Genomic DNA, 144,179 nt, shown 5'->3' with positions numbered 1-144,179 from the left:
CGAGGAAGTCATCCCAGAGAGAAGTAAAGCAAGTGTGTAAGTTCATCTCTGAATGTTTGTAAAGCATTCCAGCGTTAAGCTTAACAACCGATATATGGAGCGATTGCCTCTCTCTCTCTCTCCTGCTGCTACTTCAATCGTGAAACTGATCAATGATCAGCTGATCGGCTTTTCTGTCGTGAGTCCGTCTCTCTTCTTTGTTTTTGGCCCACTTTGCACCAGAAAGAGGAAACCAGCGGCTGAACAACAGCAGCACGTTTAAGCTTGATCAGCTGTTGTTAGAATTTATTTAATATTACTTTCTACACCAGGATCTTTTTCTACGCAGCTGACCGCTGTAACTGTGCAGTATATACACACACACACACACACACACACACACACATATATACATAGATATATATATTAGGGGTGCAACGATACACAAAATTCACGGTTCGGTTCGATACTTTGGTGTCACGGTTTGATATTTTTTCGATACAAAAAATTTTTTTCATGCCTTTTTAATTTGTCATTTATTAAAATTATAAATATATATTTTAACTCATAAGTACAGTTTTTAAATTTAATGTTGCTGAAACAACAAAGTAATAAAAAAATAAATCTGAGGAATCACTCATCTTTGGAAAAGAGAGTTTATTACAGAGAAATGTCTCTTTCCAAAATAAAAGCTATACTATACGCTTCTTCTGGGCTATATTCTCAGCAGCATATTAAACATATCAGGTCCCCATAAGGAGAATCCTGTGCTAACGGCTGTCTAAATGACTCGGGTAAAGTTTGTAGCATGGTGCTTGTTGTTTTTGTCTGCTTCCACTTGTCTTTGCACTAGGATGATGTCAGAGTAAATGTGCAGTCATATTCATTTTGTTCCCACTAGTGCTGTCAGCGTTAATCTGAAATGACGTTAACGCCACAACACGGCAAATCTCCGTTAACGAGCTACCGCCGATCGTTCCGTACGTGGGGCTGGACGGCGTCAACACCTTAACGAGCTAACTGCGCTAACGCACTAGCTCCCACCCATGTAATTGAGCATTGCATGGCAGATCCGACATACTGTTTTACTTTTGTCCATGACTCGCTTACCTTCAGGGTCATACGTCACATGAAAACCAAAATAGTTCCAAACGCCAGATCTGAATGAGGGTGGGGGAGGTTCAATTTGCCATGTTGCAACAGCTTAGCTTCTGTCTCGCTAGCTTGCGCTGCGCTCAGTGGATCTGCGCTCGACGGTGCAGCCTAGGCGGAGTAGTCGAACGCAGATCCACTGAGCTCTCAACAGACAGCATCGTCAGAAGAAAAGTTGATAAAATAAATTAAAAATGTTGTATTGTTCGATACATATGCGTACCGAACCGAAAGCACTGTATCGAACGGTTCAATAGCGGTACAAGTATCGGTGCACCCCTAATAAATAAATAAAAATTTTATATATATATATATATTTCACTTGTAATTTCACTTGTAATGCTGATTTTATATTGACAACTACTGACTCTTCATATGACATCTAAATGGCATGACACTCTGCTGATCGCTGGCTCAAACTTTACCTGTGTTGGCAGTGTTGCCGGCAATGAAGCTGATGACCAGTGGTAGCCGATTGAACTGCACAATCTGTTCAATCCAGAAACATTACATGTTATATAAAAAAAAAAGTTAAATAAACTAGATATACTTTACCAAACCTGAGTTGGTCAATCCATACTCATCCTGACCTTAGAACAAACTGAAATAATGACATTAAACTTGGGTAGAGGTCAGGGCTTGAAATTCATATCTAAAATTTTAGCCCCTTCACTTCTGATATGCAGAAGAGCTGAAGACCATCATCAAAACAACCTGACCTTATGCTTGTATGCCACACTGATGCAGTAATTTGGGGCAAAGGACCCTAAAACAGGTACTGTGCGTATAAATGAATATGCTGTTTGCTTTCATTATAGCAATAACTTAATATAATAATTTAACAATAGTGAAAAATAAAATAAAGGCTTGAAATATTTCGCTTTCTGTGTAACAAATATAGAATATATGACATTTTTGGAGCTAGACTATGGTATGACAAATATACCAAACTACTGATTGGTGGAAAGAAGGGGTCTGACCTGGTAGGCGTTATAATAGCAGATGATGCTCTTGTTCTTAGAAAGGCCCAGTTTGCTGCCCTGATCAGTGGCCAGAGCAAACGTAGACAGGAAGCCAGGTCTCAAAGCATGAACTGGGGCATTGTCGTTGGCAACTGCAAGGATACAGCAACGATGTCAGGGATGTAGGGATAAAACACTGTCCACATAAGGAATGTCTGCTGACATTTGTTTCAAATTAGGGCTGCCACAAACGATTATTTTGATAGTCGACTATTCGGCGATTATTTTTGCGATTAGTCGACTAATCAGATCATCATCCATTCAACGTAAAACTACAGCTTATTGCACCAGCAGCATCTGCTCTTATATAACTATCATTAGCTTACAGCTTTAAGTGTTTAAGGTATGCGCTAACTAAAAATAAAGACAAGATGATACTTTATTAAATTTTAATGAAATTTGCAGATTGTTTCAGTTGAGTTTAATAAACTCAGCCATCTGCCAAACCGATTTACTCAGGAACAAATAAAACACTGAAAAAAGCCAAACAACAACATTTTTAAGTTATCTAAGTGACTCATATATCATGTTTAACCTGAGTAGCGAAAGACGGCGGTGGGTTTGAAAACGATTTGTCGGGGGTCCGGTGTTCTCACGGCTCTAGTGAGCCTAGCCCCCGGCTAGCTATCGAGCTAGTGGGTAACGGACGTCGCTGAAAACGTCGGAGCGCTTTTGAAAATATGTGGTGTCCTGATAAACTGAGCAGATATTTGAGGTTTACACAGCTACATTCTCGCCTGAAAATATGTTCAACGTTTATTTTGTGACCCAGAAAGAATAATAAGAGTAACATTAAAACTAACTAGCTGCCGCCATTGTTGGAAACTGAGCAGGGCCGCGCTATGAATGCTGGGACACAGCTTCTTCTTCTTCGGGGTTTAACGGCAGCTGGCATCCTTGTACATGCAGTGCTGCCATCTTCTGTTTCAGTCCGTTATTACACTCTTAAATCCTACTACTTATTCCTGCGTCTGTTGTGATCTTACAAAGCTTCAAACGACGCGTCGACTATTAAATCAGTCGTCGACGATTTTGATAGTCGACGTAATCGTGGCAGCCCTATTTCAAATACTGCCCAAACCTGCATAATTCACTATATTTATGATGCAACTTATTTGCTTTTTTCTCCACTAAAGAGCAACTGGTTACATTTTATTCTAAATTAATATATAACATTTCTTGGAAATTCAAATTTGAAAAGATTTGAAACATTAATATATTTAGTAAAATACAAAAATCCTTTTTTTTTTAAAGAAAAAACATCTTATGCCAAACAAAGTAAGTCAAGTGTGCTCTCTGCTCTGATGTTCTGTGCAATAGTATGTGAGTCTGAGCGATTCACAGACTAACTGATAGCTCGTGGACTTCCCGCCTGGCTGACTTCCACCTTCAGGAGCAGCTACTCCTATCAGGGCCAATGTGGAAACTGGTTTTAGGCTCTATTCAAACACACTTTAATTCTACTACCAAGTTTCTCTTCTGTTACTTTTGCTCTCATGGATTTTACAGTTTTCCACACGACAGCAGTGAGACCAGCAATAACCAGCCATTCAGAATGTTTCTTACCTTTAATAACCGGGACACCATCCCTATCAGTGACCACAATAGCATGAAGACCTTCAATGCTGAAGGAGACAAACAACAAAACTTCCTCATTAAACACTGAACATCCTGATAGTGTCGACTGTAACATTGAAGATTTTGTTACTTTAATGATACGCACCTTTGCAACTGTTTGTAAAGATATCTCTTCAAATCCTGCAAATAATTTTACATAAAAAAAAAAAAAAGGTTAGATAGTTGGTCAGAGCTAACAAACCATACTTCATCGTCCAGTAGAGGGAGCACGTTTGCTGTCCGCTCCACTCCAGGGACGGCCCAGCTGGCTGCAGTGAGCTCTGTTGTCAGATGGAGGCAGCGTACAACAAGTATGTGTTACAGCTAGTCTGTGTGACAGTGCTATTATAGTCGACACATCGCTGGTGTCGCACTGTGATTTTGATGTCAGCTGTGACACAATTTTTGCGGGGCATCAGCTGATTATGACCTTTCAATATTTGTATCTTGGCGGTGAGGCCACTGCAGAGACACACAGATATACAGAGGGAGATTGAAAACTTGAGTCTGTGGGGGGAAAAAAGCACACTTGACAAAGTCTTGACCACCTTATCTGGTGATACTGTCTGGGCGGCGACGCCTATCGTCTAGAATACTGCAGTGGCTTCCTGCACAGTACTGACTGGTATAAAAGAAGTTTCTGCGAACCATGGGTGCAGCAGTGAGCAAAGCGAGCATTACAGCGCGTACACTGCAGCCTGGTCACTCATGTGTCCGGTGACTTATCTGGACTTGGTGAAGCCAAGTATCCCAGAATTCTGTTTGTTCGAAACTTAGAAGCAGCAATGGTGGAGGAAAGTTGCTAGAAGTGTACGTAACGTTTGAGATGTTACCATTTCTGTGGAACAAAATTAACTCTTACAATATTTTCAGGATGTAGATGCGTAAACTTCAAATATTGCTCGATTTATCAAGACATCACCTATTTGCAAAAGTGCTCTGACATTTTTCCAAATGTCATTTTTGCTCTGACATTTTCATCTGTCATTTCATTTTCGTCCTCACCAGCTGAAGTCAAGGTTCACTACAGCTGGTGAGGACGCACATCATTTCCAAAACTTATTACAGTGTTTTATTTGTTCCTGAGCAAATCGGTTTGGCCGAGAATATAAATTAATCTTCATAACTGGGTCGTTTTATTTCAAAGTCTTACTTGGAGAGCTGTCAGTGTACTGAACTGAATATTTCACCAGTCCTTATCCCTGGATGTGAAAATGTGCTGTTTTTATTTTAACAGCTGACTCTGAATTAAATCTAACATTATAAATATTTTAATCCCACTGGGAGCAGAAACAGCATGTTGATACGTGAAGATCCTGAAGACTGCACCAGTGATGATCAAATTATGTTTTGTTTTTTTTAATATATTTTTTCAATTCTCTTCCAAACACTAGCTGTCTATTTTAACTTTTGAGTGTCTACTAAAATAAAAATAAAAGCATTCTGACATCGGACACGTTTGTTTCTGTTCAATAAGCAGCGTGAGCTGTGCATACACAGTGTTGGGAGTAACTGTATTCCGTTACAGTTACCGTTTAAAAAGGTGGTATTCAGAATACAGTTACTTTGTTGAAATAAATGGATTACACTGCGGTACTTTCCTGTTTCATTTTGTCGCGGGTCAGGACTGTTTGGGTTTTGTTTGACAGCTACGTGCTGTTGTTCCAGGCGGCAGCGTTAAGGTTGCCATGGTTACAGGGCGACGCTCTCTCTCTCTCTCTGCGACTGTGTGTTTCCTGGGTGAGAGAGCGCCTTTTCGTTGTTGTTGTTGTTGTTGTGCTAAGCTAACAGGCAGAATGCTACAAGCATAGCTCTAAAGAATGTAGCATCATGGGCAGTATAGTCCGTGTTGCAGGGAGAATGGACTGCCATACACGTTATGTGTCTGTGAGCGCGAGGAGGGAGAAAAAGGGGAGTGGAAAGGTACGAGCTGTCATCGAGCAGAAACGGGAGCTGGAAGCATGTAAATATAATAATAACCACTGCAGCCAAGAAGAGAGCCTGACGAGCCCAGTTGTAAGTAAGCTATTAAGACTCGACTGTACACCGTGTTCGTGTTTTCCTCCAAAAACAATAAGCTCCGTTGGAGCAGTCTTTCAACGCCTCTCTCTGTCTCTCGCCAGAAAAGTTGACCCAGACAACAAAGTAAAGCTATTTTTCGGCTACGAGCCGACAGGGACCCCGCCGTATCAGTCAGAGGTCCCTTTACTACAGTTTGGAGTCGCGGAGCTTCAGTAATAGTAATAAATCACACAGCAACAGTACATTCACGTTGTTGTAAAAAGCATGATAATATATTAAGTAATCCAAAGTATTCAGAATACGTTACTGTCATTGAGTAACGTAACGGAATACGTTACAGAATACATTTTGGGGCATGTATTCTGTAATGGAATACATTTTAAAAGTAACCTTCCCAACACTGTGCATACATGTATAATATTTTGAAATAAAATTTGCGTTTTCTTCCTGGTCTAGCTTCCTCCCGGGTCTTGCGAAATCCAGACTTGCATGTGAACTTGCGAAGTACGGACTTGCATATTTCAGCACTGCGAAACTGCCTTGTATTAATACCCGCTCTTATGGCAGCACTGCATATTCTCCTGAACGATAGGCGTCGCCGCTCAGATAATCGCCACATAAGCGCTGATACAGGAAGAGAAGAGGTCAAAACCGGAAGCCGGAAGAGTTTTTCTTGTTTTTTTAAAAAACTCTTCCAACATCTCTCTTTCTCTGTATATCTGCACGTCTCCGAGTTTCTGTGCTGGAACGTCAATTAAAAAACAAACAATCGTACACTTATGCTTTCCACCCAGCTCCGGAGGCAGCGCAACAAACCGAAATACACTCCGCAGTGGTCGCCTCGACATCATGATAAGGGCACATGAAGCCGCTTCATTAATCTCCGACACCCCCAAGAATAAAGAGATCAAAATAAAATAAACAAGTAAATAAGTGCTTACTTTTGAGAGCGCTTTTAAATCTCGAACACTACTTCACGTGTCCCTTTTTTAATAGGAATTATCAGCAATACGTTTTTTCCTGCTTCTCCATTTTGGAGACGGGAACTCAAGAAGAATGACAGACGTCTCATACTTACATCGGCCATGGCAGCTATCGAGGTATCGAGACCGCTCGACGACTGCAGGGAGATGACTGTAATGATAGTTGTTCACACAGAGGACTCAGTACGTCGTCGGAACTTCACATTCTTTTATGTCAAATAAAGCACACAGCGGTTTCCCAGATAATATAAATGCGCGAGTTAACATCTCCTCATTAAACTAAAAACAAATAATAAAAATAACTAGACAGGCAAATTGGAAATACACATTAAAATCTCAAACGAAAGGACAAACCTTTGAACGACTTTAAAACAAAAACATAACCCTCGGGATCTGGAAAGGCAGATTAAAAAAACATAATCACGTGATTACTTCTTCTTCTTGAATTTTGGTGGCTGGCAAACCACAAAGTGGTGCATTAGCGCCACCAATTGGTATAGACATGAAAGGTGCTCAAAAATCACTTTCTTCTCTTTTTGTAGTACATTGATCACCTTTCACTTTACTGAGCTTGGATCGGTTGCCTTTTGCCTATTCTCTATTGGTGTTTTTTGTATATGATGTAAACTGCACATTACTCATAACAGAAAAACACCAGCAGATGGATATGTATTCATTATATGAATACATTATTCTGTTTTTATTATTCTGCCATGTACAGTGTCCTTGAGTGTTCTGAAAGGCGCTTTCTTTTTTTTTTTTTTTTACATTGTCTGTGAGAGATGAAAGGCGCTTTCAAATAAAATGGATTATTATTATGTCTTCCTTCCATCGTTCCTTTCATGCTCCACCCACAGCTAACACTGCACCCAAAACGGTAAGGAGAATCCTTACAGCACTTCATGGGGCTTCTTCTGAGGGGAAATCTTCTCCCGCCATTCAGCTACAACAGAACATGGAGGCGATGGACCTCATACAGGGGGAATCCACCCCCAAGAAGACCAACACAGCTTCAGTTGAACAACAGGTATGCACCCCGACGAGACATCCAAGCACAAAGAAAAAGCTCAGAGAGTGGAGACTGCACACAAAGGAAGCATCGGTGATCATTGGAGACACCAATGTGGGCTTGATTCCTCCTTATGTTGCGGAGGGAGTCCAAATTGACAGAATGGGGCCATGCAGAGATCCTTGTGGATAAAGCAGACAGTGACACATCGGTGGAGAAGCTGGTTCTCTCCTTCAGCCTGAATAACAGGTGTCAGAGGGATAAAAATGTACCAATAAGGGAGCTGAGAAGAACGCTGAGGTCGGCACAAGAAAAATTCCCCCAAGCTGACATTTATATTCCAGTGATTAACTTTTCTTCTGCCCTTCCCAAAACAGAACAAGACACATTATTACACATAAACAATTTTATTGCAGGTTTAAAGGAGCACATGCCTGCTCTACCTGCTGATAAGTTCAGCACAGAATCGGACAATCTTCGCTGGACGGACAAGACTGCAGAGCACATGTTGGATCATTGGAATGATCATGTTAATGAAGCATCTCCATGAAACCAATTTGAGTGACTGATTTTATGTACTTCTGTGCTTGAGGGAGGCTTCAGATGCCATTTTGTGAGAGTTTAGCCCCAATATAACCCACTAGAGGGTGCTGTAACTCCATTTAAGGGAATTTTCCCCTCCTCTTTACTTTTCTCCTTGTTTCTTCATTTTTTATTTGTATAGGCCCTTTTATGGCCATCCCATTATAAACTCCTGGGCCTGAAGCCTTCCCTAACCTTAACCTCTTTTAACCCCATGCAGGGAACCTAAACCTAACCGCCTAGAGCCCTGATTGAACATTGGGCCCTAACTTCATCCCCTATCTTCCGGCCCTAAACTTAACCTCTGGGTTCTCTAAGCCCACTTTCAAACCCCTTTATTTGGGATAAGAGAGGACACTTCCCTCCTGGAGAGCAATCCGTGAGTGACGTGGTGGCCCAGGATGGGAACAGGTGTGGTCTGTGCATGGAGTTTGGCCACCTTCGGTGGCCAACCTCCAAACTTGAGCTCCCCCATCTAAACCCCCTAACCCTAACCATACCCCCTCCCCCATCCTAATTCTAATCTTACCCTGGGGGCCATAACACAAAATCCTCATCCTAATGTTTACAGTAAATTACAATTGGACATGGATATTCTCTACATTACAAAAATTGATTGAAACCTCTTTTTATTGGATAAAAAAATTCCCTCTGTGGAGGGAAACTCCCACTAGGTTTAAATCTGGGACTCTCCACCATTTGACCTTAGAATTGAAGAAGCTTCTCGGATGAGAGGTGAAACGTCTTCAAGCAACTTAAAGAAGTCCAGACGCTTTTCTTTCCAAGCTCCTTTGACTACGATGACCTGGATGACTGAGAACCTTCACAGAGATAAAAAATTATATTTAGATTAAAAAAACGTGGAATCACGTAAAACATTAAAAACAGTGTATTCAAAATAATATTTTCTGAAAAAACAGTTTCTGTCACGGACCCGGCTCTGGAGGACTCAGGAGTCCGTGAGCAGTGGTATTATTGTTGTTGTTGTTGTTGTTATTATTATTATTACGACTATTATTTGGGGTCGGTGTCGTCTACTGTTCTGTCCACGTTTGTATGTAGAATGCATGTGTCTGCATCTCTCTATCTCTCCCTGTCCTCGGGGCTGTTGACGGAAGCGCGCGTCGTGGGAGAGGCGTGTCCGGGCGACTGTCGTCATCGGGAGTCCCTCTTTGCTGTTGCAGCTGATTACCTGACCAGCTGGTGGTAATCATCCCTCCCGGCTAGGAAGAGGTATTTAACCTGGACTCGCGGCGACAGTCGACGTGGGATTATTACTCTTGACCGGTATAGTCTGTGCGAGGCGTGTGGTCCGGGGAGTCGACTAGTGTGTGGTTAATTGTGGTTTTTCCTTCTTCCTCCAGGAAAGTCGAGCGAAGAAGCGAGTTGGGGAGCACACAAACTAAGGGGGCTACAGCACGGACGCACTGGGAGCAAGGGATGAGCACCATTGGCAATTTACATCTGAGTAACTGTTGGACTGACCTGTCAATTCACTGTAAATAAAGTGCACTGTGGCATCGCTGAGTCCTGCGTTTTGGGTCCTACATTCCTCATCCCCACTGTGGTGTAATCTATAGTGAGGTATATCATGTGCCACTAGGCGGCAGTACTTACCCTTCTAGACAGGAAGTGAGGCTATGTAAGGGATATAGAGTAAGCTGGAAATAAAGATGGTGGTGTTCCACGTTATCGCCTAAACGAGGAGTTTATTAAAAGAGCCCAACACAACATGGTGTCAGAAGTGCACTCGCTCTAGGCGGTGAACAGAGACAGTGGACAAAATAAACGTCAGCTTGGCGAACGGCTAGCGACGAAAATGACGGAGCAAGCAGCAGCTCTACCGGCGACTCCTGGCCCGGTTACGGCAGCTCCACCAGCGGCTACTTTCACCATCAAGCCACCGGAACCGTTCGACTTCACAAAGCCCCAAGAATGGGAGAAGTGGATCAGACGTTTCGAGCGTTTCAGAATGGCAAGTAATCTGAATGGTTCAACTGATGCTAACCAAGTGAACACATTAGTATACTGCATGGGAGACGAGGCTGATGACGTGCTAAGGGGACTCGACCTAACAGACGGGCAGCGCCAGCAGTACGATGCGGTCAGAAACGCATTTGAGAGACATTTTGTCCCCAGAAAGAATGTGATTTATGAAAGAGCAAAGTTTAATAAGCGAGTACAACAGCCAGCGGAAACAGTTGACTCCTTCATAACAGCTCTATATGCTCTCGCTGAAAACTGTGAATATGGTGAACTCCACGATGAAATTTTGAGGGATAGGCTCGTTGTGGGTCTTAAAGATTCATCACTGTCGGAGAGAATGCAGCTCAACAAAGATTTGACGCTAACCAAAGCTATCACAATGGCGAGACAATCTGAGGAAATAAAAAGACAGCAAACTGACCTCAGAGGCGAAAGCAGCACAGGCAAAACAGCCATGGATGCCGTGCATGTCAGAAAGTCACAGCCCAATAAATTCAGAAGCAGAGATCAAATGCAGTTCAAGCCACGAAAACCACAAATAACAAAACAAGAGAATAAAACGTGTTTTAAATGTGGAAAAACACAGATGCACCCAGCAGCACAGTGCCCAGCTAAAAATGCAGAATGCCACAACTGCGGGAAACGTGGACACTACGGGAGAGTTTGTAGGTCTACAGCTGTGCATGAGGTGGCAGACTGTGCAGATGGACTCTTCCTAGGTGAACTGGATTCAGGAGAAGACCCGTGGCTCGCTAACATCTGCGTGAGAGGCAAAAGCATGACCTTCAAATTAGACTCGGGGGCAGATGTCACAGCTATCTCAGAAGAGACATTCAAAGACATTAAGCAGCCAAATGAGCATCTGCAAAAAGCTGAAAAGCCACTGTATGGACCAGGAGGTGCAGCACTGACCGTGCTCGGGTCCACAAAGGAGGACATTTCCTACAGTGACAGGAGCACTGCAGAGACGATCTACGTAGTCAGAAACCTGCGTGTAGCTCTCTTAAGCAGGACAGCTTCTGTGAGACTGAAATTAATTGCCCGAATGGACAATGTTGACCTTGAGACAGTGAAGAAAGCGTACCCGAAGCTATGGGATGGGCTCGGGCTTGTTCAAAAACCGTACACGATTAAGCTGAAGCCCGACGCTAAACCTTATTCACTGAAAGTGCCCAGGCGTGTTCCGCTCCCACTACTGGGCAAAGTCAAAGCAGAGCTACAGAGGATGGAACAGTTGGGGGTGATCAGTCGTGTGGAGGAGCCCACAGACTGGTGTTGCGGCATGGTCGTAGCCCCTAAAAAGGACAAAGAGACAGTCCGCATCTGCGTGGACATGACACCTTTAAATGGGTCGGTGTGCCGCGAAAGATATATCCTTCCCTCTGTCGACCAAACACTAGGCATGCTCACAGGGGCGCAGTATTTCTCCAAGCTCGATGCTAACATGGGCTTTTGGCAAATACCGCTATCCAAAGAATCTGCTCTCCTCACCACGTTTATTACGCCATTTGGGAGGTACCATTTCAACCGTCTGCCATTTGGTATTTCCAGTGCACCAGAGCATTTCGAAAACATGATGGTGACAGAAGTGACAGCCGGCCTCGCGGGAGTCGTATGCCACATGGACGACATCCTGGTCTGGGGATCTACGAGAGAGGAGCACGACATGAGACTCCACGCTGTCCTCGACCGTGCAGAGAAGGCAGGCGTCACCCTGAACATGTCAAAATGTGAGTTTGGCAGAAGAGCAGTGAAATTCTTAGGATTCATTGTGTTTTCTGAAGGCATGAGTCCTGACCTTGACAAAACTAGCGCGGTGCAGAAGATGAAAGAGCCAAGCACTGTGAGTGAGCTTAGGAGCTTCTTAGGAATGGTGAACCAGCTGGGGAAATTCATCCCAAACCTTTCTGAGAAAGACAAACCACTGAGAGACTTGCTTTCAACCAAAAACATGTGGTACTGGGGGCATGAGCAACAAAACGCCTTTAACAGTTTAAAACAAGAACTGTCATCTGCACCAGTGCTACAGCTCTACAACCCAAACAAACCCCAGAAGATCTCAGCAGATGCCTCTTCATACGGGTTGGGGGCAGTCTTACTACAGAAAGACAATGACGTGTGGTCACCTGTCGCGTATGCCTCGCGATCATTGACAGCCACAGAGCAGCGCTACGCTCAGCTGGAAAAAGAAGCGCTAGTGCTCACCTGGGCCTGTGAAAGATTCAGTGACTTTATTCTAGGGCTACACTTTGAGCTTGAGACCGACCATAAGCCACTAGTGAGCCTACTCGGAGGACAAGCCCTGGATTTGCTTCCACCGCGGATACAGAGATTCCGCATGCGCCTGATGAGGTATTCTTACACTATAATGCACATTCCAGGCAAAAGCCTCACCACAGCCGACACGCTGTCACGGTTGCCATTGGCAGGCAACGTGATTCCCAGAGACAATGACCTTATGGAGGACACTGATATCTACGTTGACACAGTGCTGGAGGGCCTTCCTACTAGCAGCAAATACCTTTCAGATCTCCGTGAGCAGCTGCAGTCTGACAGCGTCTGTTCGCAAGTCATGAAGTACTGTGCAGAGGGCTGGCCGGACAGGAACCAGCTGCAGGGAGTGGTAAAGCACTACTGGTCTGAAAGAGTAGTTTTGAGTGTACACAATGGACTACTACTGAGAGGTACAAAGTTGGTCATACCTGCAAACATGCGAAACGCAGTTCTGGACAAAATACACGAGGGACACCAAGGAGTAGTCAAGTGTAGAGAACGTGCGCGACAAGCAGTGTGGTGGCCAGGCTTGAGTAATCAGATCAGTGAACTTGTCCTTAAGTGCAGGCTGTGCATTCAGGAGAGAGTTAATGTGAGGGAACCTCTTATGCCCACACGTTTACCTGAGAGGCCATGGCAGAACTTAGGAGCTGATCTGTTCACACTAAAAGACAAAAACTATCTGTTAGTAGTGGATTACTTCTCGAGATATGTCAAGATTGCTCAACTCAGTCCAACTCGTTCAGCCAATGTGATTGTGCATTTAAAGTCAATATTTGCACGCCATGGCATACCTGAAGTATTGATCACTGATAATGGGCCACAATGTGCATGTCAAGAAATGGGAGACTTTGCAAAGGACTACTGTTTTGAGCATGTCACCAAGGTTCTTCAAGGTTCAAGGTTCTTCAAGGTTCTTTATTATTTGTCACATGCATAGTTATACAAGTATAACACACAGTGAAATGTAGCCTGACACGCTCCTCGCGACATGTGCAAAAATTGGGGGGGGGGGTGTAGAGGAAGAACATTATATATATGTGGGGTGGCTGTAGCTCAGGTGGCAGAGCAGGTCAGCCACTAATCAGAAGGTCGGTGGTTCGATCCCAGGGCTGCATGCCAAATATCCTTGGGCAAGATACTAACCCCGTGTTTGCCTACTGGTGGTGGTCAGAGGGCCCGGTGGCGCCAGTGTCCGGCAGCCTCGCCTCTGTCAGTGCGCCCCAGGGCGGCTGTGGCTACAATGTAGCTGCCATCACCAGTGTGTGAATGGGTGTGTGAATGGGTGAATGACTGAATGTAGTGTGAAGCGCTTTGGGGTCCTTAGGGACTAGAAAAGCGCTATACAAATGCAGGCCATTTACCATTTACCATATATATATAAAAAAAAAAACACCCAGCACGCCCCTGCGGGCGGTTTATCCTTCAAGCTCGGGTACATATATATATATATATATATATATATACACTGGGTGAATGTGCAGTAGTAGCAGCAAGCAGGTGAATTCTGTACATTAATATGAATAGATATCTGACTATTTTACAGGATAGACAATATAAACATATTTAAAATTAAAGGAATTGAAATGTACATTGTGCCTTGGTTTAGTGTCTGGAAGAGTCCTGTCTCAGTCAATTATAGATGATGTGAGAGGGCGGGTGTGTGTGTTTAGGGCACGGATGGCTTGGGGCTAGAAGCTCCTCTTGAGTCTCTCTGTCCTTGCCCGGAAGATGCAGAACCTTCTACCAGATTGCAGAAGTTGGAACAGTTTGTTGCCAGGATGGGACGGGTCCTTCAGTATCTGCGCTGCTCTAGTCCGGCATCTCCTGGTGTAGGTGTCCTGAAGCGGGGGGAGAGCAATCCTGCAGCAGCGTTCTGCTGTACGGATCACTCTCTGGAGAGCTTTTTGGTCCTTCACACAGCTGTTCCCAAACCACGATGTCATGTTCTGTGTGAGGATGCTCTCCACAGCGCCTGTATAGAAAATCCTGAGGATCTTTGGAGAGACCCTGAACTTCCTCAGTTGTCGTAGGTGATACAGGCGCTGCCTAGCCTTTTTGGTCTGGACCTGAATGTGGGCAGCCCATGTCAGGTCTGAGGAGATGTGGACACCAAGATACTTGAAGGACTGCACCCTCTCCACTGGAGCTCCATTGATGATAATGGGCTTGTAGTCTCTGTGCTGACCCCTTCTGAAGTCCACCACCAGCTCCTTGGTCTTGCTGACGTTCAGCTGGAGGTGGTTGTCCTGGCACCACGATGCCAGATTCTTCACTTCGTCCATGTAGGCCGCCTCATCGTTGTTGGAGATGGCACCCAACACCACTGTGTCGTCAGCAAACTTCACAATGGTGTTGGAGCCATGGGTGGCCACACAGTCTGAAGTGTAGAGGGAGTAGAGCAGTGGCGAGAGGACACATCCCTGAGGTGCTCCTGTGTTGATGGTGATGCTGTTGGAGAAGCACCTGCCCACCCTCACCACCTGAGTTCTGCCAGTGAGGAAGTCCAACACCCATGCACACAGACGGCTGTTAAGTCCCAGATCCCTCAGCTTTGTGAACAGTCTGCAGGGCACTATTGTGTTAAACGCTGAACTGTAATCAACAAACAGCATTCGCACATAGTTACCCTGTTTCTTGTCCACGTGGCTGAGAGTGGTGTGTAGGACGTGGGCGATGGCATCCTCTGTGGATCTGTTGGATCTGTAGGCGAACTGCAGCGGATCTGTGGTGTCTGGGATGGCGGAGGAGATGATGTTCTTCAGCAGCCTCTCAAACACCTTCATTACTACCGAGGTCAGTGCAACTGGCCGGTAATCGTTCAGGGATGAGGGTTTGCTGTTCTTGGGCACAGGGATGATGGTGGATCTTTTGAAGCATGTGGGGACCACAGACTTCGCCAGGGACTCGTTGAAGATGTAAGTGAACACACCTGCTAGCTGGTCAGCACAGCAGCGCAGCAGACGGCCGGTGATGCCGTCTGGCCCCGCCGCTTTCCTTGTGTTCACCAGTAGTCCCAGGTACCCGCAGAGCAACGGCGAAGCGGAGAGAGGCGTCCAGACCGTCAAGAATCTCCTCAAAAAGGCTAGCGATCCATACAAGGCATTGCTGGCATACAGAACAACAGCACTGGCAAATGGCTACAGCCCGGCTCAACTTCTCATGGGGCGCAGGCTTCGTACTACCTTGCCAATGCTTCCTGAAACCTTACAGCCCTGTCTGCCTGATTTTCAGCAGGTTAGTTGTTCGGAGAGAGAGAAACGGCTGAGACAAACCGAAAGTTTTAACAAGAGACATAGAACAAGAGAACTGGATAAATTGGTGCCAGGACAACCAGTCTGGATCACGGATGCAAGAGCACAGGGCACAGTGACAGCAGTCCACCCGACTCCACGATCGTACGTCATCAGTGGGCCCCAAGGGACAATTAGAAGGAACCGCAGTCATCTTGTGCCGATCCCGCAAACAGAGACTCAAACCGAAGCCACACAGATCCAAGCTACTCCTACAGAGACAGTTTCTGAGCCAAGCGCACCCCATACACCAGGTGTGATTAGAACCCGGTCTGGTAGGGAGGTGATTAAACCGAAAAGACTTGATCTGTGAAGCTGATTGTTTGAAAACAGAAAAGTGTGTTTCAAATGCTGAGTTGTGGTTTTGAGGGTAGCATGTTGAAAGGAAAAAAAATGTTTATTCTGTTACAGGTTGAAAAGAAAAAAAGTGTTTATTCTCTTGCGGGTGGAAAAGAAAAGAGAAAGTGTTTATGACAATACTGACTTTATGTTTCCTGAAATGTTGGGGTATGCCTGTATTGAAAAAACTATATGCAGTTATGTTTTGTTTGAAGAACAAAAGAATGTACCAGTCTGACTTCAGTAAGGGGGATGTGGTGTAATCTATAGTGAGGTATATCATGCGCCACTAGGCGGCAGTACTTACCCTTCTAGACAGGAAGTGAGGCTATGTAAGGGATATAGAGTAAGCTGGAAATAAAGATGGTGGTGTTCCACATTATCGCCTAAACGAGGAGTTTATTAAAAGAGCTCAACTCATCCCCACGGTCTGCCAGCCAGACAGTTTCATGGGACAGGGCATAAACATCAGTTTTAAAAAAGGAATATAGTATGGTAAAACAGTTAAAAAACAGTTATTTCATGACATCATTTTTCAAAAAACAAATACAGTTAAAAATATTAAATATTAAAAAGTTTATTGTACAATGTTTACAGTTCATATTTAATGGTAATGGTTATAAAGGTTCACATACAGAAGGTTAATATAAATTTTACAAAAGGAGAATTGGAAAGGGATTGACAAAACAAAAAACATTCACAGACAGAAGGGTATGAAGGGAGGTGGAGTCAGCCAGGGGTTCATTCGGATTTGGAGCATTGACGAGTGAACATCTCTTACCAGCCGCAGCACTGTGCATTACAGCCACATTTTCGCAGCAGTTTTTTTGTGTGCCAAGTGCCTGAAGAAGACCCTTGAGGGGTCGAAACGTTGCGCGTACGGCACACTATTTTTTGAACGTTTTTAATTAATTAAATAAAGCTTTTGTTTTAATTTTTCTTTATTCTTTTTCCTTTTTTTCCCTTTCATTTTCTTCATTTGTATCTCGCCTCATAAAAGCTCACTTAAGAGTTATAATTATTTAGATAAAAAAGGCGAACCCACATCACAAGAACTACAACAATATACAAAACATACAACACAACAACACAAACGCAAACATTAGCCAAAGACTGAGGACCGGATGGCCTCAGCAGATTGGACCGTCGTCCGATACGGAAAAAGGCAGAGGCTTTCCCGTAATCGTGACAACCAGCAGGGTGGGTTTCCTTCGGGAGGGATGGCCCGTGCATTTCCTGCCTCACAGAGGTGGCAGGCTCAGTCCCCTAACCCTAACCCCCTAACCCTATCTGGTTAGGTGTCTCTTTAAGACACCCAAGTCGAGGGTTGATGGTGTCATCAGTTTGTGCCACTGCTCTCTCTCTCGTGTTATGAGGACACGTGCCTGCACACTTGTGCTTAACGAGGGACGGATTTATGTTTTCTTCTCCAAACCTTTTGTTTTGTTTTGTTTGCAACGCTTGGGTTGTGTGGACGCTGGGCGTTATGTTGTTGAGCCGCAGCCGTTCAGCCGGGCTTTTATATGGTTGTTGAAGAAGGCGTATTAAAGAACCACCGTGGATTACCGATACCAGCGGGGGTGGGTGTTCTTCCGACTAGCCTGCTAGGTGTTTTACCGCCTCCTCTCAACCACGCAACACAACCCAACGTTACAAAATGGCGCCTGAACATCTTCTCCTGGACCTCAGTATGCAGTATCTTCGAGCAGCTGATGATTGATACATTAAAAGGTACATCACGGCAAAGTAGATCTAGTAGTAGTCTGCCATACTTCGCGGAAACAGACCAGGCTGGCCTCGACGCGGACGTCGGGAAGATCACCGATTCACCGGATCACAGAGGTGTGTTTCCACGGCAACGAGCGAAGCCGCCGCAGCGCTGTTTTCGGGATGTCTTATCGTTATCTGCTGAACGCCTCTACTGCGACATTTTTGGATTAACGTGGATTCACGCTACTTGGACGCGAGACGGATGCCGCTTCTTCATAGTTTCTGAAGTGCATGTATGCGGAGTGAAGCGCACCGGGGTTTTTCTCTCCCCTTCACCAGCCGAGCTCACGCTGCAGACTTTGCTTCATCCGCACGGTCTCTGCAAGTGGGAACTTTTCCACGGGACAAACCTCTATGCCGTGTCAGGACTGGACAAGTTTGGAGTCGACTGGAAAATCACTGTACTGATGTTGTGAGTGTATATATATAAAAAAAACAAAAGCAAACAAACAAACAAAAAAAAAAAACGCTGTCTATATTTCAAACTGATTTACTATTGATTCTCACTGACTTAACTGTTCTTATTGAGATGCTGTTTTAAGTGCATTTGACTTGAAAAGGTGTTACTCATACACAGTTACTCGTAAGTTTGGATCTATTTTACACCTAAATGCTTTTGATCCGGGGTGTTTACTCCTTCTACCTCCACGTTTCAAAGTCAGATAAAACATTTGAAGCTAAACTTCAGAATTCACATGTTTTGTATATTTTTGTGTGACCAGAACTGAAGTTGATTTCAGCACAACTGCTACCTTATATAGATTTAGGTTTTTGATAAGTGTGTATTATGGCTACTCATCCTGACTTGACTGACATGTGTGATGATATAGACTTTATGTTACACCCTAACCGACTTACTGCCAGACATAGTCTGCAAGCAGAGGTTGATATGCTTCAGCAGTGCCTTCATGACTCTTTGGACCTCCAGAGGAATATTTTGGAGCAGTGGACTCAACAAAAAAGACCAGTCCCAAAAATACCAGCTGCCCAGATTACTCACCCTTTTCCTCAGGCCTCCTCTACTCCATATGTGCCAGGCCTGCCAACCAGGGAAACGCAGCAATCTATCTCAGCACCTGGCCCCACGCAGTCCGCCAGGGCCTTGTCCCAATCCCAGTCAGATTCGCTGGAGCTAATTAATACAACCAGAGTCCTTGCTGCGGCATTGCATCAAGCTAAATTGGAGCCCAATGTGTTCGCTAATGATGGCAGTCTTCACCCAGAAGAATGGCTACAGTCTGTTAATGCTTACAAAACCTCCTTAGACCTAACAGACGCCCAAATCCTCAGAGAGCTACCACACTTCCTAGCTAAGGAACCAAGAAAGTGGTTTAATGTGCTCATTCCTCATGTATCTACATGGGCTAAGTTTTGTGAACTTTTCAGAACTGTCTTCTTGCCTGCTGACAACCAGGAGCAGATTTTGAGAGGCATCCTGGACCGTTTCCAGCACCCCGAAGAGCCTCTGCCAACGTTTGTTGCCCATATGCTCAGTGAATTTAGGAGACTGAGGAACCCACCATCTGAACTGGAGCAAATTGAGCTCATCTGTAAACACGCAGTGGAGAAGTACAGAGTAGCACTGTATGGAACGCCTGTAAGGTCAGAAATTGATCTAGTGCTGCGTGCCCATGAGCTGCATTCTGTTCTTGGCACCAGCCTTTCACAGCCTTCCCGAGCTCAGCTGAAAAACAGAGCTGAGGGAGGACCCCGCTGTTTCAAATGTGCCATGCCTGGTGTTACATCTCGTACGTGCCCTAACTGTTCCACTGATTTTCAGGGAGCTCGACACTCTCCCAGGATGGCTCCGGAGCTTCCTCAAACGCTGTCTCCCGACCAACATCCAGTAACTCAGCCTGCGGATCCAGATGAAACTGGCGTTGTCAGGGAGACGAGAGCAGCTGGCAGGAGGCAGGGAAACTTCGGGGGGGGGGGGGGAGAGTGTTTCACAGGGGCAACCCTCCCCCCAGCCAATAACTCAGCCCTCATCGCCTTTGTCAGATCAAAGTGTGCCACCAGTGCTCAGTCACGTTGAAGATGGAACTTCGCAAGCATCGTGGAACACCCCTCTCAGAGTTAAAGTGAACTTTAATGGGGCAGCTCTGGATGCCACACTAGATACAGGGGCATCTCTTTCAGCAGTAAATGCAGACCTGTTGTCTGAGAAAAACCAAAATCAGTCATTAAAGAATCCGTGGGATTCTCCACCCATAAGACTGGCCAATGGCACTAACTGCAGTCCATTGGGAATAACCTGGTTAACCATTGGATTTATGGGCAAGCGAGTCTATCAGCGGTTTGTGATAGTGCAGGACCTGTCATCCCCCTTTGTTCTTGGGATGGACTTTATGACTCGCACTTCACTAACTATACATGTCCCAACAAGAACTGTAATTATGGACGATAACCCCCCATGTCTTGATGAACTGGGTGAAAATGGCTTTGTGGAAGCTGATCTTGAGTGTGGAACTATGACCCTGCAGCACACCCCGCAGCTCTCCCTCCATGATAAGGCTGGAGAAGCTAACTTGGATTCTGAGGAGGGGGAAGAACTGTTGGAGTTGTTAAATAGTTTTGGTGACCTGTTTGATGGCCACCTTGGTCGCACTTCTCTGGCAGAACATGTCATTGTAACTGGGGATGCAAAGCCTGTTAACTTGCCACCATACCGCACCTCACCAGCTAAAAAGCAAATCATAGAAGAGCAAGTGGAAAAAATGCTAGAGGATAACATCATCGAACCTGCATCAGGACCAGGGGCAGCCCCCGTGGTCATTGTGAACAAACCCCCCCGCGAACCACGGTTCTGTGTTGACTTCCGTGGTCTGAATCAGCTGACCGTGAAGGATTCTTACCCACTCCCGCGGGTGGATGAATCACTGGACTTTCTGTCGAGAGGGAAGTTTCTCACAACACTAGACCTCGCTCGAGGTTACTGGCAGGTCCCCATTGCTGAAGAAGCTAAACGAAAGACTGCTTTTATTATGCACTGTGGCCTGTTTCAGTTCAGAGTCCTTCCTTTCGGCTTGTGTAACGCCCCTGCGACTTTTCAGCGGCTTATGAACAATGTTCTAGCTGGCCTGATTTATAAGTCCTGCGCGGTGTATCTAGATGACATTGTTGTCGCATCACCGACCTTTGAGCAACACCTGCTTGACTTAAAAGAGGTCCTTGGTAGGCTTCAGTCCGCTGGCCTCTCTTTAAAGCTGAGCAAATGCCAATTCTGCCTTTCAGAACTCACCTTCCTTGGTTATCGGGTTACGCCGGCTGGCATTCATCCTGACCCTGACAAGGTGAGAGCTGTGACTGACTTCAGAGTGCCGACCACAACAAAGCAGGTGCGACAGTTCCTTGGCCTAACTGGCTACTATCGCCGCTTTGTACAGGACTACGCCCGCCATGCAGAGCCACTCTTCGCCCTCACTAAAAAGGACGTGCAGTTTCACTGGGATGACAAGTGCCAGGCAGCTGTGGACTTTCTGAAACATTCTATAACCTCAGCACCAGTCCTCAGGTTCCCAGATTTTTCGCGTCCATTCTTCATTCACACTGATGCATGCGATGCTGGTCTTGGAGCAGCATTAATGCAGAAAGATGAGGATGGCAAAGACGTTGCTGTAGCATTTGCTAGCTGTGCTATGTACAAATCGGAAAAGCCCTACTTAACTCCAGAGAAGGAGTATCTGGCCGTGATCTGGGCCTTGGAACATTTCCGACCCTATGTCGAAGGCTTGCACGTAACCATTTACACTGACCACAGCAGCCTCAAGTGGTTGATGTCTATACCAAACCCCTCTGGCAGGCTTGCTCGGTGGTCTCTTTGCCTTCAAGACTTTGACTTCAGCATTATCCACAAACCTGGAGAACATAATAAGGTGCCCGATGCCCTTTCACGTAATCCTCTACCAGATGTGGATGCCCCCATTGATCTTCTCCCTCCCTACGCCGTGATTGGGAGCATGGACCTTCGTGCTCTGCCTTCTGTAATTGTTTCAGACCGCCCGCATGTTCGTCAACTGCAGCTTGAGGACCCAGTCACAGGCTCATTGCTCAATCAGCTGGAGAGTGACCAACAAACTGGGGAGGATAATCAAGATCTGGAAAACTATGTTGTACATGATGGTCTCCTCTATTTCCTCGACCCAAAAACGAAATGTGGTCTCCACCCACTCAAGCAGCTTAACCCTTTAAAGCCGGTTGGAGCGGGCACGCTCCATTTTGCGTAACTATTTTTAAATCCCGGTAGCACTGCAACCACGTAAGCTAGCGCAATAATTTTTTTTGCATATGAAACCAGAGGAGTTGTACTTACATCTTATGCCATCAGCTTGTCCTCGGTCACAGTTTCCTTCCACATATAGCTTTGCAAAAACTGCATAAAAAGCACTTGCAGCAACAAAAACATAATATTCCAGAAACACGCTTTGCCGATCCGATCAGCTGTTTGTAACACTTCCTACGTCCATCAGCGTGAACTGTCGCATGTCCGCCATGACCTGCCCGAAACCGGAAGTGACGTCATTTTGCGGAAATGTAGTTTTTTACGATTGGGGCCTTATGAGCCTACACTTGTGTTTTTAAAAGTTATGTTTGAGTTTATGATTTTCTGTGTTGTTTCTGGGATGCTTACGACTCATATTGCACTGCTGGAAATAGTTTATTTTGATGCATATGCTGTTATTTTGCATATTTGCACTATAATATTTATTTTCATTTTTCCTGCAGTGTATGAAAATTGGTGTATTTCAAAAATAAAACTATGAAGACACTTAAAATAAATTTCTTGTGGTGGGAAACTAGTTTGTCCAACTTTTTTGTATTTACAGTTTTGAGGGATAAGCCTCTTAAATTTCTCTAACTAGAAATATATGTTAAAAAAACAAAAACGATTTTCAATATTTTTGTAGTTTATTGCACTTTTTTGCAATTTATGTAATTACAATGCACCTAATGCAGACATATTATTAAAGTTTGGGCTATAATGGTTGTATTGATGTATAGCAACTTGAAATGCTCCCAAAAATGGCTCCACAGCATGTAAAAATATAATATAAGCTCTGGCGAACTTGGTTCTATGGTAGGTCTTAAAGGGTTAAACTGTTTGCTCCTACTACACTCCGTGGTTATCTGCTCAAGTATTACCACGATCATCCTACATCCGGACATCTGGGCATTGCAAAAACGCTGACACGCTTGCGTCTCAGATTCTTCTGGCCACACATGAACTTTCAATTCAATTCAATTTTATTTATATAGCGCCAAATCACAACAAAAGTCGCCTCAAGGCGCTTCATAGATACAGAGAAAAATCCAACAATCATATGACCCCCTATGAGCAAGCACTTTGGCGACAGTGGGAAGGAAAAACTCCCTTTTAACAGGAAGAAACCTCCGGCAGAACCAGGCTCAGGGAGGGGCGGGGCCATCTGCTGCGATTGGTTGGGGTGAGAGAAGGAAGACAGGATAAAAGACATGCTGTGGAAGAGAGACAGAGGTTAATAACAGATATGATTCAATGCAGAGAGGTCTGTTAACACATAGTGAGTGAGAAAGGTGACTGGAAAGGAAAAACTCAATGCATCATGGGAATCCCCCGGCAGCCTACGTCTATTGCAGCATAACTAAGGGAGGATTCAGGGTCACCTGGTCCAGCCCTAACTATATGCTTTAGCAAAAAGGAAAGTTTGAAGCCTAATCTTGAAAGTAGAGATAGTGTCTGTCTCCTGAATCCAAACTGGAAGCTGGTTCCACAGAAGAGGGGCCTGAAAACTGAAGGCTCTCCCTCCCATTCTACTTTTAAATACTCTAGGAACAACAAGTAGGCCTGCAGAGCGAGAACGAAGTGCTCTAATAGGGTGATATGGTACTACAAGGTCATTAAGATAAGATGGGGCCTGATTATTTAAGACCTTGTATGTGAGGAGCAGGATTTTGAATTCAATTCTGGATTTAACAGGAAGCCAATGAAGGGAAGCCAAAACAGGAGAAATCTGCTCTCTCTTTCTAGTCCCTGTCAGGACTCTTGCTGCAGCATTTTGGATTAGCTGAAGGCTTTTCAGTGAGTTTTTTGGACATCCTGATAATAATGAATTACAGTCGTCCAGCCTGGAAGTAATAAATGCATGAACTAGTTTTTCAGCGTCACTCTGAGACAGGATATTTCTAATTTTAGAGATGTTGCGCAAATGGAAGAAAGCAGTCTTACATATTTGTTTAATATGTGCATTGAAGGACATGTCCTGGTCAAAAATGACTCCAAGGTTCCTCACAGCGTTACTGGAGGCCAAGGTAATGCCATCCAGAGTAAGAATCTGGTTAGATACCATATTTCTAAGCTTTTCAGGGCCGAGTACAATAACCTCAGTTTGATCTGAATTAAGAAGCAGAAAGTTAGCGGCCATCCAGGTCTTTATGTCTTTAAGACATTCCTGCAGTTTAACTCATTGGTGTGTGTTATCTGGCTTCATGGACAGATAGAGCTGGGTGTCATCTGCATAGCAGTGAAAATTTATGCTATGTCTTCTAATGATGCTGCCTAAGGGTAGCATGTATAATGTAAACAGAATTGGTCCTAGCACTGAACCCTGTGGAACTCCATAATTAACCTCAGTGTGTGAAGAGGACTCTCCATTTACATGAACAAACTGGAGTCTATTAGATAGAGACAATACAAACCACTGCAGCACAGTACCTGTAATACCTACAGCATGTTCTAATCGCTCTAATAGGATATTATGGTCGACAGTATTGAACGCTGCACTGAGGTCTAGCAGGACAAGCACAGAGATGAGTCCACTGTCAGAGGCCATAAGAAGATCGTTTGTAACTTTCACTAAAGCTGTTTCTGTGCTGTGATGAGCTCTGAAACCTGACTGAAACTCTTCAAATAAACCATTCCTCTGCAGATGATCTGTTAGCTGTTTGACAACTACTCTTTCAAGGATGTTTGATATGAAAGGAAGGTTGGAGATTGGCCTATAATTAGCTAAGACTGCTGGGTCTAGAGATGCTTTTTGAGTAAAGGTTTAACTACAGCCAGCTTGAAGGCCTGTGGTACATAGCCGATCATTAGAGATAGGTTGATCATATTTAAGATCGAAGAATTAATTAATGGCAGGACTTCTTTGAGCAGTTTTGTAGGAATGGGGTCTAAAAGACACGTTGATGGTTTGGAGGAAGTAATTATTGAAGTTAACTCAGAAAGCTCAATTGGAGAAAAAGAGTCTAACTTAACATCAATGGTACTAAGAGTAGCTGTAGATAATATTACATCTGTGGGATGATTATTGGTAATTTTTCCTCTAATGATAAGAATTTTATTTGTGAAGAAGTTCATGAAGTCATTACTAGTTAACGTTAAAGGGATTGTTGGCTCAACAGAGCTCTGACTGTTTGTCAGCCTGGCTACAGAGCTGAAGAGAAACCTGGGGTTGTTCTTATTTTCTTCAATCAGTGATGAATAGTAAGATGTTCTGGCTCTGTGGAGGGCTTTCTTATAAAGCAGCAAACTATTTCTCCAGGCTAAATGATGATCCTCTAAATTTGTGACACGCCATTTCCTCTCCAGATTACGAGTCGTCTGCTTTAGGGTACATGTTTGAGAATTATACCACGGAGTCAGGTACTTCTGATTAGAGACCTTAGTTTTCACAGGAGCTACAGTATCCAGAGTCGTACGTAGTGAGGAGGTGAAATTATTAACAAGATAAACGACCTCTGTTGGGGTAGCGTTCAGATAGCTGCTCTGCTCTGTCTTAAAGACATAAAGACCTGGATGGCCGCTAACTTTCTGCTTCTTGATTCAGATCAAACTGAGGTTATTGTACTCGGCCCTGAAAAGCTTAGAAATATGGTATCTAAGCAGATTCTTACTCTGGATGGCATTACCTTGGCCTCCAGTAACGCTGTGAGGAACCTTGGAGTCATTTTTGACCAGGACATGTCCTTCAATGCACATATTAAACAAATATGTAAGACTGCTTTCTTCCATTTGTGCAACATCTCTAAAGTTAGAAATATCCTGTCTCAGAGTGACGCTGAAAAACTAGTTCATGCATTTATTACTTCCAGGCTGGACGACTGTAATTCATTATTATCAGGATGTCCAAAAAACTCCCTGAAAAGCCTTCAGCTAATCCAAAATGCTGCAGCAAGAGTCCTGACAGGGACCAGAAAGAGAGAGCATATTTCTCCTGTTTTGGCTTCCCTTCACTGGCTTCCTGTTAAATCCAGAATTGAATTCAAAATCCTGCTCCTCACATACAAGGTCTTAAATAATCAGGCCCCATCTTATCTCAATGACCTTGTAGTACCATATCACCCTATTAGAGTACTTCGCTCTCGCTCTGCAGGCCTACTTGTTGTTCCTAGAGTATTTAAAAGTAGAATGGGAGGCAGAGCCTTCAGTTTTCAGGCCCCTCTTCTGTGGAACCAGCTTCCAGTTTGGATTCAGGAGACAGACACTATCTCTACTTTCAAGATTAGGCTTAAAACTTTCCTTTTTGCTAAAGCATATAGTTAGGGCTGGACCAGGTGACCCTGAATCCTCCCTTAGTTATGCTGCAATAGACGTAGGCTGCCGGGGGATTCCCATGATGCACTGGGTGTTTCTTCTTCACTCACTATGTATTAACAGACCTCTCTGCATTGAATCATATCTGTTATTAACCTCTGTCTCTCTTCCACAGCATGTCTTTTATCCTGTCTTCCTTCTCTCACCCCAACCAATCACAGCAGATGGCCCTGCCCCTCCCTAAGTTCTGCTGGAGGTTTCTTCCTGTTAAAAGGGAGTTTTTCCTTCCCACTGTCGCCAAAGTGCTGCTCATAATTGAATTGAAATACAAGCACACACACAGATGAATCGACAGAGACATGCACCCCCACCTGTACTGATACCTCCACATTCACACAAATCTAGGCTCAGCATATGGTTCTGGTATTCATAAAGTAGGTCTAATGTACACAGTTCAATGTTGTTATAATATGTGAACATACGTGTTGACATATGTGTGATCTGTGACCTTTGGAGTGCGCATGGCGCCTAGATGTCTGCCGTATATGGACAAGGGAGCCTTCCCTTCCAGAGGGCCACCTTAAGTACGAACAGATGTGGGAGCTGTGACATACAAATGGAGTCAAGAGTGTTGTTCTTCTTGTTGAGGATGGACATCAGCCAACTGCAAACATCTTCTTAAATTCAGTTGTGTAAATCCACAAAGAGGAGCAGGTCAGCTGATCGCAGCCTGCACACAAAGCAAACCCAGTGGAGCTTATTATGAGAAGTGACTGTGAGTTGCGATTCTTTTCTCTAAGCTGAGCCACTGTACAGAACTTATGGTTCCCTAACCTGCTGACTCCTACTGTAACCCCTGACTGAACTCATGTGTGGAGGCAAAGGCCCCTCTTAAATGCAGGCAACAGAAAATAGTTATTTAAAAAAATGATCTTTTGCTGCATGTCTCCTACATAACAGATGACTGAGTACTTTCATTAGAATAAGAGTAATATTTGTACTATCGTCAATTTTACTTCATTATTATATTAATGTAGCACAAGGTTCAGTTACCCTTGTAACATATGGTTAGTAGATTGTCCTTCCTGAGAAGAAGGGACAATTGATATGCTGGACAAAGGATGTTGAATATGGAGCTGTCAGGCAGGAGGAGAAGAGGAAGGGCCCTAAGGGAGCAGGCAAAAAAAGAAGGATTTAGGGTTGCTTTCTGACCGACTGTGTGCTTGGCAGACTTCTGCAGCAGCTCCTGGAGTTTCTGGTACTTTGTGTTTTTCTTAATAGTTTGTTTTTTTCATGCTAAGCGGTCACTCTGTATTCACATACACTTGGGACCAGCTACTAGTGCTCTCCAAAACAAGCTGCTGTCCGGAGCCAGACTGGTCATCTAGCAGAAACTCAAGAGGAGACACTGCAGGTGCCGGGTGGAGGAAGAGTTAAAGCAACGAGAAGGACATGTAAACTCCATTTCACTGGGCATCATGGGGAACATGAGGTCTTTGGCTAATAAGATGGATAAATTCAGCTTTTTCAGTGTTCGGGTTGACGGACATGCCAAGATGAATGGTAAGAAAAAGACTGGAGGGATTGAAGTATTTGTTGAAGAAAGGTGGTGCAGTTCAATCCATGTTACCATGAAGGAACAGCTTCCCCCGCCTGACATTGAACAAACTAATCCATAAGGCTGGAACCATCACTGGTCAGAATTTGGAGGCTTTTGAGTCAGTGAGGGATAGGAGCTCACTAAACAGACTTCTTTCCATCATGGATAATCCACCTCACCTGCTCCACTCCATACTTCTGAGGCAGCAGAGCTACTTTTACCTTACACTGATTCGACCCTACTACCAAAAAGAATGCAGGAAATCATTCCTACTGTTCTATATCAAACTGCATAATAACTCTGTATACCCTCTGCAGCCCGAGACTTCGAGGACACCAGAACGCATGAGCATCGTGATCGTGTCGAACCAGCATCCTGTGAGCCCTGTACTGGCCAGGCCTTTGCTACGAGCCTCCTGCTCTGCTCTAACATATGGATGGATGGGAGTTAACTTTAAACTAGATTTTACTCCAATACACACATGGACAGCTGGAGACCCAATAGCTGAGTTGACATTCCTGTTATACTCCTTTGATATTCTCAACTTGGGGAACATGCATCGTTGGAGCATTGTAATGTAAATTCTCTGAGGAGGAATCACTGCCTGATAGCAAAATTTACATTACCAGGTCCCAAGCAGACTCACAGATGCAGAATGAACTTTAGAATGAACTCCAGACTTTTTACTGATCTAATTTAAGAAGAAATTTACACTAAATGAACAGACTGTGGCTTTTCAAGTGGTTTTAATATATCGTATTAAATTATTGTACTAAACAAATTAGGTACACCAGTTAAATTGCTTGTTAACACAAATGTCAATCACATGACAGCAACTCAATGCATTCAGACATGCAGACACGATCAAAGCAACCTGCTGACGTTCAAGCTGAGTTCAATCAGAATAAGGAATAAAATGGTTAAAGTGTCTCTGAAAGTGGTATGGATGATGGTGCCACACAGACTGGTCAAAGTATTTCAGAAACTACTGATCTACTGGGAGTTTTTCTCACATCTGTCTGTACGAATTACAGATAATGATCATAAAAAGAGAACATATTCTGAGTGGCAGTCCTGTGGGTGAAAATGACTTGTTGATGGTAGATGTCAGTGGAGAACAGCCACACTGCTGATATGGAAAACACAGCTTCCAAGATTCAGTTATCTGAGTGAAATTCTATTATTTTCTTTAGCGTTACCCATCAGCAGGTATTGGTCTGTATGTGATTAACCCATACAATCTATAGATACACCTTGCTATCCAGGTTAGCTAATTCAATTCAAATTGTAATTTAAATTAGCTCAGTGATTGTTTTCCTTCTCTTTGTCCTGTTGTTCATTATTGTGCATCCTGTTGATCTCAGTCCTTCAGTGCAGGTTGGTCTTCCTTCCATCTTGTTTCTCCAGTGACAGCCATCATCTGCCTTTTCTTATCTGGGACTGAAAAAAAAATCAAAATGAAACTAAAAAGACACAAAAATTTGAAACATTAAATGATAAGTTTATTCATTTTAAGATTACCTACAAATTTAGCTTGTTGGCTAACACTTTATACCCAACACTGTATAATAATGACAAACTATTAAGGGATTAAGCATTAGTACAGTATCAGTAAGTGCTTAATTCATTGTTTAAAAAACATTACTCCTCAGTATGTAATTTATAAATGTTTATGTTTAGGCTGTGTAAAATGCTCAGGAGACAATTCTGCACATAACAGCAGGGTGCAAGGTGCTAGCAGGCACGGCATAAATCGAATGCCATAACCAAGCAGCCAGCATAGTGTACAGGGACATCTGTGCTGAGTACGGTTTGCAAGTACCAAGGTCAAAATGAGACACGCCCCCTAGAGTGGTTTAAAATGACCGAGCTAATATCCTGTGGGACTTGCAGGCAGGCAGGCAGGCAGGCAGGCAGGCAGGCAGGCAGGCAGGCAGGCAGGCAGATAGATAGATAGATAGATAGAATTTCACCATAAACTGACCATGACCAGGGGCTCCCACAAGATTTCAGTCAGAGAAGTGAAAAGAATGATCAGAAAAGTTGTCCAAGAACAAGGAGAGCTACAGAAAGAATTGGAATCAAAGAAAACAATAAGCAATGCACTCAATGCATATGACTCCATACTGAAGACATGTTGAAGCTTTCATCACTCACAAAGGCTTTTGTCCAAAGTATTAAATATATTTCAGTAAATGTGCTCAATGTTTCCCTGTGATGTTTTCTAAATATTACACATAATTTGATTTGTGGATATCTATGGTTGATTTTTTTGCATGTGTGGAATGGATTGGTTATTACTGACATCTGGTGAGAATGTCATGTCAAAAGCACCTTTAGAAATATGTTTATTTTGAAAGTTGGTGACGTGCTTATTTAACCCACTGTATCAATGTACATCTAAATTGTTTGTTAATTACTTCTAAACAATACCATGAACAAGTTATAAACGATTCTAATCAAGAATCAACTTTTATATCTGTATTTATAAATTACGTACCAAGGAGCTTTTCAAAGGATAGACTTAGTACTTAATAATCTCTTACTTATGCTTAACAGCGTGTCAATATTATAAAATCTTACCACTTGTTTAAACTTTCCAGTATGTTGTGAAAAACGTTTTCACAGGATTGTGTAGAGTCCTGTGTAAAAGACCATGTGATTCAGTAGCTTATTGAACCACCGTTAGCAGCAATACTCTGAAATAATAAGAGTATTCTTCATTTTTCAAAGGACCACATAGCGTTTTACATAACTTTCTTTTCATATGACTGTACGCTCCGGCAAACACTCCAGAAATACTTTCCCCCTCTGAACTCATGTTACGTTATGAATAGTTGTCTCCTTTTTAATATATATGCAGATACACCCTGCATCTCTACATGTATGGAACTTTCATAGTATTTTATAAATAGTCAGTTAAGAGTATATATTCAAAGTGTGGTTTAATATATTTTGTCATAATTAAAACAACCATGACAAAAGGGGATAATCAACTTACCAACACTGACACTACACACAAATGTCCACAAATAGTGAATACATTATGAACAAAACAGCAGTAGCAGTAAATTCTCCCAAACAGTGAGGCAACAACAGCAATATAACAGTAATTATCAGTGTTTGTTGGCTCTGTTAAATGGACCAATATGAAAAATAGAAAAGGAAACAACGGCTTTTCACCAGGTTTTGAAGCCTGGGTTGTGCAACTAAGACAGATTAGTCTGTCACTGGTACACTGCTTCAGGGGAATTTTGCAACCACAGTGCTTGAACCGTTTGAAAAACATTCACTGGTAACTGGCTGTAATGCTCTTCTTTATGATGAGAGAGATATAGTTAAGGTATTTTCTAGTAATACTAGTAGTACCAGGATTGTTCCTTATTTTTTGTCTGGTATAAAAACCCTTTCTTGCATTTAACAGATCACTGTGCAATCGTCTCAAGGCTATTTAAATAACTTGGAGTTGAAGAAATGTTGAGTTTGTCAGTAATAAGGAAGTGGCCTAATGTTACACAAGCTATTACAACACTTCACACAATGCTGGTACCGCTTAAAGTACAAATCCTCCTTCAGAGCCAATTCCACTGAGCCGTGACCTAAGCCTTATAAATATTAATGTTCCCTCAACATGTTGAACCTTCTACTGCAATATCCCATTTTCAGAAAATGTTTGATTTTAATTATTTTAGTTGATGACAAAAACATTCCTTCATGTAAAACATCCAGTTTGGACAAACTCACCAGTTTCCACCTCAACATCTTGATCCACTCATCTGCCTCCACACCCGTCTTAGCGCAAAGGTAAAATGTTCGATCTGGAAACACGAGACTGTGGACACAGAGAGCAGAAGGATGAGTTTTACAACATCCTGTATTCTGACGTTTGTGACTGTGTACGTGTGTGTGTGTGTGTGTGTTTGTGCATGTACATGTAAGAAAAAACATCCATCCATCTTCTTCTGTCTGTTGAGGGGTCCCATTCAACTGACTGACTCACTATCTTACAGTAAAAAAGACCTGTAGGGCCAGATTTACTACAATGGATGAACTAGGATGAAGTAAAAGACCAGGCACTTTATATAACTAATTCATTCACACATGCACTTTTTCTAAGCTGTTAAGCGCTTACTATCTAGCATTCATACACCAAACTGGAAGAGGATTGAACCACCAACCTTCCAGTTGGTAGCTGACCTGCTCCCCCACCTGAGCTACAGCCACACCAAATGTAAATACATTCATTCACAATGCAACCCAACAACAGCAGTGCAAGTCAGTGTAACGTTACAAACAAGCAGGCCTGCTGAAGGTATAAAAATGTGTAGCGATACAGTTGCAGCTTAAAACTTGTAACGTGCTTATTTTAAGTGTGATTGGTGCTGCTATTCTCCCCCTGAAGGGAGTATGTACTCAGCTGTGTCTGTTTGCAGGACTAGCATCCACAGTTTTCAAGATATGTTCAATTTTGTGTGGTGGTCGATACGAATAACAGTTCGAGCTGATTTAATTTTGGTGAAAAGTAAAAGTAAAGTCAAGTAAAAGTTAAGGTTCAGGGTTGTGCTCTATGAGTCTTGTAGTTTTTTTTTGTTGTTGTTTGTTTATTTTTTGCTAGAGCTGGAGCAGCACAAGCCACATATTTGGATCTGGATTTTTAAAGTTACAGTGCATCATTATTGCAACCTTTGTAACTATCCAGCTTCAAAAGGTACACTGAAATGATCGCATTCCATTCAGCCAAAGAAGTGTGTCTACTAAACAAATTAATGCAACAAATGTTTCAGGAAAATGGTCAAATTAATGGACCAAAGATGTGCTGTTGGCTTGCCCAATTATTTTTCCACAATGGCCTTTGTGGCAAACAAAGTTTTGCAGGGGGAAAACAGAGAGGTCTCACAGCTGCTGAGCACTTTGCAACAAATTTGTAATTTTTTTCATATCCATCATAAAATTTGGCTTGTAATGTTCAGGTTACTTTATTTGTCCCGATAGGCTGATTTGTTCTGCAGTCATGAGTCATCCATTCTCACATGCACACTGTCAGTACGACCATAACAGACAACAAATGAAGCTTATGCATAACTTCAATCATTTTGATTTCAGGAAGCATTATCTTTCGACCCCATCACAATCCCAAACCGTGAAGCTCTCCTGTGTAATAGCTGGAGTAAAAGTTCCTGCATTGCATTCTGTGAGGCCTGCAGTCTATTCTCCTCTCAGCAATTCTTGTTGCCAGCATTCAGCTTCAGTGCTGTGCAATCTTAAGAGTTGTTAAAAACCTGTCTGGAAGTTCTCATTATATATACCACCTTGGGAGCGCTGTCTCCTCAAACTGGCCTATGTTTTCATTGGCCGCTGCAAAATCGCTCTCTCCCTGGGCCACTCTTACTTCCACAACTTCAAATGCATCAAGTCCAATTTCAGTTACTAGAATTGCTACTGTTGTGATTTTTAGGGGAAAAAAAAGTTCTCAAATCCTATGATTTACTATGCAACAGCATCACAAACAGCAGACAACAGGAAACAACAGCGAACAAGCTGTTAATCGTGACAAAGAAGACAAGGAGATCGAGGTTTTAAATACACACAAGATAATGAAGGAAGGGGGAACAAACACAGCTGAAACTAATAATGGTGGATGAGAGAGACGAAGTATAACTAAAAACAAAACACAAGTGTCAAAAACCACCCCAAAAAACATGGGAAGTAACATAAACATGAAAATATCTGACCCAGAGATGGGAACCTAATAAAGAATGGGGACAGAAAAGGGAACTAAGGTTATCTGTAACTAAAAAAAAAAGAGCTGAGGGGATAAAGAACAAAACAATAAGGAACCAATAAAAGGAGTGAAGGATTAACAGAAACTACAATTCAGTTCAATTCAGTTTTATTTGTGTAGTGCCAAATCACAACAACAGCTGCTTCAAGGAACTTTACATTCTAAGCGATTTGGCAATAGTGGGAAGAAAAACTCCCTTTTTTTTCTTTTTTTTTTTTTAAAGTTTTTATTTTCATTTTTTAAATTGAAAACAAACAACAAACAAACAGAAACAAACAATAAAAGACATTCACAGTTATGGGACAGAGTAGGTATCATCAACTAGCCAAAGCTTGACTGGCCATTATGACCAAAAAAAAAATAAAAAATTCTCAGGAACACACTCTAGTATCTTTATCTTTCAAACATAGCCTCAACCATCTGAGGACCGAGCACAGAAAATACGGGCGTATTAATAATAATAATAAAAATAATAATTATAATAGTAACAGTATTGATAATTACAGAAATTTAAAACAAAACAAAATAAATAAATAAATAAATAAAAAATAATAATAATAATTTTTAAAAAAGGAAGAAAAAAAAAAAGAAAAAAAGAAAAACATATCGTGTGAACCCCTCCCACCATCCCCCCACCCCTTTACCCCTGTATGGCTCTCAACTTCATCACATTCGTGTATCCAAACAGCCCATATTTACACCCGTCTATACACAAGAATCAGCACAACATTCAAGAATTCTGATCAGAAGGGCCTAACCAAGGATCAATTCAGGGTAAACCCAGAGGAATTTACGTCATCTCTATATTCTGTCAAGTCCAAAGACGGTAATACTGAAAGAAATGGTCCCCAAATTTTTTTAAAGGTTCGGTATTTCCCTTTTATACTATGCGAAATCTTCTCAGGTGTACAGTAGGATGCTAACTCATTAATCCAATATCTCAGTGTTGGAGAGTTTTCAGATTTCCAATGTGTCAGAATACATTTTTTAACTGCAGTACTCGCAAGTAAAATAAAATATTTCTTGTGGTAATCCACATTTATAGAATCTATGTCACCTAAAATCCATAGTTTTGGGTCCATTTCGACTTGGATCCCAATTACCCTTGAAATTATTTCAGTAGTCCGTCTCCAGAACTCCTCTATTACTGGGCAATTCCACAGCATATGAAGGAGATCACCATCTATCACCTTACATCTCAAACATTTGGGAGAGTAATTAATATCAATTTTATGTAATCTGTAAGGTGTATAATATGTCCTGTGGAATATATTAAATTGCATTTGTCTATGATTTGTAGAAATTAACATGGTCTGTGCCTGTTCCATTAGATGGTACCATTCTACCTCTTCATAAACATAGCCCAGATCTGCCTCCCATTTTCTTTTCAGTGACGTTTTGTTGTAGTCAGGTAATTTTTCATTAATAATAGTGTATATTGAAGATACTATTCCTTTTATTGACTTCCATGGTTTGGTGCAAAGATGCGTTTCAAAAGGACTTTCTTTAGGAATCTCAGGGAATGTTCCTTTGGTTTTTTCTTTGATCCAGTCTCTTATTTGTAGAAATTTAAAAAAAATTTGGTCTGGAAGTTTAAATTTTTCCTTTAGTTGTTGGAAGTCAATAAATGTATCATTATTGTATAGATCGGCAACAGTTCGAATATTTCTATCCTTCCATCCCCGCAACATGGAGTCGGAAATATGATGTGAGAGATCAGGATTGCCCCATAGGGGTGTCCTTCTAAGAAAAGAAATATTTATTTTTAGAAGTGAGTGGGATTCCTGCCAGGCACGGAAGGTGTTTAATATTATCGAGTTATTTGTGAGCTTAGATAAACATTTTTTCGTACCTAGAAATGGGACGTCTTTTAATGATATGGGATTCACCTCATATTGTTCTATTGGAACCCATCGAACCTCACTCCTCTCTGCATGTAACCAGATCAAAATTGATCGGTATTGGGAGGCCAGATAATAATTCCTAAAGTTTGGTAGGTTGAGTCCTCCCCTTGAATAAGGGGCCTGTAATGAGGAGAGTTTAACTCTTGGGTTTTTCTTTTGCCATATGAAGGAGGTTATAAGTTTATTTAATTCTTTGAAGAAACTTTTAGGAACATTTATAGGGAGACACTGAAATAAATAGGTAAACTTAGGCAAAATGTTCATTTTAACAACATTAATTCTCCCTATGAGGGATAATGGAAAATCCATCCATCTCTGTGTATTAAGTTTAGTTTGCTCCAACAGTTTAATATAATGTAGTTTGAATATTTTATCCTCAGATTTACCAATTTGTATGCCCAAATATGTAAATCCATTATTACACCACTGTAGTGGATCTGTAAGAGCTCTAACACGATTATCTTGTATATTTAATGACATAATCTCACTTTTGGTATAATTTAACTTGTATCCTGAAGCCGCACTATATTCTTTAAGACAATTCATTAATGAGGGAATTGACTTGAGAGGGTCCGTTATATATAGTAGGAGGTCATCTGCATATAGGGAAAGTTTATGTTCACTTGTACCGAATTTGATTCCAGATATAGCAACATTAGTACGAATGGCCACTGCTAGTGGCTCGATCGCAATCGCAAAGAGCAAGGGAGAACTTGGACAGCCTTGTCTACAGCCTCTGGTTAAGGAGAGGGTGTCAGAAAGCACATTATTTGTTATAATATTGGCTTTGGGGGCGTTAAAAAGTATCCTAACATAGCGGGTGATCTTTTCTCCGAAGCCCATGGCTTCCATTGTCTGAAATAGAAAGTTTGGTTCAATCCTGTCAAATGCTTTATTAGCGTCCATGGAAATTATTAGCAATGGTTCTTGATTTTTTTGAGCGGCATTCAATATGTGGAGCAGGCGCCGCACATTATCTGCTCCCTGTCTGTTTTTAATGAAGCCTGTTTGATCGGCATTTATTATCTTAGGCATAATGTCCTCCAATCTATGTGCAATTATTTTAGATAATATTTTATAATCTGCGTTTAAAAGGCTAAGTGGTCTATAAGAGTCACATCTCTGTTTGTCCTTGCCCGGCTTTGGCAATAATGTAATTGTTGCATTTTCCAGTGATTCCGGTAATTTGTTATTTTCTAAGGCTTCTTTAATCATATTTGTAAGTGGTGTCAATAATTTATTAGAAAAGGCCTTATAGTAATCAGCTGAGAATCCATCTGGTCCAGGGGTCTTATTATTTTGTAAACACTTGAGGGCTCGAAGAACCTCCATCTCCGTTATATCTACATCAAGCAGTTCTTTGTCCTCATTATGTAATTTAGGAAGGGTTATTCCATCTATGAATCTTTTTGCAGCAGTACCATCGACCCCTTGCTCAGATTTATACAGATCTTCATAAAACCGTTTAAACTCTGCATTTATGAGTACTGATTCATCAAAAAGTTTATCATCTTCCGTTAGAATTGTCCGTATAAATTTCTCCGATGTTTCTTTCTTAATTTGCCAGGCCAGTAATTTACTTGTTTTGTTTCCAAATTCATAGTAGTGATATCTAGTTCTGGCCATAGCTGCTTCTGCTCTGTTGGTGCATAATTTATCATACTGCAACCTTGCTTTTGTTAATGTATTAAGACATTCTTCCTTTTAAAAAAAACTCCCTTTTAACAAGTGGAAACAGGTGGCAGAACCAGGCTCAGGGAGGGGCGGGGCCATCTGCTGTAACTGGTTTGGGGTTGAGGGGCCAAAGACAGAAATAAGACATGCAGTGGAAGAGAGCCAGAGATAAATAATAACTAATGATTAAATGCAGAGTGGTGTACAAACACATAGTGAGTAAGAAAGGTGAGTGAAGAAGAAACACTCAGTGCATCATGGGAATGTCTGACGTTATTAGCCATGTCTAGGTCCAAACACCGCTTCAGGTCCCAAAGTCAAACGAACACTGCGGCATCACTGAGAGTTAAAAACTGTATAAATTCTTTCATCTGTAATAAAATGATCAGCGTTGCTGCTTTACCAGGTGTAACAAGTAAGTTTAACATCCAGGCATCCATGAAAACAGGATTTATTACATTTAACAGAGTTAGAAGTTAGCTCGCTAGTTTCCACCTAAGCATGATATAGCATGTTCTGACTGAGAGATTTCTGAAAAATTAAAACGTACAGCTCTGCTATCACTTCCAACATAAATGAAGTGGGGGGCGACTGTGGCTCAGGGGATTGGGAAGCTCATCTGTAACCGGAAGGTTGCCGATTCAATCCCCCTGCTCTCTCTGTCCTGGTCGTTGTGTCGTTGGGCAAGACACTTTACCCTACTGGCCAACACCAGCAGGCCCACTCTGCAGGAGTTTGTAGAGTGGTGTGACAGCTCCAAACTTGAACTGAACGTGAGCAAAACCAAAGAGATGGTGGTGACCTTCTCCAGTAAGCAGAGGGATCTGGCTGCTTCAGTTACCACCATCATCCACGGGAAGCCAGTGGAGGGAGTTGAGGAGTACAAATACCTGGGAACCATCTTTGACAACCTCCTGAAATTCTCTGCCAACACAGAGGAGATTCTCAGGAGGTGCCACCAACGGCTATACCTCCTTACGAAACTCAACTCCTTTGGAGTCAGCACAGCCATCATGATGACTTTTTACTATCCCTTCCTGGGAAGCCTCATGACCTTCTCCCCACTCTGCTTTTTAACTCCAGCCGATAAGACCATTTCCCACACCAGAAACATAAACTACACTCTTTTTATACTGCCGACACTTTACTCACTTTTACTCACTTACAGTTATTTATTCATCTTTCAGTCACTTTAATTTTAAAACTGTGCAGTTTTGAAACTGTGTATATAATGTATATTCTGTGTGTTTATTATCTCACTCTTACTGCCTGTTTATGCCCTGTCCTTATCTTTAAAACCATGCTGCTCTGTTGTATGTTAATTGCCCCTTGGGGATAAATAAAGTCTTTCTGATTCTGATTCTGAGATAATCCATCCACAACACAAGGTTAGCAGTGTTGGTCAAGTTACTTGAGGAAAGTAATCAGTAACTAATTACTGATTACTTCCCCAAAAAAGTAATCCCGTTACTTTACTGATTACTTATTTTCAAAAGTAATTAATTACTTAGTTACTTAGTTACTTTTTAAAAACACGATTTACAACCTGAACAGGTAATAAAGCGATAGATCTTTCAGCCCAATTCTACTTTTTCTGCATAATCCATCATACAAAATGTAATCAAAGGGAAAAGTCTCTTTTTTTTAACTTGTTTTATTAGTTTTAATCTTTTAACTTTATGCATCAAGCAAAAATTTAATTATATGCAACATTCTCTGACTGGAAGAAATTAGTTTAGCATTTAAACCTATTTTCTGCACATTCCAGCACATAAAATAAAATATTTTTTGTGTTTACACTCAGTCTTTCAAATAGATGCAAGTAAAACACAGCAGAAAATAAATAAAGTCAAAGACTCAGCAGTCCTGTTGCTCTATTTTCACCTGTAAAGCAGGAGTGGGGTAGGCGGAGGTTTACCCTGGTGCAGGTGTGCCGCGGTCAGTGGAAGAATCCGCGAGTTTCTCTGTGAGGTTCCCATTACGTCGTAGCTACTCGGTGCTTGTTGGAAGTTTAGGGGTTTTTTTCGCTGTAAAAAGAAGTTTTCTTCCCACGCACAGCGGACACTAATGTTTTTGTCACTTTTTATGGAATCAAACTCAAAGTAAGGTCAGTACTTCCACGCTTTAAACGCTGCACGCTCATACTCTCTCTGCACTCGATATATGATCCATTGTTGATCTGCACACAGCTGTTGGCACGAACGTCACACTCGCTTACGTCACTGTCATGAGACATTCTCGCAAAAAAATCACGGTTTTACGGGAAAGTAACGGTAATCTAATTACCGATTTTGCAATAGTAATCCCTTACTTTACTCGTTACTTGAAAAAGTAATCAGATTACAGTAACGCGTTACAAGTAATGCGTTACTGCCCATCTCTGAAGGTTAGTCATTAATACATAGCTGCATGGGCTGGGCTGTAGTTACATCGTATTGTTTTAAAAACTGAGCTTTAAAATCAATAGCAGTAATAAAAACTGAGAGAAGCCGACAGTGATCACTGGCTGTTTTTAGGGGCTTGTTCGCATTAATTAGAACAAGATACAAAGCATTAAAACATGTTAAAAAAAAACAAAATCCAACAGCCTTATTAAACGCAGAGTAGTTTGGACCCCGAAGCAGGGTTCACCACGTCATCACTTAACCTCCTAGGACCTGGCGTCCACATATGTGGACATCACATTTCGGGTTGTCTAGACCAAAATACAAAATTTTGCTCTACAAGGGCCTGATATCCATTTATGAGGACATTGTACTGCCTCTCTTCTATCAAAATTTAAAGCAAATGTCGTCATATGCGGATCTAATTTTTCTCAGAAACAAAAATCAGGTAAAAAAAACAATTTTACATTCATCTGGTCCCAATCAGCCCAAATGGCAAAGAGAAATTAAAAATGCATGCCATGAAAGAGTTCTGGTCTTAGGAGGTTAAAGACTGGATTTCAGCATAAAAAAGGGAGGATTCAGGGTCAGAGTAAACAACTCCATTCACACGGTCATGACATGCATATTGCTCATTATGTGGAGAAACTGTGCAAGGGAGGGCTGAAGATGGATGTTGACTCAAATGTATTAGTTTGCACGTAGACAGCTATGCAGACATAAAAAGATAACAAAACACTGAGAAGAGACCAGGGCCCTGTGCTTCGTACGTCGCTTACTACATCCAAGATCAAATGAAACATCCAAGATCAAATCATCGCGCTAACCGTGAGCTCGCTAATCCGGTTCCCCGAACACACCTGCTGTTGACGATTAGTACAGCTGGATGAAGTAATGTGCGATCACTGGGTGCCGTAAAAGGGGCTACGCATCGATAGCAGAAACAGTGATCGGCAACCCGCTGATTGGTCGGCGAAAATGGCGAAGGAGCGCGCTCGGTATTTTTCGGCAGCAGAGCAAGAACTCTTGAGTGAGGGATTTCAGGAGTTTCAGAGTTTAATTAAAACGCAAGGGAACACTGCAAAGGCTGCAAAAGCAAGGAGAGAGGGCTGGCAGAAAGTTGCTGACAAATCAAACTCGTAAGTAATCCAATAATAACAATAATAATGGAGTGGATTTATATAGCGCTTTTCAAGGCACCCAAAGCGCTTTACAATGCCACTATTCAGTCACTCTCACATTCACACACTGGTGGAGGCAGCTACGGTTGTAGCCACAGCTGCCCTGGGGCAGACTGACAGAAGCCAGGCTGCCATATTGCGCCATCGGCCCCTCTGGCCAACACCAGTAGGCGGTAGGGTAAATTTATCATATCACACCATATTATCCAATATTATATTACATTATATTATATTATAATATGTTATATTATATCCTCTTTCACATTAGAGCCACAACAGGACCCACTAGAACATGGGAACAAGTAAAAGTGAAATATAAGAATATTCTACAGAATGGTAATATTTATCACTTATATTGCTTGTCGTCTCTTGGAAAGAGACCCTGGAATACTCTGTTTGTTTGTTCATAACAGCAACCAAGAAAAGGGCAGAGCAACAAAAGACAGGTGGTGGTCCTGCACCCCCTCGTCAACAAGTTGGTTAAGTGAATAATACCCTCACGGGAATATCGATATCTATCTATGAGCACACTGTCGCGCTGAGCTAAAGGATCCTGTCTGTCCCGCAATATACGCTGAATTCTGAGGACTCTCCTTATCAATCTTGCACCTTCCGTAATGGGCTGCTCGCGTATACGGACAGGACATGGCTGCGACAGACTTCCCAAATCCACCTTCGCTTTTATAGCCGTGGTCTCTCATCTTGATTACACGAAGTAATTTACAATTACTACTCTGAAATATGAATTACATCTGTAATAATCACATACATGTAATAGAATGTTAATAGTACATTTCCCTTTTTTAGGAAATGACCTGTATGTATCTGTGTGACATCAATAAAAGGATCAAGTGCTGCATTATCTTTAGTTACATTGATAATATTTATTTATGGTGAAACAGTGGTGGAATATCGCTGTTGCTTTCGTATGAATGACGCGGACATACCTGCGTGGCCACGATCTAATCCTGTTTACATAAAGTAAACCTGCTCCCCAGCAGGTTTACGCTTACGGCTCTGTTGCTATGACAGCAAGTCCCGGATGGGCTTCGGGGAACCGAACGATCCAGGATCACGCGAAATCGTCAACAATCTAATCCAGCTAACTCACTTAGCGCGGTACGAAGCACAGGCCCCTGGACAGACTTGACACAAAAGGGTAGACACACATAATAAATACAAGAAATCAAAAGCTAGGAATATAAATCGTTAGCTTCATAGCATAATTGCCTAAGTCATTTGACTTAGGCACTTATGCTATGAAGCTAACGAAATAATGAAAAATCAGAGGCACTAGGAAAACAGAGCTCCAGATGAACTAATACAGAAAACTAATACAGCACAAGAACACAAGTCAACCTATCTTAATGATTTTAATCAAACCCAGGACTATGACACCATCCGCTGCAGGGTTTTTTGTTGTTTTTAGATCTACTGTCTCCCACTTGTCCAGTTTCTTGTTTTATTGCACACCATGCCAACATATGTTAAAATGTAGGCCAATAGAGTCTTTGGATATTGTTTATGCAAAAATATTATTTGATACTGTCAAACTATGTTGTATTTGGCATTTTTCACAGATTCAACTGAAAAAAACAGAAACACATGAGGTGTTGCTGTGACAAGCTTCAAATTCCTTGAAGGTCTTTGAGATTTAAAACTGGTTCTTTGTTGTCTTTTATGGACACTGGTTCACCCATTGACTTAGTTGAATTAGTTGCCTTTTGCTTGAGTGATTGATAGGTCCATGATAAGTGGTTAAACAAAAGAAGAAAAACACATTCACCTGAGAATGATCTGACTGAAAATGACTGAAATGGCAGCCAATGACAAACAAAAACATTGAAAGACCTCCAGAAAGCCTGGAGAACTACTCCTCAAAACCATTCACAGAAATTACGAGCAAATCTGACTGCTTGGTAATAAAATATGAAGAAAATCATGGAAAACTGAAGCTATAATATTTGGCCCCAAACATCTCAGAAACACACTCTGCATCCAAACATGGATTTCAAAACTTTGGCGTCGTATACTTCTGTGAGAAGTCATTTTTAACTAGGATCCTCTTTATAACCTTATAATACCTATTTATAAACTGAGTGTTCTCAACTGTAGATGGACAGATTTAGGACTCTTGCCTGCTAAATATTCTTTAGAAGTTATTTTGACATTTTGCTAAAACACATTAGACCCCCCCCCCCCCTTTTTTTTTTTTTTAAATAACCATGCAATAGTTTTCACTGTCACAGGTACAATTTGTGCTTTCCATTTTGGCTCAGTATCTCTTAAATCAACTTTTTAACTTGTGGTGGCTCCGAGTGTTACTGAGCCTAGCCAGCAATTTCTACTTTGCCTTGTACCTTCCATACAGAGATTTCTCCATATTTTCCTAATGTTATATTTTTATTTTGGGTTCCAGATTTTAACCAAAGTTCAAAGCTTGTAAATCCTCCAAAATGATTATTAATTATGATTATTAATAACAATATCTGAATATGAGTGTGGGTTGTGACAAAAATTCAAGTTAATAATTTGGTAAAATTATACCAAATCAGGCTGAGAGGTAAGGCAGTGAAAGTTCATGTGTTGGCCACATCTACAAAACGCTGTGTTGTGTTTCAGTTAACTTTCCAATATCCACCTTAAAGTAAATGATCACTTTCTCTTTATTCTAGTTAGGCACGTTCCTCAAATCTGTTGTTGGGTCACTTACCAAAAACAGTTGACTTTATCCTGAGAGTAGTCAAACTGGACTGCAGAGCAGGACCTCAGATCTAAGGTTCGAATGGGCTCCTCACACTGCAACAGAAAAATGATTCTACATACTTACTGTGCACATAAACAGGTAAAAAACACCTTCCCTGACATAAATGTAGCAAAGCCTTATTTTTGTAGGACAATTTTTAACTGCAGCTGCTATTTATTTTTAGCTCTTCCAGTAAAAGTCTAGCTATGTCCTCTGGCACTCATTCCAGCTCCGGATTTTCTGTACATCGAAACAGCTTTCTATGTTACATTACATCAGTAATACAGGTTACTGTGTTTGTTTACATTTTGTTACTGCTTTTTATGTTTTAATGTGTAAGTTCAATAAAGAAGATGTGTATACGCTCATCTGCCTGCATTGCTAGGTGTCGGGCAGCTTGTGTATTCTTTATATCACTAATATTTTTTAGTTGTGTGCAGCTCAGTACTGAAATATCAATTCCTCCAGTACAAGATATCTGTGTTCTAGAATAGTCTCATATTAAAATATCAATATTTTAGTTACTTGGGGAAAACTGGACTTTATCATTACCAGGAACATGGTAGAAAGTACAGTAACTATATTTTTGGAATAGTATAAACAATTTGTAGGAACTACTTCTTCTTCCGCCTGTCATAGGGATATACGAAATGTGTCACAGCTCATTCAGTTGACAATGTTGGCTGATCGTAAGCGGAGTCATGTAAACAGTGAAGATGCGTTTTGTGACACATGCAGCAAGGCCACAAACCTTGTCAAACACAATAAAAATAAATCATAACACAGAATATGATGAGTTTATGATAGGGCAAACTGAAGAGGAGAACAGGTTCTTCACTTCCATTCAGTTGTCTTAGATTTTAGCCAGGTAAGGTTCTAGAGTAGAGCATTTAAAGTGGATTTTGTCAAACCCATGTTCCGTGTTCGGCGTGTTTAGTTTTGCTTCCCGTGTGGCGTCATGTTCATTTGTGTCAGCTGTGTTCCCCGTGTGTTTCTACTTATTTCGTTACCCATATATGTATGTAAGTCTCCTTCTGTTCATGTCATCATCTGTTAACCTTCCCTTATCTCAAGTGTTCATGTATTTCCTAGTGTTCCTGGTTTTCATGTATTTAGTTTTACCAGTTTAGGTTTTTGTGACTAGTTTAGTTTTCGGCCACACTTCTTGTTATAATCTATTTCCGTTTCCATATTTCGTTTGTCTGCAATTGGGTCCACTGATCTCCACTCCACACGGTCTGCCATCGCAGATCATGACAAACTGTGCATGTAGCCGTCTCCCTAATTTCCTTCGGGATTAATAAAGTATTCTGATTCTGATTCTGATTCCAATTCATGGTAGTCTCTGTCTCCCGCTGATAATGACTTCAGCTGGGCATGAGCGAGAGGCCAGTAGTTTTTCACTGGTGGTTTGTGAGAAACAAATTGTGGATAAACCTCTGGTCTTTCACTATTAACTGAAGGGAGACCAGTGTGCGAAGTAAGTTGGTGCTGGCGCTGCTTTCACTACACAGCAGGCATTAGCAAGTAAAAGAGTTTCTGTGATTTATCATTCTAACAGACAAATTTCCTCTTGCTAACCATCTTGGCCAACATTTGTAATGTAGAAAAGGTGGAGTGTGGAAAAATTGTTGTCTTTATTTCATAAGGATGGCAACTCTGACCAGTCAACAAAAAAAAGCATTAAAAAAACAGACAAGTTGACCAGGTGCAGGCTCAGACACCACTTTCTGTTAAACATCTATGAGAAATCACTTGGTTGACTCAATAACCAGCCGTTTTACCAACACTCCACCTTCATATTTTGAATTCCCCCTATGAATACGTCTGTGAAAGTTCTCAGTCACTCAGGTCATTGTAGTCTGAGGAGCTTGGAAAGAAACTGCTCAAGCCTTTTTTTCCAGATGATTTTTATGTTATTAACATATTTTAATGTATTTCTTATCAATATATAGGTCCATGCTTCTGAATAATTAACTTTTTTCCCCCAGAGATATGGGGTCCTCCTGTAGGCCCACCACCCACAGGTGGCATCGTAGGGGTTGGGTGCAATGTGTGGTGGGTGGTGGGAACTGGGACATGAAACATGACTTCTCTGAAAGAGGTGACGTTTAGTTAAGAGAAGTGGCCTGAGATAGTGCGTGAGGTTGAGAGGTGGTGATATAGTCATGCACAACTCAATGCACAGCTTGGACTCTGGAACCAGTCTTCTGGGGAGGGATTGGACTCTGTTCCACTCTGGAGTTGCCCTTGGTGTAAGGCAGTGGGCTGGGGTGGATATCTGGGCGTCCCCTGTGGCTTGCTGCCCTTACATTGGAGTTTTTCTGGTCGACAAGAGGGTTTGTTCCATGCGCGTTTCGGTTGGGGAACGGGTCGTGACTGTCGTCTGTGAGTACCCGGCCTTCTTAGTATTGGGTGAGGTGCTTGAGGATACGCCACCGGAGACTCTATCATCCTTTAAACTGGAGGCTGTGTGTGCTTAATGTTGTCAAGCTTGTTATTCACAGGCTGCTCCTAAATACGTTTATAATAAATGGTTTGTTTTTGTGGCAAATGTAGGTGAAACGCTCGTGTTTCCATGGTAAGAATAGAGCCATGCCTTAAACCAAGCAGCAAAGCAAAGAATTTGTGTCAAGAATCTTTCATAATCAAATATTTTAAATGCTCAGTAAGTTGTTGCAACACTAGCCCATAGTGTGTGTGCCCACATTAAATGGAGACAGGCTGACAATGTACACACTGTAGGCTACCCTACGAGGGCCCCACAGTGGTGGGGCCACACATGCCCCATTCTTCACACCACTAAGGCCCAAAAGGCCCAAGCTCCACAGATCAGGGTGGTGCACAGGATGAGTGGGGAGTAGGGTCATGACATGAGAGTCATGCATCGTCAAAGACTTGGAGGAAGGTCATGTAGGACTAATGTCTAACATTGTAGTGATTATTGGTTATGTTAGTAACCTGCTCATTCACACTCAAGTTCTTCAAAATGATTCCTGATTGTGCCTACTCTTAGGTGCCCGAGTGTCAAGAGGCTTGCCTGGCCTGAGGGCTGATATCAGAGCAGGCAGGAGTGAAACTAGAAAGAGGACACATGTTTTCATGTCAGGATTTTTTGCTGGAGGGTGAACTTCCTTGAATGGACCTTCAAAGGTTGTAATTTCACAGAGTCACTGTATAGCGGAAAGAAGCTGAAGAGTTTTGACAAATGGAAATGAGAGACCAGATTGTCGAGCAGTCAGTATGGCTGCAAAACCAAGCCGAGGTCTGCTGTTGGTCTGCCCTTGGCTTCTGAGTATAATGAGACAGTAGCGATGGATCTACATAAAAAAGGAACGAAGATGTGACTGGCACACTGCGCTAGACTGGGCACTTATGGCTAAAAACAGTATGCTTAATCTACATGGTTATAGTCCATGGTGGGACTCTTGTAAGAGTACAGCAGTCAAGGTTGGGTAAAGTGGATACAGAGAGTGGAGATAAACAAATACTGCAGAGTACTACTGATGCTGACACTGACAACAAAGACTCAGTTGAAAATGATGAGACAGAAGCACCCGATGGTGAACAGAGTAAGGAAGAAGACATCACTAGTGACAGAGAAACTAACACTACAGTAACATGTCTGTGACACAGCCTTCTACATACACTGATCCTGTCTCCTCTGCAGATGTAAAGTTAAGAGCAGGACAGCTGATCACGTCACTTGATCACTTACTAGCACAGACGACAGCGTTCAACATACAGCCAGAGTATTAGGCAGAGCAGGGAAAGCCAAAGGGCAATACAAAAACGGGTATAATGTGCAATATCTTGAGCTTGATGGTAGTTAAGGTGAAAAGAAAGCTGTAGACATGTCACTTGTTGATGGTCTTTGCACTGAACCTGAAACCAGAGATGCAGATGTACTCATAACAAAAACATCTCCTTTGATGCTGCCAAACAGGAGATTTAGAACTGGCAAAGTAATGGTGTATTTGATGAAGTGAAAGACCAGGATCAAAAATGTGTGTCTACTAGATGGGTCTGTACACTCAAAGAAACTACTAATGGTGTTGTCCCAAAGGCCCGACTTGTGGCATGCGGGTTTGAAGAAGTTAATACTCAGGAACTACAAAAAGACTGTCCAACATGTGCATCTGAGTCCCTCAGACTGGTGCTAGCTGTGATATGTCAAAACAAGTGGAAAGTGAATTCAATGGACATTAAATCTGCCTTTTTGCAGGGAATGGAGCTGTCAAGAGACATTTATCTTTGCCCCCATCTAAGGCTGACAAGGACAATGTTCTATGGAAATTTAAAAGGTGTGTATATGGACTTGCAGATGCTTCACTTCATTGGTACAATAAGGTCAAAGACATTATGCTCAGCACTGGTGGTAAAATATCACAGGTTGATCCCGAGGTGTTTTATTGGCAAAAGGAACAATCTGAGATCACAGGAGTGCTTGCATGTCATGTTGATCATTTCCTTTGGGCTAGTTCAAGTCACTCTGCAACTCATGTCATTCCTGTACTGAAATCTACCTTCCTATTGGGGCGTGAAGAACATGACAGCTTCTTTTTAATGTTGGTATGGACATTTGTACAGTTAATGACGTAACGTAACCAACTTTACATTGACAACATACAACCGGTTCAGTTACAAGCAGCACAGGCTGTAAATCAATCAATCAATCAATCAATCAAGGCTTTATTCGCCACATGCAGGTTGCCCTGCAGTGAAATGGGACACCCCCCCCCCCCCCGACCTTACACACACAACACAGACATCACATGGGGATAAAGGTCGGTAGCGTTACAGAAAAACACTGAAATATACACTACAATGGGAAAGTACAAGAGGAAAAAAAGAGACCTCTACTCATGCTGGGCTCCTGGGAGGACAGTATGAGAACAGGATACAAAAAAAACTCCTCTGCACATTATGATGGTGGTTTTTCTTTAGTGCGAACAACTCATGGGAATTTCAAAGCTGTTCTTAACAGTCCGACACTGGTCTCTCAATCTCCCGTTGGAGAGCCGCGAGCTTCTCCATGATGTGATCAAACTTGCGCTCCGTGGTCTTGTCATTCGCTCAGAGGTTATTCTGAGTATTCACAGCAGCTGTAAGCTTCTCCAAGATCTTATCCATGCTGCACTCAGTGAGCCCATTCTGAGAAGTCGCGCCTCGTCCCATCGTTTCAATCCCAGCGGACAGTCTTGTGGGGGTTTGAACAGCTGGTTCCGCTCTCTTAATTCTCCAATAAGTCAGGGCCAAGCCAGCTCCGATCAGCAAGAACCCTGTTATCAGGGTTTCGAATAGGTCGATATCTTCAGCGTCCTCGATCGACAGTCCCGCCAGGCACACGATCCTCCATTTCTGCCACCCGTCCATCGTGTATCCGGCAGGGAAAGTCCCTCCAGGACACTCGGGCTCTCCCGAGCCCAGACTTCTTGTTGAGAAAAGGGTGTCAATAGCATTCAGAGACCAGTTAATCAAATCCATAATTCTCTTTTAGGTTTTAAAGAACGACAGTGAGAGACTGTTCCAGGGAAAAGTAAAAACACGAGACAAGACAAGGACATAAGAAGCTAAGCGGGGAAGATAAGGGAGAAGAGAGGAGAAAAGTGTGACCGCCTTCGCCGAGAGCCAAACGAGAAGAGGGAGAGGGAGGCTTCTTTAAGCGAAACAGAACGGGAGCAATTCAGGTCAAAATAGGACAGATTTTGTGGGTTACCAAACAAACGAGGCCAGATGTGATGTTTGACACATGCAGCCTGGCATCTAATATTAAAGATGTAACTGTGCAGTCCATTCAAGTGAACAAAGGTTTCTGTAAACCTAAGGCAGAGAAAGTAACTCTTAAGTTTCAGCACTTGGGTAACAGTGAGGATTTGGCATTGGTTGTTTTCAGTGATGCTTCTTTTGGTAACCTTCCTGATGGCTGTACTCAAGGAGGGGCATTAATCGTCCTTATGGGTAAAGGGGGAAAGTTTTGTCCTCTCTTTTGGCAGGCTAAGAAAATCAGGTGTGTGGTCAGAAGTACACTGGCAGGAGAAACTCTTGCCATGTCAGATGGAATAGACAGTGCAGTCTTCCTGGCAGCACATTTTTCTGAGCTTACAACTGGTAACACTGGTCTGAATGCTGTTCTGTTGATCTGTGTGACTGACAATCATTCCTTGTTTGATGCACTCAAGTCCACTAAGCAGGTTACAGAGAAGAGACTGGGGCTAGAAATCAGACAAACCCGTCTGAATTTGTTGGTTTGGTCAGATTCCAAATCTCAACTTGCTGATTGTCTGACAAAAAAGGGAGTTTCACCTTTAATCCTTCTACAAGCACTAGACTCTGGATACTGTGATCCTTTGTTTTTTTGCATTAAAATGCACTGTTATTTATTTTGTGTAGTTATAGTATGCTTCAGTTAAAGTGAAGCACATCTGAATTTCTTGAATGTTCATCAATGTTGACAAGTTGTTGTTTTTTGTATAGATAGATAGATAGATAGATAGATAGATAGATAGATAGATAGATAGATAGATAGATAGATAGATAGATAGATAGATAGATAGACAGATACACATATGTTTTAAACCTGTATGTTTATATCTTTATTTTACAAGAAAGAGAGAGATTGTTAACTTGTTGTTTTCTGTTATATCGCGAGAGTGCGGTAGCCTGCGGTGAATTGTGGTTTGTGTGCGTGTGCGGGAAAATGTGGTGTGGAAATGAAAAGCTTGTGTTGAGGCTACAACGTCGTGTCTTTTGAGTTTACACCAGAACCAGTTTGGAATCAGTGAGAAGATACACCAATAAGATGTACATCTTTGGACTATGAGAGGAAACATAAGCTTTCTGAAAGATGGCAGTGCTAGCCACTGCACCACTGAGCTGAGCAGACTTACCATTTTGTCTTTGAAGTATTTAAGTTCATATCTGTTGAGCGTGAACCACCTTTGCTTCCAGTTCTGCAGAAAAGATTGACAGCATATATAAAATCAAAATCAAATCAATTACTTCAATGTTACTTCATGTCAAACTCTGAAGCCATGTTTCTGAATTATTCTTGTTTCACACAGTTACATAAGATTTCTGTCTGCAACGAAACACAAACAGATTTCCTAAGTATTTGTGATGAGAATCAGTTAAGTAACTGTTCTTGCATGTCAACTGCTGTTACCTTCACAATGGCCCCTTGCTTCACCAGGAAGCCTTCCTTTGTCCCCAGCTGAAAAAATAGAAAATACATTTTAAATTGTAAACATTTCAAGAATAACTGTGGTTTATTCCAGTTTAAGCTGCATACTGTGAATAAGTCTTGGCTATATAATCTTTAAGTTAAAATAACTTGTGTGAATACCCATTACGAATAATGCAACATATTTAGATTTTATTTAGAGTAATGTGACGTACAATACAGAGTAATAGGTCACCTAGAAAATAAAAAAGGTTTATCACACCAAAAGTTGCTGTGGTCAGATAATCATTGTCCGTACATAAAGACTGAGGGAGAAATCTGAACTTATTGCAGTTGTTGCTAGTTGAATCCAAACGTGCTTATCACAACTGCAAAGCCTGATCATTTGAGCACAAAAAAGTCTCCATAATAAAAAAAGACTTTACGAATTGTTTAGGCATCATCAGAGCACACTACTTAATATTTAAACATGTGAGAGCTGCGAGCTTGTATTTATGACGAAAAAGAGCCCTTCCCACGAAATTCGTCAGATGTTGCTCACATGAGACTACATGGGTGTTTGCAATGGTTGTCGTACCGAAGGTGCATTTGCTACCAGATCATTTTCTGTGCGTCCTGTCTGTATGGCAGTGTGAACTCGCACAGATTCATAAATAGATGGCTCCTCCACACGCCATGGATACGGACTCTTCAAAACAATGAGGGTTCCTGGTTAAGAGACAAAGGTTGGTTATATGCCCGGCAAGCCGACTTTAAAACACGGAAGAAATAAAGATGGACGTACATTCCTGTTTGTCAGTATACTTCTTGGGTGTGTTTTAATGCAGTCTTTATGTGTGCATCATAGCTAGCATTACGTTTTTTGATGAAGATCATGGTCTGCATACCTGTGTCGCTGCCCAGCAGAGGTTGGTTAGCAAAGTGGTTGACAAAGTCTTGAAGGGTTGGAAACTCATTAAAACCAAACACATAGCCATTGCTATTTCGTGTCACCTGAAAATGCTTCACTGAATCCTTTGCCCTATGTCAAATGACAAACAGCATAAATGTTTCACTTTAAAAGTCATTCACAAGTAGAAGTACACTAACCACAGACCTGCAGATATTTAGCTTCAAAATTTAGCAAGTACGTGTTTCCTTTCTTCATCATTGTTAAGATTCACATACTTGCTTTTAACAAAGTGTTTCTAGGTGGTTCACTATCACCTCTCTGTCTTTCTCCCCACACACATGTGTGTGTATTTATATCCTTGTGGGGACATCTCATTGACATAATGCTTTCCTTAGCTGCTTACCCTAACCCTAACCATCAAAAATGAATGCCTAACCCTGACCCTTACTCTAAATCTAACCATAACCTAATTGTAACCCTGACACTAAAACCACATTTTGAGTCTCAGAAATGCCTTCAAACTCGTGGGGACCTGGATTTTGGTCTCCATGGGGGCTGTTTGTCCCCACAAGTACAGTAAACTACCAATTTTTGGTCCCCATGAAGATGTTAATACCCGTCCACACACACGCTTTGTGTGACTAATACTAGAATACTTGGTGAAAACTGCAATGAAAAACTTAAACCTTTAACCTCGACATTAAGGGGATCTGGTGACTCTGTTATTACTAAACACACCAGTGAGAAACCAAACTGTGCAAGACAAGACATGGGGAGCAAGGCGAATTTAACTAAAAGTAAAAAATAAAGCTATAATCAGGTACGATAACTCTGCATCTGTTGTGACATCATTGTTTTGTCACTGTTACGGTTCCAAACCCATGGTGCACTTCCCTCGTTCACTCACCTAACGGACAGGGCGAAGCAGTCTGATCCCTCATTACTGTTTCTCAGGAGGTAACTTCCATCCGTCCCATTGGACAAGAGAAGGGCCTCTGCAGCATGGCGAGACAGGTCATAGTGGTACCACCTTCAAGGCAATAGTAATATGATTTTTTTTATTTTTAAAATCTAATAAAACCATTGTTAGATAAATGATATGAAAGGTCTAATTTTTATCTACATTTTGACACACGGCCCATCTTTTAGCTACAGTTCATTCTGTGTCAAATTGATTTCTAATATTTCAACAGAAACAACAGCAGTCTTTATACAACAGCATGGACAAATCACAGTAATCATCTGAGCTTGTGCTCAATTTACAAAGACTTGGAAAAACTTATTTGGCACCTAAAGCTGCTTGCTCAGTGTTACATGCTGAAACTTTTACATACAACACTGTACAGCAATGTTATTTCTCCATTTCACAACCATAAGCGACATTGGTGAGTGTTAAAATGTGACGATTTTGGACAACGACTTTAACAGAGAGTGAAGCTGGAATTAATCCTGGTCTAAAAAATGCAGATTTAAATAATCTGCCGTGGGCTTCATCTAATGTTTTTCCTGAAGACCAGGTCTGAATGAAAATGCTGACTTTTATAAGGAAAGTGTACTGCTGGGACTTCTGTCTCATATGCAGAACCTGTATGCTTTTTACACTGTTGTGCAAAATTACGTGAAAGAACAGGCTTATGTTATGATTCAAGGTCATCTCTGCAGTACTGTGAACCTCAGACTGTATGGAAATATAAAGGGAACTGGTAAAAGGATGTGAAAGTTCTTAATTTGCATTAAAAGTTGCTGGGACTGTTTAAAAATATCACTGAAGGCAACAGTTCAAGAAAAACCGCTAGATTCAAAAGGTTCTGATCATATTTTAAAACCAGCTGCAGAATTATCCGTTTAAATTCCACACTGAACATTAAGTTTTTCTATTTCTTGTTTGCAGAGTGGCAGTCCTGAGTTTAAATGCACCATCTGGCCGGAGCCTTTCTGTGTGGAGTTTGCATGTTCTCTCTGGGTACTCTGGCTTCCTCCCACAGTCTAAAGATGTGTGATAGTGTGGTTAAATGTTAAAGGGCGTTTAAGTGAATGTCTGTTTCTCTATGGTAGCCATCTGCCTCCCTGACAAGGATAAGTGGAAGAGAATGGATGGATGGATGTTTGCAGCGTTATTGAGGTATCATATACGACTGTTCCAGAAACTCCATGCTGACTTTATTCAGTGCATTTATAGTAAGACCTCGTTTGTCAGAGCAGTCTGTGGATACATCCTGAGGATTGTGGATTTGGAATTTGTTGCGTTTACAGAAAGCTTCTCTAACAATTCGTGAAATATATAAGCACACTAAAAGTTCAGTCACCATGTGTGCAGCATCCTGTGGTTTAACATTATATTTGTCCTTCCTCAAAAAAAACAAAGTATCAACAACGTTAGAACATACCATCGGTATGATAGAGTCACAAGTTATTAGGCCAGTATGATCGTAACAGTTAAATACCAGCTGCGTGTTTTCGGAGTTGAGTCTCGGGCGCAGTTTTGTTCTGTGCGGCTTTAAATCGAAGCGATTTTGTCGGCACCCGACTTCCGTAAATCAAACAAACAAACAAACAAACAAACAAACAAACAAACTGCTTTAAGGAGCGGAACGGGCAGTCCTCGACATCTCTGAAACGCGCCATGGCGCTTCTTTTGGAATTGTAAATATTGTCCTGAGTGGGTCTGATATGTGCAGGAGGGACCAGAACACAACAGAAAACTCCACAAAACATTACACGGAGAGAATTTATAGCTGAGCGAAGTGTTAATAGGCTGCACAGTGAGTCGGTACTGGAACTTGTTTTCGGCATGTTACAACTGACAATATTCCCCTCGTGCAAAGTAAATTAGAAGTGTACACATAACTTACGTAACAACCTGTTAACACGGAACTCAGCTGTTTAATTTTTGCTTTTAGAAAACGTTATATGATAATCATTTATGTTAGTAAGTTACAATTCTTGTAGATTTCAGTTTCACACCGTTTCACAAAACACTGATTTAAGAAGCACATCCTGTCATTCCTAAATACACAGCACAAGACAGAGACGATGAAACATGTCACAATATATGGTCTAAAGATAAACGAGTTAGCTCTTTGTAAAAGGACTTTACCGTGTAACAACAGTGGTATAAAGCTATGGTCTTGCTTTTTATCCTGCTCATCAAATTGGTGCGCGCTGGTGAAGAATCGCGTAAAGTATCGCTTTTAGCAGCTTAATGTTTTCCAACAGGTGAAAGGTGTTTATAATTCCTAACCTGGCCTTACCCAAGACTCGCTAACTCGTCACTCAAGTCCTCGAAAGATGCATCACTGAAAGAACTCATCTCTCCAGCAGATTTCAGTTAACCTTAGTTCGGTGTTGGTCTAACTAGTGGAGCGGCCAAATAGAGAAGTAAAAACTGCTCAGCTCAGTCACGCCTACAGGAAATACACACGCTCACCAACCGCTGAATTAGGCACACGAGATACTCCGACACCGTGCAGCTGCCGCAGATTTGTCACCTGCACATCCAAGATGGAATCTGCTGTTCCACCCACATCCCAAAAGTGCGTTAATGGTTTGAGGTCTGGCGATTGTGGAACCCCCATTTGCGTTTAGTGAACTCACTGCCTTGTTCAAGAAATCAGTTTGAGATAGTCTGAAGAACACTTAACTATACAGCATCTAACACTTTACGAGATAATTATAATATAAATTGGGAAGCTGAAACACTTAAATACTTGGGAATAATTCTAACTAAGAATATTTCTAATCTATCACAAGTAAAGTATGGTCCCATAAAATTTGATTTAGATAGGTGGAATCTGGTGCCTTTCTTAAATTTAAATTCAAGGATATTAGCAGTGAAAATGAACGTACTCCCAAGACTCCTCTATTTATTTAGAACTTTGCCTGTTGAAGTAAGTCAAACACAGTTTGGGGAATGGGACAAATGGATTTCGCGCTTTATTTGGCATGGGAAAAAAACAAGAATTAAATTTAGATCTTTACAGTTAAGCAAGGCAAAAAGGGGGGGCAACGCTCGCATGCTTACAATACTACTATTATGCATCTCAGGTCATCCCCCTGCTGCAATGGTGTAACCCGAATTTGAAAGCTAAGTGGAAATCCATAGAATTCAATACAACCCCTAAATTCCAACTACGAGCCTCAATTGCGGATAAAAAAAATTGGCAGACCGTTTAGAAGATAAAGGACCATGGATTAGCCACACTTTAAAAATATGGAATAAAGTGACTAAAATATGTGGTAGTGAACGAATACTAAAAGTATTTAGATGGTGTGCTTATGACACAGATTTTAAACCAAATGAAAGTGATAATAGATTTCAGTCCTGGATAGAGAGTGGACTAACAACATTCCATTCCTTCACACATAAAGGGACACTACAGAGTTTCCAGTCTTTACAAATAAGAAATGGCTTAAGACAAGTAGATTTCTTCAGGTTTCTTCAAATGAAGGATTACTTTAATAAACACTGCAATATCCCAAACCCAAATATGGTTGAGTCAGAAATTTTTAAGATAGTTAAATTAGCATATGATAGTTCTCTGGGAAAGGCAATCTCCAAACTATATGATGTGCTCCTTCAAGCAAGGAAGGATACTACTCAAAATGTTAAGATTAAATGGGAATTGGAATCGGGGATGGGTATAACAAACGAGAACTGGGAGAGGATTTGTAATTTTCATTGGTACTCAACAAGTTCTTTATCTTGGAGAGACCACTGTTGGAAGAACATTATTAGATTTTTCAAAACCCCTCATCAAACTAAATATAAAAATGGGACAGCAGAATGCTGGAGATGTGGATCAAAAGAGGCACATCATTATCATATCTTTTGGGACTGTCCTAACTTAAAAAATTACTGGCTGGGAATCCCTAAAACTTTGTGTCCCCCATCCGCCCTGAATTTAGGTAAGACCAGCCCTGAATTGGTGTATCTCCCATGTATTGTACAATGTCAGGTTGACCCTCAACTTCATAATATGTACCTAATGTAGTCGTTGTAAATAAGTTAAATATGCTGCATTATGTAACACACTGTCAAGCCAATGAGTTATTTTTTTTTGTTATCAGAATGTAAAACAAAAGGACTAAGAAAAAGGTTGTTTTTTCTTATCCTTTTTTTTGGCTAAATAATGTCAATGCACTTTATTGTAACAAGTCCTTTTTTTTCTCTTCAATAAAAATATAATTAAAAAAAAAAGAGATAGTCTGAAGTTTGTGAAATTGTCCAGCAATCAGAAGATGATAAAGGGATGGACATAGCAGCCTGTGGTGTTCAGTGGCGGTCCTAGCCTGTTTGGAGTCCCGGGCGAACACTCCCTCTGGCGCCCCCCCGCCCCATAAACACACTCTGATAGTTTCAGGATGAGCTGCCATTATCCAATCACACATCTGCTTACCTGCATCTTTTGCTCGTTTCTCCTCCTCTTCTTTTCTCTTTTTTCTAAACTGAGCACCTGATGGCTTTGAACTTTTCTTGTCCATCTTCCATTGGTTTTAATTGTGCACTCCAGTATGAACACAAATCCACCAACTCGAGGATCACCACAACATAACCTAACAGACGTACACCCAAGTTCACAGATTCACTTTGTCTAAGGTGTATTTCTGGGATTTCACACAACCCAGGATTCAAATCATGAATACATAATGGACTTGGATTTACAACATTATAAATGAAATGTGCTCTATTTGGAAGCAGCCGGTGTTGTGCCAGAAAGTGATTGCCGTCCGCGGGAGCGCGCGCAGCTGCTTAAAGCTGCAGCGCCTGGATTACTTGCGTTGCCAGCTACTTCTGTGCAACTGATATAACGTGGGGGAAAAAAACCCAAACACATTTATGCCTTTGTTATTAGGCAAAGGTATGCATTTATGGAGCTTTAACGTTTCTTGTAACCGAATTATGACGCTTGTCAGAAGGTTGCTTTCAGTGTGTAGCACAGTCACGAATGACTACACGCATCACGATGGAATAATTAATGCCTACAGCTTTAGTATGTCTACTCTCGTTGTTCATATTTGTTATAAGACTGTCGAATAGTAGTTAAAACAATAAAGACCTATTGTGCCAGTATCACCATGACTCTTTCTTGTTTGTTCAGAATAACGACTGAGAACATGGCATTTTAGCGCTACCAAAAAGTGATTGTGGCCTATAACTTGTCACTGAAACAATATTTCGGCTTCAAACTTGTTGGATATATTCCAGAAGGGTTACATGTGATATATTATATCCCAAAAACTCTCCAAGAACTGCCGAATAACTTTTACAGGAACAATAAAACTGATAATATGCAATTTCCAACCTGCCAAAAAGTGATTGTGGCCTATATCTTGTCACTGAAACAATATTTCTGCATCACACTTGTTGGGTATCATCCAAAAGGGTTATATGTGACACATTATACCTCAAACAGTCTCTAAGGACTGTTGAATAACTTTTAAAGAACCATTAATACCCATAATATGCAATTTTCAACCTGCCAAAAAGTGATTGTGGCCTATATCTTGTCACTGAAACAATATTTCTGCTTCAAACTTGTTGGGTATCATCCAAAAGGATCATATGTGGCACATCATATCCCAAAACAGTCTCTAAGAAATGCTGAATAACTTTTAAAGGATCATTAATACCCATAATATGCCATTTTAAGCCTGCCAAAAAGTGATTGCCACCTATAACTTGTCACTGAAACAATGTTTCTGCTTCAAAATTGTTGGATATCATCCAGAATTGTTACATGTGACATATTATATCCCAAACACTCTCCAAGAACTGCTGAATAACTTATGCTTATTGTGTTTATATTCTGGAATATATGATCGTCCTGAAGGATGGCATCTCGGATCTGTCTCAGTGTGATGGCATTATTTGCCATCACCATGCTACAAATCTGTCTTTCCTGTTGTTCATTGAGCAGTTGTCCTCTGCCACCCACGTGAGGTTGTCGTCCAATCCTACACAAAGAACAGAATACAGTAAGTTACCAGTGTAATTGTGTTATTGTTTTACTCACAGTAACTTCACCACAATCCTAATGCAACATTGCACAGTGACTGGAATACTACTCTAAACTGTATAAATGATGTAATTCCATAGTTTACAGTAATTAGTTCAATATATTTCTTGTCATATTTAGTATCACAACATTCCACTAGTCCTCTCCACCTGCTAGTATAGACCTACTACTGTAGGCAGATGCACACAAAATCTCTACAGTAAGTTATACATTCTTTGCCTCACGCACAGTGCCCTGTCCTATACAGCATGTAACTCCATCATAGATTACATAGAGTACATACCTGTTTTCCCTGCGAAAGGTTTGGATGATGGAGGAGACTGTAGAGCGAGGCACATTCGGCTGCACTCGACGACCTGCCTCTGCCATTGTGAGGCCATGGTTTATGACATGGTCTATAATCGTGGCCCGAATTTCATTCGGGACAGCACAGTGTCTTCGCGCTCCTCGGGCTCTTCCCCCTATTCCTCCACCACGCATTCTCAGTCCTCCTCCTCCTCCACCTCTTCCTTGAGGAAGAGCTTCCCCTTGTCCGTTTGCTTGGCCTTGTCTATCCATGTTCAGAGCCTCGGACTGGCTCTGGTCAAGCTCTATATATCTGTGTTTGGCAGCACACAATCATGGAACACACCTGTGTGTGACGCTCCCCCTTCGTTAGTCTAGTTTCACCTGACTGTCAATGACTGTCATCAATTTATCAAATATTCAAAGAAATTCATGTATGGTATTCATGGTATTATGTTCTTGACCAATTTTGACAATTGAACAGACAGTTGTGCATGCGAGTACTTATACAATGACATCATGCTGACATGTTTTGGAGGAATAATCATTAGACTGAGAATCAACTAATCAGTTTAGATCTACAGGATCTATTCATTTGGAAAATGTGCTAAATGTGGGCTAACTGTATAACTGTAGGCTACGTGTACTTAATCATTTGCAAAGATGCACTGAGACAACTGAGACATGTACTAAGGCATTTGCCATTTGATAAAATGAATGAGAAATGCCATTCTGTTGTGAACATTTGCCAAGAGGTTTGGAGGTTTGTCTGTGTTATTTTGAGAATGTCATTTCTGTTTCAAGAAATGAGCCAAACCAATCGAGAAAAACTGTAGCAAACATGCCATATTATCCATATTCATATGGATAAAAAGTGTCTTTTTTTGCCAGCATCTACGAACAAATATAATTCTATGAAGTTCTTCTATATAGTGTGTAACTGTTATTACATTTATTGCTAATGCAGTCATATGGCACACTGACCTCTGAGGAAATTTTAGATGGCACTCATCATCAGAAAGGTTGCTGACCCCTGGTGTATTGTATGTACGGTCGGCAAGGTCAATTTCAGATGCAGGCAACTGCAACCGACAAAATAAAGGCATCCATTCATTCCTACAAGACTGCTAAAGGAAGTCATTCAATTAATTAATGTTTTAATCTTAAATATGATCTCTATTAAGCAGACATGTACCACAGGCCTTCAAGCTGGTATTAGTTGAACCATAACGTAAAAGACCCAGCTGTTTTAACTAATTGTAGGCCAATCTCCAGCCTTCCTTTTATCTTCCAAATCCTTAAAACAGCAGTTGTAAGCTAACTGATCATCTGTGGATGAATGGTTTATTTGAAGAGTTTGGGTCAGGTTTCAGAGCTCATCACAAAACCTAAACACTTTTAGTGAAGGTCAGCGTTAAAGGAAACTTATTGTCCCCAGTGGGAAATTGATTTGCAGTTTGTCCACACACCGAACAACACAAAACCCCCAAACAAGCAAAAGAGGAAGAACATCCCAAATTTTATCTGTAGCAACAAAGTGCAATGTGCAGTAGTGATGGCAACAACACTTATGGCTTAGTGTTATTGAGCATAACAATAGCAGCAGGTATAAAAGACACTCTATGTCTCTCGGTCTTCCCTGCGGCACTTTATACCAGCGACCTGAGGGAAACAGGTGAAAGTCTCTAAAGAGAGGATGGTCTGAACATGACATGACAGAGGTTGCCTTCCTCAGCACTGAGCTGATTAAAACAGATTCAATAAAACTTTTATAAAAAAGGTAATCATCTGAGGTGAAACGTTAAAATCTCCTTAAAAAGTACAATCGTTGTTTTACCTTTTTTTCCCTGTAGAGTCAAAATGTGACTCAAAGGACAGAGCCTTATCAAGAGCAACCTCCAAATACTTATGACTATCCACCAGTTCAATGGCTGCACCATTTACTACTGTTGGAGGGGGGCTTCCTGAAGTAAATTACCATGTCCTTAGTTTGTAAGGTTTTGATCTTTAAGGACTGATCACACCAAGAAGCAAACTCATCCACAGCAGGTCCATGGGAATACTCTTCACCATGAAGGACGCGTACAATGACTGTGTCATCTGCATATTTAATGAAATGCCTTTCAGCCTGTGTACTATGACAGTCATTAGTGTACAAAATATATAGCAGGGGAGAGAGAAAACAAAGCTGTGGTGAACCAGTGGAAGAATTCAGCTGATTGGAAAAACAGCCGTTTACTCTCACACACACTGAGATCTGTCAGTTAAAAAGTCTAAAATCCAACCAAGGTTACAAATGATCTTCTTATGGCCTCTGACAGTGGACTCATCTCTGTGCTTGTCCTGCTAGACAGCAGCGTTCGACACTGTCGACCATAATGTTTTATTACAGTGATTATAGCATGTTGTAGATATTAATGGTACTGTGCTGCAGTGGGTTGAATCATATCTATATAATAGACTCTGACTTTGTAGACTTTGTTCATGTAAATGGAGACTCCTCTTCGTTATCTTCCTCCAGTCTCCAGTAAAACTGTGAGGAACTGGCTCCCTGTCAAATCCAGAATTGAATTTAAAACCTTTGTCATCACATACAAGGTCTTGAATATCCTATTTTCATTTCATATATTCATATATTTGTTAGCTGTTGCCTTCCTTTGGGCTTGAAACAAACTGTCCATTCTCCCCATCCCTTAGCATCAACTAAGCATTTTTGCCCAGAGAACTGCCACCAACTGAATATATTCTCTCTTTCTTTACAATCCAATGTAAACCATAGAAAAATGACAGTAGTTTCTAAACCACTCAGACCAGTCTGCATGGCACCAACAGTCATGCCACTTTCAAAGTCCCTTTTTTTTCATTTCCCATTCGGTGCCTAATTTGAATATCAGAAGGTCGCTCTGATCTGTTGAGGCCATACAGCAACTGAAACATCAGCTGTCCCACATTTTTGAGAAGTGTTTAGATAAAACAGGGCAGCTAATCAGCGAAATTGGGCCAATCAAATGTGAAAAAGTGGCATTTCTACAAATCTAACTTTAATTTACTCATATAACAATGTAATATTATTAATAATATTTTTATGTGATATTGTTGTTAACATAATTTAATGGATTTAAATTATACTGAAACACATGGATTATTCCACCCTCTTGCAAGAAAGCCTACGTTTACTGTCTCCTTGATGCTTGAGATTTGGGAGCAGGAAGACAGTCTGACAAGGTCGAGGTATGAAAGAGGAGGAATGAGTCAGAAGCACGACAGCATACATGCATGTGAATGAGAGGCAAACATTCAGTGAAGATGCAAGGAGCAGAGGTAGTGAAGGCAGGTAACTTTAAATACCTGAATCCATCCAATGTGCACAGGAGAGGTGAAGAGGAGAGTGCGTATTTAAACTGGATCTGCCTTTTAATCTTATTTAGTATAATAATTGTTTTATGTACGTCTTATTTTGACTTCTGTGTTTGCTTGTTTTATATTTTATTTTTATAAGTTATATATCATTTTATATGTAAGTTACTATGTTTGTGTGTGCGTGTGTGTGTGTTTATCTGGTTAAATTCAGTTTGGTTCAGACAAGTCTTCACGATAAAAATCCTTAATATGTTTTTGAAATTTGGTTTTGAAACATGTAAATCTATTTTTCTGTTTCCAGGCTGTGTATCTATTCATTTAGTGGCACAGCAATTACTTCCATCAATACTGTGATTTTAAACGAGGGCTTCTGTTTAAACTGCAGGACAGATGAAAACCTGGTTGGATTCATTACAAACATAATCCAAAGCATAAAAACAAGGAGCTGAAAGCTATGACGAAAAAATAGAATAAATGTTTAAATATTGATCAGTCAAACCTGAGAAACTGATCAGTGTTTGTCTTACTGTCATTCAAGTACAGAGGTTAATTAGAGCCTTTGTTGAATGCTGAGCATCATAAGAAAAGAAAATAACGGGACGGTCTAGTATTAAGTCTTGACAGATAAATGCTTCACGCTCTGCTGCAAAAGCAGCCGTCAGTAATTTCTCCAGACCGTGGTCAAATTTGGTGCCATTTTTTGCCTACACACCTAACTTCTTACGTCAAATGATGTGCCACACAGGTTCACAGGATTCTCGCACTCTGCCAAATCTCATCAGAATCCAACTGACATACAAGATAACGCGTCACCACAGCTTACACATGAACCGTGTGTGAGCTCCAATCCCGTCCCAAGCACGACACCAGTGCGTTTGTTCAAGAAAGATTATATAAAGATAAACATTGGGTGTGATTTTTAAACAGACGCTGAATGAATCACATGGATGGATTACTTTCACATACTTTATTCATAAAATCACAGATGCATACTTCTCATTCATACAAAACGCAGCCAGTTATATTCAGTGTTCTTTGGAGTCAAAGTCTTTTACTGAACCAAAACTTCTGTTCTGGCTGTGATGTACACTTCAGTGCGGCACATCAACAGAAACCTTTCCTTCAGTTTCAGGTATACTTTTCTCAGGGGAGATTGTGCATCAGTAGAGGTATCAAGTGCAACTCTCTGCATGTGCGTAGCTCTCACGCTAAGCTGGGCTCCAGGCCAGCGTTGTCGGCACCCGCCGAGAGCCTGTTGGTTTTGGAGTGGGTCATGTTCCAGCGCTGCATTCTCCTGCGGTAATTTTCAGAGTCCACTGTATCCATGTGAGCTGATTTCAAAACTGTAGATGGGTGCAGTGTGTTGCATAAAGCTTGAAAAAACAGCCTGTAGAGAAGAGCACATCAGTCAGTCCTCTAGAGCTGTGGCTGCACGTGACATTTTCAAACTTCATTGATTTCGCCTTTTTTTCTATTAACGACTTCGCTCTAAAGCAGTGGTTCGGTTTAGACTCTGCTTCATGCTGATAAAAGTCCTAATTTAGAAAACAATATGTAACGTGACATTTTGATTAGACTTTAACAAGCAAGCGGTTCCTTGTGGAGTGCCAGCCAAGTCTGGCTCCTGACATATATGATGGTGCTGTTACACGTTTGTTGCCTTACAATTAAGTAACGTCAAACCTTACACCCTCAACATTGACTGAAAACAGCTCAGTTAGTTTGTGAGTAAAGAACTATACTCAAGACAAAAACACATCACAACAACACGTCACCTTAAGGTACTCTCACTCACTGATAAGGGAAAATAAAACTAACCCACTCTAAGTTTGATCAACCCCCATTTCATTCCAGTCAGTTTTAGGAACACACACACCAAAAAACCCCTCTGGGTTTTTTAAAAATGCGGACCAAAAGAAGGAAGTTTGGCCCTTCCAAACAAAATATGCACAATATATGACATTTTATTACTTCTTCTTCTCTTTAAACAAATAGACCAGGCCGTTCGAGGTAGGCCACTCCTGGTCCGCTGTTGGAACGAACTCCTGATGCAGCTGTTTGTTTAGCCTACCCTCAGACTTACTAAGTGAGGAGGATATAAATATGTTTGTGTTAGACGGAGTGAATGGGCTGAGCCCCTACTGAAACCCCAAAACCATGAAATCCAGCTGGTTAGCTGGGCTTGGACGTATATGCAATAAATAAACACAGAATAGGTGGCCTTCTGGCTATCAGTGTAAAATCATGCATCATGCATATGTTACTTACTACACACACTATGTAAAGTATGTTTTTAATCATATAAAGTCACATTAAAATAGTTTTATTTGTTCCTGTGAAAAACTGAGTACAACTCATGATTCAGTGGCTTATAGAAAGTCCTTTAACAGTCTGTATCATCACTGGGGAGGAATTCTGCTGCACTCTTCTCTTTGTTTCTTCAGTTGTTGAGATTTCCAGGCATTTGTTTCTGCAGCGCTCTCTCAACATCCAACCGCAGCATTTCAATTTCAGTTCCTTGTTTCTTTTCTTTTTCAGCCACTCAGTAGAGTTGCTGATTTACTTGAGGTCACTGTCCTGTTGCACAGCGTCAGTGACAGCAAAGTGCCCAGGTCCTGTAGCTGCAGCATAACAAACTGTTCTCGTTTGCTCGGATGCAACCTAAACCATACTGCTGTTCTCTTTACATGAACAGACTTTCTCCTGAAAACTCTTACAAGCAAGCCACACTTGCTCAGCACCAGTAGGGGGTGCAGCTATCAATTATTTTAGTAATCAAGTAATCCATTTATTATTCCACTGTTTAATCAAGTAATCAGATAAGAAATACTTTTGTCTTATTAATGAGAAATAGTAACTATTCAAAAGAGAAAGTTGAACTGCATACAACACCTGTCAAAAACCCCTCAACCCTTTGATTGTATGTACGTACCATATTTAAATTAAACTTTTAAAGAAAACTTTTTCTTAAATGCAAAATTATATAAATAATCTCATGTACTGTCAAAGGTCAAATCAAATAAGATAAATGTACCTTTGCTCTGTCTGCCTGAAAAACTTTCAAATTAGGGAGCAAGTTTTTGTGCTGCTGAAAACAGATGCAATGATGATGAACACATTAAGTAATGTAAATAATATTTAAGTATTCAACCCGTAGCTGGACTGGCCATCGGGCATACTGGGCATTTGGGCCGATGGTGATTTTTCGTTTTTATGGGCCGATGTTTTTTTGTTTGTTTGTTTTTTTGTAACTATATAAACAATAAAATGTGGTGGATTGTCCAGATGCTGGCAGATGTGTAAAATGTAAAAATAACTCAGTTGTTTGGTGGTGGCTATGGCGGAGCTTCCACAGAGGCAACAGGTGGATGAGGGAAAGTGAGGCAGGAGGAAAGCCCCGAGGCGGCCGCCGGTCCGAGTGTCAGGTGAACTGAACTTCAGGTAAGAAGTTATGAGCTGCAGTCTCTCTGGGTCAGATATAAACTAAGTTTAGGTGGAGTTTATTTTCGTTGTGCTGACTTTTTACCCTCAGTTACAATAACTCGTACTGTGTTCTAGCCAGCTTGACGGAGTTTATATACAGCTGGGTGGTGCTATGATGTTACTGATAGTGAACTTTATTTTGTTCATAAGGTTAATTATTAGAGTTTCCAACCATTCCGTAAAAAACTGAATCGTCTCGCATTCAGAGAAAATATTACGCGTTTCGTGTTGAGGTGAAAAGGAACAGTTTGTCCCGGACTTCAGCTACAATGGAAAAGACACAAAGCTGGAATTATTCTGTGCACAGCTGTTTCTTCTTCTCTCATTCTCTCCCCTCCCTCTCCTGTTTCTACTTCAATCATGAAACTGATCAATGATCAGCTGATCGGCTTTTCTCTCTCGTTTGTTTATCGCCCACTTTGCGCCAGAAACAGGAAACCAGCAGATGTCGCGCTAAACAACAGCAGCACGTTTAAGCTTGATCAGCTGTTGTTAGAATTTATTTAATATTAATTTCTAGTATCAGCTGATGTTTGCTGGAGCCACAGCTGTAAAGCTGCTGGTCATGATGTCTGTTTAGATATGTGGTGAGAGGGAAACATGAAGATGAAACCAGGAGACGTCCTTACTGAATCATCAGAGCTGAACAGGTGATGGAGAAACAGGTTTACCTTTTAGGTGACATGGATGAGTTGAAGTTATGAACTGTTTCTGAGAGACAAATAACACCAGGATCCTTTTTTAAGTAGCTGACAGCTGGTAACTGTGCAGGGGCGGGTCTAGCAAAGTGTTGCCAGGGGGGCAGGTAGGGCATTAACAGGGAGAGGGGGGGGCACAAAGAAATACTTTCTTATTCTCATTTAAAATGTCTGGCTGTTATTAAATAATTATCTGAATCTTGCGAACAAAGTTTTTATCTGATGTAAAATGTATAGAAATCGTACATATACCAACAAGACTGTACATCACTGTCACAACAGGGTTTGTTTTCATTCAAAGGCTTTATGGCTTTACTACCTGGTGGGCCGGTCTCTAGTCAAAATGCCCGGGCCCAATCTAACAACAACGAGTTTAATGGCATGTGTAAAAAAAATGTGGCTTATGAAAAAAAGCTCTTATTTTCATATTTTTAAATTCTAATGCAACTGAATTAACACAATGTTTAACATTAGAAACTGTAATTCATGCTTTTATTACATCACGCCTGGATTACTGTAATTCCATTTTAATAGGAGCTGGGCACTTTGTCACACTTACAATTAGTGCACAATGCTGCGGCTCGATTTTTAACTGGTAGAAGGAAATTCGACCGCATCACTCCGGTTTTGGCCTCCTACATCGGCTTCCAATCAAATTTAGGATCCGTTTTAAACTTCTTTTATTGGTTTTTAAATCTTTAAATGGTTTGGCACCCGTTTATTTGTCTGATTTGTTGAAAGCCTTATGTTCCCACTCGTTCCCTCTGGTCAGCTGAGCAACTGCTGCTTTCAGTCCCTAAGTCACGGCTGAAACTCAGAGGAGACCGGGCGTTCTCTGCTGTGGCCCCGTTGCTTTGGAACAATCTTCCTCTTAATATTAGACAGGCTACATCAGTGCCGTTTTTAAGTCCAGATTAAAAGCCTATTTTTATTCTCTGGCTTTTAACTCTTTGGATGACCTATTAACTTAATGACCTATTAAATTAACAGGTCATCTGCAGATTACTGCAGATTACTCTCTGTGTGTGAATGGAGCAGCTACAAAGTTCGTTTTTCTTCACGTTGGAGTTGATCAGGTGCTTTGATGAAGGACTCGGCACTCTAGATTTTTCCCAGTAAAGGTTTTAATGGTCATCACTGGAACTGTGCTCCTGTTTTGGACGCCAGAAACACGTTTTCTTTCACTCAACCTGAGCTCGGTTTCTCGGTAACGCCTCCGCCTCTTCGTGGTGTGTAAACTACGGAGCCCCTCTGATGACATGGTCCAAAACATAAATAAATTGTGGCCACAAAATTCTACTTTGTGCCCTCGAAATACTTTTTGTGGCCATGAATTGGATAGAACGTGGCAACGAATTATGCATTTGTGGCAACGAAATAGATAACGTGCGCACAACATATTGATACAATTCCTGGACAGCTGCGTAGAGACATAAGCATAAGTAGGCTAAACCTATGCACCGTGGACAGAGACGGTATGATTGAGTTTTATTTTAGGCTGGGAATGAGCTACAAATGCATTCTGAAAAGCCTGCAATGCAAGGAACCATTATTACGGAGAGACATTTAAACAGGACATCGAGAGCCCAGTTGCTTTACAGACGTAAGTAGGACCTGGACGCCGGGATAGATTTTATTGTCAACCGACTGCAAGGGAAGGATCACGGTTATCGGTCAAGTGTTTCATGGGCACAAATTAGCATTTCATGCGCACGTTATACCTATTTGGTGCCCTTGAAATAGTATTTTGTGGCCTCAATATATTTATTTTTTGGACCATGTCATCAGAGGGGCTCCGCAGTAAACAGATGGATTCTGGGAATCCATCCTACCAGGAAAAACATCCTACCCAATGTTTTTGCGCAGATGCGGCGCATGCGCACAACACCAACGCCGAATTAACTTCCATTTCTCTCACCCATCCGGAATACTTCTTAAGGTTATGGTTAGTCGCAGGTCACCGTCAAATTATAATACGGGTAGGACGTTTTGCCAGAGTAGGATGGTTTCTCAGAACACCGGCTCCATGTTAAACTGTCCCAGAGTCATCATCACTGCGGCTGCTAGCAGCGTTTCTGTTTCAAACTGAAGGCTGTGTGGGCTTCATGTTGTCAAAACGTTATAGTGCAGGTCTGTTTTTAGTAGCAAATGCGGGTAAAGCACTCGCGGTCGTGTCGTTTAACACGTCGACACACTACAGGGCCTCGTGTGAAACGAAACATTGTAGCAAAGAATTTTTTGTGATTTTATTACTCAGTGAATTGTTGTAGCCCTATTTCAGTCTTTGCCTAATTTCACTGTAATGAACTTTAATATTAAAAGGTGAACTGAATCTAGCTGTCGGACTGCCAAAACCAGTCCTGTGAGAATCTTTTTTTTTGTTTACAACTGTAGTTATGTGTGTCGGGCTGTTTACTATTTACACATATATATAATACATGGAATTGTATGATTTCAGTTTTAAAACCATATAATTAAAGGTTAATATTTAAACCTTTTCCTAACAGGATCCCTTAAAGTGCTGTTGCCTACAGCTTATTATATATGTTTCTTTAAAAATACTGCAATATTTTAATTATGTATTAATTTTGATTGGTCCAATTAAAATTAGTGTTTCCAAAAATAGAAAATTGGAGACTCCAAAAGACCCCTGGAAACCATGGTAACCAGCACTATTTTACCTGAAGCATATGTCTGGTCATAAACAAATTAAAATATTTGTATTTAAAAACGATCCTGGATATCTGGGTAATGTTTTAGCAATGAAAGTGATGTCAGGTTTCCTGGGCTGTTGACTCAGTGTTTTCAGTTTGTACTTTGTCTCTGTTTATTTTCCACGTGCGTCCGGTTTTCTTGTGTTCGCCTCTGTCTGTGTGCATTCAGTCAGCCAGTCGTCTCATGTCCTGCTCATCCTGCCTTCACAATAAACATCCTCAACCAGCCTGCGAGTCCTGCGTTTGAGTCCACTCTGCCACATTGTTTAATTGAAATATGGAAACCACTGGAGTGACAAAACAAATTCAGTGTATAGCTGTGTCGGTGATGACGACATTGGCACCTCCAGGTGTCATTAGAGTAAAGCTCTTTATTATTAATGAGTTATGAAGTGCCCCCAAAGGAAATACACTACCTGTACATGAGTTTTTGCAGTGTGTGTGTGTGCGCGTACCTGGGTAACAGAGCTGCCACAGTAGTGAGAACACATGTGATGTAGAAAAGAGAGTGGGACATTTGGAGTAACTCAATCCCCAGAGGGTTGACAGGGGGGCTGCAGGTCACACAGAAGCCACTGAGGAGCAGTACAAAACCAAAATAGGAAGTGCAGCTGAGCACCAACACGACCATATGAATCCATGTCTGCAAAAAAGAAAAAGATTCAAAACTCCAGAGCACAACTAAAGAGAGAGAGCTGCTCCTGAATCTTTCCATTTTCAGTTCTGACTTGGATTACATTTTTCCTCACGCTCTACACCAAAGGTCGCAAACCTAAATGAGCTGAGGGCCACTGCTGCCACTGTCATCTCATGTGAGGGCCACTTTAGTGTTCAAGTCGTACAAAAAACAATCAAACAACAAAAAGTGTAGTTTTTCTTTTGTTTTTTAAATTTCAAATATTGTACAACAAACTGCAAACTTGAATGCAGATTCTTGTTTCGCACTCTTAACTAACTGAAGCCTTTCATTGAACTACCAGATAAACACATTGGTCCTGTCTTTGCGGACAGACACGTGCAGCACTAATTTTGTTCGTATGTAACAAATCAAAGTGCAGACATAAGTGTACACATTAGTGTGCGACTCTCACTGAACTAACACAGCCAATCCCTCAGCATGTTCGTGCTCTCTGCTCATCTTGCCTTCATATTAAATCATTTAAAGAATTTATTTTAAGATTGCACACAACAGCAAACAAATCTTCAAGGGACAAACTGCATTAGATTTCATCAGGTCAACAAGTAGTGGTGACCTGTGCCGTGAGTTTGAGACCCCTGCTGTACCCCCTAATATAACACACATAACCTTTAAGCTACACACTTGTTATTGTAAAGGCAAAGTAGCTGAGACACAGCCCAGCTGAAGTATAAATGATTTTGAGTGGTGGTGGTGAGTCTGACCAGCGTGTTGCTCTCGATCACTTGGTGCAGCAGAATAATGAAAAGTGCTGATGCGTTGATCGGTGAGCCAAAGGACAGCACCCCAACATCTGATCCTGCGTATGCCTGTGAAAACAGAAAAAAGTCCCCTAAAACACTCTCACATGAAAATCTTAGAACATGAGGAGAAGACAGACAGACCCACGTGCATGTAAATAGAAGGAATGTGATAAGTAACGATTTGCATGGTGTACTTACAAAGTAAGGCACAAAAAAGCAAACGAGGCTTTGGTAAAAAGCATCCAGGACCGTGATCCAGAACATGTATGGAACAAACGTCTGTGAAGACATCACAATCATCTGTTACACTTTCTAAACAAATATGAGTGTTACTGATGTCACACATGCAATACTTGTTTGGCTAACACAGGCCACGACACTTCAATGAAAAACAAATGACCCATGCTTAACGATAATGAGGTAATGAGCTAGGCCAGAGGTCAGCGGTAGCACACAGATAAAAGGACCAACAGAAGTATGTTGGGACATGATCATATGAACCAGCAGGTGGTGTCGGTATGCATTTCTTTTTGTGCATTGTGATTTTTCTACTATATGTAATGTACACATGTATGGCTATGATAGTGCCCTATTTTCCATCTTCTGTTTCCTCTTTCTGTGCAAATAATAAAATGATCGCAGAAATGTAGCTGTTGACATATTAATTAAAGTGAATTTATGTGTTTTCCTGTTATACAGGACTGCTGTGATCATGTGTATGCACATTATGAGTTAGCAGCCCGGTTAGTGTGAAGCCTACATTAGTAGGTATTAGAGTTTCATCATAGCAAGTGCAGAACCAGTTTACATTCAGTAATTTAAAATACTTTGAAAGCCAAATAAATGTAGCGATCAATAAACTTTTCATAATTTAAGCAGTTTTCTTTTTTCATCGACGTGATGCAAACCTGCTGAGACTTCATGATGCTAACTGTGTCCGCTAAGGTTTTGTGTTCATAAGCTGCTCTGTTTCAGAAAATACATTTGTTAGGAGCAATGACCATACTCTAGAAAATGTTTGGCAAAAATGAAAAAACAAATGAAATCCTTAAACAGCAACTGCCTTTTGTAGAGTTTGTACGTCATTTCTGTGGCATGTATGTGTTTGCAGTGACCTTGGAAGTTTGTGCATCCTGGTAGAGCTCGGGCAGCTCCATCAGAGTGTCAGCAGGTAAATCTTGGTTGAGAATGCCGTAAATGAGCGGAGGAGCTGATGTGAAGATTAGATTGAAGAGGATGAGCACCCAGGAGTTGGTCATGACACTCCCAGAAAAACCACAGAAGAACTGATACCAGAACAGCAGATTCACATACATCTGCAGGTAAGAAACACACAGTCAGCAGTGAGGAATTTCCTTACTTAATACTTTTTTTATCCTTGTGTGAACAACGAATTGCTCTAAAATCTTCTGTGTTTTGTAACGAATAAGTGCCATTTCTGGGAGATTCTTTAGTTTCAGGCAGAACATGAGCAGCTTTGGTGCAAGGAGGGAAGGAGCTCAGTGAACAACCATGCTCCATGCTGACACAGAGAACCACGGCTTTGTCGTGGTCGTAAATCACTGCACCAGCTCTTTATCCTTTCAGTGATACGATGATAAATGATTGTTCATTGATCGTATGTTTGATTTAAGCTAATAATGTGTCCTTTTGGCTCACACGTAAGGAAAACATGCAAAGTCCACATATAAAAGGCCCCCAGCTCTCTTTCTAATCAGGAACCTTCTTACTTTAAGGTGTCATTACTAATCTCTGCACAGGCAAAGCTCAATATCAACAAGTCCTCTGCATCATTGCAAGCTAGAGTAGGAAGGCTGCTGGGTGCCTCAAACCTGTGTGAGGTGTTTTGGGTTTGTCAGACTAGTGTTGACCTCAGGACAGATTTGAGACATGCTGGGAGAGCTGGACTCAGTGGCCGGGGAGAAGACCTGTCCCACAACAGGAACCCTCCAAAGTCATATTAAGTCTTATTAAATGTAGTCGTTAGTATAATAGGCAGAATAAACCGGAAACAAATATTTGGATGCAGCAACATGACAGAGACAAAACTGCTGTAAGACTAAAACAATGATTTGCTGTTGTTTTCTTGTGAGCAGGTGAGTTTAGGGATGACAGTGTAACTGCTGTGAGTTCAACACCCGCCTTAATGCGAAACGTCAGTCAAGCCGTTTATAACCTTTTTTATAAAGCTGTCAAAAAAGACTCTTACCACATTCTTGTAGATGAAGTATTGAATCATGTTTGCAAGACGAGAGTAACACCAGTGGCCGTGAACCAGCAGCAGCTTGCTGAGGTGTTTAAACCGTGAAATAGCAAAGTCACTGGACATCACAGCCTGGAGAAAGATTTAAAACAACAAAAAATGACCACAGAGCAAAATAATGAAAAGAAGAAGAAAAAACGCAAGCGTTAGCCTCATTTAGCGCCTGCTGGTGAGTGAAACCAGATGATACGGGCGAATGCAATATCACACTGAGTCTAATATAACCACAGAAAGCTACAACTCTCAAAGAGTTCTCTGTCATGGTCTTGGATGGGAGGCTGAACTAAACCGATACTAACAAACAGTAGCTTCATAGTATTCTGTAAAGACCTCGGTTTGACAGTATTTTTTGTTATTACTAGTATTATTGTCATTTCTTTTCTTTGTTAATACCTGCATTCCCTCCTGTCCAGATATCCCAATGCCCACATCAGCCACCTGAATCATGCTTACGTCATTGGCTCCATCACCTGAAACAGCAGCATTGTTTTCCACTAGTTCGTGTCAAATTATTTCAAGCAGTGATGTGATAAATAAAGCTGACAGTACTCATGCAATGACAGATCATCTGTATTTCAAATGTTTAACAGACAAAGGGTTATGAAATGTCTTTATGGAATAATAAACAATCAGCTCCAAGCTGCTTTTCTGTTGGCTGAGTTCTTACCCACAGCCAGGGTCATGACACCAAGATGGTCCCGGATCAGCTGGACCACTTGGCTTTTCTGCAGTGGAGTGGAACGGCAGCAGATCACTGCCTTGCATCGCCGGCTCAGCTCCAGGAAGTTGCTCCTCAATTCGTCCTCCAAGGCCCAACCCAGCGTCCGGCCATCTGTGACCAGAATGAAGCTGCTGGACATGGATTCCCCATTTCCAGTAAGGGCAGTCAAACTCTCACCACCCTGGACTTCCAGTATGAGATCCTCAAATAAAGCTGCGCAAGCATCCTGAAGGAAAAGAAAGGACCGTTATGTGCCTGAGTGGAGCGTAGCTGTTATATAGCAACTGTTTCTTTCATGAAATTGGTGGGCTGCTTGCTGCGAGTGAGTTCAGACATGGCTTCTCCTGCCCAGTGTTTTATTGGATTTGATTGATTGTTGGTGTTTTTTAATAAGGGGGAAAAATCCAAACCTACATGGCTCTGTGTGAAAAAGTGAATGCCCCCTAAACCTAATAACTGGTTGGGCCACCCTTAGCAGCAACAACTACAATCAAGCACTTACGATAACTGGCCACGAGTCTTTTACAGCACTGTGGAGGAATTTGGGCCCACTTGTCTTTGCAGAATTGTTGCAATTCAGTGACACTGGAGGGTTTCTGAGCATGAACCGCCTTTTTAAGGTCACGCTAGAGCATCTCAGTCTTGTGAGACTTCACCAGAGGTGCAAGCATCACAGCACATTTATGTCAAACAAAGTGAAGATAAAACACAGAAAAATATGAAGGAGATTTTCCTGGGCTGGATTTTTATAGTAGATAACCCCCAGTGAAGTGAAGCAGAGCGTCGTTACAGAGGTTTTGTTAGAGACACAGCTAAGCGTTTTGTAATTTGGCATAATATGTAAAAGTTGAAATTCACTGTGAATTCGTTTACCTGCTCTTTTGCTCTTTTAGCTGTTTGGCGGTTGTTGAAATAGTTTTGTGAGCTTTAAGCTGAGATTCTGGTGTTTCTGGCAAAATACATTTATATTTAAAAATCGATGTCAGGATTTAATGAATCGATATCGCTTTATTCAATATAAAATCAATTTGAATCTGGAAATTGATGTTCTTAAACCCACTCCTACTCCTGAGGCTGCAAGTGTCTTGCTTTCGCTGTGTAGTAAATTGTCTTGAACGTTCCAGCGAATAGGTTTAACCTACAAACCTATCACTAAGCAAGCCCTCAGGCATGGACAGCTTGCTGTAATTCGAATCTTTCAGCAGCTCCAATGATTGGCTAACTATCCGAGTTGCAGAAAGCGGTTTCTGCTGCGTATTGGTACTTGTATTTGTTTAGATTTTTATTATTTTATGCAGTAAAAGAAGCATTTTCTTTCCTAAAACAATGAATAACAATATAAATAAAAATAGAACACGTTCATTAGCACTGGTAAAAGTACTGGTCGATGGATGAGTCTACAAATGTCTATAGAAACCTTGTCCAGAAGAAACAACCCATCACTATGTTCCTCACCACCAAAAAGAAAGAGGACATGCTCTAATGCTCTTCTTTGCTGTACACTACATTCATCTCACACACAGTTGATTCACTGTGTACACGAACAAATGAGTTTTTAATAAGCATTTATAAGAGTGTAGACAGGATTTATAAGAAAGGTTTTTGAGGGTTTCATGACTGAAATATATAAAAATAATAAAATAATCATATGAAAAGTTTCCCTCTATCCCTGTGGGTGGTCTATCCTTCAAGCTCGGGTCCTCTGCCTGAGGGTCCTGCGCAGTATCTTAGCTGTTCCCAGGACTGCGCTCTTCTGGACAGAGATCTCTGATGTTGTTCCCGGGATCTGCTGGAGCCACTCGCCTAGCTTGGGAGTCACCGCACCGAGTACTCTGATTACCACGGGGACCACCGTCACCTTCACCCTCAACATCTTCTCGAGCTCTTCTCTCAGCCCGTGGCACTTCTCCAGCTTCTGGTTTTCCTTCTTCCTGATGTTGCTGTCACTTGGTATAGCTACAGCTATCACTACAGTACAGCTGGTTTACGCTCCTGCCTTCTGTCTCTGTGGTATGCTTCTTCAAGTGGCTGGCCAAGGCTGTAAGTCTTTGTTTGGGAGTTTCCAAGGCACGGGCAGCTCTTAGGTACCTCTTTCTTCAACTTTCTACTTTCAACTTCCCTCCGTGCTACCTTGATCTTGGCCTCTCGACTCCTTCTCCATGAACTGCGCTGCTCCTTTGGGCTGTTCATCATATAGCCAAGCATCTCCATGATCACTGCTGCTGTGGTGTAGATCAGCTGGTTCTTTTTGGTGATGGTTGCAGTACGGACTCTCCATTATGGTGCATTTACATCTTCTAGTAGACCTTCAGAGGGTACTTAACATATTCTATGTAACCCACTACGGAGGGTCCAGCTTTACCATGATCCTATCTTTCAGGTCAGTTTCTCTCGCACTCAACACTCCATCCGTCATACTTGGGGTGTCATGGTGTGACTGCTGGGTAGTCACAGGAGCATGTTTAGTGAGAGACTGAGATGAGCCAAACGCACCCATCTCCCTGTACAACTCCTCCATCTAATGCAAAGGGCACAGTGTGTGAAGAAGACCTTACACCCTTTTGCACATGCTCTACAGTAAAATAACAAAGATTTTTTCACTCACTGACCTTGCTTCCACAGTTAGCTGTCAGCAGTTTGTCACTGGCACATAGAAGTTTGCAGGCATAAGCGATGTTGATGGCTGTTTCCTGTTTGTCTCCAGTGAGAACCCAAACTTTAATCCCAGCCCTCTGAAGAGCAGCAATGGTCTCTGGAACCTCCTCCTGGAGTCTGTCTACAATCCCTGTGGTACCTGAAAACACACGCATACGCTTTAAGTGCTGGTATTTCAGCTCTGATATCGAATGATTTAAGTCTGAGCTGCAGTGACTACCCAACAGAGTGAGGTTGGTCTCAAGCCTCTGAGCTGACTCCAGAAGAAGCTCCTCTCTGTTCTCTATGCTGCTCTCTGCCAGCATGTGTGCTTTCAGCCACAAGTCATACTCATCCTCCTTCAGAACCTGCAGGTAATCAATAACAGATCAAGCAAATATTAGTAACTACAAAGTCAGTAGTTGGCTGTCTGTCATGTATTCAAACCGACTGTGGGATCTTTCAATATGAATGGGAAATGAGACCAAGAAGCAACAGTGGGGAACAGAATCACAAAGCTCCAGTTCAGACAGACAGTTCAGTTGGGTCAAAGATTTTCACACCAGTGGTCTGCTGGAGCTCGTTTCTAAGGCCTCTGGCGGTGCTATCATCCTGTTCCTCCTTGCACGAGGGAACAGCTAGTGCAAGGAGGCCCTGTGCAGCTTTACTAGATTAACTGCTTGTCTCCTGGAATCTCCTCCATCCTCTTCAGACTGTGCAGTGACACAGTCTGAATGTACAGCAATTTGGTCAACTCTGTTGTTTTAAATGTGCTATATAAATAAACTTAGCCTTCGTCTTGTGTTAGCTTAGTTAAAATCATTAGTGTTACAGGAAAATTTTAACCTTCAACAGAAAAATTACAAGATGATCATTTAGCCTGGAGAAATAGTTTGCTGCTTTATAAGAAAGCGCTCCACAGAGCCAGAACATCTTACTATTCATCACTGATTGAAGAAAATAAGAACAACCCCAGGTTTCTCTTCAGCTCTGTAGCCAGGCTGACAAACAGTCAGAGCTCTGTTGAGCCAACCATCCCTTTAACGTTAACTAGTAATGACTTCATGAACTTCTTCACAAATAACATTTTTATCATTAGAGAAAAAATGACCAGTAATCATCCCACAGATGTAATATTATCTACAGCTACTCTTAGTACCATTGATGTTAAGTTAGACTCTTTTTCTCCAATTGATCTTTCTGAGTTAACTTCAATAATTACTTCCTCCAAACCATCAACGTGTCTTTTAGACCCCATTCCTACAAAACTGCTCAAAGAAGTCCTGCCATTAATTAATTCTTCGATCTTAAATATGATCAACCTATCTCTAATGATCGGCTATGTACCACAGGCCTTCAAGCTGGCTGTAGTTAAACCTTTACTCAAAAAGCATCTCTAGACCCAGCAGTCTTAGCTAATTATAGGCCAATCTCCAACCTTCCTTTATATCAAACATCCTTGAAAGAGTAGTTGTCAAACAGCTAACAGATCATCTGCAGAGGAATGGTTTATTTGAAGAGTTTCAGTCAGGTTTCAGAGCTCAGCACAGCACAGAAACAGCTTTAGTGAAGGTTACAAATGATCTTCTTATGGCCTCTGACAGTGGACTCATCTCTGTGCTTGTCCTGCTAGACCTCAGTGCAGCGTTCAATACTGTCGACCATAATATCCTATTAGAGCGATTAGAACATGCTGTAGGTATTACAGGTACTGTGCTGCAGTGGTTTGTATCATATCTATCTAATAGACTCCAGTTTGTGCATGTAAATGGAGAGTCCTCTTCACACACTGAGGTTAATTATGGAGTTCCACAGGGTTCAGTGCTAGGACCAATTCTGTTTACATTATACATGCTACCCTTAGGCAGCATCATTAGAAGACATAGCATACATTTTCACTGCTATGCAGATGACACCCAGCTCTATCTGTCCATGAAGCCAGATAACACACATTTTTGACCAGGACATGTCCTTCAATGCACATATTAAACAAATATGTAAGACTGCGTTCTTCCATTTGTGCAACATCTCTAAAGTTAGAAATATCCTGTCTCAGAGTGACGCTGAAAAACTAGTTCATGCATTTATTACTTCCAGGCTGGACGACTGTCATTTGTTAAAAACTTTCCTTTTTGCTAAAGCATATAGTTAGGGCTGGACCAGGTGACCCTGAATCCTCCCTTAGTTATGCTGCAATAGACGTAGGCTGCCGGGGGATTCCCATGATGCACTGGGTTTTTCCTTTCCAGTCACCTTTCTCACTCACTATGTATTAACAGACCTCTCTGCATCGAATCATATCTGTTATTCACCTCTGTCTCTCTTCCATGGCATGTCTTTATCCTGTCTTCCTTCTTTCACCCCAACCAATCACAGCTGATGGCCCCGCCCCTCCCTGAGCCTGGTTCTGCCGGAGGTTTCTTCCTGTTAAAAGGGAGTTTTTCCTTCCCACTGTCGCCAAAGTGCTTGCTCATAGGGGGTCATATGATTGTTGGGTTTTCTCTGTATCTATTATTGTAGGGTCTACCTTACAATATAAAGCACCTTGAGGCGACTGTTGTTGCGATTCTGTGCTAAATAAATAAAATATAATTGAAATGAAAACTTCAGTTACACTGAAGGATCAGATATTAAGTTATGACTGGACAAGATTAGTAACAAATTTAAATGCTAAATTTAAAAGCATTTACCTTCCCTTTTCACAAGTCTCTTTTATGTGACCTGCTTCAAACAACAAGAATGCACGGGGCAACGTATCCAATGTTTTTTTGCATTCTGATGTCCACGTCCAAAACACAGTTTCAGAAGAGCAGATCCATGTTAAAAATCTCAACATCACATGTGACCTGTGTAGTAAGTTTAACTGGATTCTCTAAGCACTGCAATTCTCTTTTGCTTTATCAGTTCTCCATCATGTCTTTCCTTGATAATTTACAAGGAGCTTGAGGACAAAAGATCAGGAAAGTGTTAAATCTTCAAACTGATTTATGGCTGTCTGTGCATCAAAGATCTTTGCATCCAGCTAAAGTGAGAAACCATTAAATTAAATACTACATTGTGAAAGAGTGTATTCATGGACATTCTGTACAAAGCTATTTGATTTCACTTCTCAGAGATGTTACCTTTTTAGCGATGCAGAGTGTGCGGAGGCCTTCTCTGGCATAAGCATCCAAATGTTTTTGGGTTTTTTCTTTGATGTGACTGTATACCTCCGTCTGATCTGCACCGGAGAACAACAAACACACATATAAAACACAAAGGAACACTGATGAAAGACATTGCTCTTATTATAAATGTCATTTGTTCTAAAATCATCAATCAGTAGGAAATCAATCTTAAATATTCCTTTTAATTACCTGTGGGGCTTTCAGCCAGATCCATGATGACTGAGTCCGCACCCTTGGTGAAAACCACCACCTGTCCCGTCAGAGGGTGGCGAACCACTACGGACATCCTTTTCCTGTTGGAGTCAAAGGGCAGGATGTGGAGCAGCTGGATAGCCAGGGAGCCGATTCCTGGCAGATCCACGAGCAGGCTCTCTGCAGAGCGACCCCTCAGGGTACAGCGGTATGCTCGTGCTGCATGGACCAAAGCTGCCTCATCTGGACTCTCTGCCTCATACACCAGTTCATCGGTTATCTCTTCCACTTGTTTGGTCAGGTCTTGCATGCTCTGTCTTGCCTCATCAGGGTTTGTCTGTGTATCCTTTAAGTCATCCTCTGTCTCTTGGTCCTCCACATCTTGTTCTTCCTCCTCTCTGGCAGATAAGTCTGGTTTAGAGTCATTTTCCTGGCTTGAGCCTGACACGTCTGTGGTGTTGCTCACGGGAGTGGAGAGAGTGAGAGAGCCTCTCTTCCCCCTAATAAATAGCCTGCTTTTTAAGCTGTGAGGGCTGCCTTTGATTTGGGAAGGGGAGAGAGCAGAGAAGGGAGAGAAACTGAAACGCTGAAACATCAACTTAACTTCTTCCAGAGACTTTAGAGGTGTCCGTTCTTCAGGTATCTGTAGGAACAAGAAAACAGAGTCAGCTGCTGGAACTCGTGCTAAAAAAGTCAAGACGGTTTCCCCTGAAATTATTCTTTGAATTTTTACACTACTGAACACTGTATTTTTAATTAAAATGTAAATGAATCAAGCCAGAATCTTTCCCATTAGTCGAATCTCTGCACAAAGTGAAAACCAGCTACAGCTTTGTTACTGTGGAGTATTTTGTGTCAACTGACGAGGAATAAATATCCATTAGACTCAAAAATAGATATTGTGGTGATGTAAAGTGGAAAATCATGTCTCGTGATTTTCATGTTCAAAATCATGTTCAACCTTTACATTTTTAGGCATTTAGGCTCTTTAAGTTATTTATATGATGATTAAGAGAAAGTAAGGACTATTTTAATATGCAAACATATTTCAGCGTGCCGTATTGTCAGAACACGTCCGATCGTCTGGAGTCAAAAAAATCATGTTGAACTACTTTGAGTCTGGACTCTGAAGTCATGTCCACACTCGTCTTCAGTCGAGTTATCATTCCATTATTGATGTAACTTATATATTTGATTCCTTATCAGTTCTCGCTGTCTCTGTTTGAGGGTCACCATCATCTGTAAGCAGCGTATCAAAGACTTTACATCCGTGAATATTAACAGCATGTAGTATCGTCAAATGCTTGTTATGGTCAGTGTTTGGGTCATTACTCAAAAGACATAATGTATTACACAGAACACCTTTCTTAAAAGGGATGTAAGTAATCTGTTACACTACTTGTAACATTATTTTTGCATTTTTCCATAAAATGGTGAAACGCATTGTCTCATATATACATGCAGGACACACATATTATCTTTCTCTTAGCAGTGGCATGCAGTGACTTTTACAGAACAAAGATGAAAACAGATAAAAGTGCTGCTGACCCTGCACCTGCTCAACTTCCCTGTTTTATTATAGACCAGACACGGTCAGAGCCACAGCCTTCAGCTTCTTCCTGTTAAAATGGAGTTTTTCCTCCCCACAGTCGCCAAAGTGCTTGCTCATAGGGGTCGTCTGATTGTTGGGCTTTCTCTGGATTATTGGTCTTTATGTTACAATATTAAGCCCCTTGAGGCGACTGCTGTTGCGATTTGGCGCTGTATAAATAACTGCAGCCACAAGATGACAGTAATGTTAATGATGGATACACATTCTAATCGACAGGTGAGGAGCTTTATGGCAGCGCTGTTTGTCATCAAAGAGAGAAATCACTTTACTTTGGTACATTTTAAATATTGTCAATAATGTTTATATTTGACAAGTCCTGATGGAAAGCCACTGGTATTTAGATATGAACACAAAGCCGGCAGCACAAAGCAAAGATGAAAACAGGACAAAGAGCCTTTAACTGCCACAGTGATTCTACTGTAGAAACATGTTGGAAACCAAGGCTGCAGCCTGACTGCTCATCCATTTATTACCTTTATTACCTGTTTAACACCAGGGTCTGGCAGCTTGACTGTTGGTGTTTGTTCAGCTTTAACATAAATCTGGGTTCTTGGCTAGCTTAGGTTTAGTCTGTGCTGTCTGTGCAGGGACTTGTAAAGAGCTGAAGTTGTGTTAGCAGCGTAATGCAGTTGTTTCTGTCGTGGATGCAGTTTCCACTTTATTATCATGTCTATATCTACACTGTAGACCGTGCCACTGTTTTCCTCCTCTAGCATACAATCTGAAATCAGCTGATTGTAGCACAAGTGCAAGTGGAATGGATAAACGGATTCAATAGGCAGGCAGACAACAATGTCAAGGAACTGAACTACTGGGAATCAGTTCTTTTATCATCACAGTCCTGACACACATTTGTTTTTCTATCCAAAATGTCTGAACAACATTTTAATCCAAGTCAGGAAATATCAAGTCCTTTCACACTGATATTCTAAAGATTATGAGGACCTCTAAACATCACACTGAATGACATCACTCTACAGACTAAACTAAGCAAAATGTTTAAATAGGCTCGTCAGTACAGACAAAAGAGCAAATTGTTCCAACAACACCATGTAAGTCATTTCATTGTAAATCAAAACAAATGTTGGAAACATCTTTTATGTGTTATTTACTCACCACATGTCGAGGCTGGTTGGGCGAAGAAACCACCACACTGTTACAGATGGCCAGAGCCAGGAAGAAGTCAGTTATGTAGGTGAGTTCCATGCTGGATGGAGTCTCGGATGAGGAGTGGTTTGTCAGCCAGTTCAGCTTCCTGCCAAGTGCGGGGTCTGGTACCACCTCCTTTGCCTGAACACAGGAGCAGCAGGTGCTTACCCAACATGCCAACAATAGGAATAATATGTAAAAGCAGTGGAATTCACTACATGCAAAATGTAGTGTGAGAAATATGCAAAAAACTAAGAATTCAAAAAGGGGGCAAAAACAGCACTATATTTACCAGTAATTAATAAAACCAACTTTTTATAAGGTCTCCAAGCCGAGTTTTTGATGTGCATTCCATAAATGTTGAACTGTCTGCTTTTGAAACCGTAACTATGAAGTGAAGTCAGCATACCGAGGGAATCTTCTGATTATCAGGATTCACTTACAGTAATATTTGCAGTCAGGAGAAATGATCACACAGAGCTGATTATTACATATTTACTCAGGGATTCTCCCACATTCAAATTAAAGAACTGCCACTTCCAACATCTGACCAATCACAAGACATGGACGGATGTCCTGACAGCAGAGCAACTGAATTTACAAATGAAGAGAAACTGTTCAATCGGCAAAAAGCAGTTAAACACTCTGCGCTGTTTTAACTGCAGCAGCATAACAGCTACAGATGGTGTAGATTAAAGTCTATCTGAGGACAGGAAGGAAAGCTGGCAAAGGTGCTGACTGTGTAACAGACTTATCAAAATGTAATATTTGTCTTTCACAAACAGGATGTGATGCGATCAGTATTTCATTAAAAGAATGTTTAAAGGACAGGCTTGTGGTGTTTTTTAAGAGTTTGAAAGTAAAGAAGTAATATAAGCACAAAGATAGGACTAGACTATGTTTTATTATATTTTAGGTCAACAAGTACAAATAGGTGTCCAATCCTAGAATTGTATATTAATACCGACAGAAGAATAAAACTGCAGCCAGTAGGAAAAAAGAATTTAAGGAATAAAGCTAAGGATCCAGATTTTATAGATTATATAACACAAAGACATTAGATTTAGACATTTTCTGGTAAGTGATTAGTCAGACGGTGATGATGTCATACCTGCTAATCTCTAATCTGGACCATGACCATGAGTTAGGTTTGCAGCATAAGGAGATGACTTGTGATGAGGCTCATCTTTTAATTAGAAGTCATTTCAGGTAACAACACTGTTTGACCACATGCACTACTGTCACCACATTTGTAAGGTGTTTGTCTTCTCTGTGATAGCAGAGAATGTTGGTGTCGTTGGGTAGTGAACCAACACTTGCCCAAAATCGCCGGCCTAGGGGATCCTCACGCACCTGGTTAAGCAGTGTGCCAGTGTGTGTTGTTATAGTAAACAGTAACTACTTTGTATTACTGTAACACAAGTCTCAACATGTGCCATTTCAAAGTTTTGATAACGTCACAGTTAAAAAAGGACTGACTAGATTTGTTCAGACTTTTAGCTGGCATTGTGTTTGGAGTAGACATGGCCTCTGATTATATACCCCAGGGTCCATAAATTATAAAATTACAAAATGTTTGTTTTATAAAAACATCTTTTAACATGAGTATTATTTTAACAATGCAAACATGATGTCTGATGTGTGTGAGAGAATCTGACCATGCGGCTGCAGAAGGCGCCGGTCCTGGGCTGGACGTGACCCGACAGTTGATCCTCCTCCATTGGCTCAGCAGTAAGCGTGTGAAGAGACACAGAGCTGCGGTTGCAGCTGAGAGAGCGACAGCTCAGAGATTTCCCACTGTAGCCTGACTTCAGAGTCACAGAGCAAACAGCCGTCTCGGTGTTTTCTGATTCGTACACCTCAAGCCTTCGAGCTGACACACATAACAACACATCAACAATGATACCATGCAGGCTGTCATTAGCATGCCTGTAGTTTAAGGATAATGTGTGCTGTATTGTCTAAAATCTAATAAATCTTTATACATTCTCCACTGCAACCACTGAACATCCAGGGTAAGGACATTGAGGCTGTGGACAGCTACAGGTACCTTGGTGTTCATCTGAACAATAGACTGGACTGGACTCATAACTCAGACGCCCTCTACAGGAAAGGGCAGAGCAGGCTGTACCTGCTGCGGAGACTCAGGTCGTTTGGAGTGGAGGGCCCACTCCTGAAGAAATTCTATGACTCTGTTGTGGCTTCTGCTATCTTTTATGGTGTGGTCTGCTGGGGCGGCAGCATCTCTGCTGGGGACAGGAAGAGACTGAACAGGCTGATCAGAAGGGCCAGCTCTGTTCTAGGATGCCCTCTGGACCCAGTGGAGGTGGTGAGTGACAGGAGAACGGCGGCTAAGCTGTCATCCCTGATGGACAACATCTCCCACCCCATGCAGCAGACTGTGACAGCACTGAGCAGCTCCTTCAGTGGGAGACTGCGGCACCCACGGTGTGGGACGGAGAGATTTCGCAGGTCTTTCCTCCCCACTGCTGTCAGACTCCATAATAAAGACTTTAACTGATCAAGCACACACATCCATACATATGCAATAATACTAAGTGCAATAATCCTTTCTGTCATCGTTGTATTTTTACTCAGTTGTATATAGTATTTGTATTTGTATTCTATTTTTATCTTATTGTATATTTTTATTCTATTTTATTCTACTGTATATAGTATATTATTTTATTCTATTCTGTACAGCTGTGTACTGTATTTATTCTTATTGTATTCTAATTTTTGCGTCATAACTTTTGCACTGTCCACTTCCTGCTGTGACAAAACAAATTTCCCACGTGTGGGACTAATAAAGGTTATCTTATCTTATTTATGATCAGATGTCAGAATGTTTTATTTACTGGATGTTATTCTCCTCCAGTTCAAGCATTTTGATGTTAATTTAATTAAATTAAGTTTGTTTGTTTTTTAGTTTAGTATAGTTTCATTATAGTGCCAAAAAACAACAACTGTCACCTCAAAGTGCTTCAAATCTCTGCTGATACCATTTAGACCTTCTTTCTTTCATTGTATTAAACAACAATAGAGCATAGACCATGGAGCAACAGCAGCAGACTGAAACTTGACGTATGTCATTAAATTAGAAGAACAGCTCTATTTAATGCTTAACTGAAATCGCCAATAAATTATAATGAATATCCATCCATCCATCCCGGCCACTAGGGGGAGTAGCTTATAAACCAACAACTCCTCCAGCTCCTCAGAATGTCGAGGCTTTTCCAGGTCGGCTGAGAGAGATAATCTCCAGTGTGTCTTGGGTCTACCTCCCCTCACTGATAAAAATGATCAACTCAATCAATGGTGAAGTCCAAAACCCACAACAAGTCAGAAATATTACCAGCAATGTAGACCAAGTTCTCAGTGTGATTGTACGCATGTGGAAGGTGCATTAGGGGAGTGGGATTCCCCATATACCCACAGCACTTTCCACAGGACATGGTCATATGCTTTCTCTAGGACCACAAAGTGTAACTCCTACTACATACCTTTGAGAGGATAAAGGTCTGGTCTAGTGTTCTACAAGCAGGACATAAACCGACTGTTGCCCTGAATCTGAAGTTAGAGTAATGGACAGCCTCTCTTCTCCAGTATCCTGGCATAGGCCCCTAGTCCCCAAAGTCTGTTTCTTCTATAGAAGGTTGTCTGTGGGACGGAGGATATGTTCAAACTCGTCTTTCCACTGCCTGACTATATCCTCAGCTGAAGTTGGCAGGACCTTAACTGCATTATGCATGTTTGAGCAGAGCACTGCTTTCGCCTCCTTAGTCACCTCAAAGAATTGCTTTGAGGTGACCGGTAACTACTCCCACACCTGAGTTCAGCAATTTCAGCCATTGCCAAACCTGGCCTGCTTTTAATTGTTAGCTGCCTCCAGAGTCTCACAGGCTAACCAAGCTGAATAAAACTCCTTCAGCTTGACAGTCCACTCCCATTCAACAACCCAAGGGTGCCGGAAAGCAACCCTCTTGTCCTCTGGGAAAACCAGGCAGCAGGCCGGGGGATAGACAGACCCTTGTTGTTTCCTCAGGCTACACCTGACCGGGCCCCACAGGCTAAAGGCCGCCTACCAGGCACTCTCCCTGGGCCCCCAACCCAAACTTGGCCTCAGGGTGGGGGTGTGGCAACTGTATCCTGGCCAGCGTGAACTGATTGCTTGGTTTTCTTCATTTCACAGGAGTCAATGAATTGCTTTTCACCTGGCCTTCACCCAGGACAACTTTGCCTAGTGAGACCTTACAGAAAACAAAGCCCCTGACAACACAGCTCCAAGACACACAGTCCTCTACGACAGTAAGGTGGTTTTCACAGAGGGATAATGATCAAAAACAAATACACTACGGAGAAGCATAAACATTCAGATGAAAATGTTTTTGTTTCATGCTGTTCTTTGTTTTACTCCTTTGTGTCTGTGGAATTCCATGAAGAAGTTTAGTTTGTGATATTGAGTGACAACGATATTCTAGACAATGACCTCAACTAAAGACAACATTGTACAAAAGTTTAAGGCACTAAAGACAAGGTGAACATCTTGTCTGTATAAATGCTGTTGTGTAAGCACTCATCGTCCTAGCTGCATTCCTACTGTAATTACAGAATTCCCTTCAATGCTGAAAATATGTTAACAACAGAAGTCAATGAAATTCAAAGCATTCTAGCAATAATAGCGGTTTCTACCATTTTCCTCATGAGGATATTCAACTCCAAAGATACTGCAGCGGCGAAACACCATCTTATTTTCTGTCAGCGTTCCTGTTTTATCAGAGAACAGGTACTGAATCTGACCGAGGTCCTCGGTAATGTTGAGAGCACGGCACTGGATCCTAGAGTCCAGCTGTTTGTTGTACAAGGATAGGTCGTTGTGGATGAAGTAGATCTGGCCTAGTTTCACAATCTCAATGGACACGTATAGAGAAATTGGGATCAGCACCTGTTGAACAAAAAGCATTAATCCTTCTAAAAAATTCAAGCACAGGTTCCTGTGATTTTACACCATCAAGTTTGTGTCATTTTAAAATTGTTTTGGTTATCCTAGAAAAGACCACACTAGCAGCAAATGAGAGGCCCAAGTCTGAAGTTAACATACCTGCAACACAATGACCATAGTCCAGAATATATAGAATCCAGCCAGGGCAGGAGGCGTCTCAGTATCGACCTGGAAGATGGATTCTTTAAAGCTGTTCATCCAGAGGCCGTGGCCTGAACACAAATGAAATCCTTACTGGCCATTCCTCGCTGCTCTTATCGGCAACATACAATGTGCACTATTACAAAGTTTCCATCAGAAGAATACTGTGACCAGTCAAAGCTGTTGTCAAGTGAGAGCTGTGATACAGCAGTGTCAGTACAGACCTATAGCAGCAGTCAGGCACATAACGAAGAGTAGGACCACACACCAAAGGATGTCTGTATTCAGGTGCTTCTCCAGCTTACTGCGCTTATACCTCGGCCCGCTGTTGTTCATCATGGCTTTAGTCTCATGACCTGAGTCCATAACAAGAGAAGAACACAGCCATCTATGAAGACTTTATCTGTTGAAACTACATAAGCAAGACGGGAACAGCACTCTTTATTCATACACAAGTCAACATGTTTTACAGCCTCTAAATCTTTTAACGCAGCTTCCTCAGTCGCTTTGGTCAAACTCTGCAAAGTAATAAGTGATAAGTATGTACAACTAATAACATTGTTTTTGCTGTAAATAGTTTTTAATATTGAGACATGGCAGCTTTTTATTAACTAAAATTCATGAAATTCTAAAGTGGGAAATCAGGTAATTTGTGTGTTTAAAAACCATTAATAAGGACGTTTTGAGGAGCTTTTGGTCTACTACACTTTGTCAGGCAGGTCCTATTTAAGCGATTTCTTGATTGAGAACGGGCATGGCTGTAATCAGGCCTTACAGTTATTACTGTAGGTTTTTACACAGGGCCATGTGGGTTTGGGTTTTTTCCCCTTAATAATAAACATGTCCATTCAAGTGTAAAAAACATGTAAAAAAACAAAACAAAACAGGAACTCGGGCAAACATTTTTTCACACAACTGTAAATGTCTTCACTTCCTTTTACTCTACAAGACAGAGCAACTTCCAACAGTCAAAATTGAATCGAGTCATTACCAGTGGACATTTTCGCCAAATCTTTGGCAAAGATTTTCTGGTCTCTGGCTTTTCTTTGATCATGTATGGCATCGAGAAGCCAAGATGAGACTTATTATGAACAGTGGCTATTTATAATTGTCTTTTCCTGGAACAGTTTAAGAATACAGATCAACAGAACGTTGACCCTAACCCTATTTATATATTTATATTTCACAAAGTAATAAACAGTGATGATTCCTGGGCGTGGGGTTACCATGGACAATAAGTATGAAAAGACAGATGGAGGCACTGGTACGGTTCCCATATAAAGCCTCGAGCTGGACGTTTTCTCTGTCCCAGTCTTGGTGTTTTAAAGCTGAATGTGATGAGCCAGGGACGGATCTGCTATCGAAACTGCAGTCTCATGGATAACAACTTGTAAGTGGGAAATTCTCCATTTAGAATGAGCATAACTTAATGTTCTGTTTAGTATGACTTCGAGCACATAAGGTTCAAGTAAAAGAGATAGCTAAACCGCTTTTACCACATAAAAACTTACTATAACTAAACATACAAGTTTTTCAAATAAAAAGAGTTTATGATATCTCGAAATCTGCTTGAGCCACACTTCTCCAGTTTTTCCATCGTCAGGACGTTAGCCCTGTTGTTCTCAACTACCTTTGGTGTTGACTCTCAGTGGGAAATTTAGTGCATACGAGGTGCAGATGTTCCTGTAAACTGTTGCAGCCAGTTGGTTGTGTATTATTGGTCTCCTGTGGCTGAAAGTTCACACCAGGTAAAAGTGATGGAGGATTTAAAATTTGGAAAAATAAAGGCATTCAAAAAATGAAAGACCTATATGCAGACGGCATGCTGCTCACATTTGATCAGTTATGTATAAAATATTTAATACCCCCAAAGCACTTTTTTAAATATTTACAATTGAAAAACTATTTGTCATCAAAACTGCAAAGGATTGCTGAACTTCCACCATTAACAAAAATAGAGGCGGCATGCATTAAGAACACAAAAGGGAAAGGTTTTCTCTCTGTATATTATAATTTACTGATGCTTTCCTCCAAAGACTCAGCAGCAGATAAACTGGATGCTTGGAGAAGCGAGATCCAAGAGGACATAGATGAAAACAACTGGAACCAGGCTTGCTTAAAAGCACAAAAACAAACAAACACACGCTTTAAACTACTGCAATATAAATTTCTCATGAGAACCTATATAACACCTGTCAAGCTTCATCATATGTCCAATGATATTCCGGATCTGTACTAAATGTTTAGTTGAAAAAGGGACTCTTCTTCATTGTCTATGGGAGTATCCTAAAAAGATGTTATCAAATATCTGTCCGAAGTGTTTAGGGTAAAAATCCCTTTAAAAGGAAAACTCTGTGTACTTGGAATATATCCAAGGGAATTTAAGCAATCGGGGAAAAAAACTAAATTACTGGACTATGGATTACTTCAAGCCACTGCGCTATGTTGGAAGAGTATGGATGCTCCCTCCATGGGACTCTGGAAGAAGGAAATTGCAATCTCTCTAGGCCTGGAAAGACTAACATATATTGCCAAGGGCAAACACTGGGACTTTGTGAATATGTGGAAGCCATATATGGATATTTTAGGGAGTGGGGATGAAGGACATTTATGAAAAAGAAGGGAAGGAAGGGAAAATGTTGTCCATCCTAACCCATTGTATTTTTGTATTACTGTGAGAACGATGCTCATTTCTACATTTGAATGTGATGTAGGCAGGTTTGATGTATGGATGGGTGTGTGAATGTGAGGGTGTTCAGCATTTGTTTGTATTGCACTATAAAAAATTTCAATAAAAATATATGGGAAAAAAAACAAAAACAAAGTAAGAGGCCAATATGCGCAAATTAACGAGTAAAATGTTGTGTTGAAACAACATTTTCAGTTTTTCTTATGAAAAGAAATTCCATTTCTTTTATGGATGTAATTTGTTTTAAACTTTGGAAAAAAGCCAGTGTAACTGTTAATGGTCAGATGTGACAAAATAAAACTGCAAGCTTACCAGCATAGACTACGATGCCTACCACCGTTTCAGTGTTGCGTATGGTGCAGCTCCTGAGCAACAGGTTGCCACTATGGAGGCCTACACGAACCCCATTTGAGTGCTCCCTGTGAAACAAAATACACACACAAACTCATACAAAGACAAAAACAGTTGGCAATACAGTGAATACCAGCCTCTCTATGAGCAGTGCTCATTTTGACCACTTGAACTGGAAACTAAAAGGCGGTCTGAGGAAACCCTGACACATGGATATTGACTCCGGGAAAAGTAAAAAGGGCTGACATCAAATAATAAAAAAAGACACTCACTTGTCAAATTAAAATATTTGCCGTACAATGTGTTCCTAAATAATCCAGCCAGGCAGCTGACAAAAGTCTATTTTTGATCGTCACCGTGTTTCCACGACAAGGTGACATCAACTCCAAACAGACAAATAAACAAATGTGTTAAAACACTCGAATAAAAAGAGACTCACATGTAACCTCTAAACCTGCTGAGGTCATTGTTGGGGTTCTCACACTCAATACGACTGTGGAAACTCTCAGGAGTGAACTCTTCTCCCTGCAACACAGACACTTTCTATCAAACATGCAAATAAATACATGTAGAAAGTCAAGTAAGCGAAGACACAAACACACAAAAGAAAAGACTAGCACACACTGTTGTGTAAGAGTCCCTCGTATTAGTGGCATTGCTGCAAAGCAACAGCTCCTTTGTGTGCTGCGAGCTTCTATTCAGACTGTTGAGATTTGATAGTTTCTGAAATGTTCCACTTTTTCTATTGATAGAGTCACATTGACTTTGAATGGAGAGACCAACCTCTCTTCCCTTTAGGCTGAATTTCTCCCACACCATTTGTCCTGCAGACATTGTTGACACACCAAACTGAGCAGCATGAGTGTGCCTACAAAACCACCTTCTGTCACGATCCTGGGTCTTCTGACCCAGCATTTTGACTTTTAGTTTTTCTTTTTATGTTTATGTTTAAGTTCATTAGGTTATCTAAGTTCATTTGTTCATTCCCCTTGAGTCTTCTACCCCTGTGTTTTAGCCTCCCTTTGCCCTTTGTGTTTCATGCTGTTTGTCTTATGTTGTCAAGTTTGTATTGTCATGTCTGCGTCTCATGTTTCCTCTTTTATTTTGAAGGTCCATGTCCTACGTCAGTGTAGTCAGCTTTGCTTCCTTTGTCTCGTTAGTGTCAGCTGTTTCCCCATGTGTTTCCACTTCCCCTAATCACCCTTGTGTGTATTTAGTCTGTGTGTTTCGGTTCATTCTTTGTCAGGTTGTCTGTTATTCACGCCATGTTTCATGTCCAGGTTTTTCATGTTGTTTGTTTAGTTCTCCCAGATTAGGTTAATGTTAGTTTTATTTCAGTTTGCCTTGCCCTTTGTTTGTACCTTTTTTACCAGCCTCATTAAACGGCTCGTTGTTAATTCAAGTTTTGTTCCATTTTGTCTGCATTTTGGGTCCTCTACATCACTCCATACAGTCTGCCTCTGCCAGACTGTGACACCTTCTACGGTTTTTGAGTTATTTAAAAAAAAAACTTTCACCAAAAAAAAAAAAATCTGTCAGACGTGTCAAATGTATTACCTGCAGTGGGAAGTCTGAAACGACTTGTCTCTGTTTCAGGTTGGTCTCCCCATCTAGGTTGGCAGTTTCAATGTAACAAACCCCATGAGGGTCAGAGGAATACAGCAGCAACATGTCAGCTGGGATAATTTCATTACAGGACAAATGAACAAAGTCCCCAACTTGAACATTTTTCCAGCACTGGTCAACGTAGGATTGCTGTGTGCTATGGGACAAAGAGAGAGAGAGAGAGAGAATTAAGTATCAATCAAAGAAAACAAGTTTGTTGGCACCTCTTGTGGCTGTAATCCCAGAACCAGGTGGTGGACACCGGAGATTAAAGAAGCCGTGCCAATGAGTACCCAGAGGCTCCAGCACCCTGCTGACAGGTACCAGCAGGCCAAGCAAGACAGCATCTCTGGCAAAAACCTTCGGCCAGATGATGGCAGAAGACTTTTTGGTTGGCTTAAAGCAGTTCTGCCAAACTGTCAGTCAAGTCAGGAGGGGTATTCTAAACACAACATTGAACCGTTCGATACAGTGCTTTCGGTTCGGTACGCATGTGTATCGAACAATACAAAATTTTAAATTTATTTTATCAACTTTTCTTCCGACGATGCCGTCTGTGAGTGCTCAGTGGATCTGCGTTCGACTACTGCGTCTAGGCTGCACAGGATCTCATTCAGATCTGGCGTTTGGAACTATCTTGGTTTTCATGTGACACATGACCCTGAAGGTAAGCTGTCATGGACTAAAGTAAAACAGTATGTTGGATCTGCCACGCAATGCTCAATTCTTGGAAACTAGTGCGTTAGCGCAGTTAGCTCGTTAACGTGTTGACGCCGTCCAGCCCCACACACGGGGCGATCCGCGGAAGCTCGTTAACGGAGATTTGCCGTGTTGTGGCGTTAACGTCATTTCAGATTAACGCTGACAGCACTAGTGGGAACACAACGAATATGACTGCACATTTACTCCGACATCATCCTAGTGCGAAGACAAGTGGAAGCAGACAAAAACAACAAGCACGCATGCTACAAACTTTTTTTTTTTTTTTTTTTTTTTTTAAATGACATCAGAAACAGCAGTATGCGACATTACGTGATGGCAGAGCTTCAGTTCATCCTTTGTCATTTTTTTTTTTTTTTAATAAATAGGACAGGGGGAATGAATGAGAGAAAGAGGGGGAGAGAAAGAAAGAAAACCAAAGGGGAGAAGAGACGGTGAGAAGGGGGGGGAAGAGAGACAAAAAAAAAAAAAAAAAAACTCCTGGGTCACCTGTATGGAGAAAAAAAACAAAAACAAACAAAAAAAACAAACAGAGGAGACAGCAAACAACAAAGAGCAACATAATAATAGAGAAAACAAAGCACCATCACAATAAACTAGCTAGTCATAGATATCAATATTTACTAAGTAATAAACGATATTGTGCAGCACGCAAGATAGACAGCGCACAGTGTGCTTTGAGGCAGCAGCCAAGAAAGCTTTAGTCCGCGTCTGTGAATACCCATGTGTGCATACCTGTGTGGATCAGCATGCTTGCATTCCAAAGGTTTCTCCATGTAATGATCTGCTAGGGAGTGTGGGGGGGCCACAGCCCCGTCCTCCAGGGTGTGAAGCGGGTATGGAGGAGATCAAAACTCCAGACATCCAGAGGCCCCCAGAACACAAGAGACCATGGAAGACCAACAGAGGGGCAGCCGCGCCACTGTTCCAGTAAGAGCTGAGGAGAGTCCCAGATGAGGGCTCGCCCAGCAGCCGCGGAGCAGAAGTCAGGGGGAGTTGCAGTGACGCGCCCGTGAGCTCCGCCGGCCCCCAGCTGTGCCTGAGTGACCGAGCCCTAGGCCGAGAGGCCGGGGGCACCCCACCTCCAAAGGGGCCCGAGCGAGCCCCAGGCCCCAGGCCCCGACAAGCGGCCGCCAAGGAGTGAGCCGGTGTGTACCCGGACGCCCACCCCCAGACACAAAGAACCACCAACACACCGACACCTGAGGGAGTCCGCCACCGGCAGGGGAAGTGGTGGTGGGTGGAGATAGGCCTCCAAACCTTGGAGGGCCTGAGGTGTCCCCAGAGAGGTGGCGTCTGATACCCAACCTGACATATAGACACAGACATACAGGCACACACAGACACAAACATCCATTCCCACCCTCATGCTCTCATATGCACTCACTCCACACTCAACCAACGTGGAGACAGACATAAAGAGACGCTGTACACACAATCACACTCCCCAAGCGTACTCTACAAACCGGGTCTAGGTACCCTTGCCCCTGGAGGGGGGAATTGCACCCAGACCCAGGTGGTGTTACCCTTTTCCCTGCGGTGGGGAGAGGCAGACCACCCCGACTCCGCAGCAGCAGGGAGGCCCCACACCCCAGACCGCAGTCGGACGGCCAACTCCTCCTACTAGCCCTCCCGCTCCAGCAGGCCGCAGAGAATGGGGGTGGGAGAAGACTCCAAACCTCCCTCCACCCGCTCATTGTAGTGTTGATGCATATGTGTTCTAAGGTGCAATTAAAACCCAGGAGGGCATGGAGCTACCTGCCAAGGAGCAGCAGGTAAGCGCATAGTCCCTCCTGCTAGCCCTCAATGACTAAGTGTATTTAAAATTGAGAGGTGGGCAACGACGTCAGGGGTGAGGTATACAAGGTATACACCCTGATGGTGATTTGGACTCCGTGATTGTGCCCACCCCCAAGATCCTATATGTATGTGTAATGAGAGTGTGAATAATGTGAATGTCTAAGTTGTGGGATAAAATTGAGGCAGAGGCAGCCAGAAGGGGACGGGGGGGGGGGGGGGGGGGGGTAGCCTCCTCTGCACCCTGGTGACATACCCCCACTCCAAGGCCCTGCATGTGTGGGTGGTTGTGGAGGAGCGGGAAGAGGGAGGCAGCTGGAGATGGGGAGGGAAGGAAGGGAGGGGCAGGTAACCCCTGCCTGGGGCCAGCTCCCCCGCTGACCCCAGTAGGCACTCCCACCCTCCGCGACCCGCCAGGGAAGGGGGGCCCAGGCCCATCAGACCGGGGCCCAGTGCAGTAGCGCCCCCTGGCTCCACAGAGCCCTGGACAGTCCACCCAACCCCACCACAGAGAAAACTGCACCCACCCCACCAACCACACATCTTCCAGACTACATAAGACGGTAAACGCCCAGGCTGAGATCTTCCTCCACCTCTCCTGTATCTCCCCCTCCTGCAGAGAGTTCCTGAAGAGAAGAAAGCTCCTGCAAGATGTGACCATCCCCCCCACCAGTTGAAGAGCCCCCCAGGCGGCTCGACGCACCGGCGGCACCCTGCTCCAGGGCCGGGCCCCCATGCACCCACCCGCCCACAACCCCGGCAACACACCAACCAGGACCCAAGCCCCCGAGGCCCGGCCCGGGCCCCAGCCCAGAGACGGAGCGCCCCCAGAACCTCACGCCCATCCCGGACCCACCCAGGGGCAGCCAGGTTGCCAGGTCAGTAACCCACGTCCGTCAGCACAGACCCTCCCCTAGCCCCGCTGCACGCAGCCGCGAGGAAACAGTCACCTGAGAGCCAACAGAGCCCCCAACCGGACGTGACCGCTACCCCAGGTTGAGCCCCCCAAGGAAGATGCCTCCAGGGAACCCCCCGACGCCCTAAGCCTGTCCCTACCCCCTCACCAATCACAACAGTGAAGGCGGGACCAAACTATGACCCCCCACCCCCACTAGGTGATGGAGCTGATAAAAGGGGCCCAGAGCAATTGATCTAATGTGGTGGCAGAGGCTGTGTCAAGACTAATGTAATCTAATAGATAATTTCTATATTGGTTAGAATTAAGATTATTTTTATTTTTCCAGTTCATGAGGACTGTTTTCTTGGCTATGCATAGGGCAGTGAAGATCATATGGGCTATATTCTTTTCTGAAGTGATATTATCTAAGCTGCCCAGTAGACACACTAAGGGGGAAGTTGGAATGTTACATTTCAGACACTTTGATAAGTCTTCACATATCTCGCGCCAAAACTTTTGCACTGGTGGACAGAACCAAAGAGCGTGGATGTAATTGTCTGGTGTATTGCCTTGACAGTGTGAGCAGTTGTTGGAAGATGTAAAGCCCATCTTGAACATCCGATGACCTGTATAGTGCACTCTATGAAGTATTTTGTATTGTATTAATTGCAGACTGGGATTTTTAATTAATTTAAAAGTTTTTAAGCAAATCTGAGACCAGAAGTTTTGGTCTAGGTTGACTGATAAATCTGCTTCCCACTTTGCAGTAGGAAGGGATATTGATTCATCTAATTTAGAAAGTGTTCTGTATATTTTAGATAATAATTTGGGGGATTTAAGAGTAAGAAAATGTGCCGCACTTAGTGGTGTTTGTAATTCAACTTGACTGAGGTTAAATTTCTTTTTTACTATGGATTTAATTTGTTGATATTCTAAAAACCTTGTCTTGTTGATCCCATATTGTTCAACTAGTCTGTCAAATGGAATAAATTCTGTTCCCTCTAATATATGTTCTAAGTATTTAATTCCTTTACAACTCCATTCTGGGAAATTAATCATATTATTGTTTTGTAATATGTCAGGGTTATTCCAGATAGGTGTACGTTTGCATGGGATTAATGAAGACTCCGTTATTTTTAGAAACTCCCACCATGCTGTTAGAGAAAAGCTGATGTTGATACTTTTAAAGCATTCATGTCTTTTGATGTTTGAGCTAATAAATGGTAGGTCTGAAATCTCTAGATCCTTGCATAGTGCCTGTTCAACATCTAGCCAGGGCTCAACTAAGAAGGTATGTTTTAACCATTCTGAGATGAACTGAAGCCTGTTGGCTAAGAAGTATTGGTGAAAATTAGGCAGATCTAATCCTCCTCTATCCTTGGTTCTTTGTAGCGTTTTTAAGCTAATACGCGGGGGTTTATCTTTCCAAAGGAATTTGGAAATATATGAATCCAGAGATCTGAACCAATCTTGTGATGGTTTGTTAGGGATCATCAAAAATAAGTAATTTATTTTTGGCAAGATCATCATTTTTATAGTGGCGACCCTTCCCATGAGTGATATGGGTAAAGATTTCCATCTAGTCAGATCGCCTTCTACTTTCTTTAGAAGTGGGATGTGGTTTAGTTTAGTTAAGTCTGAAAGCTTAGGAGAGACATTAATACCTAAATATTTAATATTTCCGGATTGCAGTGGGGCAGAGGAAGAATTATGGAAGGAGCAGTTAATGGGGAGAACTGTAGATTTTGGCCAGTTAATTGAATAATCTGAAACTCTTGAAAACCAGTTTATTAAAGTAATTACCTCAGAGAGGTTGGTTTGTGTGTTTTGCAGAAAAAGCAACACATCATCCGCATAGAGACTGATTTTATGTTCTATGTTCTTACATTTTATGCCCTTAATTGTTGTAGCCTGTCTAAATGCTGCTGCTAGAGGTTCGATAAAAATTGCAAAAAGTGAGGGGGAGAGTGGGCATCCCTGTCTGGTGCCCCTCAGGAGACAGAAGCTGGAGGATGTCTGGTCATTTGTTCTGATACGAGCCGTTGGGGAATTGTATAAATATTATCCAGTTTATGAAAGAGTTTCCAAAACCAAATTTGTGTAAAGTTGCGAATAAAAATTTCCAGTTAACTCTGTCAAATGCTTTTTCTGCATCTAGAGATAATATTATGGTTTCGATGTTTTTATCGTATGAGTAGTCTATTAAATTAAGTAATCTACGAGTGTTTGTTGAGGAGTGCCGACCTTTTATGAAACCAGTTTGGTCAGGATGAATTAAGAGGGGGGTCATTTTCTCTAATCTCTTTGAGAGAGCTTTGCAGATTATTTTAAGGTCTACATTTAAAAGAGAAATTGGACGATAGCTTGAGGGAAATAAAGGGTCTTTGCCTGGTTTTAGCAGGAGACTAATGTTGGCAGAATTCATATTTGGTGGTAGTCTGCCCTTTTCCTCGATTTCCTGCAACATGCTGTGGAATACTGGTGCCAAAATTGTCCAGAATTCTTTGTAGAATTCTGCAGGGAAGCCGTCTGGACCTGGAGCCTTATTATTGGGCATACTTATCAGGGCTTCCTGGAGTTCACTTGGCGTCAGTGGCGAATCCAGTTCCATTGCTTGACTGTCTAGTAATTTTGGAAGAGTTACGTTGTCAAGAAACAGATCAATTTCATTTTTAGATGGGTTTATTTGTGGTGAGTATAAAGTTTCATAGAAATCCCTAAAAATGTTGTTTATTCTTCCAGGATCATATATTGTGTTCCCCGATAAATCTTTAGCAGCACATATAGTTATTTTTTCTTTATTTATTTTTAGCTGGTTAGCTAGAAATCGACCTGATTTGTTACTGTGTTCAAAATTCTGCAAGCGAAGTCTTTGTATAAGGAATTGTGTTTTTTTATTAATAGTTTCATTTAATTCTAGTTTTGTTTTGCATATTTTGTTCAATGTTTCCTGATCTTGGTGGGACGCGTAGGCTTCTTCTAGTGATTTGATGTTTTTTTCTAATTCCTGAATATTTTTGTTTTCTTCTTTCTTTTTGTGTGATGAGAAAGAAATTATTTTACCTCTCATCACAGCTTTCCCTGCTTCCCATAGAACAGAAGCAGATATTCCGGGAGTGTCATTAAAGTCTAAATATGAAGTCCATTCCTTTTTAAAGTATTTAATAAAGTCTTCATCTTTAAGTAGTGATATATTAAATCTCCAGTTTTTACTTGGCGTAGTATTATTCTTGTGCATTAGTGTTAAAGATACAGGAGCATGATCGCTGACAGCTATAGGATGAATCTCAGTGTCTGAAATGTCACACAGCAGTGAGCTGCTGACCAAAAAATAATCCAGACGAGAGTAAGAGTGATGAACATGCGAGAAAAAAGTATATTCCTTACTGGTGGGGTGAAGAGAGCGCCATGCATCGCAAAGACCAAAGTCGTTCATATACTGTTTGATTATATTTGTGGACTGCCAATTACGCTGAGTTCCTGTTGTGTTGAGCCTATCCATGTCTTCATTTAGTCCAAGGTTGAGGTCACCGCCAAGAATGAGTGTGCAATCAAGGTGTTCAGAGAGTGCACTAAAAAAACCGTGGAAGAATGAGGGTTCATCAACATTTGGACCATATATACTAACAATACATAGTTTTTTGTTCAATATTGATAGTTTAATAATTAGAAATCTACCCTCTGGATCTATAACTGTATCGAGTACTGTAAAATTAACATTTTTATGTATTAAAATTGCTACTCCCCGTTGTCTAGAATTATAACCGGCTGCAAACACGTTAGGAAACTCAGGTGTTTTAAGTTCATTTAAACCTGTGACAGGTCTGTGAGTTTCTTGTAATAAAACAACATCTGCCTGTAGTTTTTTAAGCTGGTTAAATATTTTTAACCTCTTTCCTCTGGTGCCAGCTCCATTTACATTCCATGTGACAAACCTCAGCATGCCCATAATTGTGCGTGTATGTCTAATGATGTATGCTGGGTGTTTCGTTTAGACAGGTGGAGAGAATATGGAAACATCCCTTGTTTGTAAATAGAAAGAGAAAAAGAAGTGTGGTGAGAGACTCCATAAGTCTGACTATGTGTGTGAATATTCACTAATATGAACAAGCGTGGCTTGCTTATGTGTCCTGCAAGTCTGTGCGTGCTGTGAGGCTGTTGTGAATGTGCTGCCGTTGAGCTGATGTGTTTGCGTGATCGTGTTGTGAAAATATGGAGAAATAGAGGGTGTTGTTTGTAGGTGAGTGGGGAAGTAGGTGACCACAGCAGTGAAAGACAAGAGAAAGAAAGAAACCACATGAACTGTGAGCGACAACAAAAAAAAAAGAAACGAAACGGAAACATTCCAATTAAAGCATGCTACAAACTTTACCCGAGTCATTTAGACAGCCGTTAGCACATGATTCTCCTTATGGGGACCTGATATGTTTAATATGCTGCTGAGAATATAGCCCAGAAGAAGCGTATAGTATAGCTTTTATTTTGGAAGGAGACATTTCTCTGTAATAAACTCTCTTTTCCAAAGATGAGTGATTTCTCGATCCGATTTTTTTTTCTCATTATTTTTTTGTTTCAGCAACATTAAATTTAAAAACTGTACTTATGAGTTAAAATACATATTTATAATTTTAATAAATGACAAATTAAAAAGGCATGAACTTTTTTTTTATCGAAAAGATATCGAACCGTGACACCAAAGTATCGAACCGTGAATTTAGTGTATCGTTGCACCCCTAATATATATGTGTAATGAAAAATGATTATTTTACATGCACTCTTTAAATCTGCGGTTTATTAATTGTCACTGAGCAGCCGTTAGCTTTAAATCTGATCTCTCTTCTTTCCTGCAATGTCTTTCTTGCAACTTTGTCCATCTGTTAGTGAAGTAATCCCTCTTCTCTCCTTAGAAATACAGCAGCTAGACCTTTAGCTAGCAACACACTGTGCAGCAAACTGCACACAGACAATTCGTCGTTTGGTGATGTTGAGCTAATATTAGAAATGTTGCATTTGAAATGTTCTAACAGTTAAAAAACTAAATGTTGCTCCCTCCAAGCTCACTCTTCTTCTGTGGGGCTAGATGCTGAAGTGCAGCAATCACAACTTTTTTCTTTTCTTTTTTTTAGACGAGTACTTCTGACTACAACACCTTTGCCCCACTTTAAGCCCTGAGTATAAACTATAAATGATACAGCTGAACTTAAAGTAATGACTTGTTTTGTAAGTGTGAGGAGTAGAAAGTACAGATACTTGTGTAGAAATGTGGGGAGTGAAAGTAAAAAGTTGTCAGAAACATAAATACTCAAGTAAAGTGCAAATACTTGAAAATTAGTATTAGTACTTAGTAATCAGCAGAAGTGAGTAACAAAGTTGAGTTTATTTGTGAATACTGTAAACGCTGCTTTCTGTAAAACCCACTGTCATGTTTTTTGTCAAATATAAGTTACATTGTTAGAAGTTACTTATGAATATTTCTGAAAAGTTAAACATCCAAAGAGTTGTTGGACTTGTCAGTTCCTGTTTTGTGGAACCTGCTTTAGTGGAAGTCTTGACCCACCTTTGACCACATCTGGTTTAACAGCACAGAGCAGGGTGAAATACACTAATGCATAATTTCCCTGTAGACTACAATATAGTTGATATGTACATGTTTTTAGCCAATGCTGTGATATTTCAAGGTTCATCTGTGACCATAGGAACTGTAAAAAAATTAATTAATACTATATTACCTACGAATATATTACAGCTAAGTGACTGAAGTGCTTGACATGACAAAACATGGGGCAGGGATAGCTCAGTAGGTAAAGTGGTCGCCCCATGATCGGAAGGTCGGCGGTTCGAATCCACTTAACGGCTACCCTGAGGTACCCCTGAGCAAGGTACCGTCCCTACACACTGCTCCCCGGGCGCCTGCTTAGTGGGCTGCCCACTGCTTCACTGAGTGAATGGGTCAAATGCAGAGAAAAACAAGTAATTTCCCCATGGGGATCAATAAAGTATCCATTATTATTATTATTATTATTATTATTATTAAAACATACCATCTTTAAAGGGACCAGTATATTCAGGGCCATTATAATAAAATTGACCCTACCTGCTGTAAACACGACACAGAAGCCCATTGATCAAACAATCAGTCTTAAACCTGCAGTAATCTTCGCAGATATCCTTCAGAGCTGTTAATGACAGCACCAGTACAATAGGAACCAGAGCGATCTCTGGCTGAAAGGCTTCCACAACAGGGACAAAGTTTAGTGCAGCAAGGAAAATGAAGTAGACGTTAGCGAACCGGTGGAGCTGCTCAAAAACATTCTTGGGCAGAAAGGACAGAAAGGAATACTTTGTTGTCCGGATCTTGTTGCTTTTATACAGCTGTAGGAGCTCCTTCAGTTCCTCATTCTCTGTGAAGGAAGGTACCACGGTCCTCTTCATCCGGTGGTGCTCCTTGGTAGCATGAGGGCAGGATGGTTGCTCCGTGCTGTTCATGAGTCCACTGTTGCAGCCGATAATGTTTGTCAATTTGTCCCTAATCGTAAGCCTTAATTTTCCATGACTGCATACAGCTCTAATCTGAAAAATATTCTCCTTCAGCTTTTATTCTGTTCTTTCTTCTTACTCATCCTGCTGTAGAACTGTTTTCCTTTTCCTATCATACCTATCACGGCTGTGGAAGGCAAGGTGGGAATGATCAAAAGACAGCTGACAGTCTTACAGAATTCACTGCCACTCCTCTAAAGGGAAGCAGTGCTGTAAAGAAACTCAAAGTTCAAGTTTTACAACTGCCAGAAAACACAGATCAGATACACCAGACAGCAGAGTCACAAAGCAAAGATTGTTTCCTGACAGTCCCCTTAAGATCAGATGAGTCCTTGTCCACTGAGCAGAAGGAGTTTTACATTGTTTTTCTATGTTTGACTGTAAAATGTGAGATCTACAGTGCAGTCACTGGCAGCACCCATGTCCCCATTGGCAGAGGTTACAGAAACCATCTATTTTTTAAATGTATATTGTGACTGAGAGCCAGGCTCAGCTTTTTCAGACCTTGGTTATATAAGAGACTGAGCATGTCTTCATTTGACTGATGAGAGTGCAGTGAAAGCTTTCAGTGATGAATGCTGTGGTTGCCATGAGCACAGGATTAAGAAAGCAGTCAGAGGGCTTGAGCACTGTCACTGCTTAGCTTTATAAGATTTGCACAGAAAATTAATACTGCTGCAAAAACAGCTGATTGTGGGCAGAGCAAACATGCAAACTCCACACAGGAAGGCTCGACCAGATGAGCATTAGAATACAGAAAGCTTCACTTCCTGCCCAGCTCACACCTTTACAGGCAGCACTTTAACAAGTTCATTCATTTAGTATAGCTGAATGTCCTTAAAACAAAAGAACTCCTAACGGACTTCATGAGGCACAGACAGGTGGGAAGCAACAAAGTATAAATACTTGGTTACTGTACGTACATAAAATTTTGAGCCATCTGTACTTTACTTTTTTCTGCTAACTTTTTACTTTTACTGCCTACATTTTGAAACAAATATCTGTACTTTCTACTTCAAAACAGACTGGTTACTTTTGGTTCAGCTGCATCACTTACAGCGTTTATACCCTGGAGTTAGAGGGCCAGAATGAGTGCAGGTGTCCTGTTGTGTTTGCGGAACTACAAAATCTAGCTAGCGGGATAGAAGAGGAAGAAGTATGAGGGGAGTGATGTTCTTTTTAAGTGTCAGGTCATTTTAAATTCACCGTTTCTATCAGCTCAACAAACATCAGCAAACACACAAACTGTCTGCAGTTTGTCGCACGGTGTGTTGCTAGGTAAAGGTCCAGTTGCTGTATTTGACAGGGAGAGAAAAGAAAGAGCGCTAACTTCACTCAGAGATGGATCATACGTGGGATTTGTTTATTATCTGTTTTGATCATTTTTCATATTGTGAAATGTCCTGCATACCAAAATATACAAACTTGTGTTATTGAAATGTTGCATGAAAGTACTCAGAAGTACTCAGCAATAATGCAGAGAATTCAAAGTAAAGACTGATACGTCAATGGGACTTCTTCAATCTCAGCTGACTGCAGGTTTCCCCAACCTGATAAACAGGACATTTGCACAATTCACTGATCACATTAACTTGGTGGACCAAGACATCAAAGGGAGGATATGAAAAGTGGCAGGTTAGCCTTCTTAGACTGTGAGATTTCCATCAGTAATGGGCGACATCTAAAACTGATGTGTACCGTAAACCTACACATACAGATCAGTATTTAAGGTTTGACTCTCATCATCCACTGGAGCACAAACTGGGCGTCATCAGGACGCTACAACACAGAGTGAACACCATCCCCACAGACACAGCAGCCAGGGAGGCAGAAGAACATCAAGAAGGCCCTGAGTAAATGTGGTTATCTCAGCTGGACTTTTGTCAAAGCTGGGAAGGCTCCTAAAGAAAGCTCCAGCCGATCCAGGAGAGAAGGACAACCGCTGCCCAAGAGAAAACCTGTAGTGATCCCGTACGTGTCAGGAGTATCGGAGCAGTTGAGACGCATTTTTTCTAAACACCGGGTCTCTGTGGCTTTTAAACCCCAAAACACACTGCGCCAAAAATTGGTCCACCCCAAAGATCAGGTCCCCCGACACAAGCAGAGTAACATAGTTGTTAAGTGCAGGAGGATTGCCAGGATTTATACATCGGGGAAACCAAACAACCTCTGGCTAAGAGGATGGCACAACACAGAAGAGCCACCTCGTCAGGCCAGGACTCTGCAGTCTATTTACACCTACAGGCCAGTGGACACTCTTTCAATGATGAGGACCTTTTACTGGAGTATTTTCTAACACAGGTATCTGTACTTCTACTTAACTAAACAAAGTCTGTACTTTTGCAATCTGTGCTCCTGTCATTATAAATAGAGAACGGGTGGAATCTGTCTCCACCTTCAGGATTCTGGGCACCCACATCTCCACAGAGCTTAGGTGGACCCACAAACACCATCGCTCTGGTAAAGAAGACCCAGCAGTGGCTGCACTTCCTCCGTGTCCTGAGGAGGAGTAACCTGGACCAGGAGCTGCTGCTGGCTTTCTACGGCTCTTCAGTGGAGAGAGCGTGCTCTCCTCCTAGGGTGCCTGGATGTTTGTTACGCAGGAGCCACAACTGAGGCCATCGCCAGCTCCTCTTGTCTCAGGAAAACCAGCGCCATCACAGGCGACCCTCACACCCCGCCCACCACCTGTTTGATCTGCTGGACTCCGGTCGGCGCCTCAGGTCAATCAGGTCCCATAGCTCCAGACTCACTAACAGCTTCTTCCTCTGGTTACCAAACACTATCCCCCCACTCCCCACCCCTGCCCACTCATCTCACCAATCTGAATCCTGATGATCTGAGTTACCCTCATCACTCAGGCCGCTCACATAAGGACTCCTTTTTGTTGCACTACTTCCAAGCAGTATGCAACTTTTTCTCTAATGTGTGCCTCACATATCCCTCTTGATTGTAAAGATTTCTCCTGATTGCTATTTATATTTTATTCCAGCACAGCTGGTGTGGGGCACCCACTATTTCGCTGTAAATGTACAATGACAATAAAGGCCTATTCTATTCTATTCTATTCTAGTCCACGGATTATTCTTATCTATATTAATGCAAGTAAGAAAATTGCATTTCCTGATGAACTGGTCCTTAAACTAAAAGGTTCACTTACCCACAGAATACTCGAACTACATTGTTGTTAACCTTCTTGTCAAACAAGTAGCGTCTGAAGTCTTCCAGGGCATCTTTGATGGCGATAATTATGAGAACCACCAGCAGAGGAATCATAGTAATTTCCTTCTGAAAGGCTTCAACCACTGGCACCCAGTTTAGCAATGTCAAGAACAGGAAATAGAGGTTTGCAGCCCTACAGAGAGAGGAGCAAATTAGTACATGGAAGTAACAAAATATAGTCACTGCAGTAGTGAAGCCAAATGAGTGGTGACCAGTTATAATGGATGTGCTGTACTGGATAACCAGTACGGATCTTCTGTTAATCCAGTTTACATATCAATTCAGTTCAGTTTCATTCAATTTTATTTATATGGCACCAACAACAGTTGACTCAATTTAATCCACAAAGACTACATTGAAAAGATGTGTAATAGACACAACATATCACACAGCTAACAAAGAGGTGAGCCTCCCAGAAGCTCGACATTATCTAAATCTCAAATTGTAAAGAATTTAAATTCAACCTCTGTAGTAACTAAAATTGTTAAAAGTCAGGAAATCAAAGAAATGAAAAGTACAGTGCTGATAAGCAAAAATGGTTATATATATATATATATATATATATATATATATATATATATATATATATATATATATATATATATATATATATATATATGTTTGAAAAACAAAATAACTGTCAGGTCTGACCTGTGAAACTGCTCGAACAGATTCATGGGAATGAAAGTCAGGAAGGTGTATTTGGTAGTGGAGATTGCATTGCTTTTGTAGTTTCTGGATACACGTTCATAATCCTGTTGGTGACGCTCATTGCGGGGAAATACCGTCCTCTGCTTCCCACAGACCCTCCCCCGAGGGCTGTGGGTGTCCAGCAAGCTGCTGTTGAGCAGCCCATCAGAGTACCAACCCCGCCTTGAGTCTCCTGCTAGCAGCTGCCGACAGCATTGCTGCACCCAGCGCAGCCGCTCCATCTATGCAGCAGATGTGCTAGGTAGGCTGTGAGGGTACCGAGGCCAGGCTTTTTATGGCCTTTGGCTTCTGTGTGCTTCACGATGATCTTTTACAAAGTCACCATCCTAGAAGGAGAAACGACAAAATTATTATTTTACAGATTAGAGTTAAATGTCAATTGCCTATGTAATATTGTTGATATTTATATTGAACTACTTGTTTATATATATTACAAAATATAAGAATTCGCTCTAAACTTTGTAATATATTGTATTGTTTAATTTGTTTAGTGTGTTACTGTTGTTGTCTTGGAGCAACTGTAACATGCATCATTTCCTTAGGGATTATTAAAGTATTCTGATTCTGATCAAATCCAGATTTTGTGGGTGTAACGTAACACGGAGTGCTGTGACTGTGTGAGTTTCTACTGATAGTTAATCCTGCTTTAATCAAATCAGGAATCTAATCAAGACTCAGTAAAACTGAATAAGAATATAAGCGTTAGAATTGAATAATTCTGATGTTTAAACCATTCAAACCTGTGTGTGTGTGTGTGTGTGTGTGTGTGTGTGTGTGTGTGTGTGTGTGTGTGTGTGTGTGTGTAAAGATTTTAGGTTCCTTATGCATGATAACCAGATGAAGTCAATTTTGAGTGTATTGTGTTGATAAATACAGACGTTCACATATTGACTGAGTAAAAATATAGATGATAAAGGAAAACTATTTCTTATCAATGGGGTAAAAGCATAATGCCAACGATGTGACACCACGAGAATCCTGCCATTAAAGAAGTTCCCCTTATGTTTCATGATGATACAATGTCAGTTTGGAAATACACGGAAACTCTGAGCATCTAAGAGGAGGCCTGACATGCTAGTAGCACATCTGAATGGCAGATTTATTGCCAACAGCAGAGGATCTCAGTTCCCCATTTGCTGTATAAAAAAGTATGAAACATTAAATAACACTTTTGAGTGGAATGACTGGCACATCTACACTCTGTACCTGGATGTAAAGCTAGAAGCATTCCTCCTCACAACAGCAAAATGATACAAAACGAATAAAACAAGCTGAAGGAGGGTTCGCAATGATAGCGAAAAATGAAAACACAAACAAATAAGCAATATAATTTTTTTTCTTTCTTTTTTTGGTTCAGCCAATTCAGGAAAACACTGAAAAATTTGTTGAGACAATGTACAGGAAGATGATGTGCAAGCTACTCCAGAGGTTAACTGTAGGAGCGACTTTGGCTGATTGTAAGTGAAGAAGCCGGGCTGCCACCAGCAGCAGAGCGCCTGCTGCCCCGACAGAGAAAATGTGTGTTTATTTACTTATTAATGCATTTTAAATATGTTGAAATGTTTTTATTCCTTTTCTAAGTGGACTCACCTCAAAAGCACGCTTTTAGTTGCACGTTATTGCTTCAACATCACAGATTGTTAGTTCTTATAAGCAGGTCGTCATCCAGGCCTTAATGTGTTTCAGACATGTTTCCAGTTCAATCAGTGTGTCACCAGACAAAGCTGGGTGTCATCTGCATAGCAATGAAAATGTGTGCTATGCGTTTGAATGATACTGCCTAAGGGGAGCATGTGTAATGTACATTATTAGGAATTAGGCCTAGCGCAGCACCCTCTATAATTAAACTTAGTGTCTGGAGGAGACTCCTCCTTTACATGAACAAACTGGATTAGATATTAGCCATCTGTTAGCCAGATATGATTCAAACACGTTAGCTAATGACCTTTAATATGCTCTGGTCTCTGTAATAAAATATGATGGTCAACAGTAATAAATGCTGTACTGAGGTCTACAGAGATAAGCATAGAGATGAGTCCACTGTTCTTGCCCATAAGATCATATTAACATTCACTAATGCTTTTTGTACTCTAATGAGTTCTAAAACCTCTGCAGATAATCATTAAGCTGTTTGATAACTACTCTTTCAAGAATTTAATTGGGCCAAGGCTGCTGGGTAACGTTATGGCTTATTAAGTGAATGGTCTGTGGTATGTTGCCCATTAATAGATATAAATAGGTCATATTTAAGATTGAAGGATTAATTAATGGTAGAACTCCTTTGAGCAGTCTTGTAGGAATGGGGTCTGAAATACACGTTGATGGTTTGGAGAAAGTTAATTACTGAAGTTAACTGGATGATCCGGGCATGTTAAGGATTATTGTGAATTATTATTATTAATCCTTGTGTCATCCTTAAATTCTGCATCCTTTCCACACCTTCCTGAAGAAAAATGTACACACACAAAATCTACCATAAAATCCTCATATAGCAATATTTTTTCTACAAACACTCACACACAGACACACACATCCTCTCTCAATCCATTTATCTGTTTCTCTCAAACACACACATATTCAAAGCCCATCAAATTTGTTCACACTTCACAGGTTCTGTTATTGAAGTTATCAGTGTTGTTGTGGTTTGCACAATAAATCTTTCCAAATCACTCTCGGGGCCACGCCTGTTTGCACAACTTAGCCCGGGTTGTTTTTTCAGAAGCCCGGGGTCTTTTGGAGTGTAATTTTTTCATAGTTAGATGCCTGGCTGACATGTGTATAAAACAAAAACTACACACAATATTCGAAGCACATAGTGCACACTGTGGGAATTTACGACTGTGCGTGAATCCCCCCTAATATTGGTATGATCCAAGCTCAGGCACTAAGCGACTGAGCGAGGGGGCGGGGCAGCTGCTGCCTGCGAGTGAGCTGTTGGAGAAACGCAGCCAGGCAGACAGAGGAGAACTGAAGTTCGACCAGGTACCAAAGCAAATCATTCGTACTGTACAAATAATGTAAATATGACGGTGAATCATGAAAGATATCAAAGTGATCACTTGACCCATGTTACGTTACTTGCTCTTCAAGTGAATCAACAAATGAAAAGCCGAACAACAACAATGCTGTTTCTTTAGAGAGTCTTAGCTTACACGTGTGTTTATTTCATATTTTCAGTTGTTTCCCTCCACGGCTAAATAAATCGGTTTCAGTAATGCACTGATATACAAGAATGGACATAAGGAGCTTCTTTCAAAGAAAAAACTCTGGTAGATGTTATTTTATATATTATGCTTTGTATGTTGTTCAGTATATTTCTATGCAAAACAAGAGGAACTTCAATACACAGCAGTATATTCACAGCTGAAACCAGATATTTACACTTTATGGAAAACACAAGAACATTTTTTTACTGCACAACATCAATTTAGAGTAAACTTGTTTTGTTTTGGATAAATAAATATTGAAATATATTTTGAATTAGTTAAATGTCAGAATAAAAAGAGACAGAGCTTCTATTTTATCACTTTCATCAAATGTAGGAGTACATGTACACTAAGTTTATTGTTAATTAATAAGAAACTTCAGACGATTCCATTCTGAGCTGAAGAAGCTTCTGATAGGTTCGTAGAGTCCATGTGAGTAAACTGGTGGCACAGCTGTGGATGCATATAAGGCAAAACACAGAGGCTGTTTCTGTGACATGGGAACATCAAGAGATGTCAACCAAAACACCAGGAAAAGAACTGTGGAGCTCCATAAGTGTGGCTCAAGTTTGAATACAATTTGGTGCCATTTGCAATTAAGAAATACAGACAGTTTCTCTCTTTACTCTTAAAGTTAACAAATATGTTTTTATATTTATCTAAAAAATAAACATTTAGTCTGATTTGATGTTACAATTAAAAAAGTGTTTTTATCTGAAGAGTCTGTAAATATCTGGTTTCAACTGTATATTTGATGATTGTCAGCACAGAGAGAGAGAGAGGGGAACAGAGAGGGAGAGAGAGGAGAACGAGGACAGAACAGAGATGAACAAGAGCAGGTGAGACACACATGTTAGTCACATGGTTGTTTACCAAAAGTATCAGCGTATCACAGGTCCTCATGTATCTCGTACCTAGTGTTTCTTTTTAGGTTTGTTAGTTTTCAACTTCTACATTTATTAAGTTCTGCAGCTTGTTTGCACAACAAGGCTAAATAATTATATAAACCTTTCTCAATCTAAATATTGGACTTTGGTAGAATTAAAAAATAAGTGTAGTGCAGGTCTATGATGATTTTTAGTGCTACTATCATCTAGTTCTGATTCTGGTTCTGTCTTGGTTAAGTCCTCAGTAGTCCTGATTTTGAACTGTTGTAGTCCTGTTTTAATTCCGGATCAGTTCTGGGTCTGGTTGAATTGGGGTTTAGTCCTCGTGTCTTGATACAGCCAGACCTTGTTCTGCCTTGCTGCTTAATTAAAAAACTAGTTTAAGGTGTCCTGTATATGTGATATATATTTTTCCCTATATGAAGTCATTCTTTTTTGAACAAAACTCAAAACAGAGCCAATTAATCTTTCTTTTCTTTTCATTAATCCCCCCATCACACATGCATACTACCATTTAAGGCTAAGCCCCGGGTGTATCAATGTCTGCCTCTGCTTAGAAGTGAAAGAGACTGTAAAGACTTTAAACGACTCCATACTCGAAGTTGTGGAAACAGCTTTAAGCTACCACAATCAGCTGTACACTCAAGCTGTGTTAAGCGATTACACAGAGGTATCGATACTCGGCCAACTACAAAAGAAAGTGTCTCCGTCCAGCAACTTAGAGGCCTACAGTTGTTCGTTGCTACTGTAATGAATGGACAAAGTCCCCGAGTGCGTTCACGCCTCTATCTGAAAAACAGACATTTTTCTCCAGCAGTTATCGACAGAAAACACGTACCTGCTGTTTATTTCCTCACGCCGCCCAATTTTAAGTTACTACCAGCAGTAAATGCAGCCTGTAGATTCGGTCACATCGTCGACAGACAGTACCGAGAAACAAAGCAGGATGTGAGAAATAGTCGCTCAGCCACGAAACCTTTCGCTCTACAGCGGAGTGTCGTCCAACCGAATTCCCAATGCAAAGGCACAAATGTCATATTGTCTTCAATGGCAGGAGCATGTTAGTAGCTTTAACTGAAATAGTCTGCGAACCATCTTTAATCTATGAACCATCCAAATGATCTGACGGAAGTACTGTGGGAATTCACATTTGCAGCTATTCCCTGAAAATGTTTCCACATTTTCAGCGGTCGCGGCTACACTACATCATTAGGCTGTCATCAGTGTGACAGTTTTACTCTTGATATATATCCGCATAAAACATTTCTCCTGGGTTTTCTGTCTATTAACTATTTGCTTGAACTCTTTGGAGGCGATTGCGATGTTTGGGTTTATTTTTCCCGAAGCGTTCTGAACGCATCCATGTAAGTCACGTGACTGACATCAGCTGATCAGTAGTGCTGATGGCGGAACTAACTGAAAACATGGTGGTTTTACTGAGTGCATTAGCTAACAAGGACTGCCGAAAAGTAAGTCGTGAAATGTGATTTAGTTTTCTAAATGTCCACCAGAGCCACGGGCGATTGTACCTCGGTAAATACTAAGATATGTTTTAGATTTCTCCATGAGAGCTCCGATATTTCAGCGAAGGCATTTGTTTAGCAGCCCATCCATTGCCCACATATTGCTTCTGAATGTTCTCGCTACATCGTGTTATCTGAATGAGCATCTATACCTCTAGCACCATACTAATAATGGGGTGGCTGCAGTTTAGGAATTAGAGACAGGTGTCGTGACAAGGTAGGTATCCCCGACAGAATGGGGAGCACGCGCCGGGCTGTCCAAATGTGGGGCAAACAGTGTCCCTCACTCTTGATTTTCTGTTCACAAACACTTCTTATAATGACTGACTACTCCTGAAATTTTGAAGGTTTTAGCTCTTTATACAGTAAAGTTACAGGAGGAAGCAAATAATTATCAGCTGAAATATGTTTTCCGATAACACGTGAACACAATAAATGTGTTATTTTCAGTTGTAACCCACAAACGTAACGGTAACGCAGCGACACTCATCTTTCACTGTTTCACTAACGTAAAACTTCCAATGGAGGCGAAGTCAACTGCATCCGCGCTCCCGACGCCGGGGAAGCAACCTACCTTGGCACGACATCTGTCATATACTGATCAAAGGGTTGGTCGTAGGAAAAAAATGTGTTTGTGTGAAGAGCGCTTTGAGTAGTGATGGGTCAGATGATACCGAAGCGTTGGTGCGTGTATCAAGCACAAAGGGTGAAAGCCCGTGGGTGGATTGCTGGAGGAAAAGTCACATGACTGATGTAGCTGGTGATAAGGTGTCAAATTATATTTATGGGGAAGTGCAACTTTCGACTCATTTGCATCCGAGCTGAGAGGAACAGAGGAGGCTCTTTGGTGCTGTTAATGTTTTTGGCTCGTCATCACCAGAGGTGGCAAAAGTACAAACTTTCTTTACTTCAGCAGAAGTGCAGATGCCTGGGTGAAAAAACACTCAGTAAGACCTAAAGTACTTGAACAACGTTTTTACTTTAAAGTAAAAGTGAAAAAGTGCAGGCTCAAAGTAAGAAAGTACAAAGTAATATTATTATTATTACATGAGGGTTGTTATATAAGGGTTGGCAATACAGCCACAAAATCATATCGCAATATTTCAAAGAAATTTGCAATAATGATGATATGTCTGAATATAAAAAAATAAAACTCGTTGGTGGTTGCAGCTTACAGATGGCAGTGTTTATTAGTGCAAAGAAAATGAAGGGCATTTCCATCCTTCCTACTTACTGTGACTGATGACACACTACCAAACAGAAAGACCTCAGAGGACAGGATTAGGTTAGGGATGGGGTGAAACCGAGGCACATGATCTCCTGCGGCAACCCCTACAGGGAAGCAGTCAAAAGAACAACACAATAATGTCAAATATGTAAATTAATAGGCCTAGTAGAATGTTTCATGTGTCGCACTACCAAGCGCCAAACTAGGATCCTCACAGTATTTCCTTGTGTTTAGCTGTGCCACAGGGTGGTGGATAGTCTGTGTGGGCGGGAGCCTCCTCACAGGGGGGATTACAGCGCCACCTGGAGCCTGCAGGAGTGGCTGCAGCTGCTGGACTCGCTGACAGCTCTGTTCCGTTTGGCAGTGGTCAACAACATCTCTGATGAAGTGGTGAGAAAGTGAAACAGGTTGGAAAGGATATGAACTGGAGTGTGTGGTTTCTGGTGCAATGATAGTTTCTGAGTACATAGGGACTGAACAAACTAGCCACAGTTTGCTGCATGCAGTCGATTGGTCATTCACTCAGCATTACCATCCATCCAACATGATAATACAGCCATTTGTGATCAAAGTTGCTGCTAAAAAAACATGACGAATGACCAGGTGGGAATAGCAGGTGTGGGAGTGAGCTGTAGTCAGGAAGTAGAGAAGGTTGGTGATTGGCTGCTTCGGTCTACGTGCTAAAGTATCCTTGGGGAAGGTGCTGAACCCCAAGTTGCTCTCTCTGATGCAGTCACTGGATCAAAAGCGAGAAAGGTGAATATGAAATTGAAGCATGTTGTATAAAGCTCATGTAGGTTAGACAAGCACTATGTCAGAACTAATCTATTTTAAACAGCTGGTTCTGTTCAGATTTCACAAATGTTACATGTCACGAGTCAGCTTTTATGAAACGGAGACTTTGAATGTTTGGTTTCAACCATCAGCGTGACCCTAGTTTAATATAGGAAGAAATTGTCTTTACTTTTAATAATAGGTACAGTCCAGCTCGATGCATGGTGAGTGGGGTTCTTTTAGGTGAGATTTTCAGGTCTTCTCTGGCCGATTGTGTTGCAGGTGCTGTCCCAGTTGTCAGATGTGAGCAGCAGCCAAGCTGAGGTTGTGTTGAGTGTGCTCAGAGCAAGAGAAGAGGAGATCCGCTGCGCCCTGCTGGACAGAACCAACTCCATCTCCTCTGCTACTCTGCAGGACTTTGATTGGCAACTTAAGGTGACTCGTTATTTTTCAGCATGTAGTGGAGATATCATCTGAATTTCAGGAGCGGGACCACTCCTCCTTCACGCCCCCTCCGGCCTCAGGCTATAAAAGCCCCCCTTCTCCAATACCTGCTGTTCTCATTTTCATGCCCCACCCTGCCCCCCCATTTTTCCCTGTCTTCTCCTCTCTTCCTTTCCTTCATTCATTTCTCGTTAGTACATGGGGATCTGCCCGGCCCGAGAGCCGTCGCCAGTCCCCTTCGAGGCCTTCCCCAAACCACAGCACCAGTCACACTTCCTCATCGCCCATCGTTAGCCAGGATGTGGTGCCAGCTAGTGAAACTGACTTACTGTTTACTGCAGATATCGTTCTAATTTAAATATCACATCGTAGCTTAACATTCAAAACTGAATGAAAAGAAGCAAAAGCATCTGAATATTTACAGCTGTGGATCTCGACCTGGCACTCCCAGCACAGGAATGTCTGGAATCAGCTCTCTGTTTAAAAAGTCTGATTCCTGTGAGTACTACGCAGTAGAGGAGGAGGAGACTCGTTCAGCTGTAACTGCTTCTCAGTCTAAAATATAAAACATTTTTTGAGTTATTTCACACTTTTACTACATATTTCCATATGTGTTCATTCATAGTTTAGAATTTATTTATTTAAAAGGGACAGTGCAGTTATACATAGTTCAAGTGCAAGACATGAGACTGATGTACCGCACACAGGTTTATAGCTACTGCTAATTTACAACAATTGTCCCTTGTTGGGCTCACAATCTAAATAAATACATATTACAATAAAACATATATTTTCATAAAACCAAATTACATCAAATACAATTACAATTGATAGACAATAATTTAAAATAAAATTAAAATCATCAGATAAAATGACTACAACTTTGGTTTCCCTTTAACCACACTTTGACCTTCAATGTAAAGGATCTAATGTCTGTAATCAGTTTGATATTGGTTGGAAGTGTGTTCCACGGGTGGCAAGCCTTTATAGAAAAAGCTGACTGACCGAATGTAGATCTGCGATATAATATCTTGCAGTTGCCGTTCACCTTACTCCTAGTAACACGATTACTGTCTTGTCTCTGAATGTATCTACTGAGACACTCTGGGGCCATCCTATTTATACATTTAAAAACTAATTTAAGATAACACCAATGATTAAAACTCTTAAAACTAAGTAAGTTATATTTCTGTAAAATGTGACAGTGATGCCACCGAACCGATTTTTTTTTTATCCATTATTTTTAAGGTTTGATTATATAAGGACACCACAGGCTGAAGTGTAGATGGTGCTGCTTGGGTCCAAACTGTCATACAATATGAAAAATGCGAAAATATCATAGAATGCATGAATAACTGAGCTGCTGAAGTGGGTATATAGTGCCGAATTAACTTGAAACAATTCAGATTAGCGTTGACCGTCTTAGAGATCTTCTTTACATGCTTGTCAAGTTTAAGATGTGAATCTAAAATTATTCCTAAAAACTTAAAATCTTTGACCTCCTTTATTTCTTCGTTCCCTGGGTTGATTTTAAAATCATCAGATGAATTTCGTTTCCTAATCGAAAAACACATAGAAACTGTTTTTGTTTTTTTTTAATTCAGTACAAGATGATTTTGTTCCAGCCATTGCTGGACACCATTTAGATGTACCGTTAAGGTGTCTGCTGCTTCACCAGGTGCTACGTGTATAACTGCATCATCTGCATAAAGTTGGCAGTTGGCTTTTGGGCAGCTGGTAGGCAAATCATTTATAAACAAACTAAACAGCAACGGGCCAAGAACAGATCCTTGGGGAATACCCATTCTGTTTTCCAACATGGACGACTCTTCTTTATCAGCCCTCACACACTGCTCTCTTTTGTGGAGATAGGACTCAAACCAATCAACTGCTTTCTTTGAAAAGTCAAATTTTATCAACTTAGAAAGAAGTATGTCATGGTTGAACACTGCACCCACAACACTACCATTATCCAGATTACACTTAATATTTTCAACAAAACAGCAATTTGCCATTTCTGTGGAAAATTTTGGTCTAAAACCAAACTGCATTGGATGAAGCAGTTGATTAGTCTCTAAGTAATCAATTAACTGTGCTGCCACAACCTTCTCAAGCACCTTCGAAAGAACAGGGAGTATGGAAATTGGACGATAATTACATATCAAATCACGCTCGCCTCCTTTAAAGACCGGAGTAACTGCAGCCCTTTTCCAGTCAGTTGGGGATGTCCTATTTCTTATTGATAAATTTATAAGATGTGTCAATGGTTTTGTCATGAAATCTCTATATTTTTTAATAAAACAAGTATCCAAGCCATAAACATCCTTTGCCCTAGAATCTGATAATTTCTTAATAGCCTCTGTGACCTCTGCTTCATTAACCTCTTCAATAAAAAATGAGTCTGATGAATCGATAGGGCTATTTTTAATAGTTACAACTGGAGAGCTGAAATTTTGCATTAATTCTTCTACAGATTGTATAAAATATTTGTTAAATTCCAACAAACATGTTACTGGTAGTGTAGTCATGGCTTTCTGTAGTAGTTGTTGTTGGTGATGTGTACCAACACTCCCTCTACAAAACACAAGTGATAGCCTTAACTACACTGAGAATGGCAGAGGCTCTAAAACTTAACATGTTTTAGTTACTGAAAAAACCCAGCCTCGTGAACCGGGTCATCTAGAATCTGAAATATTACGTTTCAAATAAATCAGCTAAATGTTTTGTCTTTATTTTGTAGTTTTGACATCTTAGTTTTGATTGAGTAGGTGTGTCCAAACTTTAGTAGTTTTGCTTTGAGGTTTTCGATCATATAGAAATCAGAAGTTTTTTTCCCGCAGAGGTGGTTATCACTATTTCAAATGATAATATGAAATCTTAACCTTTCCAGATAGTTGTTCTTGTTCATGACTACCACCATATAAAACTTTACTGATAAGGGATTATATGGATAATTTTATGCAATCACAAATTCAGGCAAGCAAAAATAATTCTAAACAAACATTGGCAGAGCACAGTGGCCTGTCGACCTGTCAGCAACACTGGGATCATTTGTAGCTCATGTTTCATTTGTGTTTGTAGAAGGCAATTTTTATCCCACTGACTGGTCAAAGACAGCCGCATGAGTCAGTGAGCTGAATTCTTAACATTGTTGTTTATTCTGGTAGCATCGGTTTGACAAAGATCATACTCATTGTCAGATTTCCTTGTAAGCACAGACATTTCATCTCTTCTATGTTGTTTTTCTCGTCTATTCCTTCAGTTAGCTCTGTCCAGTGATAAGATATCATCTCTCCACACGCCTCTGCTCAGTCTCAGTCTAGATGTGCGAGAAAATGGAGTCCTCCGGCCTGTCACTTTGGAGATGAACAGAGATGAGCTAGGCATGCTCATCAGTTCATTAGAGTCTGCTAATAAGGTAAAACATATTAAATGCATTAGAGATATATACACACTACTATAACACTACTATATACAGTTTTCTTAGGAGCGCATATGGTAGTATAGCCCTTTGCAGCATCTATTTAAACATATGCAAGTATCTTGGGTGTGAAATTATTTCCAAAGTATTTGTGCAAACAGTAAATATTTGCACTTCCATTCGTTCATCCATTTCCTTAACTGCTTGATCGAATTCAGTGTCACGAGAGGGCTAGAGCCTCACACAGCTCACAAGGCCAGATACACCCTCGACATGTGGTCAGTTTGTGTTCACATTCACATCTACTGCCAGTTTAGGATCATTAGTTAACATAACACGCTTGTCTTTGGCCTGTGGGACAAACCAAGAAGAACGCACCCAGGCACAGGGAAAGTTGACACAAAGTCCCCAACCCAGTCGTAATGATTTAATGGTCTTCATGTCTTGCAGGTAGTGTTGCAGCTGAAATGATGGAAAAATTGTGGATTACTAATCTCCTTGAAGACCACAGAGCATCCAGAGGAGGAATATTATGTTCCTCAAGTGTGTGAAAGAGGAGCTCCCATATTTTGGACAGGGTCCTGTAGGTTCCAGCCATAATGATGTGATGAATGTTCCGTCATGTGCTGGAGCAGTTGGATACCTACACTTTGTTTTCCTTTTGTTTTTAGTTTTTTGCACCATGTTCAATAAATGTTTATTTTGCATTTTGTACTGTTGAATTAAGTGGTGTTTATTGATTTTAGCAGCAGTATTAACTGACATGTAAATCCAAAGTAGAGATAAACTAGTTTTCCCTTCAAGAGGGAAATTTTCACTTTTATGTGTATTTTACAGTCTGTTTAATTTCATTTTTCATGAAATTGGCACTCCCATATTCACACATTACTAATCTACATTTGGTATCTAAAATGTAACAAAAGTGAAAATACATTTTAAGAAATGTTTTACATCAAAACCACCTGCTGAAGTTCACACCAAGCTCCGTAATGGGAGGGAAGGTGATTTAAGTGACTTTCAGTGTGTCATGGTTGCTGGTGCTAAATGGTCTAAATATTTCAGAAACTGGGATTTCTTTCAGGTTTACAGAGAATCACCAAAGTAAAGAAAAATATTCACTGAATAGTAGTTCTCTGGGCCTTATTGATGCCCGAGGTCAGAGGAGAATAGTCAAATTGCTTTGATATGATAGAAAGGCAACAGTAACTAATAGTAAGTAATAATAATAATAAACACAAGACATAGAACACTCATTTGTTATCAGTTGCAAATCTTAGCAATATATCTAACATAGACAATTAAAGGCATCCACCGGGTGGTCTCTACTGGCTCGTTGCTCTTAAGGAAGCGGCTTGGGAGCAGCAGTTCTCGGAGGTTGTCATCAAGCCTGACATACAAAGAAACAAGCTAATCAAGGGCAACAGGTAAATGTTTTGCAGGTTACTCAGGCCATGGAAGAAAGCATCACAAGTGTTTTTTCCTTCCACCCTTCAGTCCACTGAATAATGCACCACAATTTGCTTTTGCTGCAGCAAATTGTACATGCAGTGAGCAGTTACATCAAAGTAGGTGTTTTAACAAACACACCCTTTGTTAATAAATTTGGCATACGACAACTCAGAATTTGAGTTTATGACAACCTGTGCTCATTGTAGGATTCTGCCTGTCAAGAGATTGTATAGGTTATAGGTTAGTTTAGCAAAATCTGAGGTTCACACGTTCAGTGAAGCTGCTTGGAAACGAACATACATTCGTTAAAAAACCTTGAATTTTTTCCAGCTCAGCGGCGAAGATTTCAGGTGAAGGCAGAGCTGTTTCAGAGGGCTCTGTGTGGAGGAGATAGAGTGAGCAGAGGGGACATCTGGGCCCTCTACAGTGTGAGGAGCTGCAGATGAAAACTCATTTTGACAACAAATGAATTGCGTCATTGCATTGAGCTCAACTACCTTTTCGAGCAGAATGTCTTGGTTTGAAGCGAGGCAGTAAGGGACAAGCTCATTCACCTGTACTTCTTTAGTAGGTGATTGTTCTGTAATTAACCAGCAGACTGCTTATGCACATAAGGTAGGAGGGAAGTGCAGACAGCTGGGGCAAACTAACACAGGTGCAGACAACACAAAGAAGCAGGGGAGGAAGTAAAACCAAACAGACTGGACAAGAGATAAATGGCACAGTGAGAAGCAATGTCAGGAAATGAGAAGCAATAACTAAATAGAGGAACAAAGACACAGAACTAAACTAAACATATACACAGCAGGAACACTGACTAATTTATCATATTTAGTAGGAATGGTAAACTTGGAAGGCTTAAGAATTAGGATATAAAGATATAAAGATTGGAAAGGTTCGTGATTTGGATTGTTTGAAGGTAAGATTTCATTTTGATATCACAGTGAAAATTGCTAATCTATGTGCTCTCATTTCCAATTCCATCCATCCATCTTCATCCACTTTATCCGAGGCCGGGTCGCGGGGGCAGCAGCCTAAGCAGAGAGGCCCAGAGAGGCCCAGACCTCCCTCTCCCCAGCCACCACCTCCTCACGCTGGAGAGATTATATCTCTCGGCTGGCCGGGGGAATACCAAGGCGTTCCCCCGGCCAGCCAAGAGATATAATCTCTCCAGCGTGTCCTGGGTCTGCCCCAGGGCCTCCTCCCAGTGGGACATGCCCGGAACACCTCACCCAGGAGGCGCCCAGGAGGCATCCTTGTCAGATGCCCGAACCACCTCAGCTGGCTCCTTTCGATGTGGAGCTGCAGCGGCTCTACTCTGAGCCCCTCCCGGATGGCCGAACTTCTCACCCTATCTCTAAGGGAGAGGCCAGCCAGCCTTCGGAGGAAGCTCATTTCTGCCGCTTGTATCCGCGATCTCGTTCTTTCGGTCACTACCCACAGCTCGTGGCCATAGGCGAGGGTAGGGACGTAGATCGACCGGTAAATTGAGAGCTTCGCTTTTACACTCAGCTCCCTCTTCACCACGACGGACCGGTGCAGCGTCCGCATTACTGCAGCTGCAGCCCCAATCCGTCTGTCGATCTCCGGCTCCCTTCTCCCATCACTCGCGAACAAGACCCCGAGATACTTGAACTCCTCCACTTGGGGCAGGAACTCATCCCCGACCCGGAGTGGGCACTCCACCCTTTTCCGGCTGAGAATCATGGCCTCAGATTTGGAGGTGCTGATCCTCATTCCCGCTGCTTCACACTCTGCTGCAAACCGTGCTGGGGGCCCCCACCCGATGAAGCCAACAGAACCACATCATCCGCAAAAAGCAGAGATGAGATTTTGAGGCCACCAAAGTAAAAGCCCTCCGCCTCCGGCCACTGATCACCTCTCCCACCCCCCAGGTTCCATTAACCCCCCCCCCTCCATTTGCCCCCCCCCCTCCGGATGCAATGCCATTGTCACCTGAGTTCTCCTCTCACCACAACCCTGCTTCACCCCTATCCACACATCTATCCACAACAAAGCGAGCCCCACCCCCCACTCCAGCCCAGCCTCACATCTACTTCACAGCTGATCAGGTGAGAAATCAGCTCAAGAGGACGAAGGCAAGGAAGGCAGCAGGTCCGAATGGAATCTGCTCCAGACTGCTCAGGGACTGTGCAGACCAGCTCTGTCAGGTGGCCCTGTACATCTTCAACCTGAGCCTGAGCCTGGAGAGGGTTCCTGAACTGTGGAAGACTTCCTGTGTCGTTCCGGTGCCAAAAATCGCACACCCCAGGGAGCCCAACCACTTCAGGCCTGTTGCCTTGACTTCTCATCTGATGAAGACCATGGAAAGGGTCATCCTGCACCACCTTCAGCCACTGGTGGGCTCAGTGTTGGACCCCCTGCAGTTCGCCTACCGTTCTGGAATTGGGGTGGATGACGCTGTCATCTACCTGGTATACCGATCCCTCTCTCACTTAGAGCAGGTGGGGAGCACTGTGAGGATCATGTTTTTTGACTTCTCCAGTGCTTTCAACACCATCCAACCCGCACTACTGAGAGGGAAGCTGGAGGGAGCCGGAGTAGGCACACAGCTGACTGCATGGACCGTCGACTACCTTATCAACAGACCACAGTATGTGAGGCTCCATGACTGTGTGTCTGAGGTGGTAATCTGCAGCACGGGGGCACCACAGGGCACGGTTCTCTCACCTTTCCTGTTCAGCCTTTACACTTCTTCAGACTTCTGTTATAATTCGGACGATTGCCATCTACAGAAGTTCTCAGATGATACAGCCATCATTGGATGCGTATCAGACGGGAATGATCAGGAATACAGGGGGGTCATCAGTGACTTTGTTGGCTGGTGTGAGACCAACGTACTCCAAATCAACGCCGGCAAGACAAAGGAGATGATCATAGACTTCAGGAGGAAGTCACCCCCTACAACACCGGTGAACATCCAAGGGAAAGACATTGAGATAGTGGACTCTTATAAGTACCTGGGTGTTCACCTCAACAAGAAACTGGACTGGACTACAAATACAGACGTCCTGTATAAGAAGGGCCAGAGTCGACTCCACCTGCTGAGGAGACTGAGGTCCTTCGGAGTCTGCAGGACTCTGTTAAGGACATTCTATGACACTGTGGTAGCATCTGCCCTTTTCTAGGCAGTGGCCTGCTGGGGGAGTGGATGCACGGACAGGGACAGGAGCAGTATTGACAAACTGGTGCGGAGGTCTAGCTCCGTGCTGGGATGTCCCCTGGAGTCTGTGGAGGTGGTTGGCGGGAGGAGGATGTTAGTAAAGCTGACATCCATCATGAACAACCAACATCACCCACTGCATGAGTCTGTGAGTGGGCTGAGCGGCTCCTTTAGTCAGAGACTGAAACACCCTCGCTGCAGGAAGGAGCGCTTTCGCAGATCATTCATCCCAACAGCAGTTAGACTCTATAACTCCTCAATCACGATGTCATAAGTCACTGGACACTGTGAACATCCACGGTCACCACTTCATGCATAATGGACCTTCCTTGACCTTCCAAGCTATATAGTTTATGTCTTCCATATTTCCAACTATATCCATAATCACATACTGTGTATGCTACCATTGTATATAGTGTATTATCTTACTTTTTTTCATTGATTGTACTTAATTGTATTTTTGTATTTCCTTCATATACAGTGGGGCAAAAAAGTATTTAGTCAGCCACCGATTGTGCAAGTTCCCCCACTTAAAATGATGACAGAGGTCAGTAATTTGCACCAGAGGTACACTTCAACTGTGAGAGACAGAATGTGAAAAAAAAAATCCATGAATCCACATGGTAGGATTTGTAAAGAATTTATTCGTAAATCAGGGTGGAAAATAAGTATTTGGTCGCCTCAAACAAGGAAAATCTCTGGCTCTCACAGACCTGTAACGTCTTCTGTAAGAAGCTTTTCTGTCCCCCACTCGTTACCTGTATGAATGGCACCTGTTTGAACTCATCATCTGTATGAAAGACACCTGTCCACAGCCTCAAACAGTCAGACTCCAAACTCCGCCATGGCCAAGACCAAAGAGCTTTCGAAGGACACCAGGAAAAGTATTGTAGACCTGCACCAGACTGGGAAGAGTGAATCTACAATAGGCAAGCAGCTTGGTGTGAAAAAAATCAACTGTGGGAGCAATCATCAGAAAATGGAAGACATACAAGACCACTGATAATCTCCCTCGATCTGGGGCTCCACGCAAGATCTCATCCCGTGGGGTCAAAATGATCATGAGAACGGTGAGCAAAGATCCCAGAACCACACGGGGGGACCTGGTGAATGACCTGCAGAGAGCTGGGACCAAAGTAACAAAGGTCACCATCAGTAACACACTACAACGGCAGGGAATCAAATCCCGCAGTGCCAGACGTGTTCCGCTGCTGAAGCCAGTGCATGTCCAGGCCCGTCTGAAGTTTGCCAGAGAGCACATGGATGATACAGCAGAGGATTGGGAGAATGTCATGTGGTCAGATGAAACCAAAGTAGAACTTTTTGGTATAAACTCAACTCGTCGTGTTTGGAGGAAGAAGAATACTGAGTTGCATCCCAAGAACACCATACCTACTGTGAAGCATGGGGGTGGAAACATCATGCTATGGGGCTGTTTTTCTGCCAAGGGGACAGGATGACTGATCCGTGTTAAGGACAGAATGAATGGGGCCATGTATCGTGAGATTTTGAGCCAAAACCTCCTTCCATCAGTGAGAACTTTGAAGATGAAACGAGGCTGGGTCTTCCAACATGACAATGATCCAAAACACACCGCCCGGGCAACAAAGGAGTGGCTCCGTAAGAAGCATTTGAAAGTCCTGGAGTGGCCTAGCCAGTCTCCAGACCTCAACCCCATAGAAAATCTGTGGCGGGAGTTGAAAGTCCGTGTTGCTCGGCGACAGCCCCAAAACATCACTGCTCTCGAGAAGATCTGCATGGAGGAATGGGCCAAAATACCAGCTACTGTGTGTGCAAACCTGGTAAAGACCTATAGTAAACGTTTGACCTCTGTTATTGCCAACAAAGGTTATGTTACAAAGTATTGAGTTGTATTTTTGTTATTGACCAAATACTTATTTTCCACCCTAATTTACGAATAAATTCTTTACAAATCCTACCATGTGGATTCATGGATTTTTCTTTTCACATTCTGTCTCTCACAGTTGAAGTGTACCTCTGGTGCAAATTACTGACCTCTGTCATCATTTTAGGTGGGGGAACTTGCACAATCGGTGGCTGACTAAATACTTTTTTGCCCCACTGTATCTGTACCTGAGCTGAGGTGACGCAAAAAATTTCCCCGTTGTGGGATCAATAAAGTCTTATCTTATCTTATCTTATCTTAGACTTTCCCAGGGAGGCTGAGGAGTGTGATCCCCCTGTAGTTGGAACACACCCTCCGGTCTCCCTTCTTAAAGATGGGGACCACCACCCCGGTCTGCCAGTCCAGGGGTACTGCCCCTGATCTCCACGCAACATTGTAGAGGCGTGTCAACCAGGACAGCCCCACAACGTCCAGAGCCTTCAGGAACTCGGGGCGGACCTCATCAACACCAGGGGCTCTGCCACCAAGGAGTTGTTTAACTGCCTCAGTGACCTCGCCCCCGGAAATTGGCGGGTCATTCCCCTCATCCCCAGACTCTGCTTCCTCCTCGGAAGACGTGTCAGTGGGCTTAAGGAGGTCCTCGAAGTATTCCTTCCACCACCTGACAATTTTCTCAGTCGACGTCAGCAGCGCTCCGCCAGCACTATACACAGTGCAGGTAGAGCACCGCTTTCCCCTCCTGAGACGCCTGATGGTTTGGCAGAATCTCTTCGAGGCAGTCCGAAAGTCTTTTTCCATGGCATCACTTTCTGAGAATCCTCAGAAAAATGGACCTGACGAAGGAGCTGCTGATCATCTTCTACCTCTGCTCCATTGAAAGTGTGCTGATGTAACACATGGGGACACTAAAGCAATCGTGCCAGAATGTCACGCTAAAAAGAAAGATTCTTTAAAATACAAGGGGGAGCAAGCGAGTCAGCTACCACGGGCACAGAGATAAAGCAGGTCTGATCAGAAACAGTTTATTACTAGGCCAGGGAGCACAAATACAACAATTTTAAAAATACCCTTAAAATGTACGTAATAAAATGTTATCAATCTACTAAAACGAAATAAAGCAATTCTAAAACCCGTAAAACTACCATTTTCTACATTCACTAAAAACCCCCTGCTATAATTACGCCACATGTTCATTATGGGTCTATCAGCAGGCCAGGAATTCCGGCTTTAGAGCAGAGTCCACACCAGCCCCATCTTCGGCAGACAAGGAAGAGCCTCCCATCTTCTTGTCCTTCCACGGGCCCATCATATCCCAGCCCAGCTTGCGCTCTGCACCCGAATCCATCATGCGACCACCGCCACAGCTCCCCTTGCGTCGGTGTCCTGTAACAAACAAATAGGGGCCAGAACAATGGTCCCAGAAGCGGCCCTGGCTCATGGCCATGGCGACCCTTTCCCAACCCAGCTGCACCCAGTAAACAACAGTAGAGACTAGTGATGGGACGTTCTGTATCGAGGCTTCGAAGCTTGTGTCGAGTAATGGAGGGGGCGTTTCCGCGATGCGCGTATCGAGGCTTGCTTCATTTATGGGAGGAGCTGAAAATGATGACGTCTGAAGCCTCGCTGCCCGACTGTACCACGTGACTGGTTCATGAAGTGGTTCGAACTTTGCTGCGAGCTATGACAGATATAAACCCCTCAGACTTCATTCTAAATGTGGGTGTTTGATGGAGAGTTGCGGTTAGTGAGAGTTAGAGAGAGTTTGGAGGTTTATGAGAGTGAGGAGAGAAAGTCAGGAGAGAATGGAGCCAGCTAAGAAGAGGAGGATGTCCTCCCCTGTGTGGGAACATTTTGATTTCATTCCTCCCAACAAGGTATGTAAATTTCTACAGAAGATGTATTTTCATAATACTGATGGTGCAATACAATTAATGTTGAGCTGTCTTGACTTTTGTACAAGGTGAAGTGTTTGCTATGTGCCAGGGAGCTGGGATATAACAACAACACCTCATCCATGCTTAGGCACTACAGAGCTTTGCATGAGAATAAGGGGAACACCGATTGTGGAGCAAGACCAGGTGAGCCATCAAATGCCATGATAAATATAAACTAAATGATATACCAATATTATACAATATTATACAACTGTAATACGTTCCGTGTGTGATATTTATATCTGTGCTTTGTCTTTATTGTCTTTCCTCAGGAGAACAATCTCAAATAAATGAAGACCTGGTTAGCATGGTGATTGAGGACTCCCAGCCATTTAGCATTGTGGAGGACAAAGGATTCAAAAGATTTGTTAAATCATTAAATCCTAGCTATGTTCTCCCCACTAAAAAGGACGTAAAAGCAGTGAAAATGTAGTTTTTACAGAATAAAATGTGAACAGGCAGGACTGAGGCTCAAAGCCTCAGTGTGTAGCTGTCCATACCTCAACGTTACAAAAGCACAACCACTGTCCACACCCCAACCACACCTCACCTCACAGTAAATGATCATTTCCATTTTAAGCATTTCCAAATAATCATTTTCCATACTGCCAGTATAAATATACACAGTATACTGCATCACTACAATATACATGTTTTACACACTCCTTTTGATGTTGACATTTACAGGCTGTGTGCAAAAGGCCACACTCTTCAAATTCATGCCAACTAATATTTTTACGTCCAGTAGGTGTCCTGCTAGAGCAAATGAAGCTTCAAGAAGCTTTGTGCTGGGATGAACCAATTGGATGAAAAGCTTCAGTGCTTCATGAAGCTTCATCTGCCCATCACTAGTAGAGACCCTACAAATGAAGGCAGAGGTAAACCTCTGTACTTAAGACCAGCGCTCACCACTACTCTGCCAAGTCTTCAGCTTACCTACAGTTAGTTCTGGTTGTCACTGAGTATTCATCAAAACAGATTTTTTTCATGGTGAGATTAATCCTGTGCTCTCAACCTGCAGTCAACCTGCTGTCTGTCATTTCCTCTGCTGGCCATATTCACCATCATCCCGACGCTGGTCAGTACGAGACAGCTCAGTGCAAAAAGCTCTCTTTTTCACTCACCTGCCCTCCTGTCACAGCACCCACGTAACACCTAGAAACAGCACTGCCTCACCCGGACCTCTTCCCCCTCTCGTGCCTAAAAACCTCCACCTGCCAAGTAAGACAAGATCTGTTTATACTTGGTTCTCATCTGGACTCCATCAGCCTCGTTCTTAACTCTGTTTTCCTCTCGTTCTAGTTCTCCGTGACACCTTGCTGCATTACCTGTTCCAAGGCCCCGTGCACATTCCCCCTTGCCACTGAATAGGTCAGGGGTCGGCAACCTGCGGCTCCGGAGCCGCATGCGGCTCTTTAGTCCTTATACTGCGGCTCCGCGTGGTTTGGGAAAATAAATTAGAAGTATTTAGCTGAAGTGTATTTTATTTATATTAGTTCTTTTTTAACTTGTAGAAATTGGAAGATTATTTTCATATTGAAATATAAAAATAAAATTATATTCTATTATTTTTTCATCGCTCAAAATAAGCGTCACACTCGCGGAAGCCGGTGTAGCCGCCGAAACGCCGTACATTTATTGCCGTACATTTATCAAGACTTTCAACCCCAGGTAGGCCAGTTATGGATCTTCGAATCCACATTATGTCAGTGGCTATTCTCCACTGTGAACTATGTTACAAACAAACACCGCTCACGCCTCACAGAGGACAGCTTACAGTCCTGCATAAAGATGAAAGTGACCTAGCACAGCCCGGATTCGCAGACGCTGTGTATTCTGCCCTCACTGCTACAGTGGATACAGTTATGCAGATAGATAAACTCCTCAACAACTGACAGGTGTATCGTCCCTTTTATTGACGCTGCCTTCAATTATCAACAGAGTGAAAAAGCAATGCTTTCTGTAAAACAACAAAGAGGATGGATGCAGATGTTTATCCGAACATGCTGAGTCAGTCTTTTCTCAAAGTGTGCTGCATTACTAACTCTACAGCTAATAACAAACAAATCTTGGCATGAAAGAACTGTAGTGACTCTTGCTGATGCGAAGAAGAACTACACCAGCACACTCCCCGTCTGACATCTATTGGATGTCATCACCATCTTTAAGGATCAATGTCTCTATAGGTATTTCGCAGCAGGAGTACAGTCTCTGTCACTGGTCTTAAGAAGGTTTTAGATGTTGCTCCAGAAGTGACCTTTACCTCAATCTTTCTGACATGTCCGTCTTGGCTAGGAAAGGTCTCAACAACCACCCTCATGGGCCAGTGGTTTCTTTTAGCTCGACTGTCCTTTAGAAGAACTAGATCTCCCTTTTGAAGATTTTGACTCACAGATTGCCATTTTCTTCGCTCTTGGAGTGTCGGCAGGTACTGTTTTCCAACGGTGCCAGAAGACATTTGAAAGATGTTGCACTTGTCTCCATTGGCGTCCGTACAAATCTTTATTGTCAAAGTGGTGTCCATCCATCCATTCGCTTCCGCTTATCCTTTTCAGGGTCGCGGGGGGGCGCTGGAGCCTATCCCAGCTGTCATAGGACGAGAGGCAGGGTACACCCTGGACAGGTCGCCAGTCTGTCGCAGGGCCAACACACAGGGACAGACAACCATTCACACTCACATTCACTCGCACATTCACACCTAGTGGCAATTTGGATTATCCAATTAACCTATCCCCACAAGTTGCATGTCTTTGGACGGTGGGAGGAAGCCGGAGTACCCGGAGAGAACCCAAAGTGGTGTGTAGGTGGTAATCCAGTTTTCTGCGTAAGGAGGGTAGCAGGCGTAAGAAGAAAGGGGCAATCTGGATCTGACGAGACTGGTAGTAGCGGTCGAGAGTTTACAATAGCGGTTACCTCTGCTAGAAGGGTAACGAGAACCTCATGGGTCAACAGGCGAACTGGGTTGACAGTTAGCATAGAGTCCAGTATGCGCTTCACGATGCCGATCATGCGCTCCCAACTTCCTCCCATATGAGAACTATGAGGAGGGTTGAAGATCCATGTGCATTCATTCTTGGATAAAAAGTCTTGAATTTCCTGGTTGTCGCAGTGTTTTGAAGTTATTCCGAGCTCCTTGCACGCTGCCAGAAAGTTGGTCCCACAGTCGGACCTTTACTGGTCCTCGGATAGAGATGAATCGTCTCAGAGCATTGATAAAACTAGACGACTCCATCGTCTCGATGACCTCAACATGAATGGCCCTGATGCCCAAGCAGGTGAAGATGACGGCCCAGCGTTTGCAGCAAGGTCTCCTCTTGTTCTCCGAGAGCTTATTGTCCACGGTCCAAAGACGTCAACTCCGACGTAAGTAAACGGGGGGCAGACTGTCACACAATCGATGGGTAAGTCTGATATTTTTTGCATTTCTGTGTTCCACCTGAGCTCGCGGCAAATTACACAGTGGTGGATGACTGAGCTGATGCTCCGTTTCCCACCTACAATCCAGAAGCCAGCCGATCTCATGGCTCCCTCTGTGAAATGGCGCCCCTGGTGCTGCACCTGTTGGTGGTAGTGTCGGATTAGTAGAATAGTTAAATAGTGGTTGCCTGGAATGATAATGGGGTGTGCTTCGTCACTTTCCATGCTGGCTTGTGAAAGGCGACCACCAACCCTGAGACAGTCTGCATTGTCTTTAAAAGGAGAGAGTTTTCTGAGAAGGCTCTGTTTTGGAATGTCTTTTTGGGCTTGAAGACATGTGAAGATGTCAGGGTAAACCTCGTGTTGAAGACCACTGAGAACAACGCTCTTTGCCTTACTGTAATCTTCTGGACTAAGACTTTTGCAGATATGCCAGCCATGACACTTTTTTTGGGGGAGTGCTGTTCCTGTAACACCTTGCAATATGAATGAGCCTTTCTATTGCTCTCAACAGTGACCCTCAAGTAGAGAAAGACGCAAATCGTCCCGTTTCGAGGAAAGAAGCCGCGACATTAGTTGAAAGTGATGTCGCTGTTGGACGGATCTCAGGATCTGATTCAGGATTGACTAGTTCAAAGGTATGTTTAGTCACTTCAGGAGTTGATCTCAGTAGGTAATCTGGTCCTTTGAGCCATGTGCTTGATGAGAGTGCACTAGCTGGGATTGATCTTGAAGCTATGTCGGCCGGGTTAAGCTCTGTTGGAACGTAGTTCCACTGCTCTGGGTTGGACGATTTTCGAATCCTCTGGACGCGATTGCATACGTAGACGTAGAATCGTCTGGATTCATTCTGTATGTATCCAAGTACCACTCTGCTGTCTGTGAAAAATCTTGTAGAATGGAAGGGAACATCAATTTCCTCTGTGATAATGTCAGCAATCTCGACAGCAAGAACAGCTGCACATAGCTCGAGCCTGGGGATTGTTATTTCTTGCTGCGGTGCGAGTTTTACTTTGCCAAACATGAATCCCAATGAGTGCTACGGCTCCCCCGAAGCTATAGAGAACGCACCGCTCGACAGATTGGACTGTTTCCCCAAAATCTCATACAAAGATCCACAACTGTTGAGAGAACTACAGGACCTGCTCCTAGAGATAGATGCTGCAAAGAGTGAAAGTTACATTCCAGGTCTACTCTACCTCGATACAGCGAGAGGCATTAATCCAGTGGTGGAAAAACTCCCCTATGCTATGCAAGAAAAATGGATGAACTGTGGTTCTAAATACAAAGAGGACCATCGTGTGTCATTTCCACCATTCTCTGCATTTGTGGCCTTCATCGGTAGAGAAGCAAAAATGCGCAATGACCCCAGCTTTAGGCAGTCTGTGCCGCCGCCTCCTGCCCTTTCAAAGACGAATAAACTTTACGAAAAACACGCTAAAAGAGGACCTATCTCAGTCAACAGAACCAAAGTTGTCAGTACGGAGCCAAAATCAACTCCTACAAACATTGAGGACCCAAACCGGCTCTTCAGGTTGTTTTGTTGCTTTAATTAATTTATTATTAACAATAATATAAAATTATGCACAAAAGGAATTACTAATGTAAAAAAAAAGTGATTTTATTTAAATATGTTTATATATAAATATATGCGGTGGCTCCTAGAGACAAAGCACATACAAACTCCAAAACACATTTCTAGCATGAACTAAACTTCCAAAACAGAGCTACCTAGATCACTTAAATTACACAATTGAAAGCATGAAAGCATATGTGTATTGTTTGTGTATTTATACACAAGCACTCATATATGTTCAAATAATTAAAAAATACATTCATTTATCTATTACTCCCACACACCAAATCCGGTGTTCCAGATCTACTGGCGTTTAGATCAACTGGCGTTGGTCGAACAGATGTGTGGCAGTCTTGCGTTTCAGGAGCTGCTACCGACAAACCAGCAAAAAAACGCCAAATGTGTCACCTGTGACACTTGTGAGGTTGTCTCAAACACACTCCGTCAGTCTTGATGCTGTTGAACAACAAAATGTTTAAAAATGTGGCGAGTTTACCTGGTGATATCCTCATGCGCGACGCGATCGCGAAAACAGCAAACAAGTAACACCACGCCGTTGTTGTTCACGGGACAGCAAGAGTAAACGATCGGGAGACTCTTGTCGTCGTTATCGTTCCCCTCGCACGGTTTATTTCTCCGGTTTCAGCGTTTTTGCTTCACAACTAAAGCGAGCAGTTTACTTTGTGCACTAACATGGACTCGAGTCAACCACTCTGGCCAAGTGCCACAGCCTACAGCCAGATCAACTTGTGACACACATCTGCACCACGTTTGAATTCGTTTCATGGACAACACATTTGTACCTTTCAACTGTGTCTGTTTGTGCTCTCTTTCTCTCTCTCTCCCTCCCGCTCTGTTCCTGTGCTACTGCCAGTGTAACTACCGCCCCTCCCCCCTCTTCCCACCACAAAACACAAGGCTCGCGTGTGAAGTGAAAAAAGTGTGTGAGAGAGAGAGGGTGAGAGAAAGAAAGAAAAATAAAAAAAACGGCTCGCGTCGTTCACGTCAAAGATCCGGCTCTAGCCGTTTGTTCCTGACTGACACATCACCACTGTACCAGCTTTTCAGCTCACAGCCCGACACAACAGCAGAGAGAGCACAGACTTTAAGGCGGCGACGCGTGATTGCGGGTGCTGCTCAGGTGCGTCCGCCTCCCCTGCAGCGGTGCTGCAGACCACGCCCTGCCACACACATTAACCAGGTAAAATACATATTTAAGCAGAATTTTGTAAATATTTATTTTTCTTTCTTTTTTTTTTAGCAGCATAGAGCTTTTTTTCCCAGTTATTTTTTAAAAGTCAGGTCAAGGCTCCAAAAGCTCAAAGGCGATATAAGGGTGGCGGCTCACAACAGTTTTAGTTCAGCTGGGTGTCTTTCCTTTTGTTATATTTCTTTAAGAGTTCAAAATGTGTTAATTACTTAAATAAAATGTAACTTTCTCTGTAGCACTTCATGGATTTCATAAGCAGCACACCTTAAAGTTGTTAGTTTAGAAGTTATAAAACAGGTTCATTACTTGAAATCTTGCTTGTGTTGCACTTTATTCTGTGTTTTTATGGAATAAAAACATTGAGATGATGAACCATCTGTCTTTTTTTTTGGGGGGGGGGGGGGGGGGGACATTTTACCTTATATGAATGTTTATCAATTAATAATAATTTAATTTTATTAGTTATTATCAGGTATTACCAACTAGCAAACAAGAGATAATTTTACCTAATTCCAATGAGTAAGTAGCTGTTGAATAGATACGTAAATATGGGGTAAATTTGACCCAATTTAATTATTTCATAGCTTTTTATTGAAGGTATTTTATACACAATATATTGAATTAAATCTACTCCAAAAAGTCAATGCAAATTGTTATCTCGGATTTATTGGGTAAATTCTATAGATGACTTCTTACAGTGCATATATATTTCAAGGACCTGCTGACAAACGGAGAAATCCTGAAGAGTATAGAGTGGAATTAATGCAACTGCCTTCCTTCTTAAAACTCCATTCATGAACAACACAGCACTGAATCAGTTCATCAACTGTTCAAGCAAAGGTTGACGGCCTGTGGTTATTCCCAGCGGACAGGTGGACAGGCTGTGCACAGCAGATCGTGCACATTATGGATTGATTGCACAGCAGCACTGCGCTGCACCAGGCTACATCTTCACGATGACCTCTGTTTTCTTCCTTTCAGAAAGACTGATGTTCAGAGGAGGTCACCCAGTCATGTGATGGCTTGATCCCTGTTTTTACACCCACATCCAAATGTCCTTGATCTAGCCACTAAAGCTCATTACGCATTGGATGCATCTGTCTGTGAACGAGTGTGTGGGCAGATAAAGGCTTCGAGTGTATAGAATAACATGCACTGAAGCCTTGATTGTGACTTGTAGTGTAATACAATAAAACAAAACCTGTCCTTTGAGGCATTGTGGTAAAACGGTTAAGTTTTAGATCATTTAATACAAAAGGACGGATGATTCCGTGACACCGCTGGGCTATCAGCGCAGCATCTATCAGAACACTGTTGCTACCACTGCAGATGAACTACAGCAGAGTCAGCTCTTTGGCAGCAGCCTCCTCCCCCTCCACACTTATCATGGACCCATCTCACATTGTTCCGTCGCTACACTGAGCATCATCGGTAGGATTTATACGCGACCTGACGAAATTCCGCGATTTCCATTTTTGGCGTGGACAGCGCTGCGTGCTTCGCTCCAGAGGAGAGGATAAAACTCCTGCTTTTCAGAGAAGCGCAAGACAAAGACATGTATCACTGGCTGCTCTACGTGTTTCTGGGTGTCTGGTAAGTGTGTGTTGATGCAAATGAGCAGCAATGTCTCGATCGAGTTAACACCGACAAACGAATTGAGATAATGGCTGCAGATGTCGCCGCCTCTGCGCTCTGTCCTCGACATAATCCGCTGCGTTTTTCTTGTGGTGGTTTTATAGCAGGATGCTATTTGAGCTGTGGTGTTGGAGGAGACCACAGCGCAAATAATCCTTATTTGTCAGCAAAACAGTTTGGCTTTCATTTCAGCGTTTTTCTCAGTCGCGTCTAATAGATTTTTATTTGACCTCCATACAGGTTTATTACTGAGAAGGTAATAAGGCTTTATCTGTCTTGTTACATCAGTAGAATATCCTGGGGCTCTTCGTGAACACATAGCTGATTATTTAGTTCTTGGACTGACGCAAAAGACTTCTAATACTCAGGACTTCTGTCACCAAGGTGTAAATTATGTCATGACTCTCTGAATCAACTTCAGCTTTATTAACACAACCCTGGCACCAGTTCTCTGAAACAGTCACTTTAAGGACTTTGTAAGGTAAAAACAAATATTTGAGAGAGACTCATCAGTTGATGTGCAGCAGACCCAGGTTCAAGGAGCCGCATCCATCTACTGTGACTAGTTGGGGTTTGGTAGGAAGGAGAAAAGAAGAAACGAGAGCATAGAGAGACAGAAGATTAAAATTAATGCAGACGCCAAAAGAGGGGAGTGGAGAACTGAATAACTGCTCAATGCATCATTGGAAGTCCTCCAGCATCCTAAAGCCTTTAGCTACAAAAATGAGGCTTGGTCCATAAGTATAGTTAAAAGTATTCTTAAAAGGAAGGTTTTAAGCCTTCTCTTAAAAGTAGAGAGGGCGTGTCCGGTAAATCCTAGCTCGGAGCTTATTCCACAGGAGCCTGATAGCTGAAGGCTCTGCCTCACATTCTACTTTTGGAAACTCACCAAACCAAAAATAAGCCTGAAGTCTAAGAACAAAATGCTTTACTGTTAGCACGCAATACTAACAGGTCTTTAAGACGTGATATGGCCTGATTATTCAGGACTTTGTATATGAGAAGAATCATTTTACAAACAATTCTGGATTTAACACAGAGTAATAAAAAAGTATATCTATCCCACTCTCACTCGTTTTGGATCAGCTGAAGTCTTCTCAGGGAACTTTTTTTTAACCTGTCCTGTCCAGCAGTTGTAGCAAGCAGATTAATGGTCTAAATGCTTTATTGTGCCAAACATATTTCCCAACAGGGCCAACGTAGACTCTCTGTAGGCTCCTCTTGGTAATGTTTTGGTTGTGTTATTATCCATATTATTGTCTGTGTGGATATTATGCTGGAGCAGGCAGTGGGTCTAGAACAGATTGGCAAAAGATAAGAGAAAAAAGTGGAGAGAGGAAAGAGAGAAAAGAATGGTGATGGGGGAAAATCCAGGAGGAAGCAAACAGACAATCTGGATCTGTAACAAAGCACTCACAAGCAATACACGACACCTGAAAGACAAAACAGGAAGGTACACAAGCAAATATATATTTTCACTGTGTGTGTGTTGGTGTGTGGGTGCATGTGTGTTTGTGAGTGATAAAGAGAGTGGATGTGAGCGTGTGTTATAAAGCCTATTTGAAAGAAAAAGGTCAGAAATTGCAACAATGGGAACTTTCAGGGAACTTTTAGAAAAGCCTGCTAATAAAAGTCTTTTAAAAGGAGCAGTCTGTAAGAAACCATAGTCGGGATTCTGTGAATTCCAGCCTAGAATTAACAAATGCATGGTCATGTTTCCCAGCAGCCTGAATGAGATAGGTCCAACTTTAGCAATATTTTAGCAGAGATGACAGACGTCCTGGATATTTGTTTATTCTGGATATTTGTGGCTGTTGCTCAGGTATTAGAACAGGTCACCTACTAATCGGAAGGTTGGTGGATCAATCCCTGTTTGCTCCAGTCTGCATGCCAAATATCCTTGGACAAGATACAAACCCCAAGTTGCTCTTTGATGCATCCATTGGAGTGTGAATCATTGAAGACTCTAGTGGACCCAGGCTCACCCAAACTGTGAGCACTGAAGATTGAAAAGCAACAGAGAAAATAACGAAACAAACAAAAAATATGTGTAACAGTTCTGTGGAAGCTCAGGAATTGTGCTTTACTCTAAAATTGTAATAGTGTTTCTATAACGTTACTCTAACCTGTGAGAGATTTTGCTCAATAAACAACTGCGTTGCACCCCTGTCCTTTTATCTGCTTAATATTGCTAAAAGAGAAGCGTTCTGTCTCTGAGTGATACTGAAAAGCTAGTTCATGCAGTTATTATTTCTAGGCTACTTTAAAAGCCTTCAGTAAATCCAAATCACTGCAGAAAGAGTACTTCAGAGAGACCACTGAATGATCTGGGTGCAGCTTTCATGTGGTGTGGCCACTGGAGTGAAGTGTGGGTAACCAGGAGGTAACAGTGGAGGACCCCGACCACTGAATACCCAGTTTTTTTTTCTCTACTGTGTTATATTGAGCCTCCCACTCCAACAGCTTACAGTTATGATTATGATGTTCTTATTGTCTTCAATCAGTGATGAATAGTAAGATGTTCTGGCTTTGCGGAGGGCTTTCTTATAAAGCAGCAAAACTATTTCTCCAGGCTAACTGATGATCCTCTAAATTTGTGACACGCCATTTCCTCTCCAGCTCACGAGTCATCAGCTTCAGGCTACGTACTAAGTTCCTACACTTGGCCTTCCACTAAGTCTGCACAAACAACTCTCAACAACTTTTGTACTTATTTTATTCTGAGTGCTCAGTATGCAATTAACTATTAAAGTGATCTAAAATTAATTACAGTCCCCATACCATTTGCTGGGGATTTATTCATGCATTTATTACTTCCAGGCTGGACGACTGTAATTCATTATTATCAGGAAGTCCTAAAAACTCCCTGAAAAGCCTTCAGCTAATCCAAAATGCTGCAGCAAGAGTCCTGACAGGGACTAGAAAGAGAGCAGATTTCTCCCATACCCCTATAATATACTACATTAAATCCAGAATAAAATTTAAAATCCTGCTCCTCACATACAAGGTACTGAATAATCAGGCCCCATCTTATCTTGAAGACCTGATAGTACAGCCCAATTGAGCATTTTGCTGCCAGACTGCAGACTTACTTGTGCTTCTTAGGGTTAAAAGTAGAATGGGAGGCAGAGCCTTCCACAAACAAACCCTGACAGGCACACCTGTGAGGTGAAACCATCTCAGGTGACGACATCATGAAGCTCACTGAGAGGCTGAGGGTTGGCAGCGCTGTCAACAAAGCAAAGGGCGGCTGCTTACAGGAATCTGAAATATAAGACATTTTTATCCATTTTTCTTTGCTGCATCATTCCTTATATCTTGTGTCATATATTTAATGTCCTCAGTGTGTACCTACAATGTAGAAAGTGGTAAAAATAAGGAACCAACCAATAAAGGAGAAGGTGTGTCCAAATGTTTTGCTGGTAGTATATGTGTGTGTGTGTGTGTGTGTGTGTTTGATTTTCACAATGTTTTCTCCTCCACAGTTCAGCTATTGGACCCAGTAAACAGGACGAAGAGGACTATGAAGATGTACCCATAAATAAGACCTGGGTGTTATCACCAAAGGTCTATGAGAGCGATGTAACGCTGATCCTTAATAAACTGCTGCAAGGTTATGACAACAAACTACGGCCTGACATTGGAGGTACATCACTTCAATTTAGCTGACCTAAATTCACAATTATAGTTATCTTAAGGGACTTTTCATTGTATGATAAAGATATTACAACATTAAGTCATGTGACACTGTGTGGCAGGCAGAGCTTGGACCCAAATGCACTTAGAAACAAAGGGAGTAACTAAAGAAGGCAACTTTATTTGCTCTAACACCATACTACAAACAAAAATACAAAAAGACTAACAGAAACAACCAAAAAACTAGAGAACTAGTGACAGAGAACTAGGAGGCTCAGAGGTTATGAGGGGAAATACAGCGTTCACAGGAGACATGGGAACACACGACAAACAGGGCGACATGACAACGAGCAGAAGGAGACTGAGGACTTAAATACACACAGGATAATGAGAGGAGGCAACAGGTGGAAACAGAGCTGGGGTTGATACAGACCAACAGGACAGGGGGAAGAAAACAGGATACAGTGTACACAGGACAAGAGACTGTCAAAATAAAACAGGAAGTACGATAAACAAAGACTAAGACACAGGCAGGACAGTGAGAGCCGGGGGAAAAGACAGACATGACTGACTGAGAAGACAGAAAGGGAACATCAAACACGGAGACAGGAGATAAACAACATGAAGACAAGGCTGACTAAACACAGGACTGAGGAAGAACTCTAAGATTACTAAGAACCGAAGGCCATGAACCTCAGAATCACATAGAATATTCTTAATAAGCAGTAATGTCCAGAAACACTGGATCCAAGACCCAGAACCATGACAATTATAGAGTGATTAAGTCTGCACTGCATGCTTCCACAAGTATTTAGATAGACTCTTATGAATTCAGATTTAATGATAAATATTTTTTCTTTCTTTTTTAATTAAAAGTTCAGTAAGAGTAACGAGTCACCTCATTACTGTTACATAAGTAAAGTCTGTGAAGAATATAGTTCGCCAAATAGTGTCGCTCAGCATATGAACTTGTGTGCTGTCGTGAGTATCAGCTCCCCTTTGGCTTCTCTCTTCCACTGTCAGGTTGTGCAGAGTTGATCTTCAGGGCAATTTTGGAATAATAGTAGAATAATAGTATTATTGTATTATTCTATACAATATAAAGCGCCTCGAGGCCACTGTTGTTGTGATTTGGTGCTATATAAATAAAATTGAATTGAATCTTTGATCTTCCATCTTATGCAAACACGAGAGTTGCTGTTTAGAGTTAAATTAAGACACATCTTAGAAAAGGTCAAATAATTTTCCATCATTTCTGCAATTCTGACCACGCTTTCAGTAAACATAACTTCACCCCCACCTCCAAATCAGTGATGTGCAGTATATCTCTCTGTTGTGTTTCAGTGAGGCCCACAGTGATTGAAACAGCTGTGTATGTCAACAGCATTGGACCAGTGGACCCTATCAACATGGTAAGCCTGCCTCTCAACATATCTCTAGATTCTTTATCCAGGGTTACTGAATGTCTTTACAAACCTGAACAGTATCTGGACAACTTGTATTCATGCTACAGTTTGAATGCTCTTTCAAAGAAGTCCCCTAACAGTATTTTTCCATGGCTTTCAACTTCAACCCACTGAGGAAGAGTCCTCCTTGTTGAAAACTCTGTTTAAATAAAGTGAAACGTGGTTCACAGTGCCAACAATTTATTAAGGGGAAATCTCAATATTTAAGATTGTAATTGATTTAATTATTTAGCAGTTTTAACACTTATTTAATGAATGTTGATCATTTGATTTCACTCTCTATGGTCAACGTGTCATCAAAGTCATTCAAAGGCATTTGAACAAACTTTTGTCATTTTTATAACATCTCAGTGAAAAAAGAGAAGTGATAAGAGAACATCTGAGTCAAATATGCAACACATTATAGAGGTGGCAAAAGCAAATTCTTCTAGTAACTGTTTAAAAATTGTTCTGGTTTGTTTGCATGATTCCCAACATCTGTTGCAGGAATACACAATTGACATCTTCTTTGCCCAGACATGGTATGACAGCCGCCTGAAGTTCAATAGCTCAATGAAGCTGCTCATGCTCAACAGTAACATGGTAGGCAAAATATGGATTCCTGACACATTCTTCCGGAATTCCCGAAAATCAAATGCCCACTGGATCACTACTCCCAACCGCCTCCTTAGGTTGTGGAGCAATGGGAGAGTCATGTACACATTAAGGTAGGACAGTTTTGTAGCCAGTTTGCTAACGTCTTTGAAAGTATTTGTCATTTGTGCAGCTTTAGTGTGTACATCTGCTTTTTGTCATGTAGTTCTCTTTTAAGTGAATCCAATTTGTCAAAGTCTGATAGTTTTTTATGTATTTACGCTCTTAAATAAAGACAAGACATACGGTGACTTTAATACTATTAGGCAGGGAAAAACAATTCTGACATATATTTTTTTTTTTCTGACATAATTCTGTTTCTGTCAGGTTGACTATAAATGCGGAGTGTTACCTTAAGCTGCATAACTTTCCAATGGATGAGCACTCGTGTCCACTGGAGTTTTCAAGCTGTAGGTGGTCAAACATATTCCCCTCTCATTGCTGAGTCTGTCATCTCAACTGCAGTTTCTGTAATTTATCAGAAAATCATACCGACTAAGCCTTTATTCGCCCTCTCCTTGCCCACTGCCCCATCTGCTTGAGGCTGGCTACTTTAAGCTTGTGCCAATCTATCATCTACTTCACCAGGAGAGAGAGGAAGCCACACAGTCCCATGTCTTGGACAGACTTAATGAATTATGCACTTTTTTCTGTGCTGTCACGTTGTCCGTTTCATCCTTCATTTGTCACTTGCATTGTGCTTTGGCTGCTCATCTCTTATTGTCTCAATCTTCTTCGTAGTTTCGCTTCTTCCATGCTAGAAGAAGGACAAACGCATTACAGACATTTGGTGTAAAAACAGCTTTTCATACTTTTTTGTTTATCTTGTTAATGAAGTCTGAGCATGTCAATGCAAATAAAAGTTGATATTTGCTTTTATCTTAATCGGAGCCATTGTATTTCCTAAACATAGGCCTTTCTTAAGCTTTGTTAACATGTAACCCATAACCTTAGAAGTATTAGAACGACATCCTTAAATGTGCATTTTGAATCATTTAAACCTTCGAACATGTAAACATTATAGAAGTCAGATGAATGTATAAAGACTTTTCCTTTTTTTTAATACACACCTCAGGTGGAGCTTCTTGTCAAAAACACAGTTATGTATGTTTAGGTATGTTTATGTTTGGGCTGTAGATGGTTATCCTAAAAACGAGATCATGTATCGGTGGCAGAGACGAGCAGTAGAGGTGGCGGACCAGCGGTACTGGAGACTCTACCAGTTTGCCTTTGTGGGGTTGAGGAACACGTCTGATGTCGCACACACGCAATCAGGTTAGAGACTGTAACCAAGTTCACTATCATAGTATCAAAGTTGACTTTAATCTTATGCTACAAGCTGTCGTTGTTTTGTGAAAGCAGAGAGTCAACATTGTCACGTGAATTTGCTTTTGCCCTTCATTTATTAAACTTTCAGGGGAATATGTCATCATGACAATCTTTTTTGACCTGAGTCGGAGAATGGGTTACTTCACCATCCAGACCTACATCCCCTGCAGCATGATTGTGGTTTTATCCTGGGTCTCCTTCTGGATTAACAAGGACGCCGTCCCAGCACGAACATCTCTAGGTTTGATCATTTAATTCAGGCACAGATAAAATCAGGCTGTAAATGTTTCTGTAAATTACTGTAATATCCTTTAATCTTTGAAATATTTCTATATAATGAGCTGCAATCAGCTTTTGACTATTCTTACTATAAATTATACAGCACACATTATGGTCTGTGATATCTGAAAGTTGAGGGTTAAGTATTCTCCCTGTGATGGTGTTACTGGTTTAAGGTATGCAGGACTATAAAAGGAAGATTGCATACTCTCTGCCCAATAAATAAACGTAACCTTATTTTTCACAATCAGCCAGTCTTAAATTGAAAGTTGTTTACTGCGTTGCTTTTTCAGTGGAGTAAGTGTTTCATCACTGCTCATACCAGCGTCCCTGTCCAGCACATCCTCATCACTGATAGACCCGGCCATACGAGGTCGTGCTCTGTGTCGTGTCATAGCCAGAGGTCGTTCGGTTACAGCATACACTCTATCCTCTGGGTCTTTTTGATATGATGCCTTCTTCTGTGCTCACTGCGTCTATGGGGATGGTGTTCGCCCACCCAATGTATATTCCAGTGGACGATGAGAGTCAAAACTTAAAAACTGATCTATAGATCGCCTTGAGGCGACTGCTGTTGTGATTTGGAGCTATATAAATAAAATTGAATTGAATTGAATTAACAGGTGAAGATGGCAGAAGTACACATATGCTGTACTTAAGTAGAAGTACTAGTGTAAAAATATACTCCAGTAAAAGTACTATTTTGTATTTTTACTGGACTCTTTCACATCCTGCTGGTCTGAGCAGGGAGACAAGGAGGCCGTTTATGTGGAAAGACTGATCAATGGTTATGGCAATTTGTATATTAAGGATCATGAAACTGACCTCATGGCCCGTGTTAGTCACGTGTTAGTCACTGGTGCCAGTTTGGTAATTATGCAGATTTACTTTTTTAAGGCTGGGAAGACCTGCGGTCATTGAATGCATGATGGAACCACTGAAAATGCTGCTTCATGTTGAACAGAATCAGCTTTCTGTCTTGTATGCTTCCACTCTTGCTATGCTAATTCTTTAGAAACTTTGGAAGCATTGTGGTAAACTCAGTTCATATTATTTCACTTCCCCTGTCTCTTATCATGTGTGCCATGTGCTCGTGAGCAGGAGCATTCACAGTGATATAGTAAAAGGACACAATAGTGACTGAACACTCAGCTATTACATATAAATTAGGTGAATAACATATATGTGTTTTTATTTTTCCTTTTCTTTATCCTGTCATAATTTAGATGACTAACGAAAAGTAATTTAACCAAATAAATGAATATTTGTTATGTTTTACTTTGGACAAAGTTAGGAAACAATGTCCAAGTAAAGGCTGATGTTGCATACACATTAAAAATATTACTTGTCTGTTCTGCAACGTAGAAGTTTCCTTTATGTCTTTAAGTCTTACGAGGTGCTGCTGCTTATACTACTGCAATTCTTCCGTTCAAGTCAAGCTAAAAACAAGTCCAACATTGAAACCACCTTGTTTTTATGTGTTCATGAATATTTGTAGGACTGATATTCTACCACTAAATTCGTCTCAATCCTTTTAGGCATCACCACAGTGCTTACCATGACGACTCTCAGTACCATCTCCAGGAAGTCCCTGCCAAAGGTTTCCTACATCACCGCCATGGACCTTTTTGTCTCTGTCTGCTTCATCTTCACCTTTGCTGCTCTGATGGAGTATGGCACTCTGCACTATTTCACCAGCAACAGGCAGACAAAGAAGTCTAAAGCCAGCAACACACAGGTACCAGATTTTTATTTGATCCCTTCTTCATTAAAGAGCCACAGCATCAAGTACTAACACGGGGAAATGACTGTGTGTGTTCCCTCTACAGCAGAAAGCATCAAGCATGGTGAATATCCGGCCCGGCCCGTCGCTGTTGCAGATGAATAACATTGTACCCTATCACGGGGAGGATGATTACGCTTATGAGTGTTTAGATGGAAAAGACTGTGCCAGCTTCTTCTGCTGCTTTGACGACTGCCGTTCAGGTGCCTGGCGTGAAAACAGGATGCACGTGCGAGTTTCCAAGATCGATTCTTATTCACGAATATTCTTTCCTACTGCTTTTGGCCTTTTCAATCTGGTTTATTGGATAGGTTATTTATATTTATAAAACTGGCACCTCAAAGGACAACCGGAGTGTATCATATACAAAATTTCCCAGAGACTGAGCTACTTGTATATAGTTAGAAATAGGAGGTAGTCATTTTAACGGCTTACTGTTACCAGCCGTCCGATTCCAGCAAGATGAAAAAGTCAAAATAGGAAAAGAACCCTGAATTTCATTGAAGCTATAGTTGTGGACATTTGGAATTACATCAAATGTTTGCACGGGTTAAACTCGAGAGAACACGGAGGAGTTTTTGGCGTCACTTTTTAATATAGTTTGTTTATTCCTTGCCACTGTGCTATTGACATTGTAAAGTAGGAAGAAGAAGGTGCATTGTAGCTGTAATATATAATGGCAAACTATTAGATTTTTTTAACTCTTTTAGAAAAGCCAGTAGCTCTTATCATATAACTAACCTGATTGTCAGCAGGTCAGCAGCCAATATTTGAAATATCAGCAGTGTGTTTGAGAAATGTCTGGTCCTGTTGGTCATTAGTCGTTAAATAGCTGAAAAACCGGAGCATCAACTGGACCAGCTTCTGCTCAGAATCTAGGAAGGATAAATTTGTAGTATTGGCCAAACGTTGAGTTGTCGAGAAGCGGTGGTTTTTACAGAGGCCTGATTTTATATCATAACATCATAAAGATGATGCACTGCTGAAGGCACAATTCTGAATTTA

At 41.8% G+C, this 144,179-nt stretch overlaps 5 protein-coding genes across 6 annotated transcripts in view; 2 read left to right on the top strand and 3 right to left on the bottom strand.

Moving 5' to 3' along the window:
- Nucleotides 1-7,207, bottom strand: part of lamtor3 (late endosomal/lysosomal adaptor, MAPK and MTOR activator 3) — an 8,360-nt gene extending 1,153 nt beyond the window's left edge. Inside the window, exons 1-6 of the mRNA XM_085342828.1 lie at nt 7,130-7,207; nt 6,871-6,926; nt 3,877-3,911; nt 3,720-3,778; nt 2,112-2,245; nt 1,557-1,620 (exon numbers count right to left, since the gene is read on the bottom strand). Of these exons, the coding sequence (XP_085198954.1) occupies nt 1,557-1,620; nt 2,112-2,245; nt 3,720-3,778; nt 3,877-3,911; nt 6,871-6,879 (301 nt within the window). The 5' untranslated portion in view covers nt 6,880-6,926; nt 7,130-7,207. The remainder of the gene's footprint in view (nt 1-1,556; nt 1,621-2,111; nt 2,246-3,719; nt 3,779-3,876; nt 3,912-6,870; nt 6,927-7,129) is intronic.
- Nucleotides 7,208-29,462: 22,255 nt separating this feature from the next.
- Nucleotides 29,463-55,196, bottom strand: dapp1 (dual adaptor of phosphotyrosine and 3-phosphoinositides). Its single transcript, XM_085343292.1, has 9 exons — nt 55,138-55,196; nt 52,794-52,916; nt 51,882-52,015; nt 51,572-51,702; nt 50,977-51,024; nt 50,702-50,764; nt 43,779-43,864; nt 31,885-31,972; nt 29,463-29,580 (listed from the first exon to the last, which is right to left on the bottom strand). Exons 1-9 carry the CDS (start codon nt 55,194-55,196, stop codon nt 29,557-29,559), a joined length of 756 nt encoding a protein of 251 aa, XP_085199418.1. The 3' UTR covers nt 29,463-29,556.
- An 8,465-nt stretch (nt 55,197-63,661) lies between these two features.
- atp10d (ATPase phospholipid transporting 10D) lies at nt 63,662-111,479 on the bottom strand. The gene is made up of 23 exons (XM_085343700.1): nt 111,225-111,479; nt 106,234-106,619; nt 105,521-105,715; nt 92,361-92,565; nt 91,243-91,328; nt 90,765-90,871; nt 87,988-88,119; nt 87,722-87,834; nt 87,313-87,565; nt 84,279-84,493; nt 82,588-82,761; nt 79,857-80,502; nt 79,623-79,720; nt 76,742-76,868; nt 76,476-76,660; nt 73,813-74,092; nt 73,539-73,615; nt 73,092-73,217; nt 71,998-72,198; nt 71,081-71,161; nt 70,844-70,948; nt 69,898-70,085; nt 63,662-63,934 (listed from the first exon to the last, which is right to left on the bottom strand). Exons 2-23 carry the CDS (start codon nt 106,512-106,514, stop codon nt 63,751-63,753), a joined length of 4,059 nt encoding a protein of 1,352 aa, XP_085199826.1. The 5' UTR covers nt 106,515-106,619; nt 111,225-111,479; the 3' UTR covers nt 63,662-63,750.
- A 310-nt stretch (nt 111,480-111,789) lies between these two features.
- On the top strand, nt 111,790-118,452 carry commd8 (COMM domain containing 8). Its single transcript, XM_085343230.1, has 5 exons — nt 111,790-111,855; nt 113,372-113,527; nt 114,194-114,346; nt 117,618-117,773; nt 118,227-118,452. The coding sequence occupies exons 1-5, from the start codon at nt 111,790-111,792 to the stop codon at nt 118,245-118,247; spliced, it is 552 nt and encodes a 183-aa protein (XP_085199356.1). The 3' UTR covers nt 118,248-118,452.
- Nucleotides 118,453-133,962: 15,510 nt separating this feature from the next.
- gabrg1 (gamma-aminobutyric acid type A receptor subunit gamma1) lies at nt 133,963-143,502 on the top strand. Of its 2 annotated transcripts, none has more exons than XM_085343603.1 (9): nt 133,963-134,006; nt 137,534-137,694; nt 139,029-139,096; nt 139,637-139,857; nt 140,111-140,193; nt 140,921-141,058; nt 141,201-141,353; nt 142,930-143,129; nt 143,224-143,502. In XM_085343603.1, the coding sequence occupies exons 1-9, from the start codon at nt 133,969-133,971 to the stop codon at nt 143,500-143,502; spliced, it is 1,341 nt and encodes a 446-aa protein (XP_085199729.1). In that variant the 5' UTR covers nt 133,963-133,968. The 2 variants fall into 2 exon arrangements, with proteins under 2 accessions (XP_085199729.1, XP_085199728.1); XM_085343602.1 differs by having other exon boundaries at nt 133,969-134,006; nt 143,221-143,502.
- Nucleotides 143,503-144,179: the final 677 nt, after the last annotated feature.

Source organism: Diplotaxodon limnothrissa, linkage group LG19, assembly GCF_057381915.1.
Source record: "Diplotaxodon limnothrissa isolate DT_005_m linkage group LG19, D_limnothrissa_male_GT1.1, whole genome shotgun sequence".
Classification (NCBI taxonomy): domain Eukaryota; kingdom Metazoa; phylum Chordata; class Actinopteri; order Cichliformes; family Cichlidae; genus Diplotaxodon; species Diplotaxodon limnothrissa.
The sequence above is the reverse complement of the archived record's forward strand: the minus strand, read 5'-3'. Positions and strand labels throughout refer to the sequence as shown.

Coding starts and splice junctions, on each gene's coding strand:
- dapp1 (XM_085343292.1), bottom strand. CDS start 55,196: ATGAGTTCTTTCAGTGATGCATCTTTCGAGGACTTGAGTGACGAGTTA. Junction 51,703..51,881: donor TCTGCTGGGCAGCGACACAG/GTATGCAGACCA, acceptor TCTCTTAACCAG/GAACCCTCATTGTTTTGAAG. Junction 51,025..51,571: donor TGGTAGCAAATGCACCTTCG/GTACGACAACCA, acceptor CTATTTTTTCAG/CTGGGGACAAAGGAAGGCTT.
- atp10d (XM_085343700.1), bottom strand. CDS start 106,514: ATGGAGCGGCTGCGCTGGGTGCAGCAATGCTGTCGGCAGCTGCTAGCA. Junction 74,093..76,475: donor CAGCTAACTGTGGAAGCAAG/GTCAGTGAGTGA, acceptor CTTTTCCTTCAG/GATGCTTGCGCAGCTTTATT. Junction 72,199..73,091: donor ACTTCATCTACAAGAATGTG/GTAAGAGTCTTT, acceptor TCTTACCTGCAG/ATGTATGTGAATCTGCTGTT.
- commd8 (XM_085343230.1), top strand. CDS start 111,790: ATGGCGGAACTAACTGAAAACATGGTGGTTTTACTGAGTGCATTAGCT. Junction 113,528..114,193: donor ACAACATCTCTGATGAAGTG/GTGAGAAAGTGA, acceptor ATTGTGTTGCAG/GTGCTGTCCCAGTTGTCAGA. Junction 117,774..118,226: donor CATTAGAGTCTGCTAATAAG/GTAAAACATATT, acceptor CATGTCTTGCAG/GTAGTGTTGCAGCTGAAATG.
- gabrg1 (XM_085343602.1), top strand. CDS start 133,969: ATGTATCACTGGCTGCTCTACGTGTTTCTGGGTGTCTG. Junction 137,695..139,028: donor ACTACGGCCTGACATTGGAG/GTACATCACTTC, acceptor GTTGTGTTTCAG/TGAGGCCCACAGTGATTGAA. Junction 143,130..143,220: donor CTAAAGCCAGCAACACACAG/GTACCAGATTTT, acceptor TTCCCTCTACAG/CAGAAAGCATCAAGCATGGT.